The sequence below is a fragment of the Colossoma macropomum genome, unplaced genomic scaffold (genome assembly GCF_904425465.1).
Source record: "Colossoma macropomum unplaced genomic scaffold, Colossoma_macropomum, whole genome shotgun sequence".
Taxonomy (NCBI): Eukaryota; Metazoa; Chordata; class Actinopteri; order Characiformes; family Serrasalmidae; genus Colossoma; species Colossoma macropomum.
The window spans coordinates 2,916,608-3,060,786 of record NW_023494792.1 but is presented as its reverse complement, the minus strand read 5'-3'; the positions used below and the strand labels follow the sequence as shown (position 1 = coordinate 3,060,786).

The 144,179-nt window shown below is 39.9% G+C and overlaps 5 protein-coding genes across 14 annotated transcripts; 1 reads left to right on the top strand and 4 right to left on the bottom strand.

Moving 5' to 3' along the window:
- Positions 1–5,627: 5,627 nt before the first annotated feature.
- Positions 5,628–18,897, bottom strand: LOC118811267 (soluble guanylate cyclase 88E-like). Its single transcript, XM_036575423.1, has 18 exons — positions 18,778–18,897; positions 17,743–17,883; positions 17,428–17,567; positions 16,183–16,317; positions 15,865–15,988; positions 15,669–15,788; positions 15,112–15,196; positions 14,921–15,007; positions 14,682–14,799; positions 13,888–14,017; positions 12,971–13,117; positions 12,324–12,470; positions 12,048–12,204; positions 10,321–10,430; positions 9,606–9,695; positions 6,915–7,061; positions 6,258–6,395; positions 5,628–5,835 (listed from the first exon to the last, which is right to left on the bottom strand). Exons 1-18 carry the CDS (start codon positions 18,895–18,897, stop codon positions 5,677–5,679), a joined length of 2,295 nt encoding a protein of 764 aa, XP_036431316.1. The 3' UTR covers positions 5,628–5,676.
- Positions 18,898–22,626: 3,729 nt separating this feature from the next.
- Positions 22,627–36,507, top strand: myoz3a (myozenin 3a). Of its 3 annotated transcripts, none has more exons than XM_036575592.1 (6): positions 22,627–22,756; positions 23,990–24,070; positions 29,053–29,210; positions 31,276–31,438; positions 33,849–34,029; positions 35,383–36,507. In XM_036575592.1, the coding sequence occupies exons 2-6, from the start codon at positions 23,992–23,994 to the stop codon at positions 35,564–35,566; spliced, it is 765 nt and encodes a 254-aa protein (XP_036431485.1). In that variant the 5' UTR covers positions 22,627–22,756; positions 23,990–23,991; the 3' UTR covers positions 35,567–36,507. The 3 variants fall into 3 exon arrangements, with proteins under 3 accessions (XP_036431485.1, XP_036431486.1, XP_036431484.1); XM_036575593.1 differs by having other exon boundaries at positions 29,050–29,210; positions 31,276–31,366; XM_036575591.1 differs by having other exon boundaries at positions 29,050–29,210.
- Positions 36,068–45,680, bottom strand: LOC118811410 (pre-mRNA-splicing factor RBM22-like). Its single transcript, XM_036575590.1, has 10 exons — positions 45,574–45,680; positions 44,130–44,183; positions 44,000–44,029; positions 43,661–43,793; positions 42,189–42,289; positions 41,802–41,974; positions 39,944–40,144; positions 39,318–39,568; positions 38,456–38,587; positions 36,068–37,991 (listed from the first exon to the last, which is right to left on the bottom strand). Exons 1-10 carry the CDS (start codon positions 45,625–45,627, stop codon positions 37,852–37,854), a joined length of 1,269 nt encoding a protein of 422 aa, XP_036431483.1. The 5' UTR covers positions 45,628–45,680; the 3' UTR covers positions 36,068–37,851.
- Positions 45,681–47,509: 1,829 nt separating this feature from the next.
- acsl1b (acyl-CoA synthetase long chain family member 1b) lies at positions 47,510–75,453 on the bottom strand. 5 transcript variants are annotated; one of them, XM_036575585.1, is made up of 21 exons: positions 75,396–75,453; positions 62,151–62,363; positions 61,953–62,067; positions 60,580–60,644; positions 59,497–59,598; positions 58,633–58,732; positions 58,342–58,517; positions 56,836–56,868; positions 56,646–56,697; positions 56,409–56,482; positions 55,777–55,854; positions 55,419–55,553; positions 55,026–55,160; positions 54,816–54,911; positions 53,112–53,184; positions 52,928–53,016; positions 52,596–52,712; positions 51,048–51,191; positions 50,161–50,262; positions 49,841–49,912; positions 47,510–49,689 (listed from the first exon to the last, which is right to left on the bottom strand). In XM_036575585.1, exons 2-21 carry the CDS (start codon positions 62,343–62,345, stop codon positions 49,549–49,551), a joined length of 2,094 nt encoding a protein of 697 aa, XP_036431478.1. In that variant the 5' UTR covers positions 62,346–62,363; positions 75,396–75,453; the 3' UTR covers positions 47,510–49,548. The 5 variants fall into 5 exon arrangements, with proteins under 5 accessions (XP_036431478.1, XP_036431479.1, XP_036431481.1 ...); XM_036575586.1 differs by lacking the exon at positions 75,396–75,453 and adding an exon at positions 68,858–69,040; XM_036575588.1 differs by lacking the exon at positions 75,396–75,453 and adding an exon at positions 68,793–68,816.
- A 5,894-nt stretch (positions 75,454–81,347) lies between these two features.
- On the bottom strand, positions 81,348–137,618 carry stox2b (storkhead box 2b). Of its 4 annotated transcripts, XM_036575582.1 has the most exons (5): positions 106,653–106,916; positions 105,375–105,756; positions 95,330–95,482; positions 86,678–88,937; positions 81,348–81,916 (listed from the first exon to the last, which is right to left on the bottom strand). In XM_036575582.1, the coding sequence occupies exons 3-5, from the start codon at positions 95,460–95,462 to the stop codon at positions 81,727–81,729; spliced, it is 2,583 nt and encodes an 860-aa protein (XP_036431475.1). In that variant the 5' UTR covers positions 95,463–95,482; positions 105,375–105,756; positions 106,653–106,916; the 3' UTR covers positions 81,348–81,726. The 4 variants fall into 4 exon arrangements, with proteins under 4 accessions (XP_036431475.1, XP_036431473.1, XP_036431476.1 ...); XM_036575580.1 differs by lacking the exons at positions 105,375–105,756; positions 106,653–106,916 and adding an exon at positions 135,617–137,618; XM_036575583.1 differs by lacking the exons at positions 105,375–105,756; positions 106,653–106,916 and adding an exon at positions 113,063–113,148.
- Positions 137,619–144,179: the final 6,561 nt, after the last annotated feature.

Sequence of the window (144,179 nt, the reverse complement as noted above, 5' to 3'; positions counted from 1 at the left end):
TGTTATAGATGTGCACTGAGGGACTAATTACAGTACTGTTCAAAAGTCAGAGGCCTTTTTAATTTCTAGTCAAAACAGCCTTTAACCTATGAATAGTTTATCCATCTGGCAGTGTCAGGAAAAAGGCAGGAACCATATATTTAACATAACATTATACAGATGCCTCAACAACTAAATATAATCTAACATTTTTTCAGCACTCAGTGTGTTCAACCTTTGCCTTTATTAAGACTTCCCTTCTTTTCAGGAGACTTGCTTTCAGTTTTTCGAAGAAATCTGCAGGGATATTTTTCAACACCTCCAAAAGTTCAGTCTTTGAAGTTGGTTGCATCCTTTCAGACTCATAGTGTTGAGTTGTCTTCTCACAGTGGAAGGATGGACAGAAACACCTGTGGATTTTTTCAGGTTTGAATCAATATTAGCGCCTGATTTTTTCTTCTCTCTCTTAAAAACCGAAAGCTTTAAGTACTGTTTATCTGGTGACAGGTTTGTTAGTCTACCAGCTCTTGCATGGCTGTTAGGAGCCCCAATTTCACTGTATCGTTTAATTGTTTTAACTCTAGTTTTGTAAAACTCCTGCTTTTCCCATCCAATTGGATCATCTTATGTCTAATATCTTAGAAAATATCAGCTAAAAATGTATAACTTGTACCAAATGGTCATTTTGACTGGAAATGTTATAAATGAAGGGCGGTATCTGACTTTTGTATAGTACTGTAAGTGTGGTAGCACACACTAAAATGTCAAATGCTAACTTCTTATGTTCCACAGTGGGCTCAAGCATGGTCTGGTCTGTCAGAGTGTCACAGTTTTTATTATTTTTTATTGTATTGTTTTCATTAGCAAAGGCTATGAAATGATAGATCATCAGCTTTAATTTGGGTCAATGTATTTTCATATTGGGCGAATCATGTAGGAATTACATCCATTTTTTATGTGTAGTTCTTGTATAAGTAAATGAACAGTAAGATCCTAAGTTGTTTTTTGTCCAGATATGTTTGTTCATGCACAAAAAGGCTAACAAATATCTGTTGCAAATATATGTTGCATTCACATCTGAAGCCAGTTGCTGTTGCTTCTCAACATGAGCACAAAGCAGTAAAGCAGGCTGTCACAAGGCTGCAAAATAATAAGAAATCAATGAGAAATGTGACCAAAACATTTGATACCCTTTTCACCCATTGAAGAGATTAAGAGCACTCTATGAGATCTAAGGAATGATGTAACCAAGGGTACCATAAAAAGAGTAACATATCTGGCAACATTAGAGGTTTCAACACAAAATGCAAACCAAAGGTAAGCCTTCAAACAGAAAGGCCAGTGTATAATTTGCTAAAGTACTTAGAAAATCTTGGAGAGTAATGAAACATGCTTACTAGGGACACCATTTTTGGGACAGCCAAGAAAAAAGAATAACCAGAGTCAAAATAAATTAGGAAAATGTGATGGAAGAAAATGTTAAAAAATCACATCATCTGAGAAACATGGTGGAGGTAGTGTCATAGCTTAGACACATATAGCTGCTCTTCATTGGCTGTGTGACCGCAAATGCAAGATTTCTATGAGGTCAATCACCCAGGAGGATTCCTGTTAAGCATACATGTAACTGCAGAAGAAGGGACAGCAGAAAATATTAATAACTTACATTAAATGATCAAGGATAAGAAGGGTGGTCTTCGACTTTTTCACAGTGCTGTATGTGTGTGATTGTGTGTGTTTGTGGCTTGTCTCGTACAATGAGATCACTCTTTCGGCCCTGTTTGTTTATTTCCTCTCAGCGTTGAGACAGTCTATCTGGTGTACAGAAGGAAATCAGCATCATAATACACAGACACAAAGAAACACAGGAGCAGCAGGGTAAACTCATCTTGGCTGCTCTGGGAGTCATCAGCTGAGGAAATCAATATAACACGCACTGAAAAGTTCCTCAGGCATTTAGACGATGTGAGAAGACCAGCTGACGACTTCAGTAAATGTCAGAGACGACTGGAGGTGTTTGTAATTAAATATAATATTTGCCCATCATTAAGATAATCTGGTTTCAATTTAATACAAGTATAATTTGTAAAACTGTGTGGACAAACACTCAGTCAAACACTCAGTCAATGTTTTTTCTATAGTCACATATATTAATAGCAAGCCTCCCTTTGCTGTAACAGTCTCTCTTCTGGGAAGGCTTCTGCTCTTCTGGGAAGGCTTTACACTATGTGTTGGAAGATTGCTGTGAGGATCTGATTGCATTCATACTGATATTGGATTATTAGCTCTGGATCACTCCAGTTCATCCCAGTAAGTATTGGATGGAGCTCCAACACTCAAGAGAACAAAGTTCCACTGCTCCACAGTGCAATGCTGGGGGTCTTTATAGTCTCTAGCTGACACTTGGCATTGGGCATGGTGACCTTAGGCTCATGTGCAGAGCATCCAGTTCTGTTGGTCACTACTTTTCTATGAAGATTATACAGCCTTCGCATGTAAAATAGAACACCTGTATCAGCAATTTGAAAGGGTGTTTGAATGTTTTTACTGTATGTGATTTAGGAGGTGCACTGAAAACAAAGTTAAAAGTTATAGTTAATTATGAAAATGATTTAAAGTTAATTTTGAATTTAATTACAGAAATTATTTACAGTTAATTCAGTCAGTTACCCTAACAGTTTCCCAATCCCACGTTAAGCTTAAGCCTAGACTAAAAGGATTTCCAATGTTGAATCACCATCAGAACTGCAATTTATTCCAAGATTAGTATGTACAGACTAATATGTACATTTTCCAACCTCTCTTTATCCCTTAGGATTTAACAAGCTGTTCTGCCTTTAAACTGACATGTATACCTGAGCTCTGCTCTGATTAGCTGCCCTATACTGTGCCTCATTTAGAAAGCAATCCAGGCTGAAACGTTCCTTATAACTTCAGCATGAATGGGCGGAGCTAAACTGCTGTAGGCTGAATAGGTAGATGTGTGTGAATGAGTCGGTCTTCATGACATCACTAGAACAATGAATTGTAAATAAACTGTTTTTGCAGCTTGCTTGTGTAAGCTGTGTGGACTGGGCAGTGAGCAAAGAGAGTATACATACTACATTTTCCAAAAATTTGGTTTGAGGCAGGTTTACACTGTGCAATAACTGTCATAATAGCAGAGAAAAATCATTTGATCTTAGCTTAAAATCGATAGTCTTTGAATATTTAATTTGACATGCCTCACATCGACTGACCACAGCAAAAACTTTATTGCTTATAAGTTTTACAATATTTACTTAAGTTGTGAGTCTGGCCAGCCTTCAGTTCACATATATTGTGACCTCTAGTGAAATAGCTACCACTTAGTGGACAAAAAAATGAGCCTACTAACATCAAGTTCACTTTAGAGAATATGTATTCCCTATAGGCCTGTTCCCCCAGCCAAGAACAGCTCCACCTTCTCCTTCTTAACCCTTATATTTTTGCTTGCAAGGCTCTATTTTTCAGCAAAAAAAAGAAAACGCGTGCAGATTGTCATAATTTTCTTGCATCGTAAATCTACTGGCAGAGAGTCTTCATTGTATAAATTGACATGCAGCATAACTGAATTCACACAATCTGACGTGAAGTTCGGCCAAGATTTTATTTGCAGCATCTTGTGTGGTGTAACATACAATAACCATATAAGACCTGAGTAGTTATTATGATCTCTTTTTGCAGGCTTTACACTGATACGGGCCTTTCAACCCCCTTCTGACTCATTTCTGAGTGTTTTGTAATTTGTTTTAATAAGTATCACAGGTAAAAGATCAGAAATATGAAACTAGTAAATGACATGACAATCTAAAAAGACAGTACAATGTAGAAGATCTAATCCAAGGCCAAAAAAATGTTTTTTACAAGGTGCCATGTGCAACTCATATATATTTTATAGTTCCACAGTTAAGGAGAACTTACCAGTAAATCCCACACATAGCTGTTTAACACTGTATCACACTTGCACAAAAAAACACATCTGATAAAAACTACGGTAACACTTTCTATGAATGTCACATTTGTAAGCATCTATAAACACATTTATAACATGTTATAATGTATTCATAAGGCATTATAAACATGGTTATAAATATTTGTAAAAAACAATTACACTGAATTACACTTTATAGCCATGTTTATTATAGATTATGAATTGTTAATATAATGCATTATAAATAGTGTTAATAACATGTTATAATGTCAGTGCCAAAGAAGTCAGTCTCAGCTTGGAGAGCGTAAAGTAAAGACAAATACCAAGCTAACGGTGGTGTACACTACCTTTCCCATGTTGTGTAAAGCACTGATGGCAGCACTAATTTAAACTCTGACATTTGAAGCCTGTAATGTGCTTTATTGTGTATGTTTTAGTGTTTCAGTAAATCCTTCAGTAAATACTTCAACTTGAAGCCTCACTCTTAACACTGGAGGAGGCTTTAGTACAGTACGCTTCACTTTACTTAGAGCGGACAAATACGACTTATGAGCTCTTATAATTTGTTATGATCAGTACTTATAATGCATTATGTTAACAATTCATAATGCATAATAAACATGGCTATAATGTATAATGCATTTTTATAAATATTTATAGCTATGTTTATAATGTCTTATGAATGCATTATAACATGTTATGAATGTGTTTATAGATGCTTACAAAGGTGACATTCATAGAAAGTGTTACCGAAACTACTGGAAAAAAAAGTATTTAAAACATAATACCACAACATTTGCAGTACATTATAGATGAAAAGCTCTATCAGCAGAGCGATCTAAAGCACGGGTAAGTATGTTGCTGGTGATCTACTGACCTGGAGAGTTTAGTTCCAGGACTACTCCGACCCAAGTTATTCAGAAGCATCTTAACATTGGAGTGTTAAAATTAAACTCTCCAGGATGGTAAATCTTCAGGACTAGATACAGGCTCATTGATTTGAAGGGTTAAACCAGCATTCCCACATCAATGTAATCTCTTTCTGCCTCATCTGTAATACACAGTTAATTACCATAAATACTGCTTCTGATACGTTTTACTGTAAGCCCATTGAAGCAAAACATGCTTCTACTGCAAGACAGTGGGAAACTGCACTGTTCAGTGAATCAACATGTGAAATATGTGATTTTTTAACACTGAGCAACAAAGTAAAGATGAAATGTGTTCTGATATCCATGTCGATATGGAAATGAAATAAATGAAGGGTGGTCTTTGACTTGTACACTATACTGTAGATTTAAAGCTTAATCTACTCATACCTATTTGAAAGGGTTTTTTTTTTTTTTAAACATGTTCTGCATGAACATTTACTATTTAGCAATTGCTCGATAGCCTCTAATATAAAGGTCAACGAGGTTTCTGTTCAGGGAAATGTGTCAAAATGATTGTCTACAGTAACTGACCATATGCTACAGATGTAGCAGATAGAGATTAGGTTGGAATATGCTGGAGTATTCTTTTAATGCAGGGCTAAAGGAAAAGCTGCAGTGTTTCCAGTCTATATACATCATAACTCACTACTTCTAGAATACAGATCAACTTCAGAAAGCAACATCTGTAAATCAGTTCTGCGTGTGTTCACTGAGAAGCTAAGGTGTTAACACACTAAAGTGATTTCAAGGCTATGGGAAGTCCAGGCCAAAGCCAGAGTCAGTATGAGTTTCATGTCTCTGATGGTGTCCGCTTCAGGATACGGAGCACATGGTGCTTTTTTCTGAGCAGCGTGAGTCACAGGAGCCTTCAGGAGACTCCATGATGGAATCCCGGCCATCAAACTCTGGAGAGTCCAGCTCTATGTGAGGGTCCTGGAGGCCACCGTCCTGCAAGACATCTTTATGATGAGACTCAGATAGACACAGACACAGATATAGGCCTGTTCATACCTAGTTTTTACATCCATCACAAGCGATCAGATGACAAGTGAACTGTATGATTCACTAAACGCATCTCTGTAAATGCATGCCCAAAAACCTCTCTGAACTTGCTCAAAGCACATCCAGATCTTCATTTGTTTTACCGCAGCACAATGTGGTATCATTCTGCGCAAGACGACCAAACATAGGGCTAAGTTTTATTCCACGCTTCTATAATTTAACAATAGCTCAACCAGTTTGCACTGAAGTCCCTGTAGTTACTGAACAATAAGTCTTAGTATGTAATAAGCCGTGGATTTTAAGGGGGTAATTCGATTTTTTGCCAAGCTCTTCCTATAAAGGCAATCGTTTTTTCTGAATAAGTAAATAAATAACCCTACACTTTGTCTTACCTTACTAACAGACAACTCCTCCACTCGGCCCTCCTCCATGGACTCCTCCAGAGAGTTGCCAGAAGTTTCCATCTTGATTCGGTGAGAGCGGATAGACTTGACATCATCCTCATCCTCACCTGCCACAGATGGGAACACCTAGAAAAGGAGAGCAAATCAGACAGAACAAGACCAAAGTGGCTCTATGTACTTACTGTACACTGCCCTAAGGATGAAGTATTGCATTAGATGGAAAGCATTATGGAAATGGTTCAGACTTTGAGGAGAGGATATCGGTAAATATTGGTATTGGGCATGTAACTTTGTTTGAGCTGGATTAGTTTTACAAGCTAATTTGCACAAGATAAAGTATATGTACAATTTATTCAATAACAAAAACAACACGGCACGCAGCCATGTCTTTCAACAGGTTTTGTTATAACATCACCATGAGGTCAATTTAAAAAGGACCACTCTTACTGAGTGAACTAAGGTTCAGCCAATTATAGAACTACATTCAGTCTGCAAGTTTTACCTAGTAAAAACTAGAGCACTGCAGAGAGTACTGGATTGGAGTCAGAGATGTTGTCTGTAATCATGTAAATCACAGTACTTCCCCACCTAAAGCTAGTAATCAACAGAAAAAACAGTTCTATCAGAATTCAGAGTGCAGTGTACCAGTACTTCCTCATCGATGGGGGGCTCAGGGGGAGAGATTGCAGCCTTGCTGATGGTTTGAGCCTCAAACTGTGGGCAAGCTGCCTGCGCATTTCCATCCTTATCCCTCTTTCCCTTCAGCCAGTAGGTCTCAATCTCCACATTACCCTGCAGGACAAGAATAATGTAACACATAGGCATGAGTTACACAGTTCTGCTGGTTTGTTTTGGTGGAGAGCGGTTGCTGTGGTGACAGAGACTTAGCATGTGTTAATTGGTATTCAGTCTAACAATTTATCCAGCAATCTACCCTTAATTGCTAAGGGGAAGAATATAACAGCAACTGAAAAGAGATGCAAACACATTCACGCATAAACACACAGACATACTTGTTTTATTTTTATACAGTGTCAGGACAAGTGGATCACACAGTGCTTATATCTTCCACAAAGATTTTTATGTATGTAGGAATTTATACATTTATACAACATAATAATATGGTCTTTATAATAATGTCTGTTGTACAGAAACCTTGTATCTTCATTTTTTGTCATTTGACAACTTTTGCATAATTTGAAAATTCAAGCTGCCCTTTGCATTGTGTTCAGTTTTCAAAATGCGATGAACAGATCAATAAAATCTAAAACCTAATCTAGAATGAACATAAAGTCTTACATTAACTCTACTTAGAATATAAAATATATTATATTTTGTAAAATATATCTTAACACTTACCCCATCTGCAGTTCACCCACATATATATATATATATATATATATATATATATATATATATATATAATATATATATATAATACACACATACAAAACTTCATGTCTCCAAAATGATAACTTAACAGGAGAAAGAAAAAACATGCTTTACTTTTAATGTAAGTCAATGGAACCAGACTTTTTTCTGAGTATTTTTTGGCCCATTTCTGTTGGTCCATTCATCATGAAATTTACACACAATGTAAAGGGCAACAGGCTTTTCCACGTTATGTCAAAAACTAAAAAAAGATATAAGAGATACAAGTTTTTGTTCCGACAACATGTATATATATATATATATATATATATATATATATATATATATATCTACACACACACATATGCATTCACAGAAGCAGAGTCAGTTGCCCCCTGCTGTTGGTCATTAGTGAGTTGAAATAGCAGGCTGGAATCTGTGGGTCTTTAATGAGAAGAGTGTGATTCATCTCTGACCTCTAAAAGGTTAATGCCTTATACCTTCAGAGCTGTAGACTTCTTTCTGTCCATAGTGGTCTAACATCCAAACTTAATCATCTGTCCAACCAGAAAAACCTGACATATCTTTACCAGACATAGTCCATCTTTGTATTTCATACATGTTTTCACTGGGCACTTCATCAAAAACCTCTATCTTATAGCTCCACCTTGTTGGTGTACAATTAGAGAATGTAGCTCTTCTGTTGAGGCACAGTTTGTGTTAGTCATCCTCTACTCTGTTTCTGACCACAGAGACACTCTTTTCTGGATATTTTAGGTGGCACATCACTCTCAACCTAGCAGTGAGTAAAAGCTCCAGAAGCACCAATGTGTCTGAGACACTCATACCAATTTCGCACACACTACCATGTCAATGTCACTGCTGTTGAGAATGATCCACCACCCAAATAATATCTGGACATCAGTGGCCGTTTGGTCAGAAACTGACTTTTGATGTATGGGATAGAGGGGGCTGATAAATTGTGCAGCAACAGTTGTTACAGTAACAGTTGGGCTACAGTCTGTAGGTGTACACTTGTATTGTGGACTTATAAGGTACAGTGTGATTCAAAAGTCCGAGACCACATTAAAAAATGGGATTTTCAATTTGGATTTTAATTTTAACCCAAATAAATAACAGGGGGCTGTAAATATTTCAGCGATTCTTCCTTTCACCCATGTGCTGATGATATACTTTGCAATGGAAACCTTGTGTTGAATAGATGCATTTTCACTAGTAGCCTCATACATTTGGACCACACTGTAGGTGGACCTTATAAAGTGACCAGTCACTGGAAATGTTTCTAATAAAGTGCCTAAACGAGCAAACAAATACAAAGAAACAAAAGAACATGTATTAGTGTACTGCTTATTTGTAGGCAGCAGTAGCTATGCACACTGATTGGGTTGACTGGTGCACACTTGACTGGGTTGTTACTAGGGATGCACAGTCAGATTCGGCCAAGATCAAGATCAGCAGATTTTTTTGCTCAAAACATGAAATTGGCAGTAATTAAAATGGCACAACATATTTAGTGCCATTTAGATGAACCTTAGAAGGTTTTTTTTTTCAAATTTGCATTCATTTACATTTACATTGCAGTGATGAACTAACATATGTGGGAAAGCCTTTTTTTGATTCTCTTTATTGATTACCATCCTTCTTAATTATTTATGAATCTCCTATGTATTACACCTGATTCAGTTCATCATGCCTTTGGGATCATCTGATTATTATATAAATTACACAAATAATTTTGTGAATTATTATGTGAATATTCTGCAATAAATGGTTAAGATGTAAACAGTCATAAATCTCAAACGCCCATCAAGAATAACTTATTGTTGCAGATTTTCAGTCAAACCATTTGTTTATGGCAACTATTTATTGATTCCAAGCATTTGGCCTGTTATGTGTCTGTCCATATGGTTTTTCATCCACATTGTTGCTGTTATAATAGCTCACCTTTATGGTTATGGTCCCACGTCTCTCAAAAATGAAGTGACTGCCCTTCAGGTGCTCATAGGTAGCGCTGCTGAGTTGAATGTGCATCTCCTGAAACAAACACAGCAGATTTTTTTATTGGATTAACCAGGGGTTAGGCTTGTAAGACTGTGTGCAATATACACCGATCAGCCATAACATTACAACCACGTCTATGCTCATTATCCATTTTATCAGCTCCACCATGTAGGAGCACTCTGTAGTCCTACAATTACAGACTGTAATCCTTATTTTTCTCTGCATTCTTTGTTAGATCTTTTTGCTCCGTACCTTTTCAACCCCTGAGATTAACTCAACCAATTTAAAATTAAATAACAGCTGCTCATTGCAGCAACAGACTGGTTGTATTTTAGCCTTGATCATCAATCAGCCCAAATAAATACATCAGTTCAATTCATTTCCAGTAGGGTTTACTGAAGTGATGTGAATGTGCCTTGTGGAAATCTCTGTACATTAACTACTTGTCACCTCTAATAGACTGAGAATGCAATGAAGCAATAGATCAATCTCTAATAGCAGTATGAAGTGCAGTGTCTTTTGCTATTTGTTTGCAGTGACCATAAATAACTGCTCTGAAATTTGTAATGTCATTTGAAGTCTATTATATATATATATACAGTTTTCGCACCTTGTGACTCACACACCTTCGCACACCCTCATAAACACAAACACAAACCTTTCCATTGCTTTCCATGGCTGATGCCGTATGGACTGTATCACCATGGAGACCATAACGAGGCATTTTGTGACCCACGACCCCAGCAACAACCATTCCAGAGTGGATGCCTAAAAGCAGAGCCAATACGCCGAAGATCAAAAGAAGTCAAACCCACGTCATAGCGGAGGTTAACGGGCAGCATCACTGTGGGCAGAGATACGGCAGCACCAAGCCACTTCTTTAAAGATCACCATCTCTGTATGTGTGCTCACTGTCATGCTGAAAGGGCTAATTATGTGAAAATAATTAGCTGAAAGTCAGGTGGAATGACACGGAAAACATGCTCACCCTCGCTCAGTCTGTTTTATTATGACCTGGAAATGCACTGCAATGCTTAAGAACACTGGGTGGTGTTCACACCGAGCACCCTCTGCGAGAACGTGTTTGAATCCTATCTTCCTTAATGTATCATTAGCAATACATTCAGAGTCTTTGACCTTTAAAATATGCCCCCAGGGTAGGTAGAACATGTGCATGTCCATAGTGGGCAGAGTAATATGCAGAGTGAAAGCCTCAGGGTCTCACAGAAGGCCTAGTGATTTCCAGGAACTAAAAAGTACATGTCTTTAACAGAAGTACCGTGCTTGTTGTAGTCAAACTCAAGTGTCGGAGTAATACTCTTATCTCATTAAGTTTTGTTTGGAAACAAAAGGGTTGAAATCCAGTAGAAAGCTGGAGGTGAGGTCCTAATGCGTCAGACTGCCTACCAACATAATTAGGAACTGGCAGTGGAATTAATCACATTTTGATTTACAATGGGAGGGACCAATTGTACAATGACTCAGGACCTACAAAGTCACTGTAAAACTGCTCCACACAATGTAAAATATTTCTTCATTTCAGTTACAAGCTTCAAATAAAGAATCTCGCTGCTGTTGGGACAAAACCTCATATCTCCAAAATGACGATTTTACAGGAGAAGGAAAAAACAAACTTTAATTTTAATATAAGTCAATGAAACCAGACTTTTTTCCAAGTCATTTTAGGCCATTCTTGTCGGTCTATTCATCATGGAATGTACTCACAATATAAAGGGCAACAGACATTTTTAAATTATGTGAAAAACTGAAAAACAACAAAAACGGAGGTATGAGATTTTGTTCCGACAGCAGCAATATGAAATGTCTTTTACAACCTCCAAAAGTCTGTGTTTAATCTAGAATGTGCAAAAAATGTTCATTACTTTCTAGACCTCAATTGTAGATTGAGATTGTAGATGTTTTGTTCTTGTCTATTTTTGACAAGTTTCGACAATTCACAGTCTGATCTGAAGACCCAGCTCTAATAGTCAGGATTTGCCACTGGTCAAATTTGTAAAAGAAGAACAATGCTGCCTTTATTGTTGCACTGCAATAGTCTGTGAGTGTGTGTGCACGTTCAGCACACAACTATGCTATCAAAATTCTTGTCATTGATTTTTTTCATCACAGTAACTAGAAAGGTGTGTGAAGTTTGAAGTATTTTTCTGTGCATGTGTTTGCTTTCTCAAAGTTTGTGACACAAATATTACAAAAAATAATTTCTGTACTTAATATGATGACAGCTTTGGGAAATCATGTTACTAAAGGACAAGAGTCGATTAAAAGGCAGTAATAGATGACTCTGTGCCTCAGTGTTAAAGACTGAATGAGTTGTACAGTGATATGCCTGAGAATTTCCACCACAGAAGGAAAGAATCCACATACCCACTCTGATCTGGATGTTGTTGCCATTAGACGGGTCTTTGAGGTGGTCAATGGAGCGCACCATGTCCAAAGCCATGTCACAGATATTATGGGCGTGGTACTTAGTCTTCTCAGGAGCTCCAGCTACAACCATGTAGGCATCCCCAATAGTCTCAACCTGAAATTAACACGAGCACATGCGCCCATGATCATAATCATGCATAAACTCAGCAGGTGGAACCAGTTAAAACTAATAACTCAAATACACAAACATGCACATTTGACATATAAGCCCACCTTGAAGACTCTGTGCTTCTCGCTGAGAGTGTCAAAGAGTGTGTACATGGTGTTAAGCATGGACACCACCTGCATGGGGGTGATGTGGCTGCAGATCCGAGTGAAGCCCACCACATCGCTGAACAGTATGGTCACATCTGGGAACACCTGGGCCACACACATACAACTGAGACTAATTAACCTCAAGATATGAACATAACTAAAGATAATACAATCATTGGCTATTCCAGAACTTAAACTGGCATATTTGATAAGGTCACTTTGTTCATTTTTGAAGGAAAACAGGAAGGAAAGAATAAGAAGCCTTTGAAACCATAAAGCAATCTCTGTAAATGTGGTTATCCTGCAGTCTGAGAAAGTAAAGCTGAAACATTAATTTACAGAAACCAAAAACCACTAAGACTTTGTAAGTTTCTGCTGTTTATATCAGTTCAAGAAATGTGAAAATTGAGATTAAACAAATATAAATGACAAGCGACTGTCATATCAGTCAGTGAATCACTGATTAGCTAAAACTACTGAAGTCCGTTTCATTTGTAACCCTATAAAATCATACTGGCCTGTTTTATAATTATAAAAATAATGACAAAGAGTTCATAAAAAGGGGGCCTGGCTGGTGGCCTGCAGGGCTCTGTATGTGTCCTGACCTCACATGTGTTGACCGCAGGCTCTCCCTTGCGCAGCCTCTTAGCAACAGGTTTAGGGATCATCCTGTAGAGCAGGTCATCAGTCTTCTTCATCTCATAGTCCAGCATCTTCATACTTTCCTCCAGTTTACTGGACTTCTTCTGCTCCTGTGAGGGGGGGAAGAGGGGTCAGCAAAGTCATGCATTTCTGTCATGTGTCAAATGTCGATACAGCCAAAACACAAAGGTAACCAGGCACCAGTCTGAGCACTAGCACCTCTTAAATGAGCAAATAAAGCCCAGTTACATGCCAGTTTACATCTCTCTTTAATCGCTTTTAATACAAATGTTACATTATTCCAACTCTACATACAAGGCAACGAGTTACATACAGTTTCAACTCAACCTGCTGCAAAAACTGGAATTTAAATGCAATTTAATTTTATTTACTTTATTTTGAAAATTGTATTTACATTCTTTCTTGCTTTTCTTTTGCATTCAAAAGGCCCTTTAATCCACAAAACGACCATTTTTGATGCCTGTTACTTAGGTAAAAAGCCTTTCTCTACATTTTACCACCCTACAACTACAGCAGTATTTCAGCTCCTTTTAAAACAGAAATAAAACAGTATTGAGATGCCTCATGAGATGAACTCAAAAAGATGGATGCAAATACCTGCATTACTTAAAGCTGTCTCAGGTACTTGCTCCTCACAGTGCATGCTTTTTCTAACACAGTGAGGTGTCTTTTAAAACGTCCACCACTGCTATGATAAGCTTCATGGATGGCTGCATGCCAGGCTTTGATTGAATGTTTTATTTGAAACTCACAGAAAGGAAAAGCATACAAAATCCTGTATGTATAACATTCCCAATACGGTTTATTTTAAACAGCATGTTGCAGCGTTCTTCTGGTTACTGGAGAAACAAACACTTACCTGTATGAGAGCCCTCTTGAGCTCCTCAGACTGCTGCGTTCCTGCCAGAACCAGATCTCTGCTGGAGTCGTGCATACTGAGGTCATTAATGTAGAGTCCAGTCTTAAACATGGCACTCAGACTCTCCATTCTACAGAAAGGCAACATAAACATACCATTTAGACTCAAGTCAGAAGAAGAAGAAGAAGAAGAACCTAAATAATTACATTATTATAATTTATGAACTAAATAAAAAAATTATTTATTATTAAAAAAGATTATTCTTAAAATTAAATATGCTGAAACAGTAGATGAAATTAAATAGATAAAAAAAGAATAGAACTTTAAATTCTAAACAAAATGTGTGTCCTGAGCTTGACTGTCCAATAAAAGGCAGAATTGAGTTCCACAGTTTGAAAGCATAATAACAGAAAGAAACTACTTTTCCTATAATTTACGGAGGACATTTGCTGAAGGCTAGTATCTGTCGTGTGTTGGAACATAAACAGGTGCTTTACGGCCATTTAGATCTATAAATAAATACAAAAACTTTAAAATCTATCCTAAAGGATGCAGGCAGCCAGTGCAGTCCTATAAAATGGGCATGATATGCGCACTCTATCTTTTTATCCTTAGGATCCATGCTCAGAACCTAAAGAGCTCAGAATCTAAAATTAGACCCAGCTATCATACGTCAGGCATGTCATATAGCTTCTCATTAAATGGCTTTCTCTGCACTCTGCACGATTGTGATTTCGATATAAAAACTATTAGCCTTTCAGCCCTAGTAATCTGTGTGCACGAGTCAGTCTTACACAGGCGTTCCCAGGAAGATAATGGACTCCCATTCTGGCATGTATCTCATCTGGCCTTTCAGTTTGAGGCAGCGGCTCCCGTCCCCCCAGCTCTCCATGGCATTGGCACTGTTTCCATCTAACAGAGCAAAACAACACCAGCAGCCATTCATTCACCCTCTGTTACACAGTGGCACTCACCAAGTGTCTGAAATGCACTGTGTTGTGTTGTTTTGTGTTGTGTGAGAGGGGTTGTTGACCTTTGTAATCGTCTCCAATGATGGACTGGAAGGCCATGAGCTCCACGTCTACATCAGCAGAACGATTAGCATTCTCATAATCAGAGTCTGTGATGGAGAGACAATACAACCGATTCAGCACCTTCACTCAAGCTTTGGAATCAATTTGTCTTTAAATTGATAGAAAACATGGTAAATAGGACCTTCCTTACTCTGGACTCTATTATGAAGGTTCCGCTCCCTCTTCACAGGCTCCTTGGACATGATTTCAAACAGGTTGTTGGGGTGGGAGATGATCTGTGGAGAAGAACTAGATCAGTCAGTCTCCTGTTCCTTTGTTTTCCATCTAAGTCAGGCCACTAGATAGGACCTGATACTTAGACTGAAAACCATGTTTAGTCCATGGCAAGTCTCAATCTGTCAATTAGAGAAATATGATTGACCCTTTTCCTCCTGTACACATTGCGCTAACTTCTTTTCACTTCAAAAAAATCAACAAAACATGTCAAATGACCAGGGTGTTACTGAAACATACATTAATGTAACTTTAATGTAAAAATTAATGTAAGGAGACTTTATAACAAGTAATTTTGGTCCATTTACCATGCAGTGTAGAGGGTAGCTGGCATGTAAATGTAGAACAAAAATGGGATTGAAAAATTGAGGATTTGATATGACAGTAACAATATTATTTTCATAGCAGACACTGAATAATTGACTGACTAACTGAATAAGGTGTTAAGCACATTTCCCATCAGGCCCTACGCACCATGTTCCAGGTGAACTCCACCAGGGGGCGAGCCAGAAGGAATGCATCGTTGATCTTCTTCCCATCTAGATCAGGGAAAACTGTGGCCAAACCAGAGCCGACATTGTGCACCACCATGTCCTGTTAGAGATAATGACCGTTATTTTACAGAACATTCTATAACCGTGCGAAGAAGAGGAAAAGAGAGCTGCTTTACCTGTCTGAAGACAATGTTGAAGGGAAACACCTCGAAGAAAAAGTCACTGGTGATCGGCAGAATCTCTTGCTCCTCTTCGTCCTCTTTCTGGATGTAGCGATAAGCAGAGTTATCGAAGTTCAGTCTGAAAACAAGCGACAACATTTGCTAACATAAATAAGCTGAAGACAATAATGGGATTCAAAGTCACACAATAGACCATAGTTACTCACGATTACTCAGTCCTTTCTTACACCGAGCATTTCAACAAAACAAAGCCTAGTGAATCTTACTGAAGTATGTAGTGTTCTCCTGTGGATAAAGCAGAGGGTCTCCTACCTCATAGTGACGTGTGAGTAATCTCCCACCAGCTGCTCAGAGAGAACCTCCACATGGATGTCTGTATCATAGAACTGTTTGCCCATCTGTCTGAGCTGACCCATAGCATAGTGTAGGTAGCCCTTCCGCTTGCTCCTGCAGTCCAGGGTCAAACAAACCACACATATGCACTTTTACATTAGTTATATCAGAAGGTCAGTTCCATCAGTTCAAATTTGTGTAATGCATTTTCACATGTACATTTCAAGACATTTCATAAGTCATAACTCATTTTCCTTCTGTACTGTGACATATTTTGAAATGGTATTGCGGAGGGTCGCAGAAGTAGCTGAGCGTATTCTCTCGATGATAGGTGGGGGAGGTGGGAGGGTGGGCAAACCATGATATTATTAGTTAATAGTATTTTTTTCTTGCCGCTGGTGCATGGTGATGTAATCAAAAATCAGAAGACATTTTAAAGACGAGCCAAAGTCATGACATTCTGAAAAGATAATAATCCTTTAATGTTATGGTATTATCAGCTATACAATGAGCTTTCCTGAATTTGTATTTGAGTGTCTATTCTTTCTAATGGATAGCATAGCGTCATAATAGGTTATTTTCAGGGACACCCCCCACGCCCAAATTTTGATTTTGAGACATTCAGGTGGTTCAAGAGGCTAATTAGTGAGTCTTGGACCCCCTGTATTTCGCACCTTAGGTTCATAACACATATTAACAAGAAAATCAAGAAACGTTACAGGCTGATCAACTGCATTTGGGGTAAAGGGAATTGTGTAAATTAGATTTCTCACTAAACTGTGGCTTTAACTATGCTTTGAGCCTGGATTAGGATCCATGACTGGGGGGGTGTTTAAAGTCAACCTGAAATCAAAATTGACCTTCTTCCCTTGTTAGTTCATGTCCCAGGACATATTAAGCATGATTCATTATTTAAATTCCATTTAAAAGACTGATTCTTGTGTTCCTGATATCTTTGATCAAAATGAAAATGACCTTCTGATTTTTGATTACGTCGCTGTGCATCAGGTGGCCAGGGAAAAATAATATTAACCAATAACATCATGTTTCACCTCCACCCACCCCACCTGTCATCAATACTCAGCAAGCACAGAGACCCTCCCTAACAGCATGTGTCCTAAACACATTACTGGAAACGTAAATAAATAAATACATTACTGGAAAAGTAAATGTGTTGATTCATGTTACACTTTACCTGTCTGAGTGAATGAGTGTGTTTCCTACCTGTAGTGCAGCGTAACTCCGGTAGCAGACTCCTCTTGACAGAAGAAGGTGGGGGGCTGAACTTTGGGATAACTGAAGCGCAGGTACTCATGCAGGTTATCCAACCCGTTGACAAAGTCACGCACATGACGGCCCAACACCTGGCACACACACACACACACACACACACACACACATTCACATGGAGAAACACAAATAAAGTATTCACAGTTCAGTCTGCTATACACTCTCATAATAAGTTTAGCTAACAAATTACATGTGAATATTCTGTAAAAGTCAAGTTACAAGAATTGCTGACACAAAATTGAGTAGCACCTTGAGGATCCTGTCATAGCCGTACTTCCCCACAAAGCCCAGGAAGTAAACACCCCAGGAGTTCATCAGCTCATTATAGGGGGTACCTGTAACACCGCTGGCTGCTTTCGCTATGCGTGGGATTACACTCTCACTGTAGACCTACACAACACACACACACACACACACACACACATTTTCACAATTTCTTGTTAGTCTACTAGAAACTGCAAATTCAGGCCTTGACTTATTACTACCAGACATTAGCTTTGCTACTGCCTTATCATGAAAGTGTCCATTCTATAAGTTAAAGGGACACTGCATCACTTTAAATACACTTCACTAGTTATCAGCTAATAGGAAACAACATCTGACAATGTTTAGTTATACTTTAGTTTAGTTATAATTGTCTTTCTGGGGTTCTGGCAGCAGAATGTCAAAATTTTGACCTTTCTATGCCAAAATAATGACTTAATTTCTCAAAATCTTGACTTACTATGTCTAAGTAATCAGTGATTTTCACTAGAAATATTGACTTACTATGTCAAAATAATGACTTGTTTGACTAAGAAAAAAAAGGAATTATTAAATTCCAAGAATCAAGCAATTATTTCTGGATACTGAGCCAAAATCTCAGGGGGAAAAAGTCATTATTTGGAGATTTGAATTCAAGCTTTTCAGAAAATAAGTAATTATTTTGACATAGTCAATATTTTAAAAGAAGATAAGTCATTATTTCAAGATATAGAGTGAAAGTCTTGAGAAAATAAGTCCTTATTTTGAATACTTCCTGAAAAGAAAATTGGTGATTTGTTGTCTCCACCCGGCAGTCCCACTCTTTACATTCAGAGGCTATCCATTTCTGTAACATTGACATTTACAGGTACTAAGAGGAAATGAATGAATTTAAGTGAATTATACAAAGTAATACATACAATGATAACTGAAGTGCTACTAAGAGGAAAGTGAAAAAAGTCAGCTCATTCTGTGATACCAAGTACACAAGTACCAACGATACAGGTACTATGAGTAAATTAAATAAGTAAATAATCCAACCTGGTGTGTGACGAAGGAGTGGAGTCTAACGTCTGCTCTCTCTCTCACCAGCTTCCACACGTCATCCCCGTACGACTCCTTAATGAAGTCATGCAGACTCTCACACAGCAGACCATACATGATGACTGTACAGAGATACACAGAGCAGCAACAGCTAGGTTAGTGTTAGGGCTGTAACTACTGAATAAATGAGTAATCGAGTAACCTGGCGATTGTTTTTGACTAATAAAATTAATTAGAAAATGTAATTTAATACATTTTAAGCCCTGCTTTAATCCAACTTAGTGCTGAATGTGAGAGTTTGTTGAGCATCTGCCATAATGACCTATGGATACCCCGTTTGTCACTCAAATTGAGAGCTAGTTACTAAGTCAGTTCATTAAGAATGTAAATTTTAATCACTTTGCCTTTATAATTTTAATCAAGTAATTGTGACAGCCTTAGTAAACGTACATATACACAGAGAGGGTAGCGGACTCACACACTCAAAGCTTTAGTCTAATCCGCACTCACGTCTCAATCACGCTGACTCAATGCAAATCTACGGTAGAGAGTCTGTGGCAGGTCCTGTAGAAATCCCTACACCTGAAAGTACATCAACAATGAAGAAAAAAAGGCCCAGTAGTTATTAGCACATTCTAAATGAATGGCCCATGAATAGAACAGGGCCCATCTGGATGAAGAATGTTTCCAAAGAAAGATATATATTCTTCTTTTTCCTTTAATCTCCTCAATTTGAAAGAATCAAAATGCATCTAGATTCTTCTGAACATGGAACCCAACCACAGATCCTCCAAAATATGAACCACCCGCCAAAAGGCTGTGCATGAGTCAAAGATCTCAGAGGGAGAATGCTCTTTGAGAAGCCTCTCCCTTGTGAAATTATTATTTAGGACATGAACTAATGCTAAATCATCAGCCTTTCCTAATTCAGTGTGAACTAACCTGACTCGAGCTCCTTCTGAGACGCCGGAACTGTTGAGAATCTTCCAGCTGGGCCAGCATCATTACTTTTGTAAGCCGGCCCACTTGTGTCAACTGTTGAGTGGGAGAGTTGAGCCATTGTTCTGAAGTCAACTGGCAGTGACATGACTGGGAGGCTGCCAGCAGCAGGTCTTCTCTCAATCACACATGCTCGGCTGAAGGGCCTCTTCCCTGACCGGTCTGAGGGATGGACAATATCAGAATCAGGCAAAGAAGCTCTCACTTGTTGCAGTGGTTTGTGCCATTTTGGAGTTTCTAATGAAGCCCTGCTGAGGCCTCAACGTCAGCACAATTTTTAAACTTTTGACATGTTAATAAAGGCTTTTTAATACGACTTATTTGAGAGTGTGAGTGTTTTTTCAAATTACTCATCTTTCATTTCTTTAACTTTCAGTCAAAACAGCCATTAAGTGCAAGACATTCATTTTCAGGAGATATTTCTGAGGAGATTAGAAATAAAATAATACACTTGCATAAAAACAGAGTAGGTAAAAGAGAGAGAGATAACAAGCATTACCAGAACTAGTGTCTGTCCATCCTTATACTGTGAGACGACAACTCAGCATGGGTCTGAAAGAATGTGTAGCTGTTAAGAAGACCTTACTGAGAAAAGGAAACAAAAGAAGAAGAAAATCTGCAAATCGAACAAAGAAGATGCTGGTGTTCTCAGAACAATGGACTGACCACCCCAGAGTCCAGATCTCAACACCACTGAATGTGTTTGGGGTTACTGGGCTTCTGAGAAGCAAATACAACCAACTTCTATGACTGAACTTGGAGGTGTGGAAAAACATTTGTGCAGATTTCTATAAAAAACTGAAAGCAAGTGGTTACAGGGGTGGTGTAGCAGGGCAGGGGTACTCCAGGACCAGGGGTGGCTTTCTGTGTGAAGGATGTTATGGCTGCATTTTAAAGCTGTGACTGATTCACTCAAATCCAGACGGACAAACAGAAATACAAACAGACGATACCTTAATCTTTAATCTTTATTCATGACTCTAACCCCAGACTGACCTCACCTTTTGTGACTGCAACACCACATACAGGTCATGTCCTTGTGTACTTTTCCTCGCATACACAAGCAGACACACACACACACACACACACACACACAAACACACACACACAAGAATGTCTGGCTGCCATCCTGAGGTGTGTCTGAAATGTTTACCACTATCCATCTCAGATGAAGCAGTGACAGTCTGGACAGACTCAGCTGTCCCGCTTCACACACACACACACACACACGCACACACACACACAAACACACAAAGACACTTAACCAACACCCTCTCTAAAATGTGCACACACACGCATGTATACACAAACCAATTTGTTTTTATACAATCTTAGAAAATGAGATCATATATGCATTCTATATACAGTACTAGTCAAAAGTTTGGGCACACTTACCCATAGAAGGGTTTCCTCCCTTTTGCTATTTTCCACATTTAAGAAAACAATTATGAAATAAACATACTAACACATACGGAATTTTGTAGGAACCAAAACAGTGTGATTATTCTCTCAAGCAGCATCATGAGGAGGTACTTGAGATGTTTTCCCAACAGAGGAAGACACACATATGCTGAAAATAATTTTATTCATGGGCATCAACTTCACTGCTTGTATTTGTCTTAGAAACAATTTTCATTTAAATTTAAGTAGGACCTTCAGATCAAAATATATTTACATAAAGATTATATAAACTGCCACTCAAAACCTTGCAACATATCAAAAACATCTGCACTTTCACCCTTTTGCATTCACTGTGTTTCAAGATGAATGGACCAACAGAAATGGTCCAAAATTACTTGGGGGAAAAAATCTTGTTACATTAACTTACATTAAAAGTTAAAAACATTTTGTCCTTCTGCTGTAACATTACCATTTTAGAGATATGAGGTTTCGTTCAGACATTGGCGATGTAAATGGATCATTCTACCAAACTGGTTCAAAGTCAGAGTTGAAAACACATTTAAGACTTAACTGACTTGGATTTTAAACTAAAATCATTTTGCTTTGAATGACCCTATACCTTAATTTATGTTTTTAAGTTTACTTAATTGCAGGAAATGTATGTTTCGATAATAACAGTTTTTAATGTTACACACTGATTTTCAAACTTTTAGTTCAGTACATTCAGCACATTTACTTCAAAACAGTGTGATCTAACTGCTCACCATGTGGTCCTGAGGGACAGGGATGCAGTCTCACTTCCTGCTCTAAAATGCAGGGGTGTGGCTAAAATAAGCCATATATATATATATATATATATATATATATATATATATATATATATGTGTGTGTGTGTGTGTGTGTGTGTGTGTGTGTGTGTGTGTGTGTGTATAACTACCTATATGTAATAATAATATGTTCCTTATGTATTTTGTATTTTTGTAAATGCCCGCGCATAACATAAACGTGTCCTGAAATAAAAATAAATATGTCTGGATTTATCTGGATTTATATACACATGCCATAGGTTTAGGCCTAGGCTTAGAAACGGTTTCTAATACTTCAGTAACCAAAAGGAATTTTCTTCCAGTTTTAAACACATAAAATATGGTACTTCACTCTATCGTGACCTATCTGCTGGTACATTATTCCTGTTTTCCCCTGGTTTTGTGAGCTTTTGTCTTGAAAGTACATAAAAACAAACCAACCAACCAACACACACACACACACACACACACATGCACACACACACACACACACACACACACACACACACACACGCACACACACACGCACACACACACACAGTGAGTGAGGATCAGGTTTTTATTATGGTGGATACGGGGTTAGGTTTGGGTGTAAATCCTCGCCCCATATAGCCTCTGCTGCCCCCTTGGCTAAAATTACTGCTGTGATGTAAGCACAAGGACAGGCCAGGAGTCCAGAGCCAGTCTATACAAGCACTTTCCATCTCCATCCACCCTGAGATCCCGCCAGAGTCACAGCACCATCACAGCTTCCTCTTCACCACACACAGGTAAGCTGCAAACACTCTCTCGGACACCGTTAGGTCGAGTGAGGAGCCGCCACGCTGGCTGTGTGTGTGTGTGTGTGTGATTGTGTGTGTGAAGTGTTCCTCTTCCGCAGAACACCTGCTGACAGGCGTGTAGTGTGAATGGCTGTGAGCATCTGCTCATCTTTAATCAGGGATTTCACTGTGACATAATGTGTCCTGGTGTTTGTAGTGTACCTATCAAACATTACAGCCAGGATTACAGACACAAGAAGATGATAATGAATTTGGGCGAGCGTGTAATGGCACACCAGCTACGGTTCAGAATTATTCTGAAAGGAAAATTGTAAAATGGGACTGAATGATTACCAGATAATTAGTACAGCTACAAAAGACAATGAACTGTTGATGTTAAAACAGTGGAGCAAAGAACAACAAACAAAACCCAAAAAACTATGACAATGGTGATGCAGAAGTTTTGTCCTAACAGCAATGATATAACAGCAATGATATATATATATATATATATATATATATATATATATATATATATATATATGTTGTCAGAAGAAAACCTTGTAACTTTACAGGAAAAGGAAAAAACCTACTTTACTTTGTATGTAAGTCAATGGAACCAGACATTTTCCCAAGTCATCTTGGGCCTTTTCTTTTGGTCCATTCTTCATGAAATTTACATTTAAAATGTAAATGGCAACAAGCATTTTCAAATTATGTCAAAAACTGAAAAAAGACAGAAATGGAGATACAAGATTTTCTTCTGACAGCAGCGATGTATATATTGCATTATTCATAATTCTGTACCTTACACTAAGTAAAAGTTTCAAGATGAATGGAGCAATAGAAAAGCACTAAAATTACTTGGAAAAAATCCTGTTCCACTGACTTACATTCAGTATTGTGAATGTTTTTTCCACCTCCTGTAAGGTTACCATAGCATCGATAGTGATGATTTATTACATTATTACTATTGGGATGAGGCAGTGATTCTCCATCTTGGTCTGTTAGTGTTTTCCCTGCTCTAACAGACCTGGTCCACCAAATGAGTTAATTAACAAGCCCTTCCTTAGTTGAGGTGAATCTGTTAGAGCAGCACTAAAACACTAAAATATGCACTCTTAAAATATGGTAAGGACCCCAGGGGTAAGGACACTAAAAAGGAATGTTAAAAAGGAATCTTAAAATAACGTTTGGGTTGGTCTATTCTTTGTGTGTGTGTGTGTGTGTGTGTGTGTACAGGGATGATGCAGACTGCACACCACAGTATCACCAAACAACGGAGGCAGCAGGCACTGGCCCTCAGCAAAGAGGCCAGAGGAGGTGAGATATACAAATACATTCACACAGATACTAAATGGCCAAAATTATGCGGACACCTGACCATCCCACCTGTACGAGCTTTTTGAACATCTCATTCCAAACGGGATCCCGTGGACATGGGCATCCATATGGAGCTGGTTCCACTTTTTAGAGGAGGCTTTTCACAAGCTTTTAGAGTGTGTCTGTGGGAATCTGTGCCCATTCAGTAAAAAGGGCATATGTGAGGTCAGGCACTGATGTTGGATGAGAAGGCCTTGGCTCACAATTAACGAATTGTGGCAAACTGTTGCCACAAAGTTGGAAGCATATAATTGTCTTTGTATGCTTTACTGGAACTAAGGGGCCAAACCCAAACCAGAGTCCAGTGGCGGCAAGCATTACACCACTCCAGCCGACGCTTGGCATTGCACATAGTGCAAAAAAATAGTGCAAAGACAACATATCAGATGTTGAAACTGAGAAATTTGATTGTTTTTCGAATCAAATGGCATCAAATTCAAAATGGGCATATATTTTATGCCCATTTTAAAAAATATATGCCCATTTTGAATTTGATGCCAAAAAGATCTTTTTGGCATCAAATTCAAAATGGGCATATATTTTTCGAAAAACAATCAAATTTCTCAGTTTCAACATCTGATATGTTGTCTTTGCACTATTTTCAATGAAATATAGAGTTTAAATGATTTGCACATCATTTGTGTTTTTATTTACATTTTGCACAGCGTCCCAATTTTTTCAGCAAAATAGATAAAGTTTGTTTGGCCAAAATACAGGAAACACAATCAGTCTACTTGGTTTATTTAAGTGTGCTAAATTGAAGCACTGTTATATATGTAGAATGGATTTCTGTACAGGGTGTGTTTATATAACAATTTCCCCACAACAAGTCATATCAAACTGTTCTAATTAGGTTTCATTGTCATAGGTCACTGTCTGTTGTTTGGCCTGGTTTGTGTCCCATGAGAAACAGAATGGAAGCACATTTTTCCTTTATTTTTATTCTCACAGTCGAATTAGACACTGAACCCACACAGCATTCTCTTTAACGCTCACAACTCCAGAATTATTGCTATTGTTTTGCTAAACTTTTCAAAAATTATTACATAAATATATATTTAATAAGATGTTGACATAAGAGAAGTTATATTTATATTTGATTCACATTTTAAATAAACTTTCCTTGCCTTAACAATGAATTGGAGGTGTTGCACGTTACAGGTTGTAAATCATACTATGTTATTCATTTCTAATTGTAATTACATCACATACTCCACAAAGCAACACCAGCACCCAGCCAATAAACCTCTGAAGTCAGGAACCATTTTGTATTCAGCAACATACCCAAATAAGGAACTCTGGGTCTAATTGCTTTTTCTCTACAGGAAAAATGAATGCAATTTTTAAAAAAATCACCAATGTACCAAACATTTCTTCCTATGTATTTTTCCTCAATGTCACTCGATCCTCTGAATTGCAAGATCATTACATATTCAAAAAACAAATAATTCTACATACATGCTACAAGCAGGAAAACACTCCTGTGCATTGAATTCATGTCACATGAAAGTAAATTTACTACTGCAGGGACAGACAGATTAGGTCATTTTGATAGAGAATGAAAAATCACTTAAAGCTGGAAGTTGTCAGTTTTAATTGAAATTAGTCAGTTAGTAACTATACAGGCACAGTAGCTACTAATACAGTATGTTTGACGAGCCACATAACTGCAAAAATTAAAATACAATTATGTTAAAGACGGAGTCTGCATGTTCTCCCCGTGTCTGCGTGGGTTTCTTCCGGGTTCTCCGGATTCCTCCCACAGTCCAAAGACATGCAGTCAGGCCAACTGGACCCTAGGTGTGAATGTGTGTGTGATTGCATATGTCTGTCTGTCTGCCCTGCAATAGACTGGTGACCTGTCCAGGGTGTATCCTGCCTTCCACCCAATGACTGCTGGGATAGGCTCCAGCTCCCCCCACGACCCAGGAGAATAAAGCGGCTTAGACAATGTGTGTGTGTGTGTGTGTGTGTGTGTGTGTGTGTGTGTGTGTGTGTGTGTTAAAGACTTCACTACATTGCAAATGCTGTCATTTGTGCACATAAAGTGACCACTATTTAGCTGTGGTGCCAGATGCTTCTTTATGAGTGTGTCTCTGTAATACGGTCTAAAAGCATTCTGCTATTATACTGTATTTGTAGATACTGTGCCTATATGGTCTTAATCTGTTATCAAAAACCTCTCTATGGTCAAATGAACCCCAGTCTGCCCAGTCTGCACTTTCCCTCTTTATTGCTTAAATTTTATGTTTGTTTGTGCCTAAATGTGAATAAATACATACTATAAATATTTAGTTATTTTACACAGTCAAACTTTCTATACCTCTGGTTTGATTACATGTTTTGTTGATTAACACATCTAGTAAACAGTTTGTGTTCAATTTCTATTTATTTACTGAGTTCGCCACATTGGAAAAAATAAAGCATAAAATACAAAATGTGCAATATGTTTTGCACAGACCACATTTTATGTGGTTTTTCAGCAAAATTTTGCATACATGCTGGTTGCCACAGAGGACCACTGAAATGCCCCATTTTGTCCCCATCACCTTTTGAAATTTCGTCTGTAGTTCTGAGTAGCCAATATCAGCTCTGATGTGTGCTGGCTGGGTAATCAATAATGACCACAATAGCCCACCATCCTGCAGTTTAAATGTGTTTCCTGCTGGACTTCACATGTTTATATAAGTACGTGCATCAAAATTCAAGGGATCAGTGCAGCCTGAGCCAATTAACTGTTATTTCCTTAACTCAGTTCTCAGAATTACTGTCCTGAGACACACAGCTCTATAATAATGTGTTATTAATGATAATTATGATAAATGAACATGAACTGATAATCAAAAATTCATGCTGATTAATTGTGACCATGATTGTCTGGTAATTCATTGTGAATTCAGCCAGCCAGGCTAGCTATGATTACGAAACAGAGAGAGTTTAAAATGAAAGTAAGCTGTTATTATTTTGTTTGGGTGTTTGGAACAGAATTGTTGGTGTAAATTGGTAATTATTGGTGTACATTGTTACATTTCCACATAATTTAATCACTCTGATGTAATCAAGGCAGGGTTGCCAGATTGCTATTTTAGTTTCCAGCCAAAAAAAAGTTTAATACCCACAGGAATGCATGAAAAACTGCCCAAAGTCAGTATCATTTAACCATAGTGTGAGGTAATACAGCATTTTACCAACATGACATCAATAACAGGCTTCTGGGTCAGTTAACCGCTGATGAATTGGCTCTAAAAAAACAGCCCAAATTTTGTCCACCAGCAAAAGCAGTACATTTCATGTCAAACAAATCTGAATTTTACATTTTAATGATTGAATTATGCAGAATTTTTGTAAAAAAAAAGTTGGAATTTGTTCTTATGACACTCATATTTTGTAGTAGGGCTGCTCAATCATGGCAAAAATCATGATCACAATTATTTTGGTCAATATTCAGATCCGGATCATTTAACACGGTTATTCATAGACTTATGAAACATCATGCATTAATTGAACTAACTGAATTGAAAAAAAATAGTAACAGTGGATTTCCTTAAGATTTACATCTGATTTAACTGAAAAACAAATACAAAATAAAGGAAAGGGGTTCACTGGATTTAAAACACAAGACAAAACAAGATCATCATTATGGAACGCAGTTATAGTTTTATTTTGATTATTTTGTTTTCATAATTGTTGGAAGCCAAAATTGTAATTGACAGTAAAATTTGATGAATCGTCCAGCCGTATTTTATTGTAGCAATGTAACCAAGTTAGTCAAATTGTCTCTTGTTGCACTGATCCGACTTTCCATCAGTGAATAACATTTGTTTCTGTCGCTGATTTGTGAAAACTTGCAGAAAGTAAAGGATCATGTGCAAGGGCTTTACTTTGACATGGAATATTTTTTTTTATTTCAGTTGTGAGCAAAACTGACACAGAACAGATTAAGAAGACTCATAATATTTTTTAAAATCAGTAACAATGAAATAGTTAATGTAAAATATTTCCAGGGCTGCACAGACATCTATTACATTAGCCTCATAGTTTCACTGCAAATCTAAAGAAGCAAACCTCGGACACCAAACATATCGTAGCGGGGGGTAAAAGCTGTGTACATAGTTTGGTAAACCATCACTCTGAGGGTTGGTGGAGGGTGTATATTACGGCATTAGAGCTGGTGTTCTGCACTCAAGGCTCTGGATTCTGACCTCTCTGACTGACTGACAGCAGCAGCAGCTGATCAAAAGCGTTCTTTAAGGTCACGTGAGCTGCAAGCTCAACATATTGCGTCACAGTGTAAATAGAGACGAGCCGCTGTACCTCCACCACTCCCAAAGAAACTGTCCTCTCAATGTGTGCTCACATTTTTTCCGGTGAGCTCAGCTGTGCGCATGTTTGGCCCAGCAGCTCCTCGAGCTCAGCTGAATCTGACTCTGGGCTGGACATCCCACTGAACTGAATCTTCCTGAGTTTCTCCATCCAGCTGGCAGTTTATAATCACAGGCAGCAAAATAAACATTGTACAGTGCTTTTAAACAGAGCCTTCTCTTTTAGCTCAGTCGCTAGTAGAGCCATTTAACACTGGGATTAACAACTGATCATCACATTGATTTATCAGTCTACTCAGGCTCTAGCAGAGCTCAGTAACACTGAGTTTAATAACTGATAATCACATTGATTTATCAGTCTACTCAGGTTTTAGCAGAGCTCAGTAATACTGAGATTAATAACTGACCATCACATTGATTTATCAGTCTAATCTATTCTGAATACGGATTCTTAATGCTTGTATTCCGTTACATCCTAACCCTGTTAATATGTCAGTCTATTTCCTTGTGAAATACCTTATCCATCAAATGAAATACTGTCAGGGACCAGCACTGTTGGCAACATTAGAGAGAATATTCATCATGTTTTAATTTCAGAAGGCCTGAACCTTGGAAAGAAGGTCAGTGTGCCAAAAGACGTGATGATGGAGGAGCTGAACCTGACGTCAAACAGAGGCTCCAGAATGTTCCAGGAGAGGCAGAAGAGAGTGGAGAAATACACAGTGGAGGGCACGGCTGACGCATCTTCTCTCATATACGTAAGACATGAAATATGACTCATGAACTCATGACTATCAAAGGCTTTTTCCAAATGTCAGAGAGGGTAAACATACAACTGACCCATGTCAGTAGACTGACCTTTAAAAAACAACAACTAAAAATCAAGTAAATTTCTCTCTTATTATTGTGAAACGTACCAGGGAGTTAGGCACTTGATTAATATCCTTTAAGCAGAAGGAACATGTTCTGACATTCATACATTCTTCAAGTGGGAAAAACAAACCAAGAAATCAGGCTCACTCTGGACTGCAGTTCCAGTTGTCCTTCTACACATTTGCAACATGTTGGGCTGCACTGTTTAGTCAAATTAGAAAGCTTAAATGCAGATGAGAATGTTTTAATGTGGGCTCTCCTTCTGCATAGTATCGGCTGTACTGAGCTGATGAACTACTGAAAGAGTCCAGGATCTGTTAGGGAGAAATGCATCCACTGCTCAAAGAAATCACACTAAAACACTATGGGCTAATAATCCAAATGAAGACAACAGACAAGCTTGAACGCCTCTCAGACTGCTGGCTTCTCTCATTGCTGGTTATGCAAGTTTCTACTTAGTATGTCACCTGGATTTATGACAGGCATTTCTGTGAAGCTATGAAATTCTGGCTACGTTCTGGTTCCAGCTCAGTTCTTCTCAGCAGTGCTGCAGAGAGCCGAGAGAACGGAAAAGACTTAGAGAATGCAGGGTTAAATATAAACATGGGCCATCAGCTAAATGCAAAATGACTCTGTGTTAGAGGTCATGAAATAATGAAAAACTTTATGAAAATCATTTTGGACATTTCAAAGCCAACAAAAGGCCAAAACACAAAACTCACTTCCAAAGTGGCATTTTAGCTGAACTTGTGGAACTAAGCTGAAGGTTATAGCTGTGGTAACAGGTATTATACACAAAAGGAATAAACAGGCAATCCTGGATTGTAACTGTAATCAGTTTTATTATTTTGAATCAGATTTTTTTGACATTTTATTTGCACACAAAGTCAGGTTGACTTTGGACATACATACTCATAGTTACCAATGGACATGATAGAATAAAGGGAAAAAGAGAAAAAAAGAAAGAAACTGACTGTTTAGGGCCGTGCCTCAAGGTAAGATATTAACAACTGCCATATTTGACAAAACCTGTACATTTTCTGATTAGGTTGTATGTCAGTTGCTCTAATGGGAGCACTGTTGTAACCTGGGACAACCAGAAATCAATGAATGGAACCTGATGAGTTGACCACAAGAGTAAAATACATTTCTTGGCCAAACATATTAATATAAAAGCAGATGCTTTGTATCACAATCAAGTACAGATTCCATATCAAAGTATCATAGGAACAAAGCAGGAGAAAAGACTAGGAGAACCTTCAGTATTTTTCAGTTACATGAAAAGCAAAGATTTGTACAACGTGAAGAGATTTTATGGAGGTGAACTGGTGTAAGGTAAGTCTTTTTAATAAATTTAAAGTTAATTTCATAAAGAGATGTCGAGTGTAGTCTGTGCCCCATGTGTGAAACACAAGGCCCGCGGGCCAAGTTAGGCCTGTGACACAGTCCGATTCGACCTGCGAAATTATTTTAATTCTCTATTATTATTAACCCGTTTCAGCATGCACCGCAACATAGTGTGCGTTCTGACCCCCAACAACAATCTCTGGGCCAGCGGTTACACAAAAAGAAAAGATGTCTGGTGTCTAGTTCAAGCAAATAGGCAGTTTTAAAAAAAACAATTTATTTTTATTTTGAATTATTCTTGAATAAGTATTTAATGCCTATTTTGCTGTGGCATATTTTGAATAAATAATGGCCCATTCGGGTCGTGGCAAAATGTTAAGTAAAACTGAAATAAAAACACAGCCGGCCCACAGATTTGCTGAGATTTTTTTAATATGCCCGTTTTAGCGGTTGAGTTTGACACCCCTGCTCAAGGCTGTAGGCCTTCCCACATCAATTTCCTATTATCATCACTTATGTTCATCCCCAGATCTCACTCCCACACACACCCTTCAAGATTTATCCATTTTTAAGCATTAAAATAAACTCTTTTTTTGTCTTCAGAACAACCAGCATTTCAGCCAGCTCCAGAACCAGGGCCAGACAGCTGCACACTCACAGGGAGGAAAGGAGAACGTGGCGTACCCTGTACCTGGTAAACACAGTCTGGTTACCACTCTGAAGAAAACTGTGGCCAAGAAAGGCAGCCCCAGCGTCCTTGCTCCAGGTAGAGCAATGGATTGGGATTGGCGTTAAAGAAATGCTCTGCTCAGAACTTCTAACAGCTATCAGTGAGTGAAAGCGAGAAGGGGAGCTGGTTAGCGTGAGGCTTTTACGTAATGCTAACTGCCCACTGCTAGCTTTCATTCATTGTTAGCAGTGTTTGCAGTCTTGGGTGAAGTATTCCTTCAATGTTATTTCAGTCCCTGGGGATCCACAGAACAGACATTGGGTTGAGCCTGAGGCGAACACAGCTTGCTAATCAAACTGATGTCTATTAGCAGTGGAGTGACCTGACTGTGCCATGGTTTGGCTCAGTTTTACTTCTTTGGTGGTGAACGAGTGTCTGGGAAAGTTCCTCTTTACTGCATCAGTAACAATACGCAGTTATATCTGATACTGATACTGTGATATCGCTATTAATGAGGATAATTAAATCAGCTGGCTGTGGCCTAATATAGTTCTTGTCAACGTCAGCGCTGCACACAAACTGTCCTAACACACCTTGTTGAATGAAATGGTTACGCATGTACCTTTTAAACTACGTAGACACTAATCAGTTAGGTTACTGTATTATTTTACAGCACTATTCCCTAATGAATCTCACTTAACACACGGAGATGCTTTCTTGATATGTGAGCATGATTACCCCGTTGACTGACACGGTTGAGCCCAATTAATGTTCCTTCTTCAGACCCCTAAATAAGCCCTCATGTGTCTCTAACCATATTTGGTCCCACAGGGGGCCTCAATGACTCACTCGAAACCTATGAGCTAAGACAGTGGAGCAAGAAAACGCTATCTAATGCATCTCAGAATGGGCTGGCGAGGGTGGGTATGGGGGGCCTGTTTCCAGGGACAAATAGCAAGGAGTCTTTCACTTGCTTCCAGACTCCAGTGCTATTGCTCAGTTTACCTACAGCCTGGGTCCACTGCCTAGTTTTAAAGCTCTAGTCTGACAACTGCTGATTTCAGTGCAGCAGATCTCACAAATCTCTGAACAATGCTAATGCTAATAAGACTGCATCAAAGTAGTAATATGTACAGTCAGAACGCTTTCTGTCTGAAAACTCAGTGCTAGTCCTGAGCATTTCTGACCAAGGCGATAACTTTACAGAAGAAGGAAAAAAACTACTTTACTTTTAATGTAAGTCAATGGAGACTTTTTAAAAGTACAGTTTGGACATTTCTGTTGGTCCATTCTTCATGAAATTTACACACAATGCAAAGGGCATAAGGGATATTCAAATTATGTCAAAAACTGAAAAACGGCAAAAAATGGAGATACGAGGTTTTGTTCCAACACCAGCAATATGGACTTCAACACTGTGCAAATGTACATATTCTATATCCTGCTCACATCATCAGTTACACATACTGTATATCTGCACTTCATAACTGTAGATAACTATACTTAAAATGTAACTGTGCATGAGTCTTACTGCACATCTTTTATGCTACTTGTAGATACTTTTGTGTGTTGTGTATTTTATTTATTTTTTCTATATCTTGATTGGTATTTGTGTATGAAAAAATACTTGTGCATCTTGTACTTGGTGAATAAAAGGCTTTGATTCTGAGTTGTGGGTGGCTACAGCACTGCGCAATTTTAATAAGTTTTACAATTAAACTCTTGGCTGGGCAGTGCTGTGGCTGACTGGAATCACCTATACTTTGGTTGTGTTCTTTAACAGTGCTGTCCAAAGTTGGCCTGTAAGTACACTCACAGAAAAGAAAAGGTACTAAACTGTCACTGGGGTGGTACCCTCAGGGGAACATCTCAGTACCTTTAGTCAGGGAACATAACTGTACCATAATCCATTGAAATTATATTTTGTAAGTTGTACTGACTCCACACACCCCGTCTCGCCTCCAGGCTTTTATTTTATTGTTCTGTTTTAAAACATTCGGTTATGAAAATGTACAAATACCTACTTTTCACCTGGAAAAACGTAATTAAGGTGCACAATTGGACCTTAAAAGTGTTGTTGTACCTTTGAGGGTACATTCCATTGTTTGCCTTAATGAATGAAAAATGTACCTGCACCTTCAGACAGTGTATGTTTGATTTGGCCTGCCAAAAAGTTACCCTAACCCCACCCCTTCACCCAGTGAAGGAACACACACATTTTTATACTACATAGAACTTGTTAAATCATATATTTACTAAAAATATGCAGTATAATGTTACGAAATACATTGCAAAATCTTCTTTATTTGTATACTGTTTTGGGCCCTTGGCCTACCACAGACATTGCACACAGGCCTCCAAGAGAAAAGTTTGGGCACCCCTGTTCTTGAATGCTATAGAAATTAGGTCTACAATGCGCTAAAAGAAGTATTCTGGTAGTTATGCTAACATTACTGCACACTTTCATGACCCTTTTAAACTGTTTCCCTGCCACTTCTGCCTGCAGGTTACTCTGGTCCTCTAAAAGAAATTCCACGTGAAAAATTCAACGTCACAGTAATTCCCAAATCTTACTGCTCACCATGGAGAGAGGCACTGGGAGACAACGAAGAGCTTCTGTCCACCCTGAACGCACAGCTACCTCAGCCAGAGAAACTCCCACCTGCTAGCTACAGATGCTTCAACAGGTGAGGGAGCAAACACACTCACACATATATTTTCTAGACTGCTTAACCTTCTGGGTCACAGGGGGTGCTGGAGCCCTTCCCAGCAGTCACTGGGCGGAAAGCAGGAAACACCCTGAACAGGTCGCCAGTCCATCACAGGGCAGACACACAGACATATTGGAGCAAACACAGAAGCAGCTTTCCAACAGCAAAGCCCGAGCTCATGTTATGTGACCTGCATGAAATTTACTAAAAGGAGAACCCCACGCAAAGTGTAAGTATAAAATATCAGCAACAGGTGCATCACTTTGAGACTGTATTCCTGAAACTATAAAAACCCAGAACAGACTTTATGAGGACTGATTGACAGTTGCAGGCATAATGACAAAGGTCCAAAGGGATATAAGCCACAGAGTCATCAGACTCCTAAGAGAGTCCAAAAAATGCACTGCATTTTGCCACCATCCATGTAGGGCTGAGGAATCTGAAGCCATTGAAAAGAAGCTCCTAAAATAACCATTTCCTCAGAGGAGGTTTATGGTAAGTGCTCTAAGGTTTATTCTCTGCAGTAACAAAAGCCAAAGGCAGATGGTGCTAAGATAAGTGACAACAGGGTTCAGCTGGAAGTTCACCACTCCGGCACATCATCCACGGTGATTATCTGTTCTAAACAGACCCACCGGAGACCAGCGCTATCAAATTATCATCTCCAGTTATCTCTGGAGCTGGAGCGGGAGCTGGCCCCTCTGTCATTTGTGTCCTTGTTTCCATGGTGTCTTCCCATATGAAATCATATCCTGGCTTGGGCATCAAGGCCCCCCCAGAGTGGATATAGTGACGAAGGACCTATTTAAACATGAAACAAGAAAGAAGAACTGCCGTGCCCCCTCTCTGCGCCTTTCACAGCCTCCAGACTGATTGCGCACGGAAAGGCATCAGGTGTCTCTGTGCCCCAACCGAAATTGCATCACTACTTTGATTTAGTGTTGAGCTGAAGTGAATATCATAATTCTCTTATGGATCATGTCTATGGAGGCTTTTATTTCCTCATCTTCTACAAATTGTCAAAGTCAAGAAAAGCCTTTGGTCTGTTGCTGTGCTCAGTGAATATGAGTATTGAATATTTTGTTTGCATTTTATTTTGTATGATAATAGTTGTTAATGGACAAATTAAGACTGTTTAGTTTTGGGATGAAAGAAATAGATTTTTTAAATGTATCCACCCAAATTCCCACACCAAATGGAGAATGACCCTACTGCAAACATGCAACAAATAAATGGCTTCTAAATTAATAAATTCTAAACGTCTATAACCTTTTGTTGGGCAGTATATGCTACACATTACATTAAACAAGTCCCTCTCTTCCCCCTCAGAGTTGCGATGCCATTCGGGGGTCCCATGCACAGTAAGAGGGTGATCCCCGTCATTGGTTTTGAGGCGCTGGAATCCCAAAGCTTGCCAGGCGTGGTGATGGACAGGATGTCCAAAAGACGCAACTTTAACAGAGCACCTCGGGGATGGGGTAGTGGATTGGTACCCGAATCCAATGAACTCTAAGCCCGCCAGGGTCAAACGCACACCTGCCTGCTGTTTACCTGTGGCTGAGAGACTGTAGCACTCACCTGTTGTGGTGTCATTATCATGGACAGTCCTACTGCAGATGGCAAAGCAGAGGTGGCCAACATTCTCCCAGATCCTAGTGCATGTTGAGATCCTAGACATCTTGAGTAGCTCTTCAACAGTAAGGTTGGCCAACCCTGCTTTGGCAATTAGTAATTACAGCCTAAAAGAAAAAAGTTTGGGTAAAAATCAAATGTACACAAGTTCCCCTTATCCCAAATGCTTTTTTAGGTTTGCACTAACACATAACGGAAGCTTGTATCCCACTAGTTAGCATTAAGCAAACCAAATGGCTCAATCACACACTCAGCCTAAACCATGTCAATGATAAGGTAATCTAAGATATAGTAGCTTGGTTTTTGACACTGTACGTCAAAGTTATCTGTAAACAGACAAAACTGTGGATGGCTGTTACTATAGCTATGCAACAAAAGGGGAAATTGTGTAGAGTTTTTATTCCAAAACTATTCATTTAAGACAAACACTGTTGTGTAGCAAAGTAAAAATGATGAATTTGCTCAATAGTTATAATTAGTTATAACAATATAACAATTATAAGATGTAATACATTTACAGAAATATCCTGACAGTCACTTTGACATTATGGCACATTTTATAACAGTGTTCACAGAGGATGCCAGACAGCATAATGATTTCTTAATAAAAGTCAGGTTTCTTTTGTCTGTTATGTTCAACAGAGTATCACAACCTCACAACAATAACAATGGAAAGATAGAAGGAAAAGAACACAAAACACAGAAGCTGACAAAGCCTGTCCCTCACAGCTGTTGGTCAAGAGTGGCCAAGAGGCATGTGTGGGGAAAGTACTGGTAACGGTATTGTTTTCCTTCCAAAAAACGAAAAGAGCATGCATAAAACAACCACAGTCTCTTTACGCTTAAAGTCACAGTTGTTTTGTGAAGTTGTGGGATTGCAACTTCACATCTTTATTTTATATTAGCAGACTAAACACCAAGATAAGACTGAAAAAGTTTCACTTAACACGATAAATGCATTGCAGAACGATACATTAGTGTGTTATTAGGGCAGTGGTATTCAAATTCAGTCCAAGTCTTGAGACTCCAATGTACCGTACAGTTTAGTGTTTCCCTGTTCTACCACACCTAATTAACCCTACTGGGTAATTATCAAGCACTCTGTGGGTGGAATCAAATGTATAAGAGCAATTAAACCTAAAAACGTGAATGTGGGGAAATCACTTCATTCACCTTAGAGACATTACATTTAAAAATGCTATTTAGGGACCAGGGGACTAGTGTATGAAATGGGTACCTTGTCTGAATCTCTACAGTTACTCACAGCAGATCTATGGCATTTTTCCACCTAGAAAGTGTGGTATGGTGGAACATGGTAGAACTAGAAATTGTGCAAACCACTGACTAGTCACATGCAACCTTCAAAGAATCATCACAGAGTTAAACAACCCCCATTTTTAAAAATAAATAAGGCTAACTAGCCAGAATTGCCTCCTGTGACTCTTGCATAACCAGACAGCAAGTAAATAAAAAAAAAAAGTAAATCATTACTTGAAGCTCCTGTGTTGTTGGTACTGCTGTGTGTTTACTGTTAACATGTGAGAAATCATGTGACCACACAAGCTAAAGAGAACTCCACCTACTTTCACATGTCTTTTTAGTAAAATAAATAACCTAAAATAGGATACAGTAATGTACTGATCACTGTGGGCTTATTATTGCTTGAATTTTGGTCTTGATAGTGCAAGAACCTTTATTTTTAATTGAAACAAGCTGACAAATATGTGAAGGTGTTTAGTTCTTCACTTTAGGTTTTATTTAATAGCTGTTTTAATTGACACTACAGGGGCAGTGAGCAAATTTACACGGTTAATTGTGTTGCTGTGCTCAGGCAAAATGAGCACTACACCCTGTTACAACTTCCAGTCTGGAAGAAAGTCCTGTTAGCACAACCTGACATCACTTCTACCCTAGCTGCTCCCACCGTACGTGTTTCTGAAGGGTCAGTGTGAATGTAATTGTGAGCCAGTAATGTGAAGCCATCAACAGTGAAACACGGTTTAGAAACAATGAGGCATTGTGTTCTGCATGAGGTCACGCTGGCCCTTCATCAAAGATCAGTCATTCACAGGAAGAGACGCTCAACAACACTGCAGTCTCAGCTGGTGCACTCTGACTCTCGCAGCCCACAGCTAACTGGCACAGAATCCAGGAGAGGTCGAGCCTCTAGTCTCCGTGGCGTGTGGCGGCGTGAGCGCCCATTCTCTGGGGGTCCTGGGACGGGTAGTGGATGTGCCCTGGTGGTCTCAAGCCCATAGGGGGAGGTGGTGGAGGGCCCATTGGATGGAACATTGGTGGTCCAAAACCTGAAGTCACAAAATACACATAATCACATCTCCAGCACTTAAAAGGATTAACCAAAAGTGTATCTATGAATAGCAGAATCGTGACTTTAACAACAATGATCCAAACATGAGTACTTTCTTCCCCACTCATGTGACATCAGCGGACTGCTTAGTCAAACTGTTGTGACAGAAGCTGGGACTTGTATTAGCAGCTGTACAACAGCACACATTTACTTTACAGCTCTTATTGTGACCAATACTATCACTGATCAACCCACTCAGTCATGTACAATTTAAACAAAAAGGTCATACAGTGCTAAAATTTTTACAACAAAGCCAATTACAACAAGCCAATTTTATCAATGTGCATATATGTATTTATAAAATGAAACAAGGACTCTTCAGAATTAAAATGGACTCATACAAAAGCTAAATTGAGTTAATTCAGTTCTGGAAACTCTGTGTACGTATGTAGTGCACTGTACCTGGTGGTGGTGGGTTGGGGAGACCAGGAGGAGGGGGCAGGCTGAGGTTCAGCACTGCAGGAGAGTTGCTGGGGTCCAGGTTAAAGTAGTTAGCTGGGGTCTCATCCTCCAAAGCTGGGGGTGGTGGCAAAGCTGAACACATACAAACAAAATGAGGGTACAGAACAGTAACAAACTATCATATCAAGCACACACACATGCAGACCAGACCCTTTGGCCCAAACAATAGCATATAAAATACACTTCCATAAATACGCCTTCCTTGTTTCTACATTCTTTGTCCATTTTATCAGGTCCACTTTGTAGTTATGCAATTACAGACTGTAGTCCATCTGTTTCTCTGCCTAACTTATTAGCCCCCTTTCACCCTGTTGTTCAAGTCACGACCACCATGTAGCATTTTAGTGTATGCTGCGCTGGTGCTGGACCACCTTTCAGACATAAAGTCAGAGACAACAGCTCATCTGTTGCCGCACAGTTTGCGTTGGTCATCCTCTAGTCCTTCACTAGTGGTCACAAGACGCTGCCCACAGGACGCTGCATATTTTTGTAACTGCAGTGCTGAGAATGATCCATCACCTAAACAATACCTTTTCTGTGGTGGTCCTATAAGAGTCCTGACCATTAAAATAAACAAGGTGAAAGGGGGACAAACAAAGTATGCAGAGAAACAAATGGAACAACTGTAGTGCTACAAAGTTACTTACCTATTTGGTGGAGCTCATAAAAAGAACAAGGAACGTGGAACAAGGAGGTGAACTTAATGAATACATACAAGCATAGCATTCACTGCAATTTTTTGGCTATGTAATATTGTGACTGGTAATGGTCAGGTCATAGCAGGCAGACAAAACAGACAGACCTGCAGGCAGACCAGGCACAGGCTCCAGTCTGGTGCCCATCTCACTGTAGCCATCTTTAGCCTCTTTGCCCTTGGCTGCCTGTGAGCGGCCCCACTTGACAGTAAGTCTGCGGCCATTGATGATGAGCTTGTTGAAGGATTTCTCAGCAGCAAGCTCAGCTGCCTGCCTCATAGCAAACTGAATAAACGCACACTGCTGTCTCTGCACTAGAGTAATGGTGCGGATCTCCCCAAACTGGTAGAAATGATTCCTGCATAATCAGAAGACAGCAAGAAAGAATGTAAGACTGATGTTCCAAACACACATGAAACACTGCTAGCATTTAGTATTACAAAATGCATCTAAAACAAAGATAGCGCTGCATATTCATAAGTAACTCAAAGCCGTTGTATTAGTAGCTATGTGAGAACACATAGACCCCATCACTTATGCATAATGCAATAATATATACTATAATAATATAACAAATTATAGTGCTTTTCAATAACCTAAAGAGGCTTACAATGGTTGTAAACACAAATAACCATAACTATTATTATTATTATTATTATTAATAATAATAATAATAATAACATAATAAACCTCACTATCATAAGCAAAGCACTAGTGTTTTGTTGCTGGTCACCTGAGCTCAGAGTCTGTGATAGTATCGCCCAAACCCCCTATGTAGAGGGTGGTGATGGTTTTGTCCTCGGGTGGGTCGAGTCTTGGCATGGTAGAGGCTCTCTTCAGCAGTTTATCAGCCACTGGGTCGTTGATGCCATAGTAACGGTCTTTAATGTTCTGATCTGCCAGTGGATCGTCAGGGTCTGTGGGTTTCTCATGCCTGATGGGATGTTGAAGACATTAGGAACATGAAAACAGCAGATCCCCCAAAACGCCCTTGAGCCTCAAACTAATCACCTATCACACTCCCAAATCTGCATGATCCAAGATATTAACATTGTTCACATTACCACCTGAATTATTTAAATACTACTGAGTATGCCAAAAAAAAATAAAAAATTGTGTTGTTAAATATAACATTGCAATACATAAACAGTTACTGAGCCGATAAGCATCCTTGTTCCAAAACCTGCTGACTGGCTGTACAAATTACATTCTGTATCTATGTTAACGTTGGTGCTTCTTGATCATTCTGCAGTCCACTCATTTATGTTTTCATACACACTTAGTTTCTTTTTGCAATTTTCAAATGCACTGAGAAAAGTATTAAAGTATTACTCAGGATTCATTATCAAAGTCATGGTACTGGTAATGCTACTGAACAAAATCACATATAATGACTGCATTAAAATCTGTTTATCGTTTCACGTTACTTCATTGCATTTAATCTGCATTCTGCTCAGATTAAAAGTGTTGCAGAAAAAAATGTCTCAGTTATATCTCAGCTGTGAAACTGAACAAGGAGCTTTTTATTTCCGAGCTATGCTGTCGGCAACTTGATAACACAAGATAAAGTGCTTATGAGGGTACATGTGAACCTGTATGACCCCTTTTCCTTTTTGGTCTTGGTACTTGTAAAGTTCTTTACAATAAACACTACTGCATCTGTCGCGTTTTAAATTCGGCACCATGCGCCAACTAGAAACCCCAGGAAGTCTATTTAGAAACATATGAGTCAGCCACGTTGGCAATGGCCTTCATTTAATGTTCACAACCAATGTTCTCGATTTGCAGCTTCTTTAATTTGCAGGCAATAGACTGCACATTACATTTCAATGGACAACAGACTGCACAAAGCCTTTGGATGCTAAATGAGCCAAATACACTCTAATGACTTTATAATGTTCTCATTTCATCTTAGCACTAATGATAAAAAGGGTGTTTAAATTTAAGGGCGTATTATGAAAATCAAGTACAGAATAAGAACTAGTCTTGCCTTTGTTTTTTTGTTTTGTTAATGCCATGCATTTAATATCCAGCTGAACATTGCCACCATGTGGATTACTGCAGTCACTTTACTCCAGAAAGCTCTCAAATCTTTTTCCTCCTATGTCTTATGATAAACATTGTTTCATTTTTCTTTAGGATATATTATATTAACACCACAAGGATGCCACTCCACCAAATTATCACATCAACAGGAATTGCATGAGGTAAGAAAAACAAACAAACAAAAAGTCTTAAAATCTGCTGTTTAACAGCAAACACCCCAGCAAGAAGGCTCTCACTGGACGGAAATGCAGCTAAAACTTAATTACACGAATTTAATTAATGATCTTCCATAAAAAGTACTTAAAGTGTAATGAGAGAGATCAGGATGCACTTCTGAGACTGCATAAGCCTTTACCTTAAGGTAATACTACAGCATTTTTGTGCTGTCGATTTCCAGAGACAATAAGAAAAGGAACAAAAAAACTAAAAGAACTAAAAAAAAACCAAAATAAAAAAAAACTAGAAAACGTAAGATAACGATTACAGCTTTAACCCTGTCAGTAATGGTGAATGTCTGGAAGGATAACACTCCTGACTGCTCTCACCTGTACGGACACTCCTCTCCTCTCTTACACTCGCCCTTCACCCAGAAAGAGCAGATGTGGGGGCGGTTTCTCTTGTAGTAGGGGGTGGTGCGAGCCAGCTTCAGCAGCATGTCGCTGGAGCTGGGCGCTTTGCCCAGCAAACCCACTGGCCGTGTGCCATCTGAGTTTTGGATCTGAGACAGGAATGTTAAATAAACAGGCCTTTCAGTTTTGGGATCAGAAATAAGTAACAAGACTACACTTTGGGATGCTAACAAGTGGTTACCTGCTTTAGCAAGTTGGGTTCAATACAACACTAATTAATATGAACGTTTACATTCTGAGTGCCTGTTTTCAGGATTCTGAGCAAGAAACAGCAGATAATTTAGAAGTCTAAATAAACCTCACCTCTCTTTCCATGTTCTGTGTATAATACTCCTTGTTGACGTCTGATTTTGGCATGTCGTCTTTGATGGACAGTCCGGCATCCCTCACCTGGATGGGAAGGCCTACGCATGGAAGGAGTAAAAAGACAAGCGTACGACTCATATACTAGAACGGCAACTTAAGTACATAAACACCCTCAACTGTCAGGTGGGAACATAACCTGGATTTGCTTCACCACCACAATGGAACTAGTTTTCCTCCTGAAGGAAGGTGTGAGGTTGTATTAAATGGATGGATGGATGGATGGATGGATGGATAATAAAAGTTTCACCTAAACCAGCTGGTGATTTAAATGGATACGCCCGGAACATGATGAAATTACACTGCACACACATCACAGCACAGGACTCTCATTCCAGAAGTTTATTAGGAATGGCACCGAAGAATAACTGTTTCATTACACTTCACTACACAGCTATTATCTACAGGGTCCAGTCTTGTAGCGTTATTGCCATCTGAAAGCCACTACTGGTGCTGTAATAAAGCCCACTCAGTAAATCCATTGATAGTAATGAGGACTTCTTTAGTTACACACTATTATTCTGGCCATTCACTTACTTGAAACAACGCATGCGTGTAACATCCACTTCGCATTTTTAAATATCAGCTACAGACAACTTCTACTGTATGCAAAAAGATGCACACATTTATAATCAGATAGTGTTGTTTAATTCTCTTATAATTCTCTTGTATGTTTTATGGCTCCTAAAATGTATGCAGCTTGCACCTCCTTTTGTTTCCACTCTAACTGCAATTTTCACTGGAATTAGTAAAGGATCAATTAATCAATCTTTCTAGACTGAACCAATAAAAAAAGGCTGATACAACACAGATTTTAAGGGACTAAACCTTCAGATAACCAATAATACCTGGCAATCCAATTTTATATTCATATTTTAATTTCATGCTCTAACAGTTTTAGTTAGAATATGAAAACTTATTGGATTTGTAGACCGATATGACTGTCAGTTGTCAACTGTGAACTATGAAATTTATCCGTCAGTTCACAGTTATAGTGCTTCTTAAACCCCAACAGCAGAAACTCACAGTTCTAATATAAATATGTATAAATATTTCTTTGCAGTTTTGGTTTCTGTTAGTTATCTTTTATTTTCCAGTTCTTGTCAAAGAAAAATGTTGAGGGTTAGGTTTGGATACATTTAGTTTTTGTTATTGTAACCAAGGTGTTTTGTGACCTGTTCAGCCTGGGTTGCTGACATATAGTTAAAAAAAAGAGGTAACTATATCGAGTTCCCCAGTGACACAGCTATCTGAGGTTTCAAGTCTGAAACCTCACACTGCTTATCAGCACTTCACCCATAAAACCATGGGCCGTCAATATCAGCTGATGCCATCAGCAAACCAGAACATCAGTCTGGCTGTAGTATCTATGATTGAGCAGAACTGAGAGGAGGCAGTTTTGACTAACTCACCGTACTCCAGATCCAGCAGGCAGGTCTGACACACGTTCTTCATCTTGCTGCACGTCTGACACACCTCTGTCTTCTTAAAGCGCATGCGCACACCAGGACACCAGCGGAACACGGTGAAGGGCCGAGCGCATATCTGAGGACAAGAGGGTACTGCTGTTCATGTCTTATCACTCTAGCTACACATGGGAAACAACCCCTAAAACAATTTACCTATTTAAGCTTTATTCTAAAATATTTAATTTTATTTTAAAGCTGTTAAAGTTACAGTTGCATGCAACTAAAAGATACTCAAATTAAAACCAAGAGGCAACCCTCTAGAAACTTCAAAGCGACACTCACCTTACATTCTTTGCCATACTTCTCTTTGGTCTTTGGAACGAAAGAAAAGGAAAACACAAAAAAAATGTTCATGATAATCATATCATAATCATGGGATTATTGGGCTACTTGCTGGAATGAACCCACTCACCATGCGAATGTAAGGATTTTCCCCTAAACATGTTTGGCAGAGAATAGGGAAGTCCTGTGGGTATAAAAACACAATGTCAGACCTATGAACGATGTGATACTTCACAGGTGAATACAGAGATGTGTGCAACACAGTACAGACCTCATTTACATTAGTGACAGTCTGAAAATCTGTCACCCTGACCTGGGGGAAATATAACTGACTGACTGTCAGGTACTCCCTAACGTGTTTTTTTAGTCCAGGGGCTGACGTTGTCTACTGCCCGATGCCCCTGTCCAAAATATTTCACATTTGGCCATTAAAAATGAAGAGCCTCTGGCCCAAGTGGTCACTTACCTTTGACATTTTTTTTTTCTTTTTTTTTTCCCCATTTAACAAACCACCCAATCAACTGAATTTTCACACAGTCACAAATATCCACCATTAACAACAAAACAACTACTTTTTATCCTCCTGCGCGAGATCCAGAGCCTGTTTGGTTGGACATAGTTGTAACTGCATCAAATCAGATTTTGACACAACTCTCCAGCTGTAACCACCATTATAGCTAAAGTGACTGCAGTGTTTTTAATAATGCAAATATATGTTTGTTTATAAATAAGTCATAACATGTCTATTATTACAAGCTTGAAACTGTAACAATAAGAAACTAACTTTAGTGCTACATAAAGCCATTTTCAGAAATAGTCCCATACAGAACCATTTACAACACATTCTTCATCAATGTGAAGAACCATTTCACCATGCAAAGAACCTTTAAGGATGTAAATGGTGCTATAACTACAGAACTCAGTGTTCTGAACAGAACCGTTCCCTTTTAGCTACTGAAGAGCCACTGAAGAACCATCTTTTAAGAGTGCAGCATCTCGAACAGCTGGAGACAATAACACTGAGGTGCGCTGTTCAACCAAAGCACTGATGTCAGCTAACGATTAGCTAGCTTAGCTTAGCTAAGCTAACGTTACCTGCTGCGTCCACTGCTGTATCCAAGTGAACTTACGTCACTCAACTATAATATAATATATAATATTCTTTACTGAGAAAACCTAACAGGTTAAATCAGTGACTGTCTTCTTTAGCTAAACCACCTAACCTAACGTTGGCTAGCTTAGATAACATAAAGCCGAAGTTAGCTTCTTGGTCCACTTTCCCGTTCCACCTTAAATGCTTGGTCAGTCGCATTCCGTCTCCTTAAAGGCGCCAGGATGTTAGCGAACTGCTGGACCATTTAAGGTGGACCGGAATATTTGAAGCTAGCTAACTTCAGCCTCGTCTAGCTAAGCTAATCAGCTGGTAGCCAAACAACGTGCGGCTGTGAAGCCAAGCCGTCATTCAGCCCCGTTTTTCAGTCCGTTTAACCCAACGACGAAATAAAGACACCAGCGGCAGTGAAGGCGAGCAGACCGGCTGTCCTGTGAGTGAAAATATCACCGCTCAGTCGTACCGAGTCCTCCCAGTTCTGTCTGTTGTACGTGTTTGATCCTAAAGACGTCGCCATCAGTGCAGCCTCTCCGATAGGAACCGTGAAGAGCGGCGCAGCGCAGCCTTTCCTTTCAGCACGGCCGCAGGAAGAGTCTGCTTTTCAAAGTAAAAGACTGACGGGCAGTCGTTCAATTACATTTTGACAAATATACTGAGGTCCTCGCACACCATGTTCTCGTATCTACCATCAAGTACCGGACCGACACAGTCAGTAGTTCACCATAATTTTTGTTTAATTTGTAACGTTCACTGCTATTTAAAGAGACACCGCTTGCGCACAAGTCGTGGTGCTTAATTCTCCCGCTGTTGTTGGCCACAGCTAACTTACACCGTACAAAAGTAGAGTTTTCTCTAACAGGCCAAGAAGAAAATAGTTTAAAAGCTCTTAAAATATAACAGCAGTGTTAAATGTTTTATGCTATTCAGTGTTCAGGATAAAAGCATTCTTTCACATTAAAAATATTTAAGCATTTGTAAACTATGATTTTGCTTAAATGCTCCATCATTATGGACTCGACTCTATCGTTTAAGAAACTCGGAAGACATTGCGGAGTGGTAATTCTCTTCTCTACACGTTCTCTGCCCTTGCTACTTAGCTTATCTTAGCTTAGCTCTTTTTTTCTTTCAGCTTTTCTTTTTTATATCAGAAAACTTGCCTGCAAAACACCAGAGGGCGCCCGCGAGCGAGTCCTCAATGAATTGGGGTGAATGGAGCTAACCGGCTAAAAATTAGCCATCTAACGTTAGAATAGTTTCTAATCACTCACCCAGAACTTCCCTTTAATTTTAGAAAGTAGAAGGGTGTATTTCACTAAAAAGCAAAGAAAACTTACCTGTGCATTTCCTTTTTTCTACAGCAAACGGGTTTTAGGCAGCAGGACGATAGCATTACTGCTACTGAGTACTGACCGGTTGGCGAGCGAAGCAGCTCATTGGCTGTTTGCGTTCATTGACGTCAGGAACATACATGAGGCGCCGTTTTAGACTTCTATAACTTCTCATAATTAAATTAAAAAGTTCTTAAAAATCTAACAGCAGTGTTAAAATGGTTTCTGCTGTCCAGTGTTCAGGAAACTAATGTATCCTTGTACATTAAAAATGTTTAAGCGTTTATAAACTATGATTTTGCTCAAATGTCATCATAACCCATTCATTTTGGACACACTCGGGAGCACCCTCTAGTGTTTGAGAAACCCGGGAGACATTCTCTGAGCAAATTCAAATTCTCTTAGCTTACCTCTTTATCTTTACCTCTTTGGAGTGCTGTCAACTCTCAGCTCGATAATGTTAGAAGTCTAAACAATATGTAGTGTGTTCATTAAATGTCTTTTTAAATGTTTGTATAGGTTATTAGTGAGCTGGAGTGTGTTTGTCATCCACAACTAATCACTCAACATCAGTACCTGACCTCACTAATGCTCTTGTGGCTGAATGCAATCAAATCCTCACAACAATGTTCCAAAATCTAGTATAAAACCTTTCCAGAAGAGCAGAGGCTGTTACTGCAGCAAAGGGGGATAAACTCCATATTAATACCCTTGATTTCAGAATAAACACTGGATGAGTGGGCGCCTACAAGCTTCTAGACATACAGTGTACATCTACTACAGCCCTTCTTAAGTAGGCTAGAAACATAATTACAGGTAATTGGGTTTTGGAAAACTATAGATGAGAGGTTTGTGTGTACACACCATCACACACGGCATAAGTAGACATAAAAGAAATAAAAACAAGAAAAAAAAAGTAGGCTAGGGGCCCTTTAAAGGACACTTGTCCGACATTGCTACTGTTAGAAGTTCAGGACATTTTGTAATCAATTGTAGGACTTTGTCTATAAAAGAAAATTCCCATTCCCAGATAGCCTTGTTTGATTCTGATGTCAATCACTGAGACTTTCCTCCAGAAAATCACATTTAATTTCAGTCATGTACATCTTTTTACGTGAAGCACATATATACTGCAAAACAATTCTTCTGAATAATTTGAATATTTCCCTTTGACTTTATCAGATACATTCCCCAGCACACACATACATATCCAGAGCGTGATGGAAGTGGCACTACACTGCTCGACAAACAATCAAAGTTTCACAAAACCCTTCATACCAAAAAGTCAGTATAAATGATAACAGTGGGACTTGGATATCAGACAGTGTTTACAAAACGTTACTGTACACAACAGATTTTGTATTATTTTGTGCATATAACATCTTGGAGTGATCAGATAAAACAGTACCAAGTACATCCTTAATTAATTTAACCAAACAAAAGCAAAAAAAAAAAAGTTGATTCTAGCTGCATATTGACCCAGCTCTTCACATCAGGCACATACAAAGCATCTATAAAATTCAATGTCATCTCTGTACCTTTACACTATTCATCAATAATAAAACCATATAAACAAGCTATGCTGAGCTTTGTTTCTTGTGAACATATTCATCAGATCTGGGTGTAGCCGTAGGAATGCGAGCTAAAGATCCTTCTTGAAATAGAGCAGCAAATGACATAAAATAATCACACACTTGATATAAATATTTTATGAACACATGGCTATGTCCATGCATATTGCAAATATATAGCACAGTGCCCAGTGGCACCACTACTGTGGCTGCATGGGTACCAGTACAGTCAACTATAGCCTAATAGTTAGCAGCACTTCTGACTGTGAACCAATCAGGGCCCCAAAAACAAAATAAAGCTTTAAGAACGAATTGACTTTTCAGGACGCATACATCATCAATACTTGCTACACCGAGGCTACCTTAATGGCTATGCTAACAGTGGTGGCCCTTTTGTTTATGTGATACCTGCAGCTTAAAAAGAGTGATGAACTGCAAAAATGATATATTTTTAAAGTGAAAACATCTTAAATGGAGGTGATACAGCTACTATTTCTCAATATGAGGTGGTAAAAATATAAGATCATTCAACCAAAAGTATAGAGAGACATTTTCTCCAATTTATATATATATATATATAGGAGAAAATGTCTACACTTATGGTTGAATGATCTTATATATGTGTGTGTGTGTGTGTGTATTGTTGATTTCCTAAGTTAACACATCCTCCACAAAAAACATTTTTAATGCACAATTATTGTTTATTTGCTGAATTTAACATACTGGGGAAATACTCAAACTGTGGCCCGTGCAAAAGTTAAGGCACATTCAACGTTTATGCCCTCCCTGCCCCAAATATGTTAAACTCAGCAAATTAATAAAACTGTGCTCCAAAATGTGCAGGAAAAATGTCAAGTTTGTTCCCTGTACAACATTTCCTTTTACTTTTTCTTACACACTCAAAATAAAAAAAGTCATATTGCCTCAGTTTAAGATGGTTTTCACTGCTTAATATATAATTTTTTGCAGTGTTGAGTTTATCTGTGAAAGTGGGCTGAATGTCAGAACCTCCAAGGCAGAAGGTAAGCGATCACGTTGGCACAGTTTAGCACTCAAGCAATCTTTGGCAGTCATTTTGAAAAAAAAAAAGAAAATCTTTAAAAAGTTTTTTCGAAAATGCCCAAGAACTTTCCAAATTTTCTTGGGCAAATCTGTATCAAGTGTTAGAGAAAATGTCCCTTATAAAAAGTCTCCAGCTACCCATCTACTGCAGCAACCTGAGGTCGTCCCAAACATCAAGCCGACTGTGAGGTATGATGTTCTGGAGGGTAACTAGTGAGACGGTGGATTTCTCCTTCTTGATCCGGTGTTCTCTTTATCCCCATGTACATGTGGAAAGGCAGTGGAAGTGTGGCGTGGAGAAGGCATGGCTCCTCGCTGAGGATGGCTCTTCAAAGGAAAACCTAAAAGTATTAATGTAGCTAACAAAGGATGAAAGTTAGTGAGGACCAGTTAGCATGATATTATCTTCACGATGGTAACTGACTCCTATTTGCTTTCATTCGGCGCTAGTATTTGTTTACTACTACAGGATCAGAATCACATGTGAATTTTGGAATAGAGCTGGTCGATCTGCTGCCTGAAGTGGTTTCTGAGCTCAGTGCGCTTGGCTTTGAGGGTTGGAGTGAGAAGGCCATTTTGGACAGAGAACAGTTCTGTGTGCAGAGCAATGTCCTTCACCTAAAACACAGAGGATCAGATTAATATTAGCCTTCAGGGTTTTATTTAAAAGGTAGTTTATCTTTAATGTGGGAATGTTAACAGAAAAAAAAAGTATTTCACATGCCACTGAAATAATGCAAATCCTGTTATATGTCACAATAAAGCTCACCTGTTCAAAAGACTTCAGCCCACTTTGTTTGCCCAGTTTAACAATATCCTCCAAAATGGCATCTTTCACTGCCTGCAATTAAATAAGAAAAAGCATTTTTTTCCCCCAATCCCATCTATTTCACAAGGACGTGCACACAAATAGTATTAGTAAATGTCTTGGAAGAGGGTTTCCAGACACATTTGTAAGCCTAACTGTAAACCAAAATTGATTTTCAATGCAGAATCTATATTTACAGTACCTTAGTCCAAGGTAATGCTTAACATCTAAAAAAAATCTTATACAACAATTTCCAACTGATGTGCAAATCATCTCATTACCTTGTTGTTGCAGAGCTCCTCATAAGAGCCATGAAAGCCTTTCTTACTGGCCCAGGCAGGCAGGAAGTCCGGGTCAGGCACAATGATGGCCACCAGGCAGGCCTGTTTAAGAGAACCAACAAACACATGTTCATTTCTCTGCTATGGTCAATAAGGACTACGGTAGGGGTTCTCAATCCTGGTCCTGGAGATCTACCACCCTGGAGAGTTCCAACAGGTCCAACACACCTGGCACTAATATTCAGATGCTCCTGAAGCCCTTCTTTACATGGTCAGGTGTTTATCATGATGTGACGAAAACATTTACATATATCCACCTTTTCAGCCTACATTAGTTTAGCGCAGCCCCTTCATGTTAAAGTTATAAGGAATGTTTTAGTCTAGACTACTTTTTGAGTGAGGAACAACACAAGGCAGACAATCAGAACAGAGCCCTACCTATCAGTCTCAAAGGCACAGTAACAAAAAAAAAAAACCAGCCTGTTTTCTAAGTGATGATGAGAGGTTTGGAAAATGATCATGTAAAAATGGACTTTGACTGTTTTTGATACATAAACCCAACAAAAGTGGACCTGGAAAAAAATAAAGTTCAAGAAAAACAAAATGCAGGACGCAGGCCTTGAAACTCTGCAGGGTGCCAGATCTACAGGACAGGGACTGGATACCCCTTTTAAGTTCAGATAAGGTAAATGAATAAAGCTATTGGGGATCAGATAGCAATGTGTTGTGACTGGCTCCTCTGTACTTGTAGAAGTGCATGTTGCAAGATTCTGCTTGCAATTTTTTATCACTAACGCACCGCAATGTATTCAAATTATCTTTAGAAATATTCTGACAAAATGTAACACTGCATTTCATTTTCATAAGACAGCATCTTTCCATCTCACCTGTAAGCTGTCCCCATGAACAAATGCCTGTACAACAGCTTCACTCCTGATGTAAATGTTCTCAATCTTCTCGGGGGCGATGTACTCTCCCTGAGCAAGCTTGAAGATGTGCTTCTTACGGTCAATGAGCTTCAGAGTGCCGTTCTGTTCGCAGGTAATTAAAGACAGACTTCAGTTCAGCAGAAAAGAAACATGGTATAATCAACTGTGTCAGGATTTGTACACTTTAATATGTATGAAACAGAAGCACAAGCACAGAAATGAACGTTTCATATTCAGCCTAGTGTTCCTGCAAATTAAACTGCATATAAAACAGCAGGGCCACTATATGTGTCTCAAACTGCTGTATATCAGGGGGACCCAAATTCAGTTCTGGGGACCCCATGTTCTGCACACTTATGTGTTTTCCATACACATGATCTGATCCAGCCAATGAGGAACATGTTAATTAGTTAATGTGCTTAATCAGGTGTGCTAAGCAAGACAAAGCACAAACATGTGCATAGTGTGGGGTTGCTAGGATTGGAAACCCCTGATCTACATTACAATCATGCAAGGCATGCACGCTCCTGCATAACTCTGGCTGCGTTCTGAAGGACCTGCTGTATCATAATTTGGCAATGGTCCAGCCAGCCTATATAAACACGGTCACTTTCTATGTTGAGCGGGTCAGCATGACATCTGTGAACCGTGCGCACAACAGAGAAATAATGGTCAATGCTTCAGACGCAAGGCTGACCTCCTGGTCCTGCTTCTGATGAAGGAAGAGGGGTCTAAAAATTCTACAGTTCATTTTCAACTTAGCCTGACTTTGGCTGACTTCTCATGGTCTATGTGAACTGCCGATGACTGCAGGGGTGGGTATAAAAACACTGTCATCAAGTCGGACACATTCTACTTCCTCTTCTGAGCTCACAACCACGGCTGATCTGGATGTTTGATGTTGGTTGGTGGACTATTCTTAGTCCGGGAGTGACATGGTGTTTTAAAAACTCCAGCAGCGCTGCTGTGTCTGATCCACTCATACCAGCACAACACACACTAACAAAAAAATCGCCAGGTCAGTGTCACTCCAGCGCTGAGAATGATCCACCACCCAAATAATACCTCTGGGGTCCTGTGGGGGTCTTGACTATTGATGAACAAGGTAAAGAAAGACTAAGTTCATCTGTTTACATAGGTAAACAGATGAACTACAGTCTATAATTTTAGAACTACAAATTGTTCCTATATGGTAAGTAGACCTGATAGATGGACAAAGAGTGTAGATACAAGGCAAATGTACTACCAAATAAAAACCCCATGTATCTCCATGTTTTTGTCTACATTGTTTGAGTACAGCAGTTGCCCTTTACATTGTGTCAAAATTCATGATGAATGGATCAATAGAACTGGTCTGAAATTAGCTGTGAAAAAATGTCTTTGCCTTCTCTTATAGTTAGAGCTTTGGAGATATTTGGGGTTTTTGGACAGCAACAATATTATTAACTTACAGCAGGGCTACTGAGCAGTTCATTCAATATCTGAGTGTGAATAAGTAAAACTCACCGGCATCCACGTGCCGATGTCTCCTGTGTGGACCCAGCCGTCCTGGTCGAGGGCCTCCTCAGTCTTCTCTGGGTCTTTCAGATATCCCTTAAACACATTAGGCCCCCTCACACAAACCTAGCACACAACACACACATTGAGGAAATGGTAAAATGGGTAAAAACAAAGATAACTCAATGTTAAACTGGTTATTAAGGGCCGGTGTTGCAGACATGGATTAAGCTTAGTCTTGGACTAAACTGCAGTGCCATTGGTGAAGTGCTATTCTTAGTCTAGGCTTAGACTTAATCTGTGTCTGGGAAACTGGCCTTTAGCTTGACTGATACACACACCTCTCCTTCTCCATTCACAGCCAGATAGTTCATCTCAGCAACATCCACCAGCTTCACATGGTTACAGGGCATAGGAGGTCCAACATGACCTATAGCACATCATTCCAGAAATATAAACCAGAATTCAACAAGACGAGATCAAAAGAAACTCGAAATATACATTAGAGGATGTGTGTAGGTTTACCTCCAGTCCAGTCTCCTGACATTGTAATGGAGCAGCCAGCAGTGCACTCAGTTTGTCCATAACCTTCATAAAACTGAGCAGGAATAAGATAGCGTTACATTGAATGTTGCCAGATCAGTTACATGAAAAAGTAACAAACACAGTATGTAATATTGCTTGAAATACTTTTGTTGCTTTTAAACAATGAAATGTGTACTTGATATGTAATAATTTACTACAGAAATTCCAGTCAGGTTTTCACCCTAATCATAGTACAGAGACAACACTGGTCCATTTTGCATTTTGTAAATGACCTAAGGCTTAGTGCTCATTCACATAAACCATCTACTCTTGTCCTACTCAATCTCAGTGCAGCATTTGAAACAGCTGATTACTATACTCTGGTCCATCGACTTAAAAACTGGGTAGGCCTCTGGGTAGCTGGATAAGTGATTAAGTGACCCTTATTAGTCCCACAACGGAGAAATTTCACCTCCGCCTTTAACCCATCCATGCAAACGCTACACACACACACACACACACACACACACACACACACACACACTAGTGAATGCACACACACTAGGGGGCAGTGAGCACACTTGCCCAGAGCAGTGGCCAGCCCTATCCACAGGGCCCCGTGGAGCAGTTGCTCAAGGGCACTTCAGTCACGTACCATCGGCTCAGGGGATCAAACCGGCAACCTTCCGATCACAAGGCTGGTTCCCTAACCTCATAGGCTGGAGAAAGCTTTGGAATGGCTAAAATTATAAGCACGCAAATTCTTGGTGTGTTTGGAAATCACTTATCTAAAAACGTTAAAGCTTCTTTTTGGAGTTCACAGGATTCTGTTGAAGAAATTTAATCAAGGTACAAGAGATAAACTAAATGTAAAATGTATACAGCTCTGCTGATGCTATGCAATTATTCCCATCCACCCTGAAAGTCAAGATTTTGTCAACAGGCTGATAAATAAATCAGATATTTCTCAGAGGATTTCACAAAACTATCTGCAGCTTAATCAGGACGATAGGAGATGCTGATACTTGGTACTAAATACCAGCAAAAAAACTCATTTTTGAGAAAGTAGGCTGTTTTGTATAATGTCAAACCTGAAGCATGAGTGAATTTTAGACTCTGTCCCCAGTTTTATAACTCATTTTAATAATGTTACTAAGGTTGCATTGTTTTATTTAAGGAAAGTTAGGCTTTTTTTAATCCCAGAGCCATACAGAAAAACTTAAGGTCTTTTTAGTGGGCTTCCCAAGAAAACAAATCCTCTACAATTTGTTCAAAACGGAGCAGCACAGATCCTAACTTAACTTTGTTTAACTTATCTTTCACAATTAGGCAATCAATTCTGGTACACCATCTTAGAAAACATTAACTTAGCTTTGATTTTTGACCTCTTATATTATTCTTATATTATTACTGACATTGTTATTTTGTGTGATTCTGCATGTTGGGCTGCTACAGGACCAAAAGTGCTCTATAAATAGTTTAAAACAATATTTATTATTGTTAGAATTACTACACCTTCGGGTGAATCAGAATGTGACTCCTTTCGATTTCTTATGCTTTAAATTCAGCTCATGTTTAAGTGCAAGTCAATTTATGCTGCATGCAAAAAACAGAATATAGTTTGAACATAGTTTGAATTTGTATTTGTCTCTGTATTAAACAGTTTCAGACAGTGTGAGTAATCAGCATGTTTTCTAATCTGACCTGGCAGCCCAGCGCTGCACGCAGGAAGGTAAGCACAGAGGCAGAAATGGGAGCAGCTCCGGTCATCATCAAACGCACGCAACCTCCAACACTGGCCTGCAGTGGGCAGCAGAAACACCATTTTTAGAGACAGATGAACAAACGACTTTATGAAACTGAACAAAGCAACACATTTACGTTAAGCTTTCTCCCAGAGAATCACATTCTTACCTGGACTTTCTTAAAGATGATTTTGTCCCAAAAACTGTTTCTCCTCATAATACCACTCATCATCTCAGCCTCTTTCCTCCGGAATGCAAAATTCAGGATCCACTTCTTCAGTGGAGTATTGGCCTGTCCCAGTATCTGAAATACAGACAGACACCGCTCATTCATTTTTACATACTTCAACCAGATATTATTAACCATCACAATTTCATTATGATGACTAACTATTCACACGTTTCTCCTGGGTCTTTTTCTGGGTCTACTGAAAAACCCAGTATCCCTCAGTGTGGATTTTACAACTACGATGTTTCTGTAGGTTTCTAGAACAGTCTAGAGACCCACACATGACCAGTGTAGGTCTGTTTCTTGCATGTGTTCTTGCATCTAATCGCCAACCTTGTCAAACATGCGGTTGAGCAGACGAGGCACCACTGGGAAAACAGTAGGCCGCAGGGTCGTGAGGTCATCCATCAGTCTTCGGATATCTCCTTGGAAATAGCCGATACGACCCCCATGGACCAGTATCACACCCTGAAAAAGACGAACACATTAAAAATGTGTCTTTTAAGGAAAGTAAAGGTATCACTCACAGTCCACCTTGACAGCGTTGCTTTGTTCCTACTTATAATTAATATTTTGAATGCCAGGTTAGTATACAGAACCAGTAAACTTATTTTTGAAGCATTTTAGGGATGTTTTGCCATGCCGTTCTAAGCTTTTAGGTTAAATCCATCACAAAATATGCTGTTTGTACCTGCACCACTCGCTCAAACATGTGTGCCAGAGGTAGGTAAGAGATGTGTGTATCACTGGGGCCAAGGGGACAGCTGGTCTGGAAGAAAAGAGAATTTACATTGTTATATTTTAGCATAAACGTTTAGTCCTCAATAATTCTGTAATAAGGAAGATAAGCAGACTACGTACACTCATTTTTGGATATTGTTCAGGATGAGTGTAGAGATCTGTATTCTGACTAATTTTGACATTGATTTTCGAGTATCCATGAGAGTCAAATAAACAGATATTCTGTAAACCACATGGGGAAAAAACATGCTTTTCATCTGAAGAACTTATTCTGGTCAAAATGTTCACACGGAAAGGTGCTTCAGTACTTGTGTGACTGTCACTAGTAGTAATAGTCATAGCCCTGGTCAATTGCTGTAGCCTTCACTATTATAACAGTAGCATGGAATCATGTGTAATACGGCATCCTTTGTAGTGCAAAGTATATTTAGTTGGGGCATTAAAACAATCTGTATGGCTTGTTTTCATTTTTTCACGAAACTTACAACTTTCACCAGAATCCCACTGGTAACGAAAGACAGTAAAGGAGGAGAGTGGAGTAGCGAGAGAAGAGAAAAGTCTAAGTTTTGCAGCTGTATTTACCTCGGTAATCTTCACAAAGGCAGAAACATTGGACACAATGTTTCTGTGGGTGAGCATTGCCCCCTTTGGGTTTCCTGAGAGAGAGAGAGAGAGAGAGAGAGAGAGAGAGAGAGAGAGAGAGAGAGAGAGAGAGAGAGAAATAGACAGACAAAGAAAGGAAAAGTTAAATAGGCAGAGTTAATGATCAAAAGTATATTGATCTGAATTTATTCACCACATGCATATATATACACACACCTGTGGTTCCACTGGTAAAGCAAATAATAGCCAAGTCATCAGCCTGAGGAGGCTGCAGAACAAAAACAGAAACAAAGGTCACCAGGTCACACTCAAGTTAAACACAGACCCCTTCAGAAAAACACACAAACAAAGTCCCATCATCAGACACAACAGTGGAACAGAGAGACAGAGACGATGGTGAACTTACTGTGGGCTGCTGCCGGTGCGCCTTACCAAGTGCCTACAGAAGCAACACATACAGTCATTAATTTAGTGAAAGAGAGGTAAGAAGGGGAGAGACAAACACACACAGAGAGAGAGGAAGGAAGGAAGCAGTGGTTACAGACATGATCTGTGTGGCAGACAAACTGCAAACAAGGGCCTTCAGGCAAGACCTGAAAGCCACAGATCTACAAAGAGCAACTTCTGCAACAGGCCGTAAGAGGAAACTGCCACACAAGGGCAAATCACTCATATCGAAACTCTACATGGCACTTATAAACCCTGAAGTGCTTATAATGTCTATCAATCCAGACCAATAAACTCTTACATAAACTCATGAGATATTACATATGAACTACAGTACTGATTAAGACTGGGTGATATGGTTGGAAACCCTATCACAAAGTATTTTATTATATGCTGACATTCAATTTGAAGTAGGGATGCACCAATATGGGAATTGTGAGCCAATGCTGATATCCAATGTTTTAATGTAAGCAACTGTCAACGCAGATGCCAACACAGATGTATTTATAAAATGTAGTAATTAGGACTAAATTGCTGTTTTTTGTTTTTTAACTTCTTCCAGTTTTCCTCAAACCCATGGATTTTTTTTATTGTCTATTATTTCAACACTGAAAATATGTCATTAGCTAACTCTGCTAACAGGCCTAGTTTGCGATGTGAGTGAGTGAAGGGCCAGGATACGGGTGCACACTGCCTTCTGGTGTAGTGAAGTAGCAACTTGTGGCCTCTTATTCCTAAAACAGTGCTTTTCTTTCTCCTATAAAAGTTATTCTTAATTTGAATGCATGTTAATGTAAGGAAATAAGTAGTTTTAGACCATTTCTATTTATCCATTCATCATGAAACATTCACAGAATATAAAAGTCGACTGGCCTTTTTTTAAGGCATTTTTACAACTCAAAATTCAGACTAACGTTCATGTTTTTGTTACACTCTATACATCACCAAATAAACGCCCTTGTCGTGCAAAACTTATATCTTCGCCAACAGGTAAGGAGGCATTTTAGGTCTCGCCAGTTTTATGCGTATTTTCCCAAGTTGCCTTTTGACTTTTTAATCGGACCAAATTACAATTAAACGCTTCGTCTCCTCCTCTCCCCATGTGCTACCATGGCTCATTTTTACTTCTATTAGAGATCTTTTTCTTCTTCTTTGGTTAAATAGATGATAACAGGCCTCAACTTCTTGTGATTGGTCCAGAAGTTCAAACCACCCCAAAAAAAAGCGTCTTCATGACCGAGACCACCTCTTTTGATCAGACCCAATTTTAGTGTGGTTGTATGGCCTGTGGTCCGAGGTCCCTTTCACACCTGCTATTTGGTTCAGATCCAACTGAAGAGTCTGAAGGTCCGAACATCAAAGCATCCAAACTTCATTTTATAGAGAAAACTTCCAACATGCATTATCAATACTAAAAAATATGAAAAATTAAAACATGATTATGATTTATGGTTCCTCTACTCGCCTCTGCCTCCTTGAGGCTGATGATCTCCACGCCGCACTTCTTGGCTCGAGCCACCAGTTCCGAATCAAAGTCCTCTATCAGGACCAGTGTCTGCAATGTGTGTGCCCTGCCCGATATGCAGTCCAGCAGCAGACAAGCCTTTGCCGGCACATCGCACACCACCGTGGAGATACATGCTGAAACACAAACGTGCAAACACGCACTACGTAAACTACAATCACCAAGAAATGCAAATCACATCAGCTTACAAGTGAAAAAACAGCTCCCACTGCTGATAAACAAGGGACCTACTCTTCTCGATGATGTAGTCGATGGCCTCAGCGCCCAGTGTGTCATACAGAGGTACGGCTACCAGCGAATATGTGTAGCAGGCCAGCTCTGCGATGGTCCACTGTGGAGAAGAAAAAAATCCAGCATAGTTTTAGGCCTGGCAAGTCTTTGGAGGGAGTTCCAGGTCATAGGGCTAGGGCTGGGTAGTAGAACGGCAACCTTGGAAAAACTAACCATGACAGTGGCTCAGTGATGGCTCAGTGTGGAGGTACACGCATCACAGAACACGTTTGATTACGACTTTTGCTCTAACACCAGTCACACTTTGTGCTCTTAGAGTCTTTATCCTCTAAACAGGTGTCAATTTAGCTTCAGTTAGCTGAAACAATCCTGTGCTGTGGTGTTTGGCATGTTTGGCCTGCTAACCAAGCTATTGTTAGCTTAGCCAAAACACTACAGAACCAAACACCAGAGAACAGGTTCCCTTTAGGCTTTTTGTCATTCCAACACCAGTCACTTGACTTGTGCTCTCAGACATTAGCTTTTATCATCTAGAGTACCGGTTAGTCAGAATCAAATCTGTGAAATGTATTTATTTATTTTATTTTGTGCTGTTTGTTCTCCATAGACAAAATGGAACCAAAGCGACATAAGTACCTTTACATCATTTATGACACTTTTACACCCCTACGCCTCTACATCACTGGTTGTACCATATACCACTGTAATATCTAGAGACAGTTTGAAGGTATGAAACAAGTGGGTCCCGCTCAACCCTACACTGAGCTGCGCAATATATTGTTTGTTCATTTTTACTGCAATATTGCAGTATAAAGACTTTCCATCTCTTGTAACAAACTAAAGCTGCAGTGGTGCCAGTCTCACCTCCGGTCTGTTCTGAGCGAAGATGCCGACGAACTGGTCAGTGGTTTTGGAGTGGCCCTTGTGCAGCAGTGCTGAGCCCAGGTTCGCCGCTCTTTCTGCAACCTGAGAAGAAAACAGCAACACACAGTCCTCAGCAGTTACATTTACAACTTACTCACACCCCAGTTCCTCTGCATGGTACACCATAATCCACTGGCCCTCAGGCTAGCTTATAGGGGCTTTAAAATAAAATATTTAAATTTTGTTACATGCTAGAGGTGGGTAATACGACAACTGTTAACATTATTGTGATAAATTCTGTACCTTTTTTTGTGATAAATTACATCACAAAACACTTTTCTGAACATATCTTGAATATCGATAGCACTTCAACAACACTGACCAACTCTGTATTTAGAGCAGATCAGTATAGAAAACTCTGAATAAAAATAATTGTGCTCATAGTTTTTGGTAGTATTTTTAAATGTGGCTCTGTTGTTTTTTGTTTTTTTTCCTGTTACAACATATCAAACCTTGGAAAAACGAAATGATGATGATACATATCATACCGCTGCAGCAAAAGATCATAATATTTTCTCTGATCTGAAAAGCAACAGAGTTATCTCTATTCACCAAACCCAGCATCACATGGAACTCAACCACAAATAAAGTTTCAGGTAAAAGGCTCTCAGGTCACGTTATGGCGATCTAGGTCACCAGCTAAGAACTGACAGCAAATTCAGACAAGCTTTCATCAGATTTCCTGATTACGTATAAAAGACCAACACAAAATCAAACAAATAAAAAAAAACATCAGATTTAACTCTTAACACTACACTGACCTGCATGAAGGCCCAAACTTCAATTGCTCACTCTCATAACTACATAACTTACATATCAGTCTCATACCACTCACCAAGTGATGTATTCAATGAATAATAATTATTAAGATTAATAACTGAACAACACGCTTGTAGTTTAAGAGGCCCTAAGCCAAAATCTAATGACTGTGGTATTGTAGGGTGCAAAGGAAAGGCAGAAACGAAAGAGACAGAGATAACTGAGTAAAAAAAAAACAGAAAGAGGTGTCGAAAGCATTCCTACCTCTGAATAGGACAGCCACTCATAAGGCTTCTTAGGCTTTCTAGCCCCCACGCAAGGTCCATTATCTAAAAGAAGGAAAAATTGGGAAAAAAAATTACAAATATCCAGGAAAGAATCATTTCATTTGATGTCATTAAGTTGGCTCAAAAAAGACAAATTACAGTTCTTTGTTTTCTTATTATTCTTGTTCTGTGATCAAACATTTGCAACGTTACTCGTCCTCCAGCTTTTGAGCTGCTACTACTTTGCAGGACTGTAGAGCCTATACCCAAATAGTGGCCTGTGCTGTTTTAACCAGTTCGACTTAAGGTATTTATACAGTGTACGTTCAGAAACTACTCCTTCCATAGGAGTGAATGGGGGGAATGCTCAACATCCTGAGTCATTCCACTTATACAATATATAATAGCAAAGGCCTAACAACACCTGAGCAACCATCTGGCACCTTAGCAATGGCCTAGCAACACATTAATAACCACCTGGGATACCATAGCAACAGCTTAGCAACCACCAAGCAACACCTTTACAACAAGCTAGAATGCCACAGCAACCTCATAGCAACACCATAGCAGCTTCCTGGAATTACAATATAAACCAAATTAAATGATCAAAATCAGCAGCAACTGCTTTAAGTTTGTTGTCTGCTTTGTTCAGACTTAAAAAAAAAATAGCTTGCTGAGGCTAACCTAGCCAAGGGCAGGTGTGTTCTCACTGTCACCTCCTCCCTTTGTGCTAAGTGGCCACTTGTGTAGTGTAGATGTCACCAGGTGTGGGCAATATGATAATATTTTACCGTTCGTGTTTACCGATCGTGATAAATGTTGTCACAGTATAAGAACACAATTCGTCCTGTTTAATTTGATTTAGTGCTGTGCAGGGTGTAAAACACTGAATAAAATCACTGTATGTCATCACATTCATAGTTTTTGACATTTTTTTTTTTTAATTGTGGCACTGCTGAGGCTTGTCTGTTCTAAATGATCAAACTTCTCACTTATCAAAAACCTCATCTCTTGTATCATGAAAACATTTTCAAGTATCGTGATATTGTATTTTTGCCACAGCGCCCACCCCTAGGTGTCATGCATTTCCGAAAGTCAAAGTCAAAGCTGGCAAGGGTATGCTGAAAATTTTTTGGAATAGGGCCAGTAAGTTTGATTAACCTTAGGCAGGTTTCATATTCGGCTTTCACATCTGAGTAAGACTTTTTATAAACTACACACACTTTCTAAACAAATGTAGTGCAAAATTCTGACCTGAAAAATATCCATCCATCAAATTTTAACACACTTTTATATTCGTCAAATCCACAAATATTTGATCACTGACAATCATAATTCATTAAATAAAATAGAAACAGAAACATTACTTACTTGATACCCTCATGCCTCTGGTGAAGCACTCGTACATTGTTGTAGCATCATCATAGTAAAAAGATAGAAGCGTGTCATCATCTACCAGTGCTGACCTGCGGGCAAACTCTCCACCCTGTAAAAAACCACATTAATTAAAACAGACTGTTTCCCCCTAAACCAGCCCAGTTCTGTGATTCCAAGAAAACGTGGACTCACCGGCAGCTCCATAGACTGCATGCGCAGGTCGCAGGGCGGTTTCAAGGCTTTAGGTCGTGTGGCGTACCAATAGGTGGTGAAAGCTGCGAAGGCCCCCACGCCCACCAGCGTCCGGGTGGACAGACTGCGAATGTACTGCTGAACATCATCCAATTCAGGCAGACGCAGCTGCTTCAACAGCTCGTGAGCCTGCATGTCTGTCTGCTAATGGATCTGTGAAGAGAGTGCAACATGGTTTAATATTAGGACCACTATTGATGTCAAAATAAGTAACCTAACATACAGATGTTCAGATAAATAGCTTGTATACGTCAGTGCTACTGAAAGTGATTGTCTATCTAAATAGATAATAGTATGTCACACAGTGTCAGAAACCACATAAGCAGGTCTATTTGAGACTAACACCTTAACATGGTTTGTGGCAAGCCTGTGACTAATTAGGCTTAGCTACTTTAATACAAAACTAAAAGAAGCAAACATCAGACACCAAACAACTTGACTGACTGACTATATCTGATGAAGGGAAAAACTGTGTAAAATTTGATTTTTCACCAAACCATTCCTATCCCCAGTCATTAGTGCATGGTAATGATTATAGCTGAATATGAAAATCTGATGTTTTTGTCCTTCGCTCAGCTAGCTAGAAAGGGCTGACTGCACACATCTGCAAAATATCTGACAAACTGCACATGTCATCTGTGACCAAACTGTTTGCATCTGCTCTTTTCCCCATGTTTCTGTGAGATATATAAAACAGATATTATAAATGAATTTACATAAAACACCACAAATAAAAAACAGTAGGCCACAACTGTCAATAACAGAAATATGCTGGAAGCTATTTAAGCTGGGGTCAAATTGCTAACAGAACTAGACCATGCAGCTCGAAGGTTTAATTACACTAAACAGAGCATCTAAGAAACACAGTACTCAATCCCACAATGCTCAGGCCTCCCCGGTGCCATAGCTTTAATACGTTAATAATAGGCCTCATTATCCCCTTTGTTTTTTTGACTTGCAAAACAGAGAACCCTGCCCTGCCCTGAAGTGCCCTGTTTCTGCATGACCTAAACACAGTGATCAGTGTATCCCAAAGCTCAGCAAGCAAGGGTCACATTGCTGATTGAGTTATCAGTTTTCTTATCTGAAGTTATATGTGTAGTTTGTCATATGTGCAGTACGTCTGAGGCGGCCGTTTTTCTTTATCTTTGACCTTTTCACATGAAACAAGCACTGTGCACTGTGTCAAGATTCTCGAGCCTCAGTATGAACATATGAACCAGTGTATTGAATTACTGGAAGTTTCTGAGATGATTTTTTCTTTTGAGATGAGTTCTGTCACAACAAGGTGAAATAACAGGCGCATAGAAATGCATGAAATAATACATTTGTGAAGAAAGTAATGAAAGTGTCATGTGTCATACAGCACTGTTTTCCAATATACTGCTAATACACTTTATGCAAATAAAAAGCACTTTCTAAATTTCTGGCCATGGCTGTAAGGGAAACAGCAGCAATCTCTTGCAACTGTTCAATGTCATAAACCTACAAATTGAGAAACCAGGTAATACTTTCTTTTACAGTGCCTTAAATCATAGGTATTAACCAGGCAAGTGTGAGGTACAAACTCCAGAGACCAGTCTCACAGGGTAAATGGTTGATCGTAACACCACAGCACTGTGTAAAAAGTGTGGGGTAGTCACGACATAAAAAGACTGTACATAAATAACATACGTGTTACACAGTGAGTCCCTATATATTACCTGTAAATGAAACTGAATGTTGGTTGTGTGAGAAAGCAGTGATTCTCACAATGGCTTTACTAGTTTCTTACCATTTACTTCAGAAAAGTCTTTGCATTTTTAGTCTGTCTCGGTATTCATCATCAATTTACCACAAATAGTTACACAGTACTTTGCCGAGTGCACCCCACACTTACTCTTTAATATCTAGGGGTAGTTTGGCATTTCAGTGTAACTTAATTCCTCTCCTGAAAAATGACTGTCTAGTACTTTGGAGTTTGTACCTCACACTTACCTGGTTAATACCTAGAACTAAGGGGACTGAGAAAGATAGTATTACCAACAGGGATGCACCCACATGGGAATTCTGAGTCGATGCCGATATCAGATATTCACAAGAACATGTTGGCCGATGCCAATATCTGATATGTTACATACGCATATCTTTATATCTTGGGCAAAACTGCCTTTTATAAAGGCCACCGGACATGCTGTGTCACGCAGCGTCCGGCAATTCACAGTCACTTTTTTTAAAATTGAGGTATGCGCCAGCGCTCCATCAAGCACAGTTCAAATCCTCTGTGTGTCACAGCACGACCACTCAGCATTTAGCTATTACGACATTAAATTAAGGCCACATCAAGACCGAAAAAATCCACAGTAGATCGCATGTGGCTTGAAACTGACAGAGAGAAAGGCAGCCAGTGTTTTAGGTAAACAGACAGATGCTAAAGGTAAGTTACCTTATCTAACGTTACTATCAAAGCCTTTTTAAACTCATATCTTTCAGGAGTTTGTGAAGTGTGATAAGTGATGCTGAACGCTTTAGTTCATTCAATTTACACAAGTGTGTAAGAGTGTAAAAATTAGCTTTTATTGGCTCTCCCTGTCAGTGCCTCGTGTGCGAGAATGTAATGTAAGAAGCTGGCGAATAAGAAGCCAACTTCAATTTCGTAGTTTTGCTGGTAGTGTTTTTTATAAGGAGGGTTAAGCTATCACAACATCCTACCTAGAGTTTTATGTACTGAGCTACCCACCTGAGTAGGTTTTGCTTGTGTGGGCGGTGCTGTTCCAGCATACAATAAATGTGTCATCAAACATTGGTGTGAAATATCGAGTAAATCTAAGCGTCAGCCCAATGCCGAAGTAAAAAAAGCAAATATCATCCGATATGGATATGATTCCAATATCTTCGTTCATCCCTAATTATCAAGAAATATGCAGTAAACTAAGAGGCAATTTCAGCACTAATTCAGGGCATAAAATGTTCAAAAGTAACAAAATTAATGCTTGTATATATATATAAAAAAAAGAACTCGTTGGAAAACTGAAGATCAGTGATACAAAAGAATAAAAATCACATTCAACCAACTTACTACACATGAATTAAACCTGCTTTTGGAGCGAATTTCTTTATCAACAGTTATTCTCCATTGAAAACATTGAAAGTTTGTTTAGTGTAGAGCACAAATACACCGTATCCCATCATGAAAGTAAATACAACACACCCTTTACATATGCATGGGAATCAGGCCATTGACCATGAATGACAATCGATTTGTGTAATTTGTCTACAGAGGGTGCACAAACTGCTGATAAAGGTACAGATAAGCAGCACCCAAATGCTGTAATTGCTAGAAGTGTAGAAGTATTAGTATTTAGATAACAGACGTATAGTACATAGTATTTTGACCCAAGTTTAAAAAAATGAGCAAATGAAACTTTGAGGTAATGGCCAAAGCATAGAACATAAACACTGTGAAATCATTTATGAGACCGGAAGAGTCGCCATGACCACTAGGTTACACAAAGTCACAGAGCTTGGTGTCACCTGGGAGAGTGTGTGTTGACGGAACACATAAGGTTCAGTGTAAGCCCGTCAGGACACACTGCCCCTTTCACCTTTCACCTACTTCCATTATTATCGCCCGGGAGTAGGACATGTCCCAGCCAGTCATGATGAGGGTGTTGTACAATTATAGAGTAAACTCCAAACACATTCAGTGTACAACAAAAGGTCACTTTTCTAAGCCAATGCTTACGACTTCTCCCTGCAATTAAAATCAATCCAGTGCAATTTCAAACGTTTAAAACTAGATTACAGATCTCTTAAGGGCAAAACTATAGATTTTACCTACATCTTCTTAGTGCAAAACATTAGACCGTACAGCTTTGAAAGGCAAAACTACAGACATTACATATCTTTAGTGCAAAAATATAGACCTTCCTTACATCCTCACACAAAACTATAGACTTTCCTTACATCCTTATACAAAACTGTAGACTTACTTACATCTTTATAAAAAAAGACTTTCCTCACATCTTAATAAAAAAAAGACTTTACTTACATCTTAATACAAAACCACAGCCTTTACATCTTATTACAAAACTACAGATTAAGCCTACATCTCTAACACAACACTACAGACTTTATTTATATATTTTTAATGCAAAACTGAATATGGTATATGAATATGAATACCATCACAGACCAGAGACACAAAGCAGCCATGCTTTAACAAGCTCTCTGATCATGTGAGTGCATCAGCTAGCAGTAGTTCAAAGGAGGAACTGTGCTGAAAAAGTCAGCGGATTCTGTTACCTTTCTCCAAAACACGAGTTTAGTAGGTGAAGGTTCAGAGCTTAACCACTACTATTCGCTAAGACACACTTTTTATCAGACCACTGTGCGTAATTAAGCTGTATGTATAGCATAGTGCTCTGTGATGGACTGGTGCCCTGCCCAGGGTGTTTCCAGCCTTCTGCCCATTGACAGCTAGGATAGGCTCAAGCGCCCCACCCCCCAACTAGGAGGATAATGGCTTAGATAATGTGTATGTGTGTGTAAAATGTAGCTAACGTTATTGTTCATTCTCCTGCAGCCTATGTAAAAATTAAATGCACTGTAATTATTAGCACGAATTGCCAGAATTACTCCAAAACTGTACTGAGGAACAATACTGTTAGTGTATGAGCTTACAGATGTCTACTGTACCTATTAAGTTTGTTTTTTATCTTACACATACTGTTTTTAACAATATTTTGATTATTTTGTAAATCAATACAAAAGGCAAGGTAATTATTGCAATATTGAATTTTAATATCGGCACATGCCTGCACTTTAGTATACAACTACAGACACTACTTTCATCTGTATAATGAAAAACTACAAATGCAACTTACATTTATTTAATGCAAAACTATTGACCTTCCATCTCCTTGGTGCAAAACTACTGACCTTACTTACAGTTCTTCGGTGCAAATCTATAGAGGTTTCTTATACCTCTTTAATGCAAACCTATAAAGGTTACTAACATCTCTTTAGAGCTAATTTTTAGACATTTCTTGAACCTTTTTGGTACAAATCTGTTGGTTACCTACATGTGTTACCTTCTTCTGAAGTGTGCTGGAGTTTTAAATGCCTCCACAACCAAAGTCCTCACTATCCTTAATCACACAGTAAGTGTCCAGTGAGTTTCAGATGACCCTTAATTGCTTTAGGGAATCTTTGCCAGCAAACAGCTCTTCCTACTGAGCACATCTTCAGAAAAATGTAATGAATGGCGTGACCAACACTCTGTTGCCAAAACAGAAACACACACCTTTGGGGTGATTATAGCCTCTCACACACATTCCACACTGCACATACACACACACACACACACACACACACACAAAATAGCAAATACTGTTCACCTGTGTAACGAGGCAAGTCCAAATACAGCCGCTGTGCAAACTGCTCTATCCAGTGACTGGAATATGGAATTCCTGAGGCCCAGCAAGGACAGGTAAGAATAACTACTTTCAGCTAGCATTAACACAGGCTGGGTTTATGTGCAACTACAAAAGCCCCAGCCAATCCGAAGGTCAACCATAGACCGGCCCCTCGTAGCTCCTTATTGGCCAATCTGCCTCTGAAATGTGCCGTGTCAGCCAGTCCCAGGGCAGAGAGCTAAGAGGACAATAGACTTCAAAAGTTCCATGATTAACAATCCTTAGAGAAAACATAATCTACCTACAACAAAACAACAAATTCTGACAAGATATTATGCAAAACAGACACTGATGAGGTTTAGGCTGTTAACTGCCTCATCTTAACCTCAGTCTCCTTGACCATTCCTGACCTCATGCATTCCTTGCCTATTTTAAAAGCATATTCTATTGCCTTGTCAATGAGTCAACATTAATCCACCACAATCACACAGCTCATATTCTCTCACACTGTAGCCAGTTATTACTGAAAATACAGGCACTGTACTTTGAACATCTTTGGTAACTTTAAACTGTGAACAAATCAGTGAAATTCTAACAATTCAGGTAATTATTGACAGTGTTAGTGTTAGGCTCAGCATATGGACCAGGGCTAAGGTAAGAGTTAGATTTAGTTTCAGGTTTAGGGTTAGAGTGAGGGTCAGGTTGAATTCAATAGCCCTTTAATTGTAAGCATGTTAAAGCCAAGGTGAGCATCTACAAAGCATCGACAAACAGACTATGGCTATCAATTATCTAAGCAATCAAATAATCTAGAGATTCTGATTCTGATGATTATTCGAGTAATTAGAGTTTCAAAAAAGGCCATATAATAAAAAATGAACAATAATAAACCACGCTTACACTCCAAAATACTTCACTAGAAAAATATGAATTTGGAACCCTTTAAAATAACTGCATAAAACTTATAAAACAAAAATGCATTTAGATTAGCAAGTCAATCAGGCTCTATTTCTCACTGTGCGACAGAGCAGTAGGAACATCTAGAATATGTATCATCATAAAATCTACCAACTTATCAATAAGGTAAATTGTAATCATTTATTTGACCTAAATCCAGGTTAATCAAGTAATTGTGACCGCCCTAATCTACAGCGGCCCATGCAAAAAAAGCCTTACCAAAACGTACCCAAACACACTCTGTCAGGCTTTACAGTACAGTCAAAAGGCTGAAGTTGTAAATCTATTGATTACCTTGTCTCTGATTGGATTAAAGAAGCAGTGACTGTATCATCTTGTTGACTTCCTCTTTGAATGACACTCCCGCAGGGGTCAGAGAGAGCAGCTGCTCAAGTGGGCACACGCACTCAGTCACATGCTGCTCCAGCTTTTCCAGGGCAAAGGTAATCTGACCAGGCCCAGACCCTCTAAACTTGGTCCGTCAAGGAAGACAGACCAATGGTAGACCCCAAGACCCGATCATCCGATGAAGAAGCAGCCAAGCAGGCGAAGCCCCCCACCCCCAACAACCCCCCCCGCAACAACCAGGCCTGGCCTGCTATTTAAAACTAGTGGCACGCTGAACGGAAAACACGATGACGTGGAGAAACACTCCAGCTGCTGCTTCAGACACGTTGCACATCTAGCAGAGGTACACATACTCACTCTGCAGATACATTATTCAGAAGTCCAGCGTGACTAAGAAATCAGAGCAGGCTGTCTACATGACCACGTGAATAATCAGATACCTGCAGAAATCGGACAATGGTTGGATTATTAAGTGCATGTAAATGTACCCAAGTTTTATTTTCAACATTTCCGAAAATGTCAGAAAACTGTTTCAGCCCTAGTCAGAAACCACATAAACAAGTCAATCTGAGACCACTTAATAACTCACCATGATTTGAGGCAAATGTGAGATCATTCAGGCAGTCAGTTGGCACAACACTAACTGGATACATATATTTAAGTGTTTTCAGCCATTGTGAGACCTGTCCTGAACCAGTAACATGAAACCTTCAAGTGAAACACAAAAAAAAAAATTGACTGCACCTCTAACTGACTATTTAACACAGACCTAAAACCTCTCAGAGTCTGTCCTTTACTGACTTTCTAGTGACCTACTACACACATTCATTTAGAAGGAATGTTTGGAGAGCACATTCCATAGTTCCACAGGCCAGACTACTATGAAGACTTCAGGCACATGGCCTCATGACTCAGTTCGAACACTCGCAATTTGTTGAGACAGTGAACGTACCTTTTATAACCTGGCTAAATGTTTCCACTGGCACAGTTCACAATAACAACAACAAACAATGCATGGAGAGTCAGAAATAAAACTTAAGCAGACCTAAGAATTTTAAAACTCAAACCTGTTTTTCTGGGAAAAACCATTCAGTCACTTGCGAAAAACATCTGGTTTCCTTTTATATATAGAGTAAGTAGGATTGGGTGCTTTCCGCCTGCTTCATACCTTAAAACCGTCTCTCAATACTACTGAAGAATACAGTGAGTGCGTTTAAATGCACTTAATAATCTGATCAGACAGTAATTGGATTTCTGCTTTGCAACCAGCCAATAAACTCACAGAAGAAGACGTGACGTAAACGTAACGTAAAACTCGAACTTCATGCCGCATTTTTTTTTAAACATCGCACCACTTTGAAAATATGAACATGCATCATTTGGAAGACGAAGAATATTTAAACCCTTTATTTCGTGTTTGGTTTCAGGACCTCTCCAAAAGTGTTTTGCTGCCATCTCGCGACATCCACCGTCTGTTCTGTGCAGACTGAGAAATCCAATAGAAATTGGAGTACGAGTATACATACACTGAGAAATCTGATTACAGAGCTAAAATCAAGCCACTTTATTGGATTTCTTAATCAGATTTCTAGATCAGAGTATGGTGTCTAATCGGATAACTGCAGAAATCTGCTTTTTTTGTAGCTTTTGTGCTCATCCTGGATTATTTTTAAAATCAAAAGTTTAGTTCACTTACATGGCCAGCGAATAAGCAAACGCTTTCCAAGCTGTCATTCAATCAATGTCAAACCGTCTATCCAACAACTGCTAAATGTTAAACAGCGCTGCTAACTAGGAGCGTTAGCTCTGGTTAACTAAAGCACCAACACAAGCTCGGCTGATAATAATTCAAATCTGAAATGACAGAAAGATGAAATGAAACCTGTTCTGTGGCGATTGCATCTGTAGCTTGATCGGCTAACTTCGCATTAGGTTAGCATGCAGGCTACAGACAAACAGCGCCACACAGCACACAGCTACAGGTTTGATTCTGACTAACTGCTGCTCTACTGAAACAGGTGTAGATGGTAAAATAATGTCTGAGAGAGGGAAATTCGAGTGAAAGGTGCTGGAGCGACAGAAACCCCTATCTGTACTGAGGGGTTTGGAATTGTAGCATTTTGGCCAAGCTAACAATAGCTTTGTTAGCTGACATAATGTACCACATGGCACAGGGTTGGTTCCAGCTATTTAATGCTAAAATCAGAGCTTTATGAGGAGCCTGGCCACTTCCTATTTCCCCCATTATATCAAAAACAGGACTGCAAAACAGCAAAGGGGGCCTGCGAGTGAGTCCTCAATGAATGGGTGGTGAATGGAGCTAAACGGCAAAAGAAAAAGGGTAAAATAGTTTAAGCATTTATAAACTATGATTTTACTCAAATGCTCCATAGCAACCCATTCATTTTGGACTCACTCGGGAGCGCCCTCTATCATTTGAACACCCGGAAGACATTACAAAGTGGTAATTCTTCTTTCTACAAGTTCTCTGATAAAATTACACCTGTTTAGAGGATATTTGTCGTGGACTGACCGGTGCTAGAGCTGAAACTGAATAGGTTCCATGGTGTGTGTAGCTCTTAGCCATTGCTGAGCCATAATCATGCATAGGTTTTTGAGGTTTCTCCCTGGCTATACTTTTCTTCCTCTTTCTATCAGTGCCACATATCAGTGAGCTCCCAAGCTACCACTTGCCGAGCCCCCCTCTAAAATATAAATGAGTGTAATGTGTTTATTTGGCTGTTCAGACGTGAAAAAATTTGACACATTATTTCAAAACAATGCCATCATTTTTAGCTACTGGCATCATTTTTAAATACTAAGGTATATAATATCACCATTATACCATTTAATCCTAAGAGTCAAAGTGAAAAAAAAAATTATATTTATCGTCATCATGAATTACGTTACATTACAAAATGTTTTTTGGAGCATATTATGGATACTTAGGACTTAGGACACTGAACAACTGCATATTTAACTACAAAGAGAGCATAATAAGGCATGTTGAAGTGGATTTAATGTAGTGCAGTATGTAAAAATGTTGAATAAAAATCAGTGTATTCACAGTTTTGGATAGTACTTTTAAATGTTGGCAATATTGGTTTGCCTAGTTTTTTGTCTTTTTCAACTTTTCAAACAAAAAAAAGATGAAATATTGTGTATAGATATATACGTGCATCAAGAAAATGTCCTGTAGTGTCTTGATATTATCGCTATATCGCCCACCCATAATAGAACGTGAATGATCTAATCAAAACTCACTGACAAACTCCTTCATAACAGATGTTTTGGAATGTCTAAATCGACTGCAATAACGTTCAACAAAGCCCACATTCACTTTGGGTTAAAATAAAACCCTTATCAAATGCAAAAAAACTGGCCGTGTTGTGTCGTCGTTATATTATTGTGTATGATTTCATGATACAGAGAATCATATCCTAAAGAGCTGAATCGAGTTGTGATGATGTCAGAGACTTTCACTGCTAAACAATGACACGAGACAGTTAAACTTTTTATCTTCTGTGTCTGTTTTAAGACAACAGACCAGATGTCTTGCCATGTTTTACTCACTTACAGGATAAATAAAGCTCTCCAAACAAAGATTACCAAATGGGCTATGAGTCATCACAGCCCTCAGGCACTGTTAACCGCGTCCTCTACGATGTCCTCTCAGAACGAAAGCAAAACAGTACGGTAGCCTGTGAGGGACATCTGCACAGCTTCAGGCTCACCAACAGGGCTGCATGTTGACATAAAAGTAGGATAACTTTCCAGGCCACTCTTCTTAGAATAAAAAGGCTTCTTTATGATGTGACAAAAGGCCTCTGATGTGTTTTAGCATGAGAAACAGCTGTTCATTTATTTAACCTTTATATTTCCTAAAAAAAAAAGTGCCAGTGTCATTTTTTTCAAGAAGGCACTGCCATCAGACCACCCAGCAAGTGGGCTACTGTTGGCCTCTGATAAAGATGGCAGCAAGTTACAGATAAACGGCTCTATTCAGCCACGGCGCTGGCCCACACTGGCCCGACTGTACAACACAGCCACACATGCAAAACTGCAAGGGTCATACAATGTGTCTTCTGTTGGAACACAATACCCAAAAAGGAGCACAGCTGCTCCAGGGCCTGAACTGTGCTCACTCACAGTCAGAGAGCACACATACACCAAAATGTGTACTTCACTGGGCACGCTGTTGTCATTTGAAAGCCTCTGTTGACACTGTGCTCCAAAACTGGCATCGCTGGTTATGGTTTGTTGCCTAAACAGGGATCATTGGATGAAACGTGACCTTAGAAAACCCTTTCTATGAAGATGTCATGGAAACAAAAAGAAAATTCAACCGCTCAGGGTCCTACCTACATTTAACTCACACACAGAAACACTGACCTTTCACCTCATTCCATGCAGGCCAGGGCAGGTAACAGGGAGGCCAGGCCAACTACAAACACCAAGAGAGAGACTGAAAGGTCAGTCTATAATTAGGGCTCACAAAGCCTCATCAGACATATGATGCATTTCCTCAATTGTAAACTAGAATTTCAAAAGACTGAATTGACCAACAAGCTGATGCAAGCAATGCCCCAAAACCACATTCAAACACAGATCAAACTTCTTCTTCCATTGCCAGGCAGTAATTACCCATAAGAAAACATTCTGAGCGGATTCTTTATGCGAAGAGAGGAACACAGTGTGCAGGCAGCCTTTGGCACCACCCTAACAAAAGCATCCTCCTCACATGCTTTAAAGGAGAATTCCACCATTTCATTAGTTTGGTTTTTGTCATTTTTGCATGGTTAAAATAGTAATTCAGAGAGGTTTGATGTGAAAGGCTCCGTTCTAGACAAACTTGCTGGGTCAGAACTGTTCACAGTGGTAGTGATGGTAACATTGAAATTCTGAGTTAAGCGGTTCGGCCTAAAAGCCATTCATGGTAAAGAGGCACATGCAGGCTGCATTACAGCAAAACAGTCCCCAAAAGAATACTCACAATAAAAGTGTTGGTTCTTTGGTCATTTTGGATAGTAAATAAAATGGCTGTATTTGTGTTCTAGACATTGGGACCCCTGGGTTCTATCACCACCACGGTAAAGAAAATCTGAGTTGGTAAGTTTCTCTACAACGAACCATTTCACATCAAACCACTCTGAATGACTTTACAATGTGTAGTTCATTCTTACATGACCATTATCAAACACTCTGTATCCCTTAGAATCAAACAGGCTAATAGAGCAGCGCTGCTGGAATTTTTAAACATCGTGTCCACTCACTGTCCACTCTATTCAACACTCCTACCCTGTTGATCTACCTTGTAGATGTAAAGTCAGAGACGACAGCTCATCTGCTGCTGCACAGTTTGTGTTGGTCATCCTCTAGTCCTTCATCAGTGGTCACAAGACGCTGCCCACAGGACGCTGTTGGCTGGATATTTTTGGTTGGTGGACTATTCTCAGTCCAGCAGTGACACTGAGGTCCAGCAGCACTGCTGTGTCTGATCCACTCGTGCCAGCACAACACACACTAACAAACTACCACCATGTCACTGCTGAGAATGATCCACCACCCAAATAATACCTGCTCTGTGGGGGTCCTGACCACTGAAGAACAGGGTAAAAGGGGGCTAACAAAGTTTGCAGAGAAACAGATGGACTACAGTCTGTAATTGTAGAACTACAAAGTGCACCTATATAGTAAGTGGAGCTGATAAAATGGACAATGAGCGCAGAAACAAGGAGGTGGTTTTAGTGTTATGTTTGGTGTATGTGCTACACCTTGCTGGCTCCTCGTGGCTGCACACACACACACACACACATACATATGTATATGTGTATGTGTGTGTGTGTATATATATATATATATATATATATATAAACATATACATATATATATACACACTCCTCCCTCCAGCAGCTCTACTCTGCTAGCTGAGCTGCACATTATATAGTCTCAGTTTAAAGCACCCACTCCTCTCCGCACTGCAGCTCACCAACAATGCAAGTCAATGCAACTACTTTAAACCGCTAGTGCTGTTTATATAGTAACATAGTTCAGCTTCTAACCCTGGACGGCCTGTTTGGACTCCTTCCCCACAAGCAGCTCCTTATCTTTACCAAAACTCCAGCACGCGCTGCAGCAGCAGTGTTTTCGCACGTGCCCGGACACGTTGCATGAATTGCATGTTGCACTCACTTGCAAGCAGGCCAGAAAAGCCACCGGTGCACACGACAAAACGCTTTACTACAAGAAAAAAATGGGATGCAAACACCTAACACGGCTAAACGACCTCGACGAGGAAAGTTTCCTCGCGCACTCAGAGGCACAAAGGCGGAGCTGCTGCTGCACATACGGCACCCGGAGAGGCTTTTCGTCGCTCCACAGAAGGAAAACACATTTAAACACCTTCCAGGTTTCACAGGACGACATAAACACAGGGGAAACGGCATTTTAAGAGTTTAGCCACTTTAAACATTGCAGCACTGACCTGTAGCAGTGGCGACCCCTCCGGTGCAGCCTGGGCTTCTCCCGTGTCACTCTCAGCCAGCGGCGCGCTCGCTCCGAGCCCGGCGATCTCAGCCAATCAGGAGCGCCGAACGAAGAGCGCGCACTGGGGGAGCCGCCTGATTGGCCCGTTCGTGTCCTCTAGGCCTCGTAACCTTTGTACAGACTTTTGGGGCAGGTGTGAATGCCGAGGACAGAGGACAGGACACAGCAGATAGCAGACCCCAATGACCCTTCACACTGAAAAAGACGGTTCTTCAAGGGTTCTTTAGTAAAGGAAAGGGTTCCTCTTAGGAGCATGAGTTAAATCTAGAACCATTTCATGCTTAAATGGTTTTTGCACAGTGGAATGGTTCTTCAGATTGATAGAGAATGTGTTGTGTATGGTTCTATACAGAACCTTTTTGAAAATGGTTCCATATAGTGCCTAAAAGGGTTCATCTCTCTTTTAAAATATGGTTCTTCAAGGGTTCTTTAGTAAAAGCAATGTTTCATTTTAGAACTGAGTTCTATTTTTAACCATTTCATGCTTAAAGGGTTCTCTGTCTCTGCATGGTGAAATCGTTCTTCAGATTGATAGAGAATGTGTTGTACATGGTTCTATGTAGAACCTTTTTGAAAATGGTTCTATATAACACCAAAAAGGGCTCTTCACTTTTAAAAAGACAGTTCTTCAAGAATTCTTTGGTAAAAGCAATAGTTCTTTTAGAACCATAAGTTCTATATACAACCATCTCCTACGTATATGGTTCTCTGCATGGTGAAATGGTTCTTGAGACTGATGGAGAATGTGTTGTAAATTACTCTTAATAGAACCTTTTTGAAAATGGTTCTATATAGCATCTAAAAGGGTTCTGATGTCAAGCTTGTAACAGTAGAAGACCATTTTTTGTAATTGACACCTTGACCACAGATTTATTCACGGATGTTTTTTTTCCCATGTGGCCTCTCTTCACAGCTTTTTTGAGAACTTTTTCTCCCCATTTTGTGGGGAAAAAGGAAATTGCTTATCAAAATTCTTTATCTTATGATAGTTTTTTGTTTATTTTTATATATTTTCACTTTTTTCCTCTCTGGGCCTTCACCCACACCCCCTGCAATTCCTCAGCGCCCCACGAGGGGGGGCGCGCTCCACAGTATGGTTTGACTGCTTATACAATCGTAAAGCAGACTAGCGTCTAGTGGTGAACGATGGTATTACAAGACACATTCTATGTATGTATATGACGTGTGCCCAATCAATTGGTTACTGTTAGTTATATTTTATTAAATGTAATGTACATACATACATACATACATACATACATACATCATCTAAACCGCTTATCCTTCTGGGTGCTTATCCGGTGGGGTGCTGAAGCCTATCCCAGCTGTCATTGGGCGGAAGGCAGGATACACCCTGGACAGGTTAAATGTAATGTAATTAATTAAATGTATTTATTTTAAAAGTTTTCTGTTCATTTTAAATATCCTTATGACTATATATGATTCAATTTCAGACAAACTAAGGGCCAAAATACCCCACCCCTCCAACTTCAGAAACCCTATCAGGTGAGAGTGCATGAATAACCTTTACAAATGATGATCTAAGACGATTCCAAGGCAATCTGGATTTACAAAATGATTCACATCAGTAAACAAAGATTAAAAATGTATTTATATTCATTACATATTGTGTAGGGACCTGCTGTTTCGTCACATGTACTGTAGGTGTGCCTGGGGGCCTCAGTCCAAAACAACAGTTCTCTGGTGTACACACATACCACACCATGTAATCAAAGGTGTCATGTTATTTTATTGTCTTAAAAAGTTACACGATCCCCAAGGGGAGGGGAAATCATATACACTAAACATTGAACATCACGACTACACAAGTAGGGACTTTTAAATATTACAGACTTTACAAAAAATCCCCCTTTTAAGTTATTATACTCAGTATGACAGATAAACATCTCTTACAGATCGACGTAATGTCACAATGAGGAACGACGTCATTGAGAACTATAAGAAACCCATCATGATAAGGGAAGACATTTTATGGACTATCCGCATTTCAAATGAAATATGTTCAATATAAACACAACATCCGTTTGGATGATTCGTACACGTTTGTCTGTTTGTCTTGTTTTCGTTTACAGCCATTATAGATCAGGCATTTAGTGCAAACATTTGAAATCAAGGCAGCCTTGCCTGCAGTTCTCTAGTTTGTCTCCAAAAAAAGTCATATCTTGCGCTCCTCCTGATGATGCATTAGGAAGCAGAATGCAATTGTAGGACTCCATCCCTCTGCAATACATGGTGAATGTGCTGGAGCGAAATAAATAGAGAAGGGAAACCTACAAATAGAAAACCTACAGGCCTACTCCTTTAGGCCCACATAGGGTTTACTGATGCTGACGTATCAAACTCCAGTGCTTCAGGGATTTGTACAATTGAAGAGGAATACTTAAATTCCTGCATAATTCAGCTGTTGAGATGTAAACAAGTCATTTAAAGTGGTTTGATGTGAAATGCTCTGTTCTAGATGAAACTGTCAACTCGTATTTCTTTACAGTGGAGGACAAAGTAACCAGGGGTTGTGATGTCTACAGTGCAAATACAGCCACTTTATTTACCACTCGAAAGCACCACGTCTTCAAAGTTTTTATATGTAATGTTCATAATGACAAAACAGTGGTAAATCAAAAAAAAATAAACTACTTTTGGGGACTACTTTGCCTTATAACGCCCTGCAAGTACCTCTCTACCAGATATTATTGAGTTCAGGTGTTTCAGCCACACCCATTGCTAACATTGTGGATACAACCAAGCACATGCAATCTCCATGGACAAATATTGGCAGCAGAATGTGTTATACTGATGAGCTCGGTGACGTTAAACTTTAAACTGTCATAGGATGCCATCTTTGCCATAAGTCAGTGTATGAAATCTGCCCCTGTCAACTGTAAGTGCTATTATTGTGAAATGAGTGTTGAAGTACATAGTGTGTAAAAATCACCCATCCTCTGCTGCATCACTCACTACAGAGTTCCAGACTACCTCTGGAAGCAACATCAGCACAGAAAATGTGGATCAGGAGCTTCATAAAATGGGTTTCCATGGCTGAGCAGCAGCACACAAACATCACTATGCATAATGCCTAAGATCGCCAGTGCACTCTGGTTCACTACCTGGCAGTCTGATGGACGAATCTGGGTTTGCAGGATGCCAGGAGAACACTAACCCACTGGAATACATAGTGCAAACAAGGAGGGATAATGGTCTGGGTTTTTTAGGGTTTGGGCCCCTTAGTTTCAGTGAAGGGTACAAGTTAACGCTACTGCATACAAAGACATTTTAGACGATTTTATGCTTCCAACTTTGTGGCAACAGTTTGGGGAAGGACCATTCCTGTTCCAGCATGACTGTGCTGAAATGTACAACAAGTCTATGTAAATGTCCGGTGTCCACATACCTTTTGCCATATACTGTATGTTTTAGGCCAACATGTTACACATTTCTGCGTAGAAGCTTTTAGAGGTGGATGTCTGGTTCCTATCACCACCACTGTGAACAATTCTGACTTGGCAAGTTTGTCTAGAACAGAGCATTTCACATCAAACCACTCTGAATAACTTTGCATTCATCTTAGCCATTTACTTATGCAGACATTTAGAAAAATTGAGGGAATTCCCCTTTAATGAATAATAAAAAAGTCAAATAAAAACATGGCTTTGGAAACCTAATTCAGGTGTTCATGAGTCCACAGCCACTGTATTCTCTGAAGTACACTTCTACTGATCGCTGTGAGAACAAAAAGAAATTTTGAGCAGTTTAACAGGATGGATAAAGACAGCACCTTCACCATCTACCTCAGCGAAGAAAGCGTCCGCAGCACATTCACAGTCTGCAAGCTGATTACAGTGTGTTTGACTGACTTGCATAAACAAAAAAGAAAAATACCACTCGCGTCACCTTTAACTACTGTACAAATGGTGGAGGTAGTAGCGTGTATTTTCTGTCATCTTGTCCAGTATTCGAGAGCACCTGGTTAAAATATAAAATTGGGGAAAAAATGTATCGGAACATCCTTTATTATTTTTTTGTCCCTGTGAGAAAAAAAATGCAGTCTGTGTTTAGGAGAGAGAATAATAGCACCTGTTGTATCAAATTTCTGATGCTGCCTTTACATTTCTGTTAACATTAGCATGGACTGTGACTGTGTTAACACAGTTACATGTACATTAATTCTTCTTGTTTAAAAATGAAACATATTGGAAAAAAATCACTGCAATATTCTCCATTTGTGGCGATGACTTTCCCCAGCATAGAGGCTTTTAGTAAGGATGGCAAGAGTAAAGCGGATGTGCTAAAACAGCTCGTTCTTATCAGGACGGAAGTGTTCCCATCATTTTGATTGCGAGGGACACTAGGAGACTTGGTCGATTTAAGGTACCCGTGAAAAAGGGGGACTGCAAACATGAGAAAGCTGTTGAAAATCCATCTCCATGGGCCGAAGAGTGAGCATTACAATGCCGTGTAACTCGGATTGACCTGAGAGTAGAGAACCAACACTGAACACAGCAGAGAATGAGTTGTCAGAGGCAAAATTAGCAAGGTTAAGGAGACCCGTACTGGATACATTAGGCTTTCTTTAAAGGACACCTAGAGCGGGGTTCCCCATTCGGATCATGACAGAAGTTTTGTACCATGGATGATGTCCGGCCACTATGAAGCGATAAACGTGTCTTCACTTGTGTTCGTTACAAATACCAAAAAGTAGAAGGTACCTATAGTAATCAGTGACGAACAACGTTTTTGAGACGTTTCTGATTCGAGTCTGCACTGCTTTAGAGCGTCCTGTCTATAAGGATTACAGCAGCCGCACTGCTATACCAAGAAAGCAATAGTTTGGCCAAAAAACATCACACAATATTCCTCTTAACCCAAATGCGATCGATTAAAATATTGAACGTTTGCTTCTTTAGTTTTGCGCTGGAGCTACAGAGCTAATGTAGCCAACAAGTCATGGACATTTATAGAAGAGGGCAACCCTCGAGGCCTTCTGAGAAGGCCTAATGATTTCTGTTAGCTAAACATGCATCTAAAAATCTGTAATTTTTAATCAATTTTTCATTTAACAGAATCATGCTTGTTTGTATGCTCTGCAAGTATTACAGTACTACACTTGTTTCATTGTAATTTTTGGATGGAAGCAAAAGGATTGAATTCTTGAATTGCCAAGCACTAAACTGGCCAATTGGGAATTGTTATCTAGGCAGATGTAGCTAAGCGAGTTCTTCTATTGGTCAGGACGTCAAGAGTTGAAGGGAAGGCCTAGCGCATTGGATTAACTCAGCATAATTGCGAAGTGACGGAGGAATCACATGATCATGTTTTGATCACATGGCTTGTGAATATGAGTAGCAGGCTAATCAGTAGGTTGGCATCTCTATGCCAGGCCTCTCTACTAGAAGAATCACTGTGAAACTGATACCAGATAAAATATAAGCTAATATGTCTGTCACAAGCTTCAAGTAAAACATACAATGTATTTTAGAACCTTTAAATGACTGTGTTTAATCTAGAACGTTCAAAAAATGCTCCTTGTGAATCACTCTTAGCTTAGCACTAACAAACTGCTAGAATCCCAGCGGGCTTTGCCGTCATGTTTAGACTGAGTTTTTCGCATTTATTGAAGGCCTAGCTCTAATAATCACGTTTATAGCTACCAGTTAGCATTGTCTGAATCAGGCATGTCAAACTGGGGACCTTCTGGGCCAAACTGCTGTGGAGATCAGCGTTTACACTCATCTAACGCCCTGAATTCAGTTCATGAAGGCCTTGCTATTTAGCTAATGAGCTAAATCAGGTGTGTTTAATGAGGTAGTGTGCTGAAATCTGCAGAGTTTTGGCCCACAAGGACTGGAGCCTGACACATGTGGTCTAAATCAACACATACTGCATTCTTTGTTAAGTCAAATAGACTTGTTTATGGCGTTTGGTCAGAAGTATGTGGACAAAAGTATGTCTCATAGCTAAAAAAAACAGTAGCCATTGTGAAGCCTACATTTTTCCATTTTATAGATACCTATCTATCACATAGTGTCCATAAGTCACAATACAAATTGGTGGTGATAAGCTTCCATCATCCACCTATATTAGCTTCATAGCTCTGGTGTAAAACTAAAGAAGCAAACTTAAGACAAAATGCAAATTGTGTCAAACATGTCACTGCTAATTGACTACATCTAAGGTAAGGAGAAAGTTGTGCGAATTAGATTTTTTGCTAAACTATCGCTTTAAGAGAAGGCCTTCTCCTCTCCCTCTGCTCCCTACACGCTGGTGATGGAGGCTTGTTTCTCAGGGCGGGCGGTGGGCGGCTCGGGGATGGAGCGGAAGCTGGGCGGCTGGTAAGGTGGCGGCGGCCTCTTGGTGCCAATGTGACCAGGACTGAGAGCCATGTTCTGCCGCCGGCTGTTCTCTACGTTACTCGAGGTGTTCGAGGCGAGGCTCTCCCGAGTGCTAGGGGCCGGAGAGAGAGAAGGGGAAAGGAAGAAAGATAAGGTGTTATGACAGAGGAAAGATGAGAGAGGTTAAACAGCAATAGAGAGCTGACAGACAGTGATGAATAATCTAGGCAAGAAGTGAGGCAGAAAGGCACTACTATTACATTATATCTGGCCATGTTTCCTCACATTCATTTAGATACTTACATAACTGGTGATCTGTGTGAGGAACCGTGGCCTGTATTACAAACTTATGATGGAGAGCAGGAAGAGTTAGTCGAAAAATCTGATTCACACAATTTTCTTCTTACCCAAAATGTCACCAACTAGCCAAGACATGCAGTTAGGTCATTCTACTAAAATGGGACAATCTGAATCCCTTATATTAGGACAACAGTTTAACAGTTAAAACTATCTATATTTTTAAAAAACACCTTTTTTGAAGATCTTATTTTTTATGAATGCATTCAGAAGACTGAGTGTATTCCACTCAAAATCATATCCTACACTCTTTCCACCGCAGGTTGAGCTTTTTTTAATTAATTTTTTTTTAAATGATTTGTGGAACTTTTCTTCTATAATGTTCAACTTCAGCGGATAAGCTCTGCTTGCCATGCGTCCCTTTGGACGAGATAACCAATCAAAAAAGAGGGCAGGTATAACGGAACTGGAGAGCACATAAGGGCTGTTTAGTAGGACAGTTTCACTCACATTTGCAATTAAAAAAAAAAAAAAATCAGATTGAAGATAAATATTAATTCACTGCTCTGCACACTTTCATGCTTTTCCTGCTTTAACACACCCACTTTAACCAATAACGGGCTGTTAAAGAGTTGTGAAATGTTAAAGAGTTGGATCAGGTGTGCTGGGGGCAGGGAAAACAGTAAAAAGTGCAGGGCAGTGGGCCTCCAGGAACAGGGTTGAGAAACACTGCTCTACATTGCCATCATTCAGGTTTGTTCAAAGGTGAAAATCTACAGTTTTCACATGGCTTTTAATACATGGAATCATTGCTGGTTTAAGGTGCAAACCCTGTTACCGACCTACAGTTTCTAGCAGGCATGTCAAACTGCAGAGCTGCAGAGATTAGTGTTTGCACTCATCTAACACACTGAATTCAGTTCATGAAGGCCTTGCTAATAAGCTGATGAGCTGAATCAGGTGTGTTTAATGAGGCAGTGAGCTGAAGTCTGCAGTGTTTTGGCCCACAAGGACTGGAGCCTGACACATGTGGTTTATAGGCTTTACCATCTCAAACATACTTTAAAAGTTTGGGATGCTACTTTTCGTACAGTCACCTCACGACATTAGCCTTGTAGCTCCAGAGCAAAACTAAAAGACACCAAACATGTTTGATGTAACTGACTGCATTTGCAGTGAAGGGAAAATTGTGTAAACTTGATTTTTTGCCACACCATTCCTTAGAGATACTGTTGTACAGTAACAAACCTTACGAGGACTCCTCTAAGGCAAGAGGGACCAAAACAGATCTTTGGTGTTTGCTCAAGTTGTTCTTTACAGCTAATTTAAACTTCCACAAAATAATATGAAACAGAGAACAGAGGGCCACTACAGGAAAACACAGAATGGAACAAAGGTGCAGTTGAACACAGCAGGGAGAAATCAGGTAAAATATAAAAAAAAACAAGTACTAGACCCATTGCAAGAGACACAACATTGAGGCATAGGGACAGGGTGAGAACTGTGCCTTAGTAGACTCACCTCCAACTGGTAAATCCACTTGGTTTGAACTGAGCATGAAATCTACAAATTTCAGTAACATTGGGGTTTGATTTATGGCTTTGGAATTCAACTCTTGCGACAAACCTCTGGATACATCCCCATAAAATGGTTGGAAAGTTTCATGACTTTGAGGTTTGAAGCCTTAGTAATTTTAATTGTCCTTCATACTCGAATGCATATCCTGAGTGAGTGACGGACGCTAAGATGCTTTCTTTTTCCATGGTTTGGTGCCTGTTTATTTGGATGGGAAAAACATGTGGGACTATAATGCAGCAGGAGCATTTCATAACTTCGTAATAAGGAGCAAGTAAGTGAATGCAGCGCTCCTCTTGATTTCCTGCTCTTGGCGAGGATTGTGTAAGATGGCTTTGGGGATAGATTAGGAGTTATTTGCTCTACACATAGGTGAGCTTTAGCCAAATAAAACAAAATTAGAGATTAACTCGAATTCTCTTTTCTTTCTTCATCCTACCACCAGGGCACAGAGAGAAGGGAGGATGGATGCATGGTGAACAACTCTAAAATCTCACACCAAAACACACATACAAACACACTGAAGCGGGGGTAAATACTGCAAACAAAATGCCGTATGAAAAAAACAGCATAGTTTAATTTGCAAAAAAAACTCAAAAAACAATTCACATAATTAAGAACAAAAAAACACACAAGACACATTTTAGTTTCCTTGAATGTGTGAAATGTCTCATTCGGTGATGCCTGCAGTTTTACAGTGAGCCTCAAGGCAGTGCTAATACAGCCAGGCCTTCCCTTCACTGGAGTTCCCACGTCAACAGCAGTGCTGAGTTACTGACTTCAGTTGCTCAGTTTTCAAAAAGTACATGTATAGAGATCCATTTTAGCGTGGATTTATTAAGACTGATAGCATGACAGCTTCAAATTCTTAAAATGCGTGCTTTAAATACCAAGGTATTTAATTTGGTCCTGGAGGGCCACAGTTTGGTGATTTCCAAGCTCAAACACACTTGACTCAACTCATCCATTAATCAGGGCACAACGGATATGAACATTTTGTGGCTGATAATGATGTCAATTTTTGGGGACAAAAAATTCCAATGTTCTGATGTAATTTGTATTTTAAGATTTTATTCTTCAACAGATTGTCAGTTTTAAATTTTCACACTTCCTAAACTCAAACAACAGAAACTTACAATCTTAATTAATATGTAGTGGGGGGCGGAGCTACGTAGAGTTCTTCGTTTTCCTTTTATCACTTTTTATTGTTCTTATTTTTAGTTATTAGTTTACTTCATTATAGTTTTTGGAATAACATGGTATTCTCACGCTAAGGCTTATAACCAAACAGAAAACGGTTATACTGAGCTGTCTAGTGGCATAACTGTCCAAAGTTTTGCCTGATCCTTGAGAAATCGCATTTTTAACCGCTTTTTGTTTTTAGGGACCAAAAAAACAAAAGTTGTAATTATTGGCACATTAGTGGTTACTATTATTGACTGATGCAATAATATTGTGGGTCGCTATTGGGTTCGTCCATGAAAAGAGTGCCAATTGAGTCCACAACATTCAATGCCTTGCATTATAAACATATATCCACTAATACATGGTTTTCAAGCTTAATACATGAATTCACAGCTCATTAATAACATAATGTAATTATTTTTATTGCAGGTGGAAAAGATACGTTTCAAAAACATATATTTTTAGGAATGCAGGCTTTTTTTTTTACATGTCCATAAAGTCACTGAAGTTCCATCTCATATATTACTAAATACAAGTTATACTGCCATAAAGCCCTTGCCATGCTCAGATGTACATCTGCTTCCACATTAACAGTTCATATATAAATTCAACATTAAAACACTGATTTAAGTAAAGTATAATATTTATTTATGTCCTTAAGTTTTGCCTTCCATATGATCACACCACTGTATTTACCCATTAACATAATATATTGTCATGTTAAGTAACATGATGAAGAATGGTGGGTCAGTAGGTGTGTTGGAGGAGGGAAATCACCAACCTTTGCTGGACACTAGCCCTCTACAACCAGAGCTAAATACCACTGTGATGTCTCCGCTACAGAGTAATGTGGGTACAATATATGAATAAAACTACACTGAACACGTTTTAGAACAAGTTTTGACGAGGGTTCAGGACTAGATTTTGGCTAACATTGAATCATTGCACTGTAATATGGGAACATCTAGAGGCCTTCTTGCAGTCTGTTGTATGAGAGCTTTCAGACATTGGGGAGGTAGGAGCCCAAATGAAAGGGTGCAACACCAGGACTGGAGGGCAGAAACACAACCGGGGCATAAAGGTGACAAACTCAGAGTTGCATCGTGTGCTCAAGGCATCAAGTTTAAATTGTAACAGACTGCGTGTGCTTTAGGACATGGGAAGCCTACGCATGAGCAATTAGAACTTGAAAGTAAATGTTCTCGGTCACAGCAGTACTTCTGTTTATGCCTATGACAAATCTTGAGAAATGCCAAAATACAGTTTACTGACGCTAAAATTTTGTGAGGAGCACACCATGCAACCAAACAGCACGCAAAGCAATATGAGTAACACTTGATATACACTTGGACAACAATGGTCAAAGGTACACTATTAAAAAAAAACAACAACAACAACAAAATAAGAAACACCACCAACAACATAAACAATTATTCAGTTAAAAAAATATGTAAACACTTTTAAAACAAAACTGGTAGTGGCTGACCTGTAATATCATTTATAGGTGGTTTTTATTATTTATAAATGCCTAGGCCCCTGCTATTTTAGTGAAGACACAATTCATTATACAGTAGTATTAATCTCATTCACAGAGGTTGTTACCACTGAAAAAACATCAATAGGTTCGTACATTCTGCAACTGTACTGAGATTCTATAGAATCCTATGTCACGTGTTTAAGTGAGTAAAAAAATGTGCTGAAGTACACTGACACTTTGTCTATTCACAGAATAGCAAACCGCTCAAGTTCAAGCAGGAGAACTACACTGGCATCCCAACGAGAGGAGCAAACCCAATACTGGACCTGAGTGCCTTACCGTGGGGAATTAAATCCACTGTCCACAGTCACACTGCTGGAGTCCATGCTGTCCAGGCGTGTGGAGTGGGCCGACTTCTGGCTGTTGTTGCTCTCGCCCTCTTTGGGGCTAAGGAAAGTGAGGTTCTTTTCAAACTTGCGCTGGAGGTCTCGCTCCTTCTCCCGCTCCAGCAGCCACTGCATCGTCCCACCGCCTTCCAAAACTTTTTCCTCCACCTTGTTCTTATGGCTGGTCCCTTCTGAGTCATCATCGGACACGTTGTAGTAGTCAAAGGTGGTTTCAGCACAAGATGCCTGCTCCTGACCCGAGGATGATGGCATGGAGGATAGTGGGAGAGGCTCATCAAAGTGTTCCTGGCTCTCCAGCACCTCTGCTGACTTGGTGTGCGGAGACTTGCGCATCGTACCTGGCCTGGAAAAGCTGCTCTCCACAAAGTCTGGAGGTTTGAACAAAGTCTCCTGGCCGTAAACCTCCGCCATTTTGTCCAAGTCACCTGAGTCGGGATTAAGTTGGTGCATCAAGCGTCCATTGGGCAAAGGCTCTGGTGTCTGGTTAGGCACCGATAACGTTAAACTATTCTGTCCCATTATGGAATCGTCCTTGTATTCCGTGGGATGGGGTGAGGTCAGAAGTGGAGTCGGCCGATCCGAGGGAATCCCCTTCCAGACGCTGTCTGCGAAATCGTGGCTGGATTTTGTGAGAGGGGAGGGAGCTGCAAAAGAGGCCTCGTTTGATGCATTGCGCTGGAAATAGTCGTCCACAGGCATTTTTGGAGAGCAGGACTTAGGGTCACCATAAGCCGGTAAGCTGTCTTTGCTTTTGCTCTTCTCCAGTGGTCTACAGTGCATGACATCCTCGGGGGTCCCCCTCCCAACATCAGGCACGCAAACATCAGAATTCAACCTAGCAGCAGAGAGCATAGTGCGGGAGTAGTGGCTCTTTTGGGCAGACGCCCTCAAAGTTCCGTCGTCGGTGTAATACCGACTTCTGTCATCTGGACTGCACTCAAATTCCTCAGGATTGCCTAAGTATGGGCCTCCCAAGGGGCCCTTGGAGTTGTCCATAGAGCGCGACCTCTCTTTGGCCTTGTCTGACCTCTCATTCCGTGACTTCCTTTCCTGGGTGTGGCTGTGGCTGCGGTGGACTTTTGAGTGTGACTGCGCTCGGGATGGTTCAGGGAAGGGCATCTCCGTCCTCCTCTTTGCCAGCTCCCCCGATACGTCCCACTCAGGCGCTGTAGTGAAATGTGACTCCACAATGTTCGGGTTGCTATGCACCATGTACTTCCCCCTGTTCCGCTCCATGGACATCATAGTTTCCCTTGGCGACCGCACCAGAGAAGAGCTATAGAACTTGTAGTCCCGTTCATAGGATATATCCAGGTTGGAACCCTCAGAAGGGTCCCCCCTGGATGCGCGCGTCTTGCTGTGACTGCGTGACTGCTTGCCCTGCTGAGCCTTCCGGTGGCCACGACCACGCTTGCCGCGGGCGCTCTGTTGAGCCGATGAGCTGGCTTTGTTTCTCTGTGCCTTCTCCTCCTCTAGTCGTTTCATGACAGCCGTGTGCCGCGCCAAGTTTTCTACCGTTAGGTCCGGGTTGATACGCCGGATGATCTCCATCTCCACATCCCGTGGAACAACGCTGGGCGTCTCCTCGTCCCGCAGAGGCCACTCCTCAGGTGGGAATTGGGCTGAAAAGGTGGCCAGCTGCTTCGTCTTGTCCTTTTTGAAGCTCAGCCTAAAGAGTTTCAGGCCAAACTTCTTTGACTGCTTCTCACTACCTCCAGTACTACTGCTTCCATCCTTCTGCTTGCTGCTGCCATCTGTCTTGAAGGCAAAGCTCAGGGCGCTTTTGCTCTTCTCCGAGGGCTGCTGAGGAGGCGGAGAGACTGGGTATTGCACCTCCTTGTGTTCCTTGGACCTCCTCTGTAACGTGGAGGTGTGTGTGCTGGGCAGGTCCTCTCGGTAGTTGTCGCTGTAAGGCTCGGCGTGGTTCTTGTGGTGAGACCGCTCCCTGACGCAGCCTGAAGCGGAAGGTGTGACGGTGCCCGAGGGGGGAGAGGAACATGGCTGTTGCATGGCTGCCGGGATCCTCTCGTCCAGGTGGTACCACTTGCTATTGGTGCGAATGAGGGAGGGCGTGATGAAGTAGGTCTGCGGGGTGACGATGAAATAACCCTCTGGAGTTGGGTAGATCTTACGTTCCCGCACAAGCATGTTGAGGGTGTGCCGCAGGATCTCCAGGCTTGGAGTGGGCACGCCTGCAGCAAACACACACAAGTGCACAGCAGGTCAAAATCTGCATTTCTACTAAAATTACACATATATATGTGTATATAGGCAAGCAAGACCTGAGTCATAATTATTACAGTATGCATATATATGAGCTCACACGTTGTTCATTATCCATTCATTATTGTACCACCACCTTATTCAGCTTTACGATAAATGGGTGCGTTTTAACGCAGCATACAGACACAGCACTGCTGGGTCTGCCCCGGCTGTCTGGTTCATTCGTCTAAAGCTCTGCTTCATGCACATAGCGTCGCTGCTCTTACCCTCTATTACATCATGGGGCGCTTACAGCCAGCGCAGCATGATGCAACACTCCAGACTGCAGAAGAACGCATCAAGCATCACACCATTCATAGCTGCATGTGTTCAAGAGGGGAGACACCAGCAAATGTGCCTCTTTTTGTACTACAAATAATGCCGCAAAGGAGTATGTTGATGTAATGAACGTGAAAGTGAAATAGAGAATGCATGTCTGGTCTGTTTGCAAGGACGCATTTCCAAGAGCTATAGGGATTTTCCGACTCAGAACAGAGTTTTCTGACTACCGATATACTTTCCTGCCTACAGATCAGAGCATACCAACCCAACATTCTTCAAAAACTCACACTAACATAGCTGAATGCTAGGTTCATCTGTCCATAGACAGGGAATGGATCCATTGGTGACCTATCTGAGATTGCTAAGAAGTCTTTGGAATGTTTACACTAGTTTGTCCAATGCTGATGAGTAATGGAACAGATTCATTTGGTGGACTGGGTTGTAGTGGAATAGCGACAATTTATTTAAGGACTAGAGTCTATATATTCACACATCATTATTTAAGATATTAACAATCTGTGCAAACCTTGAGAAAATGTATGCTATCTTGATTGTAAATTGCAAAACTAACATAGCTGAATGCTATCACAAGAGCTTCAAATAAGATATATACCCCATTCAAAAGTTTGGATTCACTTGTCCTCCTATTTTTTTGTTGTACTCGTTTTTCTTCATTTATGTACATTAACAATAAAATGCAATGTAGATGTACATATTACAAAAATATTCACCCACATGTATTTTAGATGTAGTTCTATTAAATATTTCAAGAATTCTGTGAACAGAGAAGTTATTAAATGATACATAATTATCGTTTAATATTTATAACTCAATTTAATGCTCTATTTCCTTTAATATTTTGTCACATTATTTGCCTTAAAATGTGATCATCCTTTTTGAAACTGTACAGGACCAACATATTAGAATCCTTTTCTACATTGATCTGAAACCAATATAGTTTTATACGACTGAAAACTATGATTCCAAACTTTTGAACAGCAATTTCACACTTTTGAACACTATTGTACTTAAATACGATATACACAGATAGACAAATACATTGATACACTGACAATCTGAGAAAGCTTTTTGACATTTCTTCCTGATTATTATGAAATTTCAGTTGTTGGTTTAGTGATTATTTTTAATTTTCCATACCTGAATAGCACCAATAAGGCATCAAGGCTAAGCCTAGCAAATACAGTAGTAGTGGATCATTATAATGTCATTAATCAAGTACAGCTAAAATACACAATCCAAACTAATTACTGAAATAACTTATAAACAGTACATCACCCAATTTAACAGAACGCATAACATCCACTCATTTCAGTTCAGAATATCAACTGCTCTGTATGTGAATGCTAATATATATATATATATATATATATATATATATATTTAAATACGGTATAATTCACTAACTAATCAAGTTTGATCAAGTCATAGTAAGCCAATCAGCTTTAAATCTCCCATGTATTCCTATGTTAGATTCAGCCTTACAGATACACATATATCTGTACATATATCATATACTTTTTGTAGCATATGAAGTGCGTTCCTGGCTCAGTCACTTGACTGGATATATGGCTTGTCAAAATATTGAGGGTTGATTCGTCCACTGCAGGTCAGAAAGGCACTTTATCCTCCCAAGAAATGACGTTACAAAGTTTTTCCACTTTCCACCATCCACAGGGATGTCTACTTCCTGCTATTGTTGAACCATATTCATTTACAGCAATGATCTCATCAGTTGTCCAGCAAAGTTATAAGTGTAGAAAAATGTAATTCTAATAATTCTAATCTGACCTTATCTTTAAAGAGTACACTATAATGAGAGATGTACTAAGAATGATGAGTAGGTATTTTGAGTTTTGAAGACAACTTGGAAATGTTAGTGAATAGGATATATCTGTGATTGACCAAAATCTAGTCTAAAGAAATGATTCATTTTTAAGAGAAATTATCATTGAAATTATAGTTAATGCAAGAAGACACTTTTTCCAACTGTATACCAGTTTGTGTCAAAGCACTTTCACACTATAGTTAATGTCTTGGCTTTTATTTTTACCTTCTGTATACTTTAACATACCTGACCACTTAAACCTTGAATCTTAACACTTAAAGCAAAACTTATGGAGTTATGAAAATGAGGCAAATTGAACTGGGCCCTCATACTGGCCCTGTGGGTTTAAGGGGTTTTAAAGAGGTCTTTTCCACAATGGAATCAGCCGAAAAACAATGGTCATATAATACTGAATGCAATAATTTACAATGTTTCTTGTGTTATCTGTTGTTGGAGCCTACAATAAAGGAGGCAGAATATTAAGAACTTCATGTCACTTCACTGTCATGTTGTTGTCTATCTAAGCCTCCAGTGTCCCTCAGTGCACATTCCTCAATTCCTTTTAGCTCGCGCTGCTGAAACAGTTTAGTTTGGCTAACTAAATTAAGGTTATCCGCCTCACATGTTTTGCAGCGTGTCAGTGCCATAATGCTTATGCCTGGAGAGACTAGGGGAGTTGTGGTATCTAAGGAACGTAATGGGAGTAGAACTACTGTGTTGCTTTCCACAGTCCAGTAGAAGGAAAACACATCTTAATGACGCCCCTGCACACCTACGCTTGTTTTTTGTTTACTTCCTGCGACAAGAGACCTAAAAAGTCTGTTTATTTTAACATTATTTACCAGGGTCAGGCTGATGTGTCTTGTATGCAAGTACACTTAGTGCGAATAGCAAAGAACAATTGCTGCTGTAAATGTATTAAGTGTAGATTTCGGGACCATCCACTACCTATAGAATGATGTATTAAATACATTCTTATGCCTGGCACAGAACAAGGCAAATATTTTAATATTTTCAATATTTTTTTTATTCTATCCGGCACTGATTATATAGCAGGTGTACATGAGATCATTTTTAGTGCAATTTATTTTATATCTAGTGTGTATATAGTAGATTTTTGGAGGCCAAATCATGCTGGTGGTCATGATTTTGCCAATGGGCTGCTATGGTAACCCCTAATTTAGTTTTGCTTGCTCTAATACACCTGTTTTACTCATAAGCTATTTACCATCCCTTACCCACTGAATCTGGTGTGTTACAGCAGAAGGTGCACTAAGCATTGGCGGCTATGGCCTTCCTGTTGACTGCAACTGGAATATCAAAACAGGTGGGCAATATAATAATATATTATCTTTATCATGATAAACTACACCACGGTATGCTTTTTAGAGTGTATAATCAGCATTTCCAGAACAGTGAACAACTGCATATATCATAAAAAGACAGGTGGACCAATTACAGAGAGCCTGGAAACAACAAAACCTGCTTAAAAACAGCATAAACTACAAAGCAGCTGACTGGATGTCGGCTCATTATGACATTTTTCATTGTCTTTTGAATGTGGCACCACTTTTTTGCCCATGCATTTTGACAAACTAAATATTTTAATGCATGTTGTGTATCACGAAAATGTCTTTAAGTAGCATGATATTACATTTTGCCATATTGCCCACCCTACAGTATGGATGTCCCAACGGTCAGTCTGTTAACATACTAAACCTTCTCTGATCAGCTAATCCCTGTTCAATTTATGATTAAGCTCACACATCTGCTTCACACATGTTCAAACTCATCTCTCTGCTGGACGGCTTCTGGTGGTGGCTAATGTGGTCAGTTAGTAGGAAAGAAATACTATGGCTTTCTAACAAATGTGATATAGCAGAAATAGGCAGTTCCAGTCTTTTACTCTGCTTTAACACATCTTTATTTAGCTCATCATCTAATTATGTCCACTCTTTCACACACAGGCTTTCTTGCTGGGTTGAGCATACTCTTCCCCTTTATACACTATATGGTCAAAAGTATGTGGACACCTCTCCTAATTACAAATCAAGCACACAGCCGCGCAGTCTCCATAGACAAATATTGGCAGTAGAACGGGTCATACTGAAGATCTCAGTGACTTTAAATGTGGCACTGTCATTGGATGCCATAAGTCAGTTCAGGAAATTTCTGCCCTGCTAGATCTGGACCTGTCAAATGTAAATGCTATTACTGTGAAACAGAAGCGTGTAGGAGCAACAACAGCTCAGCCAGTAACCAGTAGACCACGTAAACTCACAAAGCAGGGCAACCAAATGCTGAAGCATGTAGTGTGTAAAAACTGCTTATTCTCTGTCGCATCACTGACTACAGAGTCCCAAGCTGCTTCTGAAAGCAACATCAGCACAAGAGCCGTGCGTCGGGAGCTTCATGAAATGGGTTTCCATGGCCGAGCAACTGTACACAAGCCTATGATAACCATGCACTCTGCCAAGTGTTGGCTGGAGTGGTATAACGCACACACCACTCTGGAGCAGTGGAACCGTTCCCTAGTTTGATGAATCAGCCTTCTTTATCTGGCAGTTTGACGGATGAATCTGGGTTTGGTGGACGCCAGGAGAACACGACCTACTGGAATGCATAGTGCCAGCTGTAAGGTTTGGTGGAGGAGGGATAATGGTCAGGGCTGAGTTTGGGCTTGGCCCCTTCATTTCATTGAAGGGTAAATGTTAATGATGCTGCATACCAAGACATTTTAGACAATTATATGCTTCTAACTTTGTGGTAGCTGCAAAGAGGGGGGCAATTCTACATTAATGCCCATGGTTTTGGAATGAGATGTCCAGCACGCTATATAAAGTTGATGGACAGGTGTGTCCACATACTTTTGGCCACATACTGTAATTATATTTTTTTAGCATGCTATGGTATGGTTCTGCAGTGGGGAGAATTCCATACCATTCCCACAACCACAGTGTGATTTGTTTCTTTAAATCTATATGCCTAAATGCAAATGCAGTGGACCCAGCTGAGAGCAGCTGTTATTTAGTCCAAATGGCTGTGCAAATGGGCTAATTATGGAATGCCGGCAGAACTGAGGTCATTGAAATCACTAAAGCGTTATATATTATGCCCAGCATTTCTAAATATACTTCACAATTTAGTGCAGGAGAGAGGAAACAGGAAACTAAATAGAGATAAATCAGTGTAAATAAATATCTGCCCCCACAAAAACCCAAAGGATCACGGTTATCACAGCATCTACTCATAATCACATGCAGGCTACCATCGTAAACATAGATTATCCAAGTCTAAGCTATAAATCCAGAGCAAAGAGACTACAAATGCTAACCATCTCACCACTGTGCAGGTACTCTGATTAAACTGACAATCCAAAAAGCAAAGACTAATATAGTTAAAAAAAACCTCACGATTAACCTTTTCAACTCTTTGGGACCACCGGTGGTTCCAAAACGCACTTTGTCATATTCTTCATAACTTTCATATTTCATAAGCTACATTCAAAAGGTGGGTGTCATATGAGAGCTGTAACTGTCTTCTTGCCAGTCAAATAGATGGGTGATGTAATTTTAAACTCTTATAATAAAAGAAGCTGAACTCACAATTTTTTGTCTCCACAAATCTGGGCTATAAACTATAAACAGATGGCGTCTCTTCAGTGATCTGCTCTGTAAAAATTATTTTTGGCTTTCAGCAGTAAATTGTAAGCATATAGCCATACATATATGATCATAAAACACATTCTGTTAATTTGAGGGGAGCTTTTACAAAAAAATAAATAAATAAATAAAAACTACATTTATTTCATGCAGTTACTGAATAATCTGCCTTATGTTTTGGTCACGTAAATTCAGATGGAAAAACGAAAATATACCCTGGTGAAGGAAGGCTGCTACTTTTTAGCTATGCAACATACTTTTTCCGGATAGCAGTATATCAAACAGTGTCAAAACCACATTCATCTACATTATCAATTTAATAACTCAAGTGTGGCAAGTGTTACAACACAGTTATTTAGACAAGATTCCTTTACATGTTAGCTACATAATCCAAATATCAAAGCCCAAAAACGACAGTGTAGCTTTAGATCTTTGCTCTAATTCAAAAGCAACAATGGTAAATAGATATTTTAATCAATGGTGTTTAGATCTCAAAGAGCAGTATCTTCACACGATGGAAACAGTACAGTACCTGGGAAGCATGTTGCCAGATGCTCGATGAGCGTCTCCTGTGTGACGGTCTTTCGGGCAGAGTTCATAGCCGAGATGGCCAGGCACAGGATCTCCCCCAGCGGGATGAACTGGGACTGACTGATAGGAGACATGCTGATAGGAGACACATCACCTGCAGAGCGAGAACAGAGGGATAGGGTCAGGGTCAAAGTTAGCACTGTTGAGGTCAAAAGGCAAAGATGCAGTTTGGGAAGACAGGTTGACTTGAAGTCCAAAGAGGAATTAACAAAGAACATCATGATAAAACTAGAACTTTGGCATTTTTATGCATTTGCAATAATCTGTAGCATTAAGTCTGGAAGGCCCTCAGCGGAATCTAATCAGTGGAATCGTTTCTGAGCAGGGAAATGAACAAGCTGTTCTAGACGAGAACGTCTTAATGCTTACAGACTTCAGATCAATGCACTTTGCATCAAGTTTCACTGAAATTCAAATGCTTCTAAAACTCATTAATTAAAAAAAAAAATTGGCAGTGACCGAGCCGGTACAGTCACTGTGCTGGACTGTAGTGGTGACGAAGGAGCTGAGTCATAAGGCAAAGCTCTCTGTTTACCGGTCAGTCTACATCTCGACCTTCACCTATGGTCGTGAGCTGTGGGTAATGATCGAAAGAATGAGATCGCGAATTCAAGCAGCGGAAATGAGCTTTCTTCACAGGTTGGTGGGCTACACTCTACTTGATAGGGTGTGGAGCTCGGTCACCCAGGAGGAGCTCAGAGTAGAGCCGCTACTCCTCCACATTGAGAGGAGCCAGTTGAGGTGGTTCGGGCATCTAATCAGAATGCCCCCTGGATGCCTCCTGGGGGTGTTAACCAGCCCCAGTAGGGATTATATCTCCAAGTTGGCCTGATAGCGGCTCGGGGTCCCCCGGAACGAGCTGGAGGAAGTTGCGGGGGACAGGGACACAGCGCAGATGAACTACGAGACTAGAGCTGGCAAACACTTCTTTATGTCAGTGTGACAAACTCACATAACATTTTCACCAGTTATTCGTCTTTAAGGGGGAATTTCACCCATTTTTATTTTTAGTTATTTATTGTTTTGCAGAATTTAATTTTTGAGATGTAAACAAAGTAATCCTGAGTAGATGTGAAATGATTCACTGTAGAGAAACTCAGATTTCTTTACAGTGGTGGTGACAGAAACCAGGGGATTCAATGTCTACAGTACAAATATAGCCATTTTATCTACTATCCAAAATCTCCACACCTGTCGCCCACCCTGACTCCAAACAACAGCAATTCAATGTCTCAGTATTTTAAACCACTTCATGCATCAACTTTCATTTAGACACATTAAATGCTTCATACATCTGGTTCCTATCAGCACCAGTATGAACACCTTTGACTCTGCTAGTTTCTACAATGCATGTTTCAAATCAAACTATGATCTCAATGACTTTGTTTACATTTTATCAATTTAATTATGCAGATGTTTTGAAAAAAAATCACTGGAATTCCCCTTTAACACTATAAATAGTAAGAAAGACCTGCAGTTATTGTGGATCTTCAAGAAGTGTGCAGTTCACAACTTGTCTAACTTGCTAGCTGCACTCTGCCAAACACTGTCCCACATGTCAACATGGCAGCGTGAGTACTGCATGTGTCCTCCTGTGAAATGATCAGCTAAAATCATGATGAAGGGTAGATATTTTCCAAAACTCCAAGCGGGGCACCTAATCTCCAAGAAGAAATGTAGCTAGGTTTAAAAGCGCACAAGATGCTAGGGCTGCACAATAGAGACAGAATTATTCACTTTAATTATATTTCTAGATATATTAAAAACACATTAGAGAACACTTGATTTAATAATCAGCCTGGTTTGCTGGATCATGCGAATGCCTTGATTCACACAAACGCCCCCATTCACACACAACACTTGTAGCACGAATGCTAAAGTGCCCCAAACAGTCCCAGACAGCAAAGAAAGACTAATCATTCTCAAAGCGGCGATGGCAGCACCTCTGTAGCTCCTTTCATCGTCTCTTCTCCCGTTTGTTAAACAGTTGCAATCCAAACCTTTGTAATAGAATGTACAGGAATGTACAGGCACACAAACAAGACCTCGCAACATACTTTTCTCAACAAACACAGTGAGACTCCTGTAGTAAGTAAGCATGGTGCTTTTCTTCCAGTCCAGTGTTCAAATTGTGACAGATGTCTTGGGGGGGAATCCCTTGGTGGAAAGTCTGGGTGATCTATAATGATGAATACTAATACAGTATATATCTAATATATATATATATAATATATATATATTTTTTAGGTTTACCCCTGTAGTTTTTTTCACAAGTACTACTAGGCATGAGTCTTAGGAGCCGACTTTTTCTCAGCTAATTAATGGGTCCCATAAGAAGTAAAACAATTCATTTTGCCAGACAAATGGCTAAAATTCTGGTTAGATATTGGTTGTTATCCAAAAACATGTTATCCTGGGAGGCAATAGGCTAGCATGAATATTACTCATCATACGTTCCCCATTAGCCTACTCTTTGCTGATACAAACATATTAGTTGGCATCTGTCACGGCTTCAAACAACATTTAGTTTTTAAGTGTCTTCATGGCTGTTGCTGATGTAAAGTCAAAAGAATCTGAAGTTTCTCTGCAGTTTAAAACGTGCTTGAGTTTTAACCTTCTCCAGTTTTAAGCCGGAACAAGGTGGCTCTGTGCACTAACTTGTGTGGCTTTATCAGGAATTCTAGCTGATTTTATTTACAGTTTATCCAGGGAGAGGAATCTAATGTCGAACACCATGACAACTTGGAAGACAGTCACTTCATGTGAGCATTTATTTTGTCAGGAAAATTTTAAATGTATCATCCGAAATAACACTGGACCCCCTGGTTTCAACGTTGTCTCTCTTATGGGGGTCCCTTTACACTTATGGAAGGTCCAGGATCATCTCAGGAGTCCTCAACACAAACCCTGCTCCAGTCACAAAATCCGATCATAAGCAGCCGCTGGAGACACTTGGTGACCTATGGAAAAACGCAATGTCTAAATGGCTATACGTCTCGCTGTGCACTTGTGATCAGATCACTCAAGACACATTAACACCATGTATGAAAAAGGCCTGCAATCGCAAGCAAACATCTGCACATGCCTGGTCAAATTACAGGTTTTTTGTTAATTCAACCACATATGTAATTTGACCAGGGGTGCCTAAACTTTTGCATACGACCATATGGTTTGGTAAAGCACAGAGTAAAACATCCGTGAAGAGTCTTATTTTCACGCTTCAGCAATATCAGTCTTGCAAAGGCCAATATCATGATAACAATTAACCAACAATATACTGTACAGCTCTAGACAACACTGTTAGATTCCTTCCAGCTTTCATTCAATGTTAGCAACTTTAGCATTTGTAGTTTAAGCGTTTCTCTGCAAATCCATGAGTGGTCCACACTAAAACCAGCCTCAGTGACCTTGACCACCCATGACTAGGAACAAATAGCACCAAGTTACCCAGTTAAAGCCCAGAGGATGATGAGTTCCCTGCCGACAGGGCCTGGCACCTGGGCCTTGGCTTTGAAGATCCTGGTCAATCTTCTCACACAGGCAAAGCGAGGACAGAAACGCCAGGTTAATGCACTGTCCTGGCCTCAACAGAGAAAGGTTAAGCTGATTAGCCTGAAACACCCATGTGAGGAGTGAACACACTAAACTGCTGTCCATGTGCAGCCAGGGTGGTAGGAACCCTGGTGGAGCGAAACAGATAACAAAAAAAAACTGGTCGGTCGTCCAAAAAGCTGAGATCTGCTTGACTTTGCAGCCTTTGATGTTTGGAAAGGAGGATGTGTGGGATATGAGGGAATCTGATCCCACTCTGAAATGAAAGGCAGTCTTTTTCCAAAATCCAGACTGAACACAAGAAGGGCTTTTATAGAACTGTGAAGGTGAAAGAAATGCATTCCAGGTACAAATGATTCATTTTTTATTTTTCAAAAGATATATTTTTGATGAGACTGCATGTAAACTGATCCACTCACAAAAAGATGGGGAAGGTCAATGGAGAATAAGTGAGAAAACAGGAGCTTCTAAAACTGAAGCTTGAAAAATGATTACAAGATATAAAAGAAAATGGGACTCCTAACAACCACGCAAGACCTGGCAGACCACCAGCACTGTCCCCCATCAAATAAACAGCACTTAAAGCTTTCATCTCTGAGAGAGAGGAGAAAATCAAGGTGCTTCTGGTGTTTCTGTCCACCCTTCCGCTGTGAGAAGACGACTCAGCGCTATGGGTCTGAAAGGATGTGTAGCTGTTAAGAAGCTCTTGCTGAGAAAAGGAAATAGAGAAAAAAGAAGAAAACGTGCAAATCAAACAAACAAGCTGCTGGTGTTCTCAGAACAACTGACTGACCACCCCAGAGTCCAGACCTCAACACTGAATGTGTTTGGGATTATTTGGATCGCTAGAAGCAGAAAATGCAACCTCTAAGACTGAACATTGGAGGTCTTCTGTAATAAAGGCAAAGCATTTACACACAAGCAATACTGAAATACCTGATATTTAGTTGTTGAGTTTCTGTGTAGTTTTCTGTTTTTTTCCTGATGCTGAAAGATCAATAACTTGAACCTGATGACCGCTTAAAATGGAAAGGACATAAATAAAAGGTGGTATCTGACTGCTACAGTGGTCAACACCTATCAGAGTGAGCTCTCTGACCCTCAGACACTCGGTCCGGTGGGCATGCTGATCTCTGATGTAAGACACATCCTTCTCCTGCAAGACACCCAGCCAGCTCACCCTTCACACTGACATCATTGTTTTCCTCTCATTTCCTGAAGTAAAGCACTCGAGTGGAACTCGGGTTCTTATCGGCTTACAGCAACAGATAACATACAAAAAGTCTACTGTCTCACTGAAAACAGCATCCTCCATGTTCTGCAGTGCCACTGGCAGGAAGGCTTTACATTTTAATTCCCATCAAATTCAAACATTCATTCTAGATAATAACACCGGTGTTTTTAGACCCTCTTGCTGATCTCACTATCAAAGTTCTTGCTTTTCAGACGCAAAAACTCAAAATGGTCCCTTCAGCATTTCTTAATTTTTCTATACAGTAGAGCCAACAACTGAGCGATACACATCCCAGACAAAACCTCTTTCATATCCTTCAGTCTTCCTTGGCAAAATGTTCAGCCCATCTTGCCTTGGATGGTCTATACAGTGTGTTCATCTATGGATGTCTTGATCCTGTATTTTTTGCGCCCGATCTGAGCACTTTAATGTTAAAATACTGACCAATTCCGATCCGATATTTGGTTAATAAAGACGTATAGTTTAGTTAAGATGTTAGTTTAAACTACATTAAAATCACTCTATTTTTATTATGTGTATAATGTGACATTCCAGATTTTTATTCCTCTGCTTTTTTAAATGCCTGGAATGTGTTGAATATTGACTTATAATCCAAATGAATCCTTCAAGGCTGATGCAAAAAGTGTCTATTTCTCACATTTTATCAACTCTTTACCATTAATTACACTGTTTCTGAATAGTGTTGGGTTTATTTGACAGATTTGTATTTAGTTTGTGTCACAATCACTCATCAGACGCACTTTATCATTACTCTATTAAACAAGTCAACAATAAGAGCTTACTGATCTGACCTGCACTCAATCTGATCTTGCGTGTCCACACAGTGCTTTCAGCTAGAAGGGAAGGCTCATGCATCTTTTATGCTGTGATAGAAAACATGGTAGCACACAAACGTCTCTGGTTCACAGTGAAATTGACAAAATGGTGTAACTCCTCTGTTGGAAAATTGAAATAAGTGGCATCCTTTTTTTAGGCCCAGTTCCAGGTTCATCTTGTGGTTAATTGACTTTCCTGAAGATCTGGCTACCAGTTACTTTGGTAATCTGCAATGAAATCACTTTTTTAAAAAAGTGTGCTGTGGTATAAACTTCAATTTCAGTTTTGAGGGAGCTGTTCCTGCTAAAGCCAGTTTAAAATCAGACGCGTCACAAGCAGTACAGCAAAATGTTTTTGCTGTAGCTTCATTTTCCACTGGTTGTGGACTCGCAAGTGAAAAATGTAAGTGTATGTGCACCTGCTACTGGTGGCATGACGCTCTTGGTAAGTGGACTCAAAGTGTATAAGCTGCTCACTCACATCTTGCATGCTGGTGTTTAGACAAAACATTGCTAGTTCAAACACAGTTGAAATACCAGCACTGCAGATATTACAAGCTTTCATTTTCCATTGCAAGACTGTTTCAAGCCACAGACATTTAGATCTCTTTATAAACGTCTGAACATGTGTGTCACTGCTGCAGGGTGTGGATAAAGCCTGCTTAAGTCACCTCCAATAAAAATGCAAAAAATAAGGAATAGAGGACCAGAACTGGATAACGCTTAATACAGCTGACACTTGATCCACTAAAATATGTCCGAATTGGTTCTGATCCCGATCCTTCGATCAGATGGGGAACTCTCTAGATTTATCCGTAATGGGGAATTAAAGACTTTGCATAACATACGCTACATCTTTCATAAACTTAATCTCTGAAGTGACACTGTATGTTTCTCCATTATACAACATGCCATTTTCTTATTCAGAGGCTTGTATTCAGTCTAACCTTACGATCGTTATGTGGCATGTAGGACAGCACATGGTCAACCATTCCAGCATGTTATATAATTAGGACATTTCTTGACTTATTTGAAACAAAGAGCGATACAGACTGGTCTGGTGCTCTGGGTAGAATAACCCCACCAATGGAAGAAATGCAAGATATACTTTAGAACACTTGACATAAAAGCAACTGTGTAATTCTAATAACAGTTACTTCTGTGATGTACCACACAAGAACAAACCCATTCAACTCTTCTGAGTGGAGCAGTGTTTTCTCTTGCCGCCTTGGCCTGTTTGATCAGGCTTTGATCACGCTGACAGTGCTCAGAGCTGAGCGAGGCCAGCGACTGTATTCAACAAGAGGATGCTACCAACTGCTTGCATTACAATAGAGAGAGAAAGAGAGATAATGAGATAAAAGGCTGAAACTCAGCCGGGCTGCATGTAGAGCGTTACTGGAATTCTACACAAATATTATACTAATATTTACATGAAACAAGCAGAACAACAATAATAAACAGTAATAAACAATGTGCAGAACCAAGTCATAAAGAAATGCATACTGGACACCAAACAACAGTCACATGCAAAACTGTCAAATTACATGCTTTGTTGATGTTCTAAGTGAAGATAAGTTCATCTTCCACAGCAAACTTAAATATGACACTTTACTGCAAATATCAGTGCACATTTTCTATTTATCTGCTCAGTTTAACATACCGTAAATCATAAAACATATATTTTATGTTTTTGTATATATGTGCCATAGCCATATTTTCTATTTTATTTGTTCCACAATATGTTAAATTCAGGGAATCAACACTGATTGTGCATTAAAACGCCCGTAAGTGTGTCTCTGTAGAGGACGTGTTAACTTTTTTCACTTAGAAAGTCAACGAATTGTCAGGTGTGCCCAAACATTTGCATATGACTGCTGTAAAATGTTTGAGTATTACTATAAATGAAGCAATCAATTGAAAGATAATCAGAATTTACAGTCTGTTAAGCTAACTGTAAATTCTGGGGAGGAAATCCTGAACCTTTTTATTCCAAAGCTAACTTGACTGACAAGACACTGCTGATTTTGGCACTGGTGTGTCAAATGTAAATACGCTAATGCATTACAACTTAGTGGAAACTGATAAGAGGGCTCAGGTTGATTTTTTTAGGATGTTAATGATAAAATCTGACAGCTTTTCAGGCCGTGAGACCTCAGAAGGGAAATATAGATCGTATCTGGCCTTCCAGACCTCTCAGGGATCAAACACACCACTCAATCCTGACGCAATAAGAGCCAAGTGAACTAAAGCCACCTTGAAAAAAAACATAGTAATCGAACAATAGGACCTTCAGAGATGGTAGGGATATCCGAGAAAGTGGAGAGAGGGAAAAAACGTAGTGGTATTGATGGGTATCGGTATTGGGCCGATATCAATAGAAAATGCCGGATGCACTGATGCACTGCTATGTGAACCGTGGGCTGATGCCAATCTGATATTTTTCACGCACTCATCCACCAATGCTGATGTGTGAACATTTATAAAATGTTGAAACTGAAACTACATGGATCAGCAATACAGAGAACTGTGAAATTTATTTGTGTAGGCTTACAAAAGCAGTCAAAGCAGTTAAATAAAATGCAGTTTTTTTTTTTATTACAGTAGATCAGCATCACCAAAACATTCTTATACCAAAAATACGTCATCAAATATCAGTTTGAATTATGAGTCAAATCTAAACATCTGTCTGATGCCAGTTATTTTTAGGAGCAATTATCTGCCGACACTGATAATCCTGACATTATCATGCCTCCCTACTCGTACTGTGTGAGCTGATGCTGTTAGCTGTGTATTTCTTGCTGTGGGGTAGTAGAGCGTCTGAGTAGTCTGAACATGATAGCCTACTTTTAGATGTTTATCTGAAAGGAAAACTTTCTACATAACAAAGTTGTTATGTAAACATAACGACTCAAAGCCATTTACATTTACAGAGTTTTGATGTGAAACAGCATATAGTGGAGACACTTACCAACACAGTTTCTTTACAGTGGTGGTAATAGGAGCCATGGGTTGAGCGTCTATAATGTAAACAGTAAACCACCAGTGAACCTACACATGTTTTTATATGTAATGTTAATGGGTAAATAGCAATAAATCTGAAAGCAGACCTTTTCCTTAATGGATTATTTTGCCTTACTATGCCCTGTATATACATCTCTGCAATGAACAGATTTAAAAAATACATTTTAGGCCAAAACCGTCTCAAAGCTACCACTGCGCAGACCACCACTGTAAACAAGTCAGACTTTGTATGTTTCTCTAGAACGCTGCATTTCACATCAAACCACTCTGACTGACTTTGTTTACATCTTCACTATTTAATTATGCAGACATTTTGAAAGATCAGTGGACTTCCCCTTCCAATGTCACAAAAATCAGTTAATTTTAAGAAATTAAAGAACAAAATATGGGATTAATGTCAGCCGATACTCAAGGTTTCAATATCAGTACTGGAAAAGAAGAAGTGGTTTGGTTTGCCCGATTGTTTAGCTTCACTTTTTACTACTTCACAGGATCACAAGACCTTCAGAGAGAGAGAGATACAGACAGAGAGAGAGAGAGAGAGATACAAAGAGAGTGTGGCAGACATTTTCGGCCTGTCCTGCTCTGGCCATGGCTCCTTCCCTCCCCCCGAGAGAGGAGCAGTGGGGGTGAAGCACAGCTGCGGTGGTCTCTGACGGCTCTGAAAGGGGAAAACACCCCGGACCCCTCCTCCGACAACAACAACTGCATCACACAGCCCACCAGAGACTAAACTCGTCATGTAACGAAAGGCAGGACCCCGCTCCTCTATATTTCTCTCTCTCTCTCTTTCTGTCTCTCTCACATGGCTAAAGAAGAGGATCTCTGTAAAAAGGCATAAAAGAGAGAAAGAAAGAGAGAGAGGGAGAAACACAGAGCAAAAAAGACAGAAAAGAGAGAGCTCCATAGGTGGAGAGAGGGGGAGAGAGAGGGAGACCTCAACAGACAGGGTTGTAAATGTGCATGCATGAGTGTGATAGCAGATGCAGTGAGCCGTCATTTTGCCGACATGAGTGCTCTGTGCTATCAGCCATTCAGCAGGACAGATAGAGAGAGGGAGGGAGGGAGGGAGAGACAGAGAGAGAGAGAGATAGGGACAGTGAGTAATAGTAGAGGTGTAAAGACGCTGGTGCAGTAGTAAACAATCCTGTTCAGCGAGGGCTTCTTTGTCCACGCATCTCTCCACCAACCCCACCCCCTTCTTTTGTGATTCATTGTGACGACACGACGCTGCACCGTCCGTCCCCATTACACCTCCCCGACGCAGCCGGAGCACAAAATCCCAAAAAACCCACACAGCACCGTCGCAGAAGACAGAAAGAAAGAACACACTCCTCTACCTCTGTTTTTCCTCCGCGGCTCCAGCTCCTAATCCAAACGGAGCGTCCTTCCCAGCCTCTTCCGCAGACAAATGAGCATTCAGCCAGGGCTCTCTTACCCAGCATGCTCCGGTCCACACAAAGACAGGGGAGGTGTGACCAATCACATTGTGACTGAGCTCACACTGCTCTGCTCCCTCCCTGCTCACGCACTCCTGGAATGCCCACTGACACTCAAGCTAGTGGGCGGCCCTTTTTTCCACGAGACGTTGTTATGGCAACGCTTCCCAGTAGTACCCAGCACCTCCTCAGTGAGACATTTTTCCCTCCATCTCTCTCTCTCTCTCTCCCCGAGCCTCTCTCTGTTTAGCGCCACTCTCCTTCACCAATCCATATGTTTCTGCTGGAGTATGAATTTATGAGGGAGAGAGAGAGAGAAAATGAGAAACAGACAGTGAGAGAGGATGAGAAAGAGGAAGAGGGAGAGAATGAGACAGAGAGACAGAAAAGAAAAAAGTGGGAAAGAAAAGAAAATGAGAGAGGAAGAGAGAAGGAGAGACTGAGCGAAAGAGAAAAAGACAGGAAGACTGACGGAGAGAGAGAGAGAAGAGAGGAAGAGGGAAAGAAAATGAGAGAAAGGGAGAGAAGAGAGAGAAAGGGCGAGTGACAGAGATGGGGAGAGAGAGTAAATAAAAGAGAGAGAGAGAGAGAAGGGAAAGAAAAGAAAATGAGTAAGGAGAGAAAGAGAGAAGGGGAAACAGAGAGAACGAGAGAGCAAAAGACAGAGGAAGACTGACAGAGAGGAAGAGAGAAAAAAACAGGAAGAGGAAAAGAGAGCGAGAGAGGCGAAGAGAGCGAGAGAGCGATTGAGAATGGGGGAGTGAGAGAGAAAGAGAAGATGAAGAAAGAAGGAGAAAGAGACAGATAAAGACTGACAGAGAGGGAGAGAGAGAGAAAAGAGAGGAAGAGGAAAAGAGAGAAATTGAGAGAGAGAGAGAGAAAAGAGTGAGAATGGGGGAGTGAGAGAGAGGGAGAGAAAGAGAGAGAAGATGAAGAGAGAGAGAATGAGAAAGAAAGAGAAAATAAGAAAGAGAAAAACGAAAAAAGGAAAGAAAAGAAAATGAGAGACAGGAGAAAAAGAGAGAAAGAGAACAAGAGAGAAAAAGACAGAGAAAGACTGACAGAGAGGGAGAGGGAAAGACAGAAAATGGGAGAGGGAGATAGAAAGAAAAAAAAAGAGAGAGAGAGAGAGAGAGAGAGAGAGAGAGAGAGAGAGAGAGAGGTGGGGGTGATTTCTACCTTGTTATCCTATTAGAGAATCCTGGGCCCTGTTGGCCTTTGGTTGCAGGCCAGGCAGTACAGAGAAGAGCCTTTCCCTGAGTAACACTGCTTTAAGCACTGCTGCTCTACATCCACACACACCACCAATCTGCTGTGCTGAGGCCTCTCCTGTGTGTTGGGTAAGAGTCTGTTGGCATAGCAGCAGCGAAGCTGTAGTAAAGCTGTTAATGTGACGACAGAGTGTGAGAGGAGGAGTTAGATTGAGGGAAAAGTGGAAGAAAGAGGGAGATAAAGAGACGGGGGAGGGGTTATCTATGCGTGTGGGGGAGGGTGGACCGTTAGAGGAGATTCTAACTGGCACAAAGGTCTTCTGCTTTATTCAGATCTGCTCCGAGGATTTGCTGTCTCATGCCGAACCCCCCCCGCCCGCCGCCCCCAACCCGCTACTGAATTCCCGTTCCCACGCCTGAATGCACAAAGCAGAAGTGAGGGGCCACAACCTTAAATTAAAAGCGAGGCCAGCGCTTAATGACAATGCTTAAAGTCGACCTACTCATTACTGTAATTAACTTAAAACAGGAACACGCTGATTAGAGCACGCTGCTGTATGGAAGGCCTACAGAGACACAAACAGTTCCTGGAGTTTGCCCAAAAAACTACAAGAATGACCTTGGAGACTGACTACAGGAGTCACAGGCTGTCAAACAAGGAACTCAAACAAGTTAGCCATCCAAAGATGCCAGGCTGAGAGATACAAAATCAACTATATCCTCTATGTGCAGACTTTTGAATAGAAATATGGATCTAAACAGCAGAACTGATCCAAAACATTTAACGTCACTGTCCCATACGTTGTTGGGAGTGGGCTTTACCCATTCTAGAAATATCGATGCTATATTATGCTTAATACCATTTTATATGAGAAATAAAAACGTGTTTTTTTTTTTTAAGGTGTGTCACGTGTCATTCTTTTCAAACTATGTCTTACTACAAATGGACATACAGAACTTTGGATTAAACTTTACATTTACTTTTTAATTCATACTTATTTACAATAATCTTTTGAGATTACTATTTATCAAATTTTGGAGAACCATCCCTTCTAAATAGGGCTGTTTGATTTCAGAAATTTTGGAGTCCATCGAGTCCAAGTGAATGGAATCCAAGAGTCTTGTTAGACAAATTTCCCATATGGGACAATAAAAGTAAATCTACTAAAACTAAATCTACTAAATCTTTCCACTCAATAATCCCTGTTCCAAAAAGCAGAAGAGAGAAGGACATGTGGCAGAAACATTAATGCAATGCAATATTAATTGTATTTTACCCTAACAAGGAAATTTGGAGAGCTAACGCTAACTAAATTAGCATACTAACAGCAGGGGCTGGATAAACTCTACATGATTCTCCTCTGTCAGATCCTCCAGGTGGGTCGATGTTTTGGCACTTGTAATGCTTTTTGATTGTAAGCCACGATTTTTTGCTACAAATTTATCATTTCAACTGTTTTTTCCATTGTGTCTAATGTAAAATTCAGCTGGACTGTGGACGTGTGAGTTGTAGAAGGGTCTATTTTTCATATAGACAGTCTGGACAGGGACAGCAGAATATCTCTCAACGTCACTGTGTGGCACTGAGTTCAACGCTCTAGAGTCGACTCTTGAATGCCTGAAATCAAAGAATCGATTCTTTTTGGGGTCGACTCCCGGCCCTATGTGTAACCACTACATGTTTTATCATAACAGCAGAAAACTCAGTGTTTTAATGAAGTGGTGTTTTTAAAAGCTTGCAATGATGCTGGACCAGAAATAAAGAGTAAAAACAGGACTCTTAATGTGGTCCATCTGCCAAGTATGGCTGAACGATTTGGAAAAAAATTCTCATTGCAAGTTGTTTTGACCAAAATTGAAACTACTATATAAATGCAAATATTTTCTATAAATTAAGCTCCAGGCCCTTTTTTGTCAAGAAGACAATACATTCATTTTTTCAGGCTTGAGGCTTGAACACTGAATCTACACTGTTAGAAATAAAGGTTCTGTGCAGGCACATTTCTCGTAAATCAAGGTATAAACAATGTAAATGTACCCTTAAAGGTACAACAGTGCTTTTAAGGTCTAATTGTGTACCTTAAATAAGTTTTTCCAGGTGAAAAGTACGTATTTTTACTTTTCATAACCGAATGTTTTAAAACAGAACAATAAAATAAAAGCCTGAAGATGAGACGGGAGTGTGTGGAGTCAGTACAACTTACAAAATATAATTTCAATGGATTATGGTACAGTTATGTTCCCTGACTAAAGGTACTGAGATGTTCCCCTGAGGGTACCACCCCAGTGACAAGAGGGGCCTGCCCCAGAGACAGTTTAGGACCTTTATTTCTGAAGGTGTACTGAACCAGACTGCTAGTTTATTATTTAAGTTAAATTTCCCCACTAAAAACTCTGCAGAACTTGAGATTTAAAAATTCTGCTCTTTCAGAGTGATTTCGATATAAAAACAACTCATTGTTCAGCCCTACAGCCAAAACATGTTTACTGTCTGATGTTTCCTTCTTTACTTTTGCACTGAGGCTAATGGAACAAGTAATGGAAGCTTATACAGCATAAATTAGCCCTGTGCAAACTGCATGTCCAAATCATTCCACACTTGCCTCAAACCGAGTCGAGCTGTTAAGTAAACTCAAACAGACTTGCTTATTTGGCTTCAATGCTCCTTCTGTTATTCTGCCTCTAGATTGTGGACCTTCTATTAGGCAGTCAAGCTCAGTACACACTTAAGAAACATTTGAAAACATATCGCTTTCATTTAGCACTGAATTAAAATAACTCTTTTTGCATTTTTATTTTAATTTGTTCTGGATTATTGCTTTAATTTGACTTGAATGAATACTAATAACTTTCAATTATTTAAACTTGTTCCTTTATATTTTACTCACCAAGCAGTACCTGTGAGAGAGGAAAATCAAATAGGGATATTTAATTTCTATAGCTATTAAACTTTAGCCCCTGACTGTAAAGCACTTTGAGCTGCCACCAGTATGAAAAATGCTGTATAAATAAAGTTATTATTATTATTATTTCTGATACTGTATCACATTATCTATGCAATGTGTTTCTGTCCATGTTTATACCTTGAAACTGTAGCATCTAAAAGTAGCAGTAGCATCTTAAAGCCTCATTATTTCCTACTTTTGTCCATTTTTATAGACAGCAGGACATTCCACAAACTAAAGAGGCAAACTTCAAACAGGTCTTGATGGACTCCATTTGCTTTAAGTGGGAAAATGTGTCTAAATTTGACTTTTTGCCAGTCTAGAATGTGTAACGTTAAATAGTAAATCTCTTGGATAGCAAAGTAAATAGAAAGTCTGAACTTAAATCACGTCCTGGGGGAAAATTCAACGCTCCCTAAACACAGGAGACAAATTACGGGTTGAATGTAAATTTTCTGAATTCCAGACAAACTATCGAAATGATACTGAGGCCTCAATTCATCATCAGCCTGTTTTACAGCAGGGGAATCCCCACTGAATCACGGTGCTGCAAGTATTCCCTCAGCTATGCTTAAGTGTGAGCTCCTCCTCGGCCCTCCGCAGTTCAGGCCTTTACCTCCTGATGTGTGAAAACACAGAGCAGGTGCTACTCCAACAAATCATCAGCCAAGAGGAACCGGCTGGCAGGGCCGGGCTGTCCGTCCCAGGCGTCTGCAGGATTACGACATCTCTGCTAAGTTCATCAAACTGACAAGTTTTAAGACAGGGCTGGGGAGCTCTGGTCCTGGAGGTCCGGATTCATGCACAGTTCGGCGATTTTCCTGCTCAAGCACACCTGATTCAGAGCAGCAGTTAACGATCAGGTTTAGTCAGTCAGAAATCAGTAGACTGTGCTGGACTCCAGTCCTCAGCTCTCCATCCCAGCTTTCATCAAACTGCCAAACTGCAGAGCAGAAGCAGGTTAAGGAGAACGCTCACTGGCTTCTCCTCTTAGAAATATGAAAAATTAATCTGGAGCTATAGAGAAGTGCATGACTTAAACGTATGAGGTTCTGACTGACCAAATTGCACAAGACTGCGATATGCAAATTAACTCCACTCACCATATTTTGTTTTACTAAGGAAGCTAACTTCAAATAGATTTTACTGTGTAAATAGTTTTTAATATATAGGAATCACAAAATGAGCATTTTGTCATGACCGACATGAACATTTTATTTCCAGTGCCTCCACTGATTTTAAGACATCGAAAATTCTGAGTTTTATATTTATATTTTAACTATTACTCTTTAATTGCAATAGTTTTAGTTAAATATATCCAGTTTGACTGACTGATATGATTGTCAGTTCTCAATGGTCACATCTGTTGACGTTTTGGGGCAACGTGTGGAAGAACATCTTGTACCATCAGTTGCACTTCAGACCACTTTCCTAAGCAGATAAATCTGATGACTGCGAGCTCATTGAAAGGAAAAGAGAACTCAGCCAAACCTTGGTGAAGGACGTGTCTTCTGATAACGTAAGTACATTATCTGCTATTGTCATCATATCTTCATCAGTTTAATATTAATCTGGCATTTGAGACCTAAACATCGGGCCAGACCTTTTGAGTCTGTGCATGTGACGGTTATATGTAAAGACGTATGATGTGGTTTGAAAAACCCGAAATCCCACCCAACAGCTCTGACTTTTAAATGATCATTTCAGGCTCTACAGGGTGACTCTTCTCCTGACTCAGTAATGCTACTTCTTTCAGTTTTAACAGAAACGGTTACATAGTGTAGCTTAAAATTCAAATAAACAGCACAAACCCACAGTTTAAATAACTTAAATACGGTAAGACTCTCAGCGGGGCTACCCAGATTTTGATTTCTGTTAATCACCACTTATTTTTACTATTTTTCCAATCAGCCCTTCTCACAACTATTTTCTGCTTTTTATGTCATAACATGTTATTGTCATGCTGAAGGTTAGACGTGGATACACTTTAAAAGTGTTCTCAATGTTGCAACCGAATAAAGGAGCAAGTTATCAGAAACATAGTGGCAATATTTTGGGGTCTAGTCTCTACAGTTGTTTGCAAAAGTTTGGGCACCCCTAGTCAAATGACATGTTCTGCTGATTTTCCATGTAAAAATAAGTGAACATCTCCTGCACATTTTAAGGCACAATTACAGTTTCTTTACTAAATTTGACATATTGGGGAAAAATAACCACAAAATGTGAAAAAAGTTAAGTACACATTTTATATTGTATGTTTTATTTTTCCCAATATGTTAAACTCAGTAAATAAATAGAAACTGTGCTCTAAAATGGCTTATTTAAATTAGAAAGAATAAAGAAAGTTAAAGTAAGACAATCAACAAAACATATAATTTAAAGTTTTGCCTACGACTGTATCATGCAGCCCTACCAAAAACAAATATACTTAAAAGAACTTTCTTCCTCAACGTAAATAAATACTCCATAGTGTAGGGCACCAAATAACACCAGCCATTTCAAAGAGACAAATCTTTTGGATTTTCTGACCACGTGCACGGCTATTATAGCATACAACAACTTCACAAACCCACATCTATGAGTGACAATTAAAGGCCATAAAAGACGTCTTGAGTTACCAAAACCACACCAACTGTCTCAGTAACATCACACCTTACTTTAAAATCATCAATCACGCACATGACAGTTGCCACCTCACCGGTTATATGGAACACAAGGGTTTCTGTACTTGTTTCAACACTAGATGGAGATAATCAACAGAAGCCAGTGGGGCAGGGTCAGACTGGGGATCAATTTGTATTAGAAAAGAGGGAAAAAACAGACTGACAGACACTAAAACTCTAAAGCAAGGCTGTTTTTCTTCTTTTCCATTTTCGCTTCACCTTTGAATGTCACATTTTAAAGCACCAAATGCCTGGCTGCATTCTGCCCCACTCAAATTCCTGTTGTGACACGCTTTGGCCCGCTATGTTTCCCTACTTCAGCCACAGTTTAACCGTCAACACAGCGACTGAGGCTTTAAAGCAGAATCAGTAACACCACATCAGGGCTGCACTTCTACAAGAAAAGAGCTCCATTTCAAATGACCGCTCAGTGAAGACATCAAAGTGAGCGACAGTGCCCTGCTCTCCAATTCAATTTTATGACGCAATTTGGACAAAAGTAATGAAATGTTGTAAAGTAACCAGTGTTGTCAAAAAAAAACCTATTTTTCAAGAAGCACTTGAGCTCATTGTTGGTCGTATGGAGTTTCAGCTGGTCCTGCTTTATCATTTAAATCAGCCTCGTTAGGAATCAGCTCAACCTCCACGAGTGTGCTATGGAAACCTTAGGCAAACAAACAGCACCGGCCAGCAGCTCAATCTCAAACACATTGACATAAAAAGGTAATGAAGGAAATGAATGATAGAATACATTCCATTTAATTTCCTACCTGCAACTCAGAGGATTTAGTCCTCATAACACAGAGAAATTACATGAGGCGAGGCACAGGGAAAGAGAAAGTGCAAGAGAGAGACGGAGAAACATAGACGGCAATAAAGTAGGATGGGCCATAAAGTGGTGTGTCAAAGACAGACAGAGATATGCTATTACAACAAAAAGCAACAGCAGCAAACAGTCAATGCAGCAAGTCTGCCTCCACATACACACATTGCCTGATAAAGTCTGTAGGCATCTAGATTTTCAAAATGAAGCATAAATTAACAGTGAGAAAAAAAAAATTCCAGGAGGCAAAATGTGCAGACTTTTAACAGGAAGTGTGTATGTACGTGTGAACTGATGATTGACATTAAAGTGTCATATCCTCACACGCACACACCTCAAATACACTTCAACCCGCAAATATTCACAGACACACAAAAAAAAACCCAGCAAAACTATCAGCAGCATGAACACACAAACACACTCGCCAGGCCTAGTGAAAGCTGCTAAACCACAGCTCGGTCTCTGGTATGCAGCTCAGTCACCCTCAGATATGAAGATTAAAAACCTCCCCAAAAAGCCAACTCCCTACGACACAGAGGAGAACACAGATTCCTCTCCGAAGCATCGTGCTGTGTGTATTTGGATGCAGCAGGATAAAATCAGAGGGGGTGCATATACATTTATATATACTGGACTGAGCATGACCGATATATCAGTTGGTCACTAATATCATGATATTAACCTGTGAGTTTATCAGTATTGGTTAAAACATTGTCAATAACGTGCCGATAATTAGTGTCTTTTTTGGTCGCATTAGCACCGGAATTCACACCCATGATAGGGACTAAAAAAAAACTGGGAACCCCACTATGAGTTAGGCCCTTATTAACTCTGACAACAACGACTTGCAACTAGCAACAATTCTTGCTGAACTGGTCGGTGTGAACACAAAGCATCATGATTACAATAAAATATGTAAAATGGCAGTCCCTAGTGCTAGTATGTAGTTTTATATGTATATGGTAAAGCACTGTTGTAGGACCAAAACCTTGCATCTCCAAAATGGTAACTTTAGAGAAGAAGGAAATACATACTTCACTTTTAATGTAAGTCAAAGGAACCAGACTTTTTACCAGGTCATTTTCTTTTGGTCCATTCATCATGACATTTACACACAATGTAAAAGGTAACAGGCATTTAAAAATTATGTAAAAAACTGAAAAACCTCAAAAATGGAGATACGAGGTTCTTCTTCCAACAGCAGTAATAAATAGTATTTATATAACATGAGAACGAGTTTGATTTTCCGCTGTTTATTTAATTTGTGATCATTGTGACCCCTGAGTCATATGACAGTCATTTTTCACTACAAAATTATCACGTAGCAGAATTTTCAGTCCTTTTAAAATGGGTAAATCCTAATATCATGTATAAAACACACACACACAAAAATGATAAACACACTGATCAGATCAGAGATCTTATTCTGTTGTACGCTGTTCTAAGTATCCCATGTGCTATAATGAAAAACTGAATACTGCTGATGTTCAAATCAATGCTTTGAAATGTAGGTCTACTGCTGATATTACCCCCTACTGGCCACTCAGAGCGCTGACCACTGCCCATCTGACTTTCCATCCTGCTTTATTAAAGCTCTGCTTTAATGGCACTGTGTGCATTTCTACTATTCTTTTTGAGGCTTTGGGTTAGAAACACGCACTAAAGCTAACTCACTAAAAAAAACTTTGTAAAATTGTTGGAAAAATTACCTGTATTTTGGAAAAAAGGTTAAATGCATGTAAATGTAAATTCACAGAAACAAGTTATCACCTTTATTTCATAGACATCTGAGTTTATTTTAATGGTTGTTACTGTTATTATTGAAATGGTGAAATGCTGAATTACAGTAAAAGGCAGTATTTCTAAGTAATTAAATTACTGTCATTTAACAGATTTTTACTATCATTGAGAAAACAAAATTTTACTGTTAATTAACAGGTTTTGTCTGGCACTGTTGCCAGAAGTTGTACCATTTTTTAAAAAGATTTTTTTGCAGTATTGCTAAAGCTAATTCATTTAAAATGAGCATGAATCAGAAATCATACTGCATTTTTCTTCCATGCCGTGTCACATTTCCAAGCAATACCCAGTATCAGGGAGAGTCTCTGAGTTAGCTGAGCATTTTCTCTTGATGATAGGTGAGGGCGGTTGGGGGGAGGAGAAACAGAATATTATTGGTTAATATTCTTCTCTGGCGCACACTGGACATCATTAAAACTCAGAAGTCAGTTAGAGGTGGGAAAAAGTCATTATGTTTTGATGGAAGATTATGGACAACAATAATTAAGTGTTTTAAATGATCCGATCAGACGTGCTAAATATGACCAGCTACATGAACCAACAAGAAAAAAGGTTCACTTTAAAGACTATTTTGTAGCTAGTTAGTGTCACTGTCTATGAATAAATAAAAAAAATCTGGTGTGTTGGTTTAATAATGCAAAGTTGTATTGTTTCAAGAATGAGGAACTAAAGTAACTGCACTCTGGTTTCTTAGAAACAATCCCCAACAGTGCTCATAATTAAAGTCTCGAGTTTCAGTGCACTGTTCAGTGAGTTCAGTATTACACAGAGATGAATGATTTATATGTATTTAAATAATCAATGAAACAGATCTAACCTAAAACACATTCTACTTAAAAAAGGGGAAAAAATCATTTAACCTGTATTTATGTGAAATTGCAGGAATTAGTTTGATGGATTGGAAATATATGTGACCCATTAGCTGTTTACTGAATTAATAATCTCCTACACTGATCGTGGTGTGCACAGTGGTAGATGTACACAAACACGGTCACACAGCTGTACGAATGCAAGCATATCAACACTGAGGGATGTTTTTTGGACAAAACATGACCCTCAACTAACAAGACTTTTCAGTGGAAAATCCCCACTGAGCATATAAATTAGCCCAAGACTAACCTTAATCTATGTCCGGAAAGCCAGCCCAGAGCGATTTCAGCCATTGCTTAACAAATGTGCTTTAAAGTGTTACGGGATAAAAATAGCACAGGGATACAGCACAAACCATCTGTACACAGTGGCACTGGGCCTTCACAGAGTAATGGTGCTGAAATGAAGCTAACCAGACTCCTGAGTACAGCCTGCTGAAAGCCCAGAGAGGGAAGCAGTTAGCCCTTAAAACAATACCCCAGCGTTTTTCAACCTTATCTGCCACGTCTGTATCACACAGTCGATTACCACAGACAATTTTGACACTTAATAACAGAACAGAAAACTCACAAACACTTTAATAGCCTAAAGAACTTAAAACCTTCCTGACTAAAGAACTAAAAATCGACTCGTGGCAAAACCTTGAGGAAGTTCATACTAGAAACCTTACGTCAAAACTACAGATCTATCAGCTGATAGCTCAAGACTTCAAGTACAAACTGGGAGTGTGTTCTTTTTTTGTCAATTAAAATGAATTTTTTAAGATTGCTATATTTTAGCTCCCAGGTTTTACATTCATGCAACACATCTAAATGCAATATCAGGACCTTACAGCAGGTAACCACAATTAAAATGTTCTTCCTATACCAATTTCCATAACTGTCTCATTTCTATTAACCCTATCGAATCAAGCATTTGGCCAGTGACCCATTCTGGGAATTTGGCAATGGCCCCTTTAATTTGTTTAAATCTGCCACCAGTAAAGTGACAGCATGTGCAAGTCCACATTGGCCAGAGTGAAACGCTGTGTAGAACCAGAGCTTAGTGTGTTATCACGTTTTCTATCACTGTATAAAAGGTGCATGTATTACTACAGTTTGATGTACTGTGATGTCTTCTGGGTGACTGCGCACTTGTTGTTTAGTTCAATCAGTCAGAAAGCACTTGTTATTGTTTTGTTTAATAAGAGTTATTTGTTTATGTTGTTGTTTACATTATAGGTATCGGAATCAGTCAAAACACAAAAAAAGTAGCAATCGGCGATTCACTACTTTGATTTTGGCAGACCATTTTAGGAGGTGCACATGTGAGGTGAATGCACTCGCGTTGTATTTGGATGCTGCTGCTAAACCTGCGCCAAAATTATCACGAGCCATTGTGCTAAATAGTTGCCTCTTACTTTTGATGTAGCACTATTTGATTCATGTTATTTACACAGACAACTGAGTTTAAAACACAAGTTTGGCACATTAACACTAGAAAGGCCAAGAATGTCATTTTAACTGTTTTCACATTTTGAGATAAAGATAAAACCCCATGTCTACTGTTTCCTGACTGAATTACTGCATATTTTAGTCTGACATTGTTGAGAGGTCAGTATTAAAAAGTATTAGAGTGTTTCTACCTTGTAGCACCATTAGCAGTCATCAAATAACATGTTATTTTAGCATCGGTTACTCTGTAGCCTACTTTAGGCTTTAAAAAAAGGCTAATGAAAATAGACCAAAAAAAAAAAAACTGGCTATTTAAAGGGTTAATATCCTCCACCTCATGGATCAGGTTTTCCTTTTCCATTTTAGGCCAATTTAACCACATTCTGATGAAACACGGCTGGTTTAACCGCAGTGTTCTGTTGAGGTGAAACATTAGCAGAATGCAATGCAGCGCATCAAAAATAGAAACACAGCACCCATCGCGCCCATCAAAAATGGCTCATCGTACCGCACTCTGGCACTCGCAGCCAGTGCGGACAACTTTGTTGACTGGAAAGTGAGCGTTTTGGTTTCGTCGTTGATGTTTGCACGCGACGCTTGCTGCTAGGAAAGGTTTTCTAACAGAATCCAATGCGTGTGATTCTATTTTAAGCGTCTTTCACATTCAAATTATTGTCTGTGGTAATCACCCGCATGTTACACATACAGCAGACAGAGATCAGGTTTTAAAGAACCGCCGGAGTATTTCTTTAAAACTGGGCAACGTTACAGTACTGATGCTTTCATTTACTCTGTTGTTTGTAGGTTTAAATTTCCTTTCAGCGAGAGAGAGGAAGAGATCAGAGAGAGAGCGAGAGAGAGAGATCAGAGAGAGGGAAGGAGAAAGAGAGAGAGAGAGAGCATTTTGGGTTAATCTGAGCAGGGAGATGAGAGTGATGCACAGCTTGAGTGTGTGTGTGTGTTTCTGCACAGTGGGTATTGTTGCGTCAGGGAGCCGAGGGGTAGGCATGGGTTAACGAGTTCATTTCTGTCCCAGCATGCATTGCTTTATCCATAATGCTGCGCTGTGTGCGTGGGAGCTGGTGTGTAAAAGGCAGATGATGTGCGCGGAGTGTGGTGTGTGTGCGTGTGTATGATAGAATAAAAGCCGAGTCAAAGTGCACAGCTGTACGCGTTCAGAGTTGAATAAGACTGAACCGCACGCTAAAGGCCGATTCCTTTTCTAAATCGTTTTTCCGTCGTCTGTCTGACGGAACAGACACGCTTCTATCATAACTGATGTGTCGGTCCACACCAGCTCCACTAGGTGCGCGTCTTGTACCCATCAAAACGTCCATCTTATAACGAGTCAAACTCCATGGAGATCCAATCAAATCACACACCCACTTTCTATGCCATTCTAAGCTATTTTTTAAATCATACTGAACTAAATGTTAAGCACTTGTTGGCCTAGTAGTTGAAAAGCAGCTCCTGCACCGTATGCTGTGTTAAGGCTACATAACAGGTCATTTATTTAACGACAACAGGGGTTAAAACTATGGGAATTGTGGCCCGATACCAATATCCCATATTTTGCATGCAAATGCCAATATTAACAAACTTTAACAAATCATAGAAATTGCAACTATATCTACTTGGATTATCAATACAAATAAACTTCATTTAACATTTATTATTAAAGATTATTATGGTGGCCCCTCGTTTCCATGACCACTACTGTGAGAAACCAGAGATAGTAGGTTTTTCTACAATACACCATTTCTCATCAAACTACTCCGGATGACTGTTTACATCTCAGCTAAGAATTATACAGAAACTTTGAGAAACTGGTGGAATTCCCCCATAATAATTTGTTATGAGGTCAGAAACTGATATTTCATGGCAAAGCTGCAGGAATAGTCTATAATTTACATATTAGCCATTTCCAGCCCCTGTCCTGAAGCCCCCTCTACACTGCAGCATTTTGTGTTTCCTCCACTCCAACAAAATTAAATCATATCGTTAGCCAATTATGAAGCTTGTCAAGCTGAGTCGGGTGTGTCAGAGCAAAGACATGAAATATGATGCGAGCACTGAGGCTACATAAAGCCCCATTCATTCTCCTATCAAGACCAGTGCTGGAGAGAGGCTTCACAAAGTCCGCGCATATACCAGAAATAAGCATTTTTGGAACACAATCCTTTTAATTATGCATTGTGTGGGAAGTAATATTTACATAAACATGTCTGAAATAAGAGGAATGAGTTCTGGACTTGGACAATTTATTCCATTCGGCTGCAGTTCTTGCTTTGTTACTTAGAAATACAGCTAATGAATATGTATTTCTGCATCTGTATATCTAACATCTTTGAAAATAGGATGTGCACTGCAAAAGGGCAGACAGGCCATGATAACGTGTAGGTGCTTAAAGGGGAATTCCACCAATTTTTCAAAATTGCTGCATAATTCAATGACAGAGAAGTCATTTAGAGGGTCAAATGTGAAAATGTTTATTGTACAGAAACTTAGCAACTTATTGTAGGGAAACTTTCTTTACAGTGGTGGTGAAAAGAACCAGGGGTCCCTGTGTTTACAACATAAATTATGTCCAATTTATTTACTATCCAACACCACCCACACAAGTTTTTTTTCAGTTTTATATATATATATATATATATATATACATACTATATATATATATATATATATATATATATATATATATATATATACATATATATGTTTCATAATGATAAAACAGCGGTAAATCTGAAAGTTTTCTTTAAGGAGTATTTTACCATAGAACACCCTGCATGTACCACACCGGCATGAACAGATTTTAAAAATAAATGTTTTAGACTAGAAGCTTATCTTAACACGATGTCTCAGACATCAAGCAGTATATTCATAACCATTACATGTGGTAATGGTTTAAGAGGTGTTAAACTCTTCAGACGTCTGGTTCCCATCTCCACCACTGTGTACAAATCCAACTTGGTAAATTTCTCTAGAACGGAGAATTTCACAACAAACCACTCTGAATAATTGTTTACATCTTAAATATTTAATCATACTTAAATGTGAAAAAACAATGCATTTCCCTTTTAGAGGGCCACAACAGTTTAAACAAAACAAATAACCGAACACTCTGGGACGTTTAAACTGCACATAACTGTCTGTAGGGGCCTGTAACCAGAAAACTGACCTTTGAATGTGTATAAAATTATACTAAGGTTCAAAGATCAAGTGCTGGAGAAGATGGGATGGAATGTCTTAAGGTCACTAGAAAAAAAGATAGAGGAGAAAGTTCAGAGGGGAGTGACAGCACATGGATACTGCAGGATGGAAAGGTCAGAAGATCAGTTCCTTACAGCAACATGTTCAGGTCCAAGGTCAGTCCTGTGAGCAAGTCAATCATTGAGGAAGGTAAGGACTTGACAGAGCACTCCGGACATGTAAATCAAGCCGGTGCCATGCACTGTTTATCGGTCTACATGTCTAGAGAATCTTCCACAGCCACCTTCTTCTTGTCTATTTACATGAGTGTCACTTCCCAATCGCAAGAGCCACCTCATACCACAAGATATGCATCTGAGAAGAAAGTCTGTATTGCAAATTACAACAGTGTTTTTGCAGTGCTGGGACGGCCATAGCACTGGCCAAGAGTTTAATGTTCTCTCTGCTCCATCACACCTGACAAATCTAATCTGACAAAGGTTAATGAGATTAATCATGGGTCTTAGAGCGGCAAAAGCACTACACTGTACAGTGCGACCCTCAAGGGCGGCAGCTGGGCATGGCTGTAGTTGTATGAAAAGGCTGGTAAGCAGACAAAGGCACACTCTGAAGACTTACAAATCAATAGAGGGAATTTTTACATGCTTAAAACAGGTTTAAACAGGGATGCACCAATATCACCTTTTTCCCTTAATACTCGATACCCTTTCCTCAAGTATCAATACTAAGCAATACTAAGGTACTCACTCTTATCTAACTTAACTATTCAATATGTACCTATAAGTCTTAATACTTACATGATACTACATTCCACTTTTAAATACTTTAAATACCAATATTACATGTGTGTGTGTGTGTGAGAACATATAGATAGTGAACATCTAAAATGCCTCTTCCCTGTTACTAAGAACCGTATTTAACAGCTGAAATAATGTAAACAATTTGACTGTGCTAAATAGTAAAAACACAACTGAACAATATTAAGAAACCTACGATGCAGTTGCTAGATGTAGTTACACTTCCGAACTTCTCCCATTTCTCCATGCATCCCACACACTCACGCTTACTTCAACAAGGATCACACTCTGCTGGAGTTTGGTACATATTACAGCCAGTGCCGCTATCAGTAGCAGCTGTTGAGCCACAAATTCTTGGCGTGATGCGAGGCCATGTCCTAGACCATGCCACGTCTGATGCAGCTGACTGACGGAGGCCACATCACTAGCAGTGTTACAGAAAACACTAGCTAAACTAGGCTAAATGCTAAGGAAATCACTGAGGAAGGTAAGGACTTGACAGAGCATTCCTGACATGTCAATCAAGCTGGTGACACGCACTGTTTATCTGTCTACATGTCTAGAGAATCTTCCACAGCCACCTTCTTCAGTGTTAGAGAAAACACTAGCTAAACTAGGCTAAACACCATTGTTAACCTTTAGGACTGGCTGTTCCTTCCATATATAACACTGATCCTCACTCCCTTGATAAGAACCTACACTAATGTTACCTCAGACTGCAACTGACTACACAGCGGGAGACGAGTGATTACTGCATGATGCGGACTCAGCCATTCAGGTACAGGGACTAACGTTAGTGTGTTCAGCTTTATTTGTATGCTGCTTTATCTGTGATTATTATTTGACATGCTGGTATAAAGTTTACGCCATAACGAATTCCTTGGGAAGAATTCCGACTGGCATTTCACCCACCGCTGTGTTTCAGGCACTGTCCTCAACTAATCAGCTGCTGACTAGTCTACACAACCTCCACCTGCCCCATCCTGCCCCTTCCTGCCTCCCAGCTCTAGTATCGTTAATAAGTTGTGCAACAACATACAGCCATCATTTTTTTTCAGTAAATTTTGTTCAAAATATTGTGAGAACACTGAATTGTGAACCCAGTATCATAAATCAAATCGAATCCTGGGCTGAGTGTATCATCACACCTTTAATGTGTAATGCAGAGACTTTGTAATTCACTAGTAAGCGGATTTTGTTTATCACCCATTACTACTGCCTCTCCTCGATTACTGGCGTTACAGATTTTGAAACGAGCATTTTAACTACTACTCGCTTCAGCTAAGCTCCATCTACTGCCGCTCTGTATGTGTTACTCAATAGCGCTTCTGAAATTGCTAGTATTCATGGTATCTATATTCTCTATTGCTGATACTAACACTGTATTTAAGGGCCAGTATTGGCCTCAATACCAATATGGTACCTGTGTCTGTGCAAGATTAGTATAAACCTTGTCTAAAACAGCAAGGCTTTGATCCTAAGGCTCAGAAGACTGTGAGCACAATATGCAATCTGTTTGCTAATGATGAGCTGTGTTGAAAGGAGAAAGCAGGACTTTAATACAATCCAAAAATCCCAACACTGCTACCACTCCCAGGTTGAATCATATGAATCAAAACGAACAGCTGAGACACAGTTGAAATAACATTATGTAAGTTGCAGCTAACTAGAGGGCTATGAATTTAAAAAACCTGGAAAAAAACAAAACCAAGGCTCAGCAAGTTTTAGTCAATCGAAAGAGTTAATATTGTTGTAACAGCGCCTCCTCCTGCTCTTTAACACGGTGTCGACGCTCCCTAGTTTTAGATTCCATTTTCCAAGGTCCTGTAACCTTTCAGCGACGTGCATAATGTGCAGTTTCTCCTAAAAACAGCCGCATATTTAACTCTGTCTCCTCATTTTTCACCACCATGCAATATTTTATTTGGCAAGTTCTCATTAAGACAGAAGTTAGGACACCCTAAAGTTAGAACAGTATTCAGGATTTTTTTTTCCAAGTTAGGAAGTTTCTGTAATGCTCTCCTTATCTGGAGATAAGATACTGAACTAAGGAAATATTGCTCTGTAATAGATACTGTGCCATGTGTTCAGACTTAGGATGTTTCTGGAATACGACCGCTGGACTCCATAAATACATCTATCATTAAGATAATAATTTCATGTAAAAAAAAATAATAAATCAATAAACACGTAAAAAGTGATGTACTGTGAAGTGACTCCTTAAAAAAGGAAAGCAGGTCAAAATGCAATAAGCATACAGTACAATTTCAATACTGCATTCCTGAAGCTATCCTGCAAACCTGTATATAATTGGCCACCCTTCACACCCAGCAGTGAAGAGCTCAAAGCCCACTAAGGCTAAACAATTTGGTAAAAATATCTAATTGTGATTTTTCTGACCAATACTGTGACTGCAATTTAAATGTGAATATTTTCATAAAGCTCCAGGCCTTTTTTGCCAAGAAGACCAATATGTGGACTTTTTTCAGGCTTCAGGCCTGAGTATACTGTGCCAGACTGATTTATTAGGTTAAAACGTTTTACTTAAAACTTAAAACAATGTTGAAAAATGTAAAAAATGTAATTAAAATTGCAGTTATTGTGATTTGAAAACTGCACTTTTTCAAATCGCAATTTCAGTGTAAAAAGATTAACCCCTTAAAATCCCAGACTTATGACATGCTAAGGCTTATTATTCAGTAACTACACGGACTACAATGCAAACTAGCTAAGTTACTCTTAGGTTATAGAAGAGTGTAGTAAAACTTGCCATGGCCCTGACCATTTAAAGGATATATATACATATATATATATATATATATATAAATATGTGTGTATCAGGCATAACATCATGGCAAGTTTTACTACACACATCCATAGGAAACTGGCAAAATCTACATATAATTACAATATGTAGCAAGACAACTAGCGAATCACCTTTTGCCCTCATCATGCAACCTTATAAGGACATTAGGAATACAGACTCACACTGTGCACGTTACAGCAACACTATAGCTGACTGCACTCGAATCCTTGGATTACACACTACAAATGTATGTCGTCCTTTTGGTGATAGAAGATGAGAAAGCTGGAAAAAGTTCAAGAAATGTCTGGAGTTGAACAGTCATCCCTAGCAGATGCTGAGAAGGCACTGCACAGCTCCTTTCACAAAAAGGTGATGACAATCTTGTCTGCATTAAAATACTTTTCTTTATGACTCTGCTCTTGTCCCCAGATATGTTATTTATGAGCTGGGATGTGCTTAAAAGTAGAAGGATTAAAAGCATGCCGGCGCGTTCCAGCACAGTCACAAAACACCAGACAGCATGCTGGTAAGAAAGGCCATGAAGCTGTCTTTGAAAGCATCAGTATTTATCATAGGCACTCTTGTCCTCACAATGTGGAAGACTAAGAAAAGAAAAGAAAAAAACAAGCTATGCGTATAGCGGGGTGCTCGTAAAACGATGACGGTGATTCTCAAAATGACTTGCAGTCGGCAAGAGGACACGAAAGGGGGCTTTCTTGGTTGTGGGCCAAAATTTGGTGGTTTGCTCATGCATTATGTTGGCTCACGAGAGGAGCTTTAAGAACAGAGAAGAGAGCGAACAGAGTGAGAATGAGAGGCAGAAGAGAGAAAAATGCAGTGACAATAACAGTGGGTGAGTGACAGAGAGAGTAAGTGAGCAACAGAGAGAGAGAGAGGGGGAGAAAAAGAATGGTCCAGAAAAATGTCTTCAACTGAATCCAAACCGGAGACGGACACTGAAACGTTGTGAATGACCAGCGGCCAAGGATTCAGGCACAGCCAACCAATCAGAGAGCCTGACAATGGGTTCCTGTGGACAGCAGCCAGTTCCTCTCTGTGAGAGTTTGGTTATGAGGCAGAGTTTTGTTCTGTGGACGCCAATCTCACTGTACAGTATCATCACCAGTAATAGCAGTTTCGCACATGCAGGTCCAAATTACCTTCAGTGTAACTGTAGAAGTTAATTCAGCTGGGATAGATTTACTGTGTGGTAAGCCAGTGATTTCCAATCCTGGTCCTGGAGAACTCCTGTCCTGCACATTTTAGTGTTTTCCTGCTTTAACACATCCAGTCTAACTCAAGAAGGGCTTTCCTTTAATGCAGATATTTTACTGTCTTTGTTCAATTAAATAAATTCCCCTATGTTCTTTAATAGCTAACTGTGAAGAGTGTAAAACAAATAATATCTTTGTATGTATGATGTGTTTTACCCTTCTTCTGTGAAGAAACGGTCATTTTATGAGCATTGATTTTTGTATTTTTGTCCACTGAACCCAACGGCTGGTGGTCATTATGTGGTGGTAGAGAGCTCAACAATGGCTGAAACAGAGTACAGTACAGAGAGACCACATGTCAAACTTTTTAAGCTTGTTTGCAGTGAAATCCAGATACAGTCACTAAGTCGAAGGTTTGAGCTAACAGGGGTGTCACAATGCATCATGACATTGTGATATTGCAATGCAAGAAATGTGGCCACGTGCACTGTGGAGAAGGGATATTCCATTAATTATGCCATCTGATGCAACTGCAATGTTTGAACACCAAAATTTGCTAATGATCTGCACCAACAACTGCATGACTGCATGAGGCTGCATGACTATCACTTTTATCAAGTTGTCTAGTCGTCATTACCACATTAAAAAAAAAAAAAACGTAAAAAATGCTGCGGATGTCTGTAAAGAGTGTTTTGTTAATAGCTTGCTAATAGGGACTGGGGCCAGCGGCAGAGGTGCAAGATGGGCACTGCTGGAGTATTTTTTTTTTTTTGTTTTTTAGCAAGTTTCAGTCTCAAGCACTTTGCCCCCATAAGTACACAGACTGTGTGATGTAAACTGCATGCTAAAATCACCACAGCTCTCAGAATCCCACCTCTCACTGATAATTTAAATTGGCTGTGGTCCATGCACTGCCCAATGGAAAACAAAGCTAAACGTAAGCTAACAGAAGTATGTAGATGTGGATAAGTGATGACTACTGTTACAGGCCTATCAGAGTAACAGTGAGAAATAAATCCACGAAAATCAGTCTCTGTTACCAGTGAAAACCAGGGACTACTGTTGGCAGTGCATCACAGCGAAAAATGAGAGTTAAATCTATGAACATCAATGACTACCGTTAGAAGTTAAGGTAACGATACTGCTGTGTCTGATCCACTCGTACCAGCGTGACACACACTAACACACCACCACCACGTCAGTGTTACTGCAGTGCTGAGAATGACCCACCACCCAAACAGTACCTGCTCTGTGAGGGTCCATGGGGGTCCTGACCACTGAAGAACAGGGTAAAAGGGGGCTAACAAAGTATGCAGAGAAATAGATGGACTTCAGTCTGTAATGGTAGATATATACAGTATACTATATAGTAAGTGCAGCTGATCAAATGGACAATGAGTGTACAAACAAGGAGGTGGTCATGTTATGCCTGATATATATATATATATATATATATATATATATATATATATATATATATATATATATATGTTGTTACAAATTTAACACAAAAATGAGTTTCTGCACCAGCAAAAATGTGTTATGGTAATAAAAATATACGTCCACAAAAAAAAAATCCTTAATCAAAGCCACTGATTAATGATGACAGCTTAGCTAGCTCTATAACATGAGCTGCACGGACAGACTTTAGGTCGGGGTGCACACTCATGTTAATTGTCTGGCTTAGTAGTGCAACCACCAAACTGTGCTGGTCACCGGCCCCCCTGCTTTAGTGCATCCCATGAGCATACAGCAATAACAGCCACGGAGTGTCCAAATGTAAATATGGCTACATTTGTACGTTTTGTGTTGTGGTGTTTTCAGCAGCAAAGTAAACAAAAGCTTTTATACAAATGTACTGGAGTCAAAGTATTAATTTTCATCTCAGTTCACAGGACAATTTCTTTTGAAGTAAAATACAAAGACTGCCAAAATCAACTTCAGTATAGCAGCTAAGTATTTCTACTGTGTTACCACACACCACTGGTTGGATCAGATACCAGAATATGGAGAGCAGGGCTAAAACAGGACCAGGGTTGGGAAACACTGTACTAAGCAAATGGCCTGTCATCAGCAGACAAAACGATTTGATGACTAAAAGCAGAGAAACACACACAGCTTTCCATTCGCGACATTGTTATGACTGTCATTTGAAGTCAGACGCGGCCTTAAGCTTGTTTAACATGGAGCAGACAGTAATGGGGTTAGAATTACACGTGTGTCGTGTCAGTCTCGTGTCAAGTCTTGCCCTAAAATGTGCAAACGCTCTGATGGATTTGAGATCCACAAAGCTCCCGCGATTACGACATCTTTCTCCCCAACTGAACACAGGTGAAAGCATTTCGCTCACCTGATGAAACTCAATTATTTGCACAGATGCAGGCAAAGATAAAGCACAATTTGTTTAGCATAGCCCAGGAGAAATGTACTTCACACACGCAACTGTGCCCGAGCGCTACACGCCATCAGGCCCAGGCAGGCTGCTGTTAATGCTCGGGGTTGCTCTTCAATTCGTAAAACGTCTCTGCTGCATATCACTGAAACCGCAAAGTATTTATGGGTGAGGCTCTGTCTTCAATGGGTGATTTATTGTGCATAGAAAAACGAGCAAAGTAATTTATTATTAACATGAATTTATGCATCTGTCATCAGCTTGCAGAAACAAGCTTTAGAAGTTGCAGAACTTTAAGCTCATCTGTGTTAGGGTGGAACAATATTGTGAACAAAGTCACATTGTGATATTCTATCACAATAAATATAGCAATTTTTAAACTTAATTAAAAAAAAAAAGTAAAAAAATGTTACCAGATAAACTATTCCCAAATGAAGCGAATTATCACTCTAGCAATTAAAACGGTGTGTTTAGAGGCAGAATTAAGGCAGCAGTTCAATATTCTAGTTTGGCTAATATGCTGTGGACAAAATGAGTGATGCACCAAAATGAAAACTGACCCAAAACTGAAATTCACAACACAATGGACTGAAAATGAAAATTAAACGAGATTTTTTGCCTTTTTATTTATATTTTTGAATTAAATATCATTTTAGAACTGACAACTGTCCTTCAATAGAACAAGACAGAGTTAATAATTACAGTAGAGTCCTAGACATGAATGAGCAGATGGTCATCCAAAGCAATAAACTTCATTATTATTTAGTTACACTTTGCACTTGCTATTAAAACTGTAGTGGACAAGTTTTTGAGCACTGTAACCTTCTTGATACTCGACATGAACAGTGATTACAAATCGCTCATCTAATGTCCCTTGTAGAAACGGTGAAATAGTTCCACATGACCAATATTTGTACTGTTGATCTGCTGCTGCTCAAATTGTGAAGGCATCTGTGTGACCGGTGCAGGAGAGCAAAGGAATCAAGAAAGCATTTTTAATCACAATTTCTAATTTTCAGTGGCACTGAATTCTTTTTGTTGTAGGCTTATTTAAGCTCTGTTTCTATTTCAGTTAAAATTTTTGCCTTTTCTTGTCTTTCAATGGCCTAAATTTGAGTGCATTCCTAGACAAAATGCCCAATATTCTAATTAAATTGCCACATACTAGCGAATGTGGTGTAACGTCCAATGTAATTAAAACACATTGCTGAACCACTGATGAGATGCAGCAATGAATTGGCCTGTATTATTTTGACCAAAACTGTTCACGTTTGTTGGATCATGTGAATATCTCAATTCATCCGAACATCCAAAGAACACTGGGTGATTGACCAGATGCTCATAGCATACAATACAGCATTTAATAATAGATTAGAGACTCATTTGCGTGTTGGAATCTTCTGCAATAACAAAATTGTAAAGGCAAAGTACTTCAATAGTACTGAGTATTGAAAAATTAACTTATTACTTATCAGTGTTGGTGAGCTAATAAGCATCCTTTTTCCCGAATCTAGGCTGCTGACCGACTGTCTAAATTACAAATCATATGCATGTTACTCCTGCTACTCGCATTCATTTCTGATTTAAGCCACATCTGCTTATCGTTTGTGATTCAGAAAGAAGGTATCGCAAAAGTACTGTTCAGGCATGAGTATCGAATAAGGTATCATTATCGATATCAATATCAAAAAAACTATGAGACTGTGTTTGCTCATGTTTCTGAGAGTACAATTCCATGGAATCCAGGAATCTCCTTAAAGTGCTGTATGATTCATTTTACTATCCCTGCCTTTCTTCACAAACCTTTCTCTGCTCTACCAAAGACGTGCTGCTTACTGTCGGAAATTAATGATACATTCTAGATCTGTACACTCGCTTTCTCTCCCTCACACACAAATACACCCAGGCACACACAATTTTCCTAATGGAGCTGGGCCCCTCTCCAAAAAGCCCCTGTCTGTATAATTTTCTGCTGTGTGATAGCCAGGTGAGATAACACAAGCCCAAAAACTTGATGAACAGAGAATGAAAACCCCGATGTAACTGTTATACGTCCACACTGGAACGCTCTTTGTCTGCTAGAATAGCACAGTGGAGACCAGGGCCTTCAGATGTTGAAAGGTACACCCCGACACTCTGGAGGAACGGAGCCAAAAGAAGCCAGTCAAAACAATTATGTAGAAAATCTAAAGCTCCACTTCATCAGGCTGCAGCTGCAAGTTATCAACCTGGTTGGAAACCCCAGTACACTTCACATTAATACAGAGATTCTGGTCTCCACAGCTGCCCAAATCACTGAGGCCTGCATTCCAAGAAGTGTCCTACCATGAAGAACGTTTTAAGCCACTGTCACTTTGAATACTGGATAATACAAAAAATGTCCAACCTGCCTCCCTGTGATATATTACCCAGTTTAATTCCAGTCTTCACCGTGCCTGTTACAGATCTACTGCCGAGCATAGTTTATTCCAACCTCCACCCTGCCTGTTACAGATCTTCTGCCCAGCACAGTTTAATTCCAACCCTTACTCTGCTGGTCATCTAATTCCAACCCTTACTCTGCTGGTGATCTGCTGCCCAGCACAGTTTAATTCCAACCCTTACTCTGCTGGTCATCTAATTCCAACCCTTACTCTGCTGGTGATCTACTGCCCAGCACAGTTTAATTCCAACCCTTACTCTGCTGGTGATCTACTGCCCAGCACAGTTTAATTCGAACCCTTACTCTGCTGGTGATCTGCTGCCCAGCACAGCTTAAGTCCAGCCCTTACCCTACTGGTGATCTACTGCCCAGCACAGTTTAATTCCAACCCTTACTCTGCTGGTGATCTACTGCCCAGCACAGTTTAAGTCCAGCCCTTACCCTGCCTGCTATAGATTTACTGCCCAGCACAGTTTCATTCCAACCCTCATTCAGCCTGCTATAGATTTGGGTCATTCTACAGAAACGTCCATTTTTGCGTCCCTAGTGCTCACAGATATATTACAGTTAAAAAACATGTTAGGATTACAATTTATTTGTATATTTGAAATAACACAATGTTATTTTAACAATTACACCTTCTTGAGCCTCAATTTAGCAATATTGTTTTTTAAATAAATTATTTAGAATTCTGTGCACCACAACAGTGCTTGTCCCCACAGTCATGTGTAAAAAACATTTTTCTGCAATTTTAACATTAAATGACATACAGAAAACAAATGCCAATTAAATATTATAAAATATATAATGAAAGTTGTGGTACTCGGGAGTCGTGTCACTGGTGTTACCGCATAACAAAAAATCTCTTATTTTGAGATAAAATCAGACTGATGACATCACTCGACTTCCTTTTACCGGTTATCTGAAGATCTATGAAAAAAAAGCACATGGTGAGTCCACTGAGTCTTTTCAGTTATCAGATATTTTCTCATTTAGCTCATGATTTCATGTGAAGCTTTTAGCGGAAGTCACTGGTGCGTCCAACTTTATTCTTAGACAATTGTGAAAAAATAGAATACAAATGGATTAAATTACATATTTTAGTGGATATTCCATGACTGACGTTGATGTTCTGTAGCAGCCAACTGTAAAATGCAGTTTTCATTAAAAATGTCACTGGTTTCTTATGTGTGACACCAATGAGGACTGGTAAAACCAGTGACACGTGACACCTATGGAGGAACAGAAAAGTGGACACTTCTGTAGAATGACCCCCTCTACCGCTCTGAGCTAAATATTATATTAAAATAGTAACATCGTTGGTGGTGTAGTAAACTGACATGCTGTTTAGCATAGTGTGGTTAGAGAAGCAGACGCAGACGCAGAACTCATCCATCCCGCAATTGAGGAAAGAAAGAGAGAAGGACAGAGAGAAAAAGAGAGAGAGAAAGATACACAATTACAAGGCTGGAACGCCACTTTATCAACGTCACAAACAGAATACATTTACAATTAGACTCGATCAGACGTCGGACAATGTAGCTTGACTCTAGACTGTCCAGTCCAAAACCGGACGCCTGGCAGACCTAAACGTGACTCATGTACTGTTATGTATCATGTTATGTATCATCAAGTTGTTGACAATGCCCAGCCCTAGCAACAACCAAGCTGACCGGATGGTTGGGTTCTAGCAACTTCTCTGCTTCTCAGCTCTGACGGCTTTAGCCCCAACTCCACTCTTACACACCTGGTCCAGCTAATCAAGCCTTTTAGCATCATCTACACACTGGAGCCAGGTACATCCAATTAGAGGAGAAGTGAAATTAGGGTGAAGTATAAGACAAGAGTCGACAAGAAAAGGTGACTCAAATTTTCATAAAAAATGATGAAAGTTCATTAAAGTTTAAAACTCTACATTACATATTAAGGAGAACTTACAAGTCTTATAATAAGGCAATAAGCTTAATAAACTGAATTTTGGACAATTTTGGGCCAAAAAGTAAGAGAAAAGGAGAGGAACAGTAGAATTACGACAGATGAGACAAAGCACAGGATGGAGCTTAGCCTAGTTGCTGCTCCAGCGCTGCCCCAGAGGCTGCACTGTGTATCTCTAAACAATGCTGCTGATTGTGCTGCCTCTGCTTAATACTGTCAAAGCCAGGAACACCCCAGCAGGGAGCAGAGTAAAAGTCACAATCCGCAAGCTTACTCGACCGGCAACACGCCAAGGCCGCACGCGCAAACAACCACGTGAGCCAGTTCTGAGGGATTTATTACTACAAAGAATATGTGTCGTTATTAGAAACTGAACATTTGCACGGTTTTGTCTGAAGAGCTTTTGAAGAATAGAAAGATCCCAAGTCTTGTTATTCTCTATTTATGGGAATCACCTGGTTGCCAGCAGCAGAGTGGACCACTGTTTGTCATATTTCTTCAGGTTTGTGTTGGCTATTATGATTTCTCCATATTCAGAGTGAAAAAAAAGAAAGAAGTATAAACCATTCACCATCACGGTCTTTCTTTTCAAAATCAACAGTATATGTGCTCTCTTTATTGCAATACTGGCCTCAAGCCTACCTCATGCACATCCAACCATTTGATGGCCAATAACAAGTCCTTCAATGAGGAGTCACTCTTTTTCAGCAAGTATACAGCACTGTAAACACAAATTTCACAAGATCTATAAATCAGCAAAGGCTGCCTAAGCATTATACCAAACTGTACCTTCCAAAAACAATTCAACAGGAACAGGCCCGGTCCAGTCATTTACTCTCATGCTGGGCCAAATTCAACTCATTCTCCATAATGACCACATCATTTAACCTCTAACCCTTAGTGTTGCCAGGATACGTAAAGAGCCCTCAAACCAATGCCGGACTTGGCAGCTCCGACTGTGCTTCCATTCACCCTTTTTCTATGTGTTCCCTGAAGCCGAAAACACTCCAACGCTCCTTTTCTCTGCTTAAGTAAACTGACTGTAGCCGTTCTCATGCAGACCTGCATATATTTGAGCTGGACTTGTACCCCTACACTTGCCAAATAATGAGCTACAATTCACCCGCCGCAGACACTGGCCATGAACGACAAGTCAGAAACAAATTTCTGGCCCTGACGTGCGGTCCGCCGGAGAGTGGAAACTACAGCGCTCCTCGGGCTGTAAGATTTAGTTTAACCCTTAGACATTGAGAGTTATTACTTTAATTTTGTTATGTGAATCAAATGGAACTAAGTAAATATATATTTCGTTATATAGTAAGTTACACTGACATCTGTTGCATTCTGTATCAGCAGTCCATGCTTCAGACTTTTTTTATGTTTGTTTCAAAATAAAAGACAATACAAAAAACAGCAAAATGTACAATACGGCCTCCTTTTCTTAAATCAAGACTTTGCACAACAGTATCCTTTCATCAAATTTAAATCATAATAAAACATCAGCTCTTTTACTTACATACACAAATGTCAGATGGATGGAAAGGTTCGAATCTTCAATTACAAGAAAATTTCTTCATTGGTTTCAAAGAGCTACAAGTGAGAAATAATGTATGTAATATATAAACTATATATTGGTGCAATATAAAATATTGCTTTTGTTATCACCAGCAATAACTGCAAATTCGAAGGCTTTAAGCTAAAGTCTAGCAAAGTCAGTTTTGATATCAGTACGTCTTGCTGTACCATAGAAACCAAACCAGACATTAAACTGTACTCAATACTGAAGCTGGCATTGATCCATTGCAGTGTACTGGTATCGGGCTGCTGACAGCAGAAAATTCTTGACTGGAAATCGGACAGGAAAAAAAAAAAGCATGGTTCCAGTCCAATCCTGCCACAAATCTAGCCTGAATCTAAATCTAGCTCATGTAGTGTTTGAGTAGTGGCAGCATGCTCGCCTCTCTTTAGATGCTTAAGTGATGTGCATCACTTAAAAATAGTTCATTTTAAAGATTATTAGTTTGAGTATCTGTAGATGTTCAAGGTTTGAATTTCATTATAGGAAAAAAAAGTGGTCTCGTGCCATCTCTACCTAATACCCATATTTCCCCAATCTTTTTAGGCAGAAAGGGAGAGGACATAATGAGGAGTTCTGCTGGTACAGGAACAAAAGAATTTAATTTTAGAGCACTGGTCTGGCTTGTGGGTAACATGGGTACATGGATCTGGGCTTTGTCTGTGGTGAGGGTTAAATTGAGGCTAACAGGTACTGGAGGTGGGTATTAAAATTCAAACAAGTTTGTTCTATGTTGGAGAACAGGCCACAGTCTTCTACAGAAAAATGCACACAAATGAAACTGAAAGGTGTGCAGTGCAGGTAGTGTGAAACAACTATCCTTATCCTGGTCCTCTGCTAACACTATAATGTTTACTAAAGTACAGCAGTTGAGCTGCAATAGCTTAGAGATTGATCCAGCGCAGTCTGTTCGGTAATGTGTCGGCCTCCATATGAAAAGACAATTCAACACTTGTTTACAAGCAAACCATGCAAATGTCATTGGCTGATTTGCATGGACAAGTTTTCATATTTTGTTCCTGTCACACGGTGCAGCATTTCTGAATTTAAATAGCCTCCAGCCTCCTACAATATCTCACCACCAGATGCTGGGACTGAAAGAGGGACAGGCCTAAAAATAGGTGACCCCTATCTCTGATGTGGTCATCAAAAGCGCCTCCGGGCTTTTAGCAGAATGCCACTACTTTACACCAATTAATTACTCTGATGGTAGGACCAAATATAGGAAAGCAATGTAGTGAGTGACTAAAATAGACACAGATAAGCTACACTATAAAATAAACTACAGAACATGCTTCCAGAGCAAAGTAGTGACCCAAGCTTGTCAATGACCCTATGTGTAATATAATGGCTTAGATCACCGATATAGCAGTGTGACAAGTTTATTTACTACTTAAATCAATACATACGGTAATTAGTGGTGCTTATTGCATATCTTGCAGACACATATGATCTTACAGATGTATATCACTGTTGTCGGAAGAAAACCTTGTTTCTCCAAAAGGTAACTTTACAGGAAAAGGAAAAAACCTACCTTACTTTTAATGCAAGTCAATGGAACCAGACTTTTTTCTAAGTAATTTTGGGCTGTTTCTTTTGGTCCATTCTTCAAAAAAGGGCAACATGTATTTCCAAATTATGTCAAAAACTGAAAAACGACAAAAATGGAGATACGAGGTTTTCTTCCAACAGCAGTGATATGTAGAAAAATAATATCTTGTCAGCTGTGATCCTTTCCATTAATGGATGTGGTACAGGGAGGAGGTAAACTGTGCAGCAATGGATGGGCTACAGTCGTTAATTGTACACTTAGGAAGTGTACTTGCTTAAGTGATGTGCTACTTTTTATAAGGTGTACTTTATAAAATGGCTAACGAATTTAGATACAAGGTAAATGTACTACTAAAGTGGGACTTCAGTGTTAGCAAAGAAAATTTCTTGTATGTTTGTACTTGCCAAATAAAAGGATGCAGAAAAGAGCACACTATGCACATTTCCACTATTTTGCTCAAGCAGTACCATCCAGATGAGCAGACCTACCTGCTGCCATGTATATCCGGGGTGAGTGGGAGACTGAGTGGGAGATAAAGGGTTTGGCATAGTGTTTGTGAAGCCGGTAGTCCTTCTCGCTGCGAGAGCGGGTACGTTCTGAGGCCCGGTCCGAGAAGTCCGAGCTGGGCCAGGCCCGGCGCAAAGTGGTACTGCGCGTTTTCTTCATGGCTGAGCCAGGACAGAGCGGTCGCCCGCCGCCCCACTGCCTGCCTCCCAAATGCTACACAATCACACTCCCCACATGGCCAGCCCGAACACGAGCGCCGTTTTATCTCTCTCCGCTTTTCTTTTCTTCTGGCTCTCTGATGGTCCCGCATGCAGGGATATTCACACAAGCAATCAGCTGAACAGCAGATGCTAGGCTGCCTCAGTATCCATCAAGAACAATGCACTTGTCCACGTTGCCTGGATCAGTTGCTTGGAGATGTGTCCAGATAAGCAATACGTGCAAGATCTGTAATCCAGGCTTACGAGTACACAGCTTCATGTGCACAGAGAGGCACGCACATACACATCTCCACACATTCAGACCTCTTCAGCATGTGGATAGGAGGAGAAGAGATACGTAGGAGGATCAGGCAGGACAGATGAAGGGACCACGGAGGGAGGGAAGGGAGGGAAGGGGTGGTCCTGCTTTAGTTTGGGGGGTGCTGGAGGTGCAGAAGGGGGGCCGCGAGGGGGTCTTGCAGCGTGAGAGAACCCAGCTTTCAAACAATAGCTCAATTCAGCGGAGCTACGCTCCACTAGCGCAGAGCAGCCAACACAAAGGACCCCCCAAAAAACAAATTAGTCTTAAAAAAAAAAGAAAAGCTGAGGTGCTACTAAGGAGGTCCACGCCAGTTGTTGTGTCTTCAGTCTCAAAGTTCCTTCAACCATGAACAAACGACATCAAGATCGGAGCTGAAAGATCCATGCTCGGATTTCCCGTCCAGCCAGGAATGCCACGGTCCTTGGGGAAAAATCCAAAAGCTACATTCACCTACCGCTGCAAGTTGTTCTGGATAGGAGGGTCCAATAAATACATGAAGAGTCAGCACAACATCTACCCAGCACGACTCAAACCCCCATCAAAGGCTGTATAATGAACTCTTCACCTTGACACCACACTGTTCGGATACATTACGTTCTTGCAGGCAAGATCTGGAACATCCCCAAAGTGGTCCAAAGCATTGGTGACAGGAAGATAAACACTGCTCCACGTGTGCAAATGTGTTTCTGAGTGCGCTCAGCTGGACAGGACTTAAGTCACAGCCAGACGAAAGCTCTTCCCTACTACTGCCCACATACAAACTTAGTCATCAGTTGTCTTCTCTTTCTCCAGGCTGAGTCGTCTGGTTGAACTCCCCATTCACGGTGCGCATTCTTTCCTGCTCCAAAAACACACAAGCATGCATACTCCCCCCCCGCCACTATTCGCTCTCACTCACTCTTTTTAATGTAAGAGCGTGTGGAAGCCAGAGATGCTTGCAGAAAAGCTGCGTGGTGGTGTCAGACTCGCCAATCCAGTCAGGTAAAGCTTCTGCACCTCCAGGGTCCTGCTCCTGGCTGGCTCACTGCCCAGCCAATAGCAGCTCAGCACATTATTTACACACATACGGCCTGCCAGTGTGCAGCTGCTGGCTGCTCTCTGTTCGCATGGAGAGCAGACAGCAAGAAAAAGAAAGAAAATCCCTTGTCGGATCTCTCAAAAGATGGAGCGGATGCCACTAAATTCCCTTTTTCTCCTTCTCTTTTGTTCTTTTCTGTAGCCTCCCTTCTTCCTTCCACTTCCTCCACAAGGGGTCATCCACAAGTTCACGATTCCCGCCAGTTCCCCACAGTCCGAGAGGAAGCTGCTGCACAGAAAGTTCCTCTGGAATGCAATTAAAGAGATCCGTCCAGAGAACGAGGATACAGGGCACGGGCAGCAGGCGAAATGCTGCTGTATGGAGCTTGATCGTGCTCTCTCTCTGCCCTCCCTCCGTGTCTCTCCTGACTGGAGTGCATTCGTGCAGCTGCTCGAGTCCTCACAGCCAATCACTCTCTGACAGCAGCCTATCGGCTTAGAGCAAGCATGAGAGAGAGAGAGAGAGAGAGAGAGAGAGGGAGAGAGAGGGAGAGAGGGGGAAGGGGAGCCACTACTCCAGCCACACACTCGAACACATGCTGAATTATTTACTCAGAACTACACTGGGAATACACTAAGACAGCAGAGTACAGTGGCAGAAAGAAAGCATCTTCACAACATACAGGTATCTATTTACTTTCTCGTAACCTGTACTTTACCAGGTACGTCTTTGAGATTCCTTGAAAAATCCCAATCAAAGAACAACTATTCCGGCTTAAGAGTTAAAACCTGCCGGTGTGAAGCATGTGTGGTCATTTGAAAATATCTCGAATGCTAAATGCGCCTTTTATAGGTGTATTTTTCATGAGGGCCATGTGTGAGGTTTCTCAAATGAATCGTGATATAAATTTGTGGTTTTTAGGTAACCCTACTGGACCCTAAACCTCTCCCTCGCTTTCTTCCTGCAGCTGGTCATTAATCATGGGGAGAACTCCCTCACTCCAGCTTTCTGAGTGAGCAGCATGAAACTAATGTTTTCCCAATAAGCCAAGGGTCAAAGGCCATCGGCCTATAATAAAGCACACCTCCTCCATCTTCTTCTATCAGGCTCAAACTTGTGGTCCCAGTTCAGCACAAATCCTTCAAACTCTTGAGAACTTCTTCACAGGAGAACAATGCACTACAGGCACCCACGGGGCAGATGGATTAGGCCCCAAGATGTCCGCCGAAATTCAAAGTGACACTTTAAAAGGCAACTTCCTCTGCAATTAACACCGGAGTTGTCTTTGCTGAAAGGCCGCACCTTGAAGACCGCAAGTGACGATGTCAAGAGCAGAAAACAAAACTAGCTGTTCTTTATTTTCACGTTGCCCGAGAACGGGTTCTGCGTCACGTGTTGAGGGAAGCGGAAGGTCGGGTTATGATGTTTAGCAGACTCTGGGTGTTGCATTACACAGCCTCGTAATGGAACAGCGCGCAGTCACGGACGGGAAAAACCTGCTGTAGGTCAACGTCACTCACCTTAAGCTTCCTTGGCACTACAGTGCTATAGAACAGTCTGCACTTCGCAGAGCTCTTGGGCGATGTGGCTTATCTCTTTCCATGAGGCTGGACTGTTCATGGAAAACAACGAGGATGGGAAATTTAAAGGAATAGGTTGGCGAAAAATCTCATTTACACCATTTCCTTTTCCCTTTCCTCAAATGTAGTCAATCATCCAAAAACATTTTGTGTTCGAAATTTGCCATTTTAATGTTTTGCACTGGAGCTAAAAGGTTAATGTAGCTAACATCTAAAACTTATACTCTACCAATTACTACTGCACAAACTGCATGCTGAAATCACATTTCTGACACTACCAGGCTTTGTGTGGCAGAGACGCCACTGAAGTTTAGTACTTACACTCCCAGTGAACACAGTGTAAAATAAAAAAAATGGCATAAATGCTAACTGTATATTAAACATCCAGCAAAGTTTGATTAAAAAAACAAACGGATTGAAATATGATACAAACACAGCTTAAAAATCACTTAGCAGACCCATCTGAGAACTGTCTGGATGTGGTCCTAATGCTCTGATGAGCGTGCATCATTGAAGGTAAGGTTCTTATTCATTTTACCGCTGGATTCACATCCAGGGAATGCTGGAGTGGCCAGTTGAACGAATAAACATATGAATGGACGGACGGACACCCAATAGGAAGACAGATTGACAGACAGCTTGCTAGCTCGTCGCTGTCCAAAGAAAAACAGGTATCTACAAAATAGTAACTTTACAGGAGACGGCAAAAACGTTCTTTACCTTCAATGTAAGGTAATGGAAAGATATTTTATTCTAAGCAATTTTGGAGCATTTCTATTGGTCCAATCATCATGAAATGTTTACACAATGTAAAGCAAAGCTGCCGAGCTCAAATGATGCAGAAAAGTAAAAATTGCAAAAAATGGAGATACATGTTTTTCATTGGACAGCGACGTTATGCTTGCTAGTTTAGCTTTCACTCGGTCATTAGCTTTGGGTCCATAGGTTTTATGACTCAAACATAGTGAGAAAACTGCTTATGTACACATGACCCAAGATTAGGACTGACCAGTTCATGACAAAAGAGGAACATTTTGGTAAAACACATCAGCCACTTATTATTCACAGGACATACTTTGTACAGGTTGTGCCCACATCCAACTTGGATTTAGGGGCTCTTACAACTCAACTCTGTTTGAGATAAGTGTATGACGATTTAGGCATGCAGGTTGTGCGATGCTAATTGGTGGGTTATAAGTTTCTATAACTTGTTAGCTACATTAGCCTTATAGCTCCAGTTTAAAAAACTGAAGAAGCAAACTTTTACAACACGTCTTGGCTGATTGACTATATATGGCGTAAGCGCTAATTTCCATGAATTTTAATCTTTGCCAAAACATTCCCTTAATATAATAATGAACTGGGACGGCTACTGAGCACAACTAACATTTGAATTCCATTTCAATCCTTGATTGTCCCCTGGCCATCTCGGTATGGTTACGGCTCTTGGTATGTCTATCATACTGTTATTCCTCTTCGTCCAATAAATGCTTTCCGCAGCTTGGAGACCGCCGTCTGCTAGACGGCTTTACTGGAACATCCCTGCATATCTCTACGGTCATTTCATGCCTTGCAACCTCTGAATGGTTCATATTCCTCAAGCTCCAGAGCCGTGCTTCTCTTTCCCTGGGCCTGGCCAGCGTGCGGCTCCCAGAGGCGCTACTCCTTGCGATTCTTTCCTGACCCTGTTGCAGAGCCTCCTCTCTGGGCCCGGGGTTAGCGTTTCCTGCCCCTGTTATGGCTCATGTTTCTACCCGTGTTATGTCAGGGCCGCCAGTGATGACAGGAATGCAGACGAGGGGCCGGGGAGCTCATGCTTCTCCTCCCAGAGAAAACTGACAGCATGAACCCCGACCGGGCGCTAGCCAAGCCGAGCAGAGACGGGGGCACTTCTCACCCAAGAACTTTATTGTTTCAAACATGGACAGGACTTGAGTAAGGGATAGCTTTAGCGCCAGGGTGGTTTTGGGGTTAAGGCTTGGATTAGACTCCGGTTACCCATTCATCTTGGAACGTTTCGAGTCTTCTTTGTCTTCAATTTCTAATTGCTTGTAACACCAGTATGCGAGGCACCAATGAATGGGCATCAGCCTTCATGTTCTGACGAAAGTGGGGGGGCTTTCATGAAACACAAGTCATATTTTTCTGTTGGTTTAGATAATTTGTATGGCTTTAAAAACTGAGACTAGACTCTCCCTAATAGTGACCTCAACCCCCTCCTCTACGCCTCGAATGCCCCCTCTACCCCAGACATGGTAACCCTTGCATGCTCTAGCCACCCTGAGGGTTTGGTTGCTCTGCTAGACTGAACTACACTTTTGCAGGCTGTTTTTTTTTTCTCTTTCAGTCAGGGAAACTCATAACATATACCCTGCGTAGACGCCAGACCTCCTCCAGGCTGTAAGAAAACGTGTTCTGAATTATCAACCCTCCCTCCCCTGCTTTCCCTCTCTCTCTTTCTCTCTCTCTCGCTCTCTCCTTTCGCTATCACCACAAGCCCTCAGTCCAACCCCCAGCATGCTGTACTTAAGACCATACTACTCTTAAATCCCCTACAACTCTATCCTGCTATATAGCTGTATGTGCCCGAAACTGCTTCAAACTATATAACAAACTGCCAGGCCTCCTATAAAAATGTCCCCAAAACCTGGAAAAAACCCAATCACACCTCATGTCACTAATTGAGCAGTTAGATGACCTCATATTCTCAGTGTTAGTGTAGGAATTAGCTTGTCAAGCCTGACAGAGAACAGGATTTCTTCTCCACTCTGTAGTAATGCCAGTCTAAAGTGGAACAGTGCAGAAATTAGTGTCTGGCATGCAGAGCTGTGAAGAACTGGTGGGAACGCCTTTGTCACTCTACTGTTGGCTGTGGTAGTTGGGTGTTAGCATGCAATAAAATCGTCATTATTAAATTAAAACTCAGAGTGAACATCTGAAGACTTCATGACTATACAATGCAGATAGTACTGGTGACGTCTATAAGTTGATTTTACGGTTTGACGAGAGAAATCTTGTTACCCTGATGACCTCCCACACTGCATGACTGAATCAACCAACGTGACATATTTCACAAAGCATGTCTGCTGAGCAACAACACAAAATCGATGACAGAAAAGACCCAGATAACTGACATAAGACTGTTGCGGGTGATGGTTCAGAGCCAGCTGGCCGTATACAGCACAGCTTTCCACACTAAACGCAGGAGGATTCAGAGCCACTTTTCAATTGCTATCGGGTTGTGAGACCCACCACTCACAGTATATGTCAATTTCAGGCAGGTCAGAAATTCACTGAAACAACCGCTGAAAGCATTTTTGGACATTTATTCCAATATTCTCCAATTTATATAAACTTTGAGAAACCTAGGATGCACTCTCTTAGCAAAAAAGGTTCCAGATATTACCAAAAAAGGGTGATTTGACTTGTAACAATAGAACGCTTTTTGGCAGTGTGTAGAACTATTTTTTAAAGCTTCTTTAAAGAGCCACAAAAAAAGGTTCTCAATCATGGAGAATTACAATGATTTTCCCAAATGTCCACATAGTTGAATTGTTTAGATGTAAATAAAGTCAGACAGGGTGGTTTAATGTGAATTTCCCAGTTCTAGAGAAACAGACATCAGATGTCTGAAGCCTTCAACGCCTCTAAAAGCTGCCTCACAGAAAATTACAACAGCAAAAAGTTATGAATACACTGTTTGATGCCTGAGACATTGTTTCATAATAGTTGTAAGATCCGATTATGCATATTTTTATATTCTGTTTATGGTGGAGTGGTACATGCATGGCGTCATAAGGCATAACATATAAAAACTCTTTGCTGGACATTTTGGATATTAAACAAAATGGCTATACTTGTGTTGTAGACGTCACTGGTTCCTACCACCACCACCACTGTAAACAAAATCCAAGTCAATTCATTTTTCTACAATGATCCATTTCATATCAAACCACTCTGAACGCCTTTATTTACATCTCAACCATTAAATTATGCAGCAGTTTAGAAAAATCAGTGAAATTTCTCATTAACCATGCAAAGAACCCTTCGAGCATTGAGATGGTTCTTTGAGTTGTCATAGTTCTATATATAACCAGTGCCTTTACTAAATAATATCTGAAGAACCCCCTTTTTTAAGGGTGTAGACGTAGTCCTTGTGTTGTGAAATGTTCCTGGATCAGCAGAAAAAGACTATATTTGTCAGACAGATTCATCACGGATCAAAAGCAAACTGTACAAGTTACATATGTGCTCTGTAAAAGCCATGATGTCATTCTGTTGTGTTAAACTGTGGTTAATAGACCAAAGAAGCTGAAAAGTTCACTATGCATCTGATGATCATTAATGAGTACACTGTGTGGCCAAAAGTATGTGGACACCCCTCTAATTATGGATTTCAAGTGTTTGTCACACACATTGCTAACAGGTATATGTAGTCAAGTACATAGCCACTGAAAGTAGAATCAGCCTGTAAAATATCTAAACAACAAGGGCTCAGCCACAAACCCACCCATGTGTGGGGCTGCTGAGAACTGGAGTGCATAACACATAAAATCACTGATCTTGTGTATATTCTATATCCTGTTCTATATTGTCTTTGCTGCATCGCTCCATACAGAGCCAAAAGTAAAGTTGGCAGATGAGGGATAATGGTCTAGGGCTGCTTTTCAGGGTTTGAACTTGGCCCCTTAGTTCCAGTAAAGGGTAATATTATTGCTACATTAACAGGATACAAAGACATTTCAGACAATTATATGCTTCCAACTTTGTGGCAACAGTTTGAGGAAGGCCCTTTCCTGTTCCAGCAAGACTTTACCCCTGTGCACACAGTGAGGTCCATAAAGACATGGTTTGATGAGTTTGGTGTGGAAGAACTCCAGTGGTCTGGACAGACCCCTGACCTCAACACCACTGAACGCTTCTGGGACGAATTTGAACGTCGAGTGCAAACCAGGCCTTCTTGTCAGTGACTGAATGGGCACAAAGTCCCATAGACCCACTTCAAAATCTTGGAAAGCGTTCCCAGAAGAGTGGAGCTGTCGCAGCCAAAAAGGGGAAGACAGCTCCATATTAATGCTCGTGGTTTTGGAATGGGATGTCGAACAAGGTCATATAGGTGTGATGGTCAGGTGCTGACACTTTGGCCATTCAGCATATCTTGACCCAAATGCATCCAACAAATAAGCATGTTCGAATCTGCAGGACTGATTTCAACACTTAATCCTGTGAAATCCACAAATCAGCTCTACAAGAAGCCGGAAAAGTAACACATTGAGCTAAACACAGGGATTCGAGAGGGATAGTTCATGTACGCAACCTCAGTGGCTAATACCATGTTACTGCCAATGAGGCCAGGCCTCCAGTCGCCTCCTGCTGTTGCCCAGTTTCTGCAAACAGGACACAATTATGGCTCTTTAGTGAACA

What these genes read in the sequence shown, in the direction of transcription:
- stox2b (XM_036575580.1), bottom strand. Translation starts at nt 135,794, where the DNA reads ATGAAGAAAACGCGCAGTACCACTTTGCGCCGGGCCTGGCCCAGCTCG. An exon ending in CCGGATATACATGGCAGCAG is followed by an intron (nt 95,483 to 135,616) that starts GTAGGTCTGCTC and finishes CTCGCTCTGCAG; the next exon opens with GTGATGTGTCTCCTATCAGC. An exon ending in TCTGGCAACATGCTTCCCAG is followed by an intron (nt 88,938 to 95,329) that starts GTACTGTACTGT and finishes TGTTTGCTGCAG; the next exon opens with GCGTGCCCACTCCAAGCCTG.
- LOC118811267 (XM_036575423.1), bottom strand. Translation starts at nt 18,897, where the DNA reads ATGTATGGTCTGCTGTGTGAGAGTCTGCATGACTTCATTAAGGAGTCG. An exon ending in GGAGTTACGCTGCACTACAG is followed by an intron (nt 16,318 to 17,427) that starts GTAGGAAACACA and finishes CCTGGACTGCAG; the next exon opens with GAGCAAGCGGAAGGGCTACC. An exon ending in CTGCGGTCAACACATGTGAG is followed by an intron (nt 12,471 to 12,970) that starts GTCAGGACACAT and finishes TGTGTGGCCCAG; the next exon opens with GTGTTCCCAGATGTGACCAT.
- acsl1b (XM_036575585.1), bottom strand. Translation starts at nt 62,345, where the DNA reads ATGCAGGCTCACGAGCTGTTGAAGCAGCTGCGTCTGCCTGAATTGGAT. An exon ending in GTGCAGCGCTGGGCTGCCAG is followed by an intron (nt 53,185 to 54,815) that starts GTCAGATTAGAA and finishes ATTCCTGCTCAG; the next exon opens with TTTTATGAAGGTTATGGACA. An exon ending in ACATCGGCACGTGGATGCCG is followed by an intron (nt 51,192 to 52,595) that starts GTGAGTTTTACT and finishes ACCTGCGAACAG; the next exon opens with AACGGCACTCTGAAGCTCAT.
- myoz3a (XM_036575591.1), top strand. Translation starts at nt 23,992, where the DNA reads ATGATGCAGACTGCACACCACAGTATCACCAAACAACGGAGGCAGCAG. An exon ending in CAGCAAAGAGGCCAGAGGAG is followed by an intron (nt 24,071 to 29,049) that starts GTGAGATATACA and finishes TTTTAATTTCAG; the next exon opens with AAGGCCTGAACCTTGGAAAG. An exon ending in CCCCAGCGTCCTTGCTCCAG is followed by an intron (nt 31,439 to 33,848) that starts GTAGAGCAATGG and finishes TTCTGCCTGCAG; the next exon opens with GTTACTCTGGTCCTCTAAAA.
- LOC118811410 (XM_036575590.1), bottom strand. Translation starts at nt 45,627, where the DNA reads ATGGCGACGTCTTTAGGATCAAACACGTACAACAGACAGAACTGGGAG. An exon ending in AGTATGGCAAAGAATGTAAG is followed by an intron (nt 43,794 to 43,999) that starts GTGAGTGTCGCT and finishes TCTTGTCCTCAG; the next exon opens with ATATGCGCTCGGCCCTTCAC. An exon ending in CCCCAACCCACCACCACCAG is followed by an intron (nt 37,992 to 38,455) that starts GTACAGTGCACT and finishes TTGTGACTTCAG; the next exon opens with GTTTTGGACCACCAATGTTC.